The following is a 144,179-nucleotide window of genomic DNA, read 5'->3' on the forward strand; positions in this document are numbered from 1 at the left end:
GCAATATAGCCCCATCATGGTTGAACTTGGGTAACTGGCATAGGGTTGGATGGATAGCCCTCATTCTAATAATTTTAACATTTGTATAACACTTTTCTCCTGTTGGACTTAAAGAACTTGAGAGCTACAGCCACTAAGGTGTCCGCTCAGGAGGCAGTAGCAGTGTTAGGGAGTCTTGCCCAATGACTCCTTATGGAATAGGTACTTGGGTAAAGGACGCTGCAGTAAAAACGGTGCTGGACGTAGCCGCTAGTAAAATATCCATAAAATTACTGATATTCTACTAGTTCATTCCAATAGTAAAATGTTGGTAATCTTCACCAATATTTTACTATGACCTAACCAAACCTTACCCTCACATGAGTCCTCCTTCTCTATGTGTCAAGTGTAATGATAACAATTTATAATTGAATTAATTCTGCATCTACAAACACTTATGAGTATGTTTTAATGATTTTGCTTTACATTAAATTAGGGCAAGCTAGTAATTAGGCATGCTGTAGACTTGGCAGGCAACACACATGATTACTGGAAAATCCACTTGAATTTGTGCCTACATGTTTGATTCAGTTTGACGAGGTTTCATAAAACACCCACAAATATATGTCAAAGTTTTGTGTCTTATAATCTTCAATAAACAAATTGCATAGTAACCACAACATGTGAAAGGGGGTTATATTTTTTAAACCACAGGGACAAAGGCGTATGACAATATTAGGGGTTGATGGCACGTGACTTCTTCTGAACACTGTACTTTGGTCGAGGGCCGCACAAAATCACGACAGCGCAACCTCGAACAGACCTGCCAGGTGGCCTGCCTCTGGCTCTGCCTTTTGTTTTGTCCATATTGAGGGGAGGGGGGATGAAGTGAAAGGTATGCACTGACTTGACTAATACAATGTACGGTTACACAGATGCAGTGAACAGGTTGCAGTGACTGCTGGTACAACAATGTGCGGTTACACAGGTGCAGTGAACAGGTTGCAGTGACTGATGGTACAACAATGTGCGGTTACACAGATGAAGTGAACAGGTTGCAGTGACTGCTGGTACAACAATGTGCGGTTACACAGGTGCAGTGAACAGGTTGCAGTGACTGCTGGTACAACAATGTGCTTTTACACAGGTGCAGTTAACAGCTATACATGGACTGGTATATAAAACAGCGTTTGGTCACACAGGTGCAGTGAACAGATATGCAGTGATTGGAATTACAAATGTGCAGCTGTCACACACACAGGTACCGTGAACAGGTGCAATGACTGGTGGTATTAACAATGCGTGCGCTTACATAGGTAGGTAGGTAGGTAGGTAGGTGCATTGAACAGTGAACAGGTGCAGTGATTGGGGTTACAAATGTGCAGCCGCCTGCCACACACACAGGTAGTCACTGAATGTGCTGGGCCTGGCAGTGGCACGGTAGGAATTACCACCAAGGGGCCAAAGGCCAGCTGCGACTGACTGTCTGACAGGGCTGTATATAATGCAAGTGGGTCACAAAAAAAAAAAAATAGATCACACGAACAAGATCAGCTCTCAAAAGAGCTATTGAGGGGTGATTTCTTAGCAATAAGAACCAGCAAGGAGCAAGCTAACAAGCCTACAAGAGCCTAACTAAGCTTTCCCTATAGCTCTCTCTGCAGCAGCAGCAGCAGCTCTCCCTTCTCTAATTACTGCAGGCACATGAGTGAGTGAAATGCCTGACGCCGCCTGCATTTTATAAGGGGGGGGGTGGGGCTCCAGGAAGGAGTGTAGCCTGATTGGCTACAATGTGCCTGCTGACTGTGATGTAGAGGGTCAAAGTTGACCCTAATGATGTATAGGGGCTAATCGAACTTCCGAAAAAGTTTGCGGTTCTCCGTGATCGCGAACCACGGAAGTTTGCCGGCAAACATTTCGCCGGCGAACTGTTCAGGCCATCTCTAATGACCTCTGATGCAGTGAACAAATCAGCTACAGAATTTTGCACAGGGGTGGGAGCAGATATGCACACACATTACACAGCATAGTGAGACAAAAGGGGAAGAGAGCCCTTGCCAAAAGGCCAGTTTAAAAGTAAGTTCAGTGTAGTGTTGCCGAATGAAACATCCTCACTGATGATATTACTGAGTCTTAGTTCTTCCTGAAGGCTGTGATGAAGTTTCTTCCCACAATGCTACCAAGAAGTACTTCCTGTTTCCTGAGGCTATTGCAGATTGGAGCGAAGGCAATTCCTGAGCAATATTTTTTTTTCTTGAGAAAGGCTATGAAAAAAAAAAAACAAGCTACATTTTAGAAAATCTCTACACTTTTATTACTTTTATTTGGGAGAGCAGTGGCACTTGGCTAGTATGAGTACTTCCAATTGAGCACACAGTTAGGCCTCATTCACACTAGGGACATTGCTCCCTGCTTTTCACAACGCATTGCTCTCTGCGCTTTGCTAGGTACAGCTTTTTCAATTGACTTCAATGTACCACATTTACATCTATGTGCTTTTTTACTGTCCGTTTAAGAAATGTAGTGTTGCGCGGTAAAGCACACAGCAATGGAAATGAATGTGTGCCCTTTTTAAGCGCATAGAAGCACGTAGAAGCACACCCCTAATTAACCACCAGGACCAGACACTGTTTTTCCATTCAGACCACTGCAGCTTTAACGGTTTATTGCTCGGTCATACAACCTACTATCTAAATGATTTTTACCTCCTTTTCTTTTCACTAATACAGCTTTCTTTTGGTGCTATTTGATTGCTGCTGTGATTTTTAGTTTTTATTATAGTCATCAAAAAAGACATGAATTTTGTCAAAAAAAGTTTTTTTTTACTTTCTGTGCTGACATTTTTCAAATAAAGTAAAATTTCTATATACATTTTTGTCTAAATTTATTGTGCTACATGTCTTTGATCAATAAATAGACACAATTGGATTTTTTTTTGTTTGGGTAAAAGTTATAGCGTTTACAAACTATGGTGCAAAAAGTGAATTTCCCCAGTTTGAAGCATCTCTGACTTTTCTGACCACCTGCCATGTTTCATGAGGTGCTAGAATTCCAAGATAGTGTAAATACCCCCCAAATGACCCCATTTTGGAAAGAAGACATCCAAAAGTATTCACTAAGAGGCATGGTGAGTTCATAGAAGATTTTATTTTTTGTCACAAGCTAGCGGAAAATGAAACCTTGGGACAAAAAAAAACTAAAAAAAAGTTTCAATTTCTGCTAACTTGTGACAAAAAATAAAAATAAATCTGCCCCGGTTCACCAACCATGCCCCTCTCTGAAAACTTTGGGTGTCTACTTTCCAAAATGGGGTCATTTGTGGGGTGTGTTTACTGTCCTGGCATTTTGGGAGGTGCTAAATTGTAAGCACCCCTGTAAAGCCTAAAGGTGCTCATAGGACTTTGGGCCCCTTAGCGCAGTTAGGGTGCAAAAAAGTGCCACTCATGTGGTATCGCCGTACTCAGGAGAAGTAGTATATTGGGGTGTGTTTTTACACATACCCATGCTGGGTGGGAGAAATAGTGTCCTGGATGCTATTGCGGGCTGGAACGCGAAGAAAGCTTTGCGTAGCACGGGGCGCGCAGGCGCAGTTGTTGTTGACTTGCAAGTCGGCGGTAACAAAACTAGCTGTCGCGGGAGAACAGAGACTCATGCAGGCCCGGCGCGGGACAGGCTGCTGGGGGCTTGGGAAAGCCCCAGGTAAATTTTTTTTATGAATTTTCAGTTCTGCTTTAAGAGCAATGCTTTGTGTTTATGACTGACATATGGACAGGCCCTAATATTCGGATTTTCAGCACTGCAATTTTCTTATTAAAAATCATTATAACATTGTTTTAAAAATGAAAAAGTATAAGTTGTGTACATCAAAATATGGTTGATACATCTGCATTGCCCTGTAACATGCCTAGCACATTAACTCTTTGAAGAGTGTACATTTTTATATAAAACTCATAATCCCAGGTCAGGCAAACCATGTTACATAATATATCCTTCACACATGCCAGCCAGTTTGTCTTCTTAATTAAAAATGAAGGGCACAAAGCTATGATTTATTGTCTGAGGTCATATTAATTAATCCAGGTGCTTAGTCTCTTGCCTCTTATCTAGGTGATGAATTCAAAATCCTGGAATGAAGCAAGCACCCGGTCATCAGTCCGTGCACCATTAATGACAACAATGAGTTGTAATTGTACATCAGTAGAGAGTGGCTTCTGGTCTTTGAGGTTAATCTGGCTCCTATGTTCAAGCCGTTGGCTGATTGCGACGGTGCTACTTCACTTGTTTATAGTAACATTATAAACTGAGAAAAGCTCATTACAGTAATCATGGATCAAGTGAAAATGGTGCCAGAAAATGCAATCACTCATGGCAGATTTAGAAATCAAAGTCAAATTTGTAAATATTAATTAGTTCTTAGGCAGACTAATTTGATCCCTTGCCTTCCTAAGGCAGCAGTGGGGAAGGTTTTTTCCTGATTGCTGTTTGTCATACTTTCTAACACTGGAGATGATGCATAAAAAATAATAGTAGCAGATATTAAATATATTTGTTTTTTTTACCATTTTATTAACTTTATTAAGAAAACATACAGACAGAGATGGATAAGCTACCTGGGTTGACCACTTTGCATAAACAGCCTCCCTACTCGCTTGCACAATTTCTTGGCAGAAATATTGCCAGTTAGTGCTTTTGAAAATAAAGCAACCCTGAGAATCCCCCATAAGGAGGAGATGGACTAGTCCAAAACCTGACAGATCTGTCAGATTTTAAAGTGGACCTCAACTCTCGCACAGGACACAAGGAAAACATAACAGAAATGCACCCTATATGTATTTAAAGAGTTTAGCCAGTGTACTTACCCCTCATTTGTGTCTGATCACTAGTTGTAATTTGATCCCTCCCCCGTGTCACATGACTGCCTATGGCAGATAAGCAGATAAGTAAACAATATGTCTGCTTCCATGAATCAGGAAGTAGAAACAGTGCAGAATTATTTTAGGATTTGTACCAGCTGTTTTTTTGTTTTTGTTTAAAGGTTATTACCGGTATGCTGTTTTGTATCTTTTAGAGCAGAGAGGAGTTCTGAGTTCAGGTCCACTTTAACTGCATATTAGTAGTGACAGCAACACGTAAAAAATTAAATGTATAGTTAATTTTACTTTGGAACAAATGTACATGTTATATATACACATACGCATGCATTTAAGAGAGACAAATAAAAGAAAAATTGCACACTGTAATTTACAAGTGATATGAGGGAAATGCCCTATAGGAAGGGCCTCACCTATTTGTAGATGCTGGGGTTACCATTACAGGTGTGCCAGTTTTGTCCCTTTTACACCGAGGACCAGGCTTTGGAGTGATGAATTCTTGTGTCGGTCCTGGTTCCTGGGCTGTGGGATCGGCACACTTTGTGCAAGTTGGTTTTTGCATTTGGCTGGTACAGGAAGGAGTCCCCGGCAATGAGTGGAGAATTGTTGAAGAAATGGCAGAAGGGCACAACGGAGTTACCCGCAATGAGAGACTGCTGTTGTATTTAAACTTTTATTTGCAACACATTTCCCCCAATTCCATTAAATACGCTACTCACACAATTTACTCACAAGCTGATACAATGTGACACCCCCTCTCCTATCCACCCTTTCTCCATTCCCTCCCCTTACCAGAGCACTTATCTACTGTACATGCACTATGCGTCAGTTACAACACAGCACAATGCATCACATCACATCGCGCCCGCTCAGTATCCCAACTTCAGCCTATCCATCATTCAGCTCCACCTCCAGCATCTAGCCCAGTCCAGCCACTACACGGTATCTGGCACCTAAATCCAACCGCCTCCATACGCATATCCAATGCCTTTCTCAGTCCCTATATTGCTAATGCACTCTCCCAAAGTGGATCGCAACCACTGCTTCACGTCTGTGCTCTAGAGAGCACTACACCACATGTTATCCAACCACCACCTCCATCATCCAACCCCAATGTTTAAACAACAAATCCTTTCACTACAGTGCACTTTGCACCTGCCAGTCCTTTCAATCTACATCAGAATAATCACTCAATCAGCAATTATTTTGCATATTTACAACACTCTCCCCCCCCCCCCTTCCTTGACTGCCCAATCAATGAGCCCAGAGGGAGGGAATTTCAATGTCCTTTTCAGGACACTTACTCAACCAATCACAGTCTGCAAATTTCCATAACACCCGACCTCTACGGACTGCTCAACCAATGAACTCTGAGAAAGAGATTTTTAAATGATATGTTTTTCCTTGTCTACCTGTTTCATGTATGCTTGATAAAGCAGGGAAGCTCATTGCAAAATGCATTGCAAATAAAAGATTAAATACAGAAGCAGTCTCTCATTGTGGGTAATTCTGCTCTGTCTGCCTGCCTGCCACAAAATTCTCCCACAATTTGGCACTCACTGCCAAGGGCTCCTGTGCATACCGTCTGGGAGCAAAAACCAACTCGCACAAAGTGCACCTGATCCCACAGCAGCCAGTGCAGCCCAGTAACAGAGATCGCCACGAGGATCATCACTCCAAAGCCTAGTCCTTGGCAAAAGAGAGACAAAATAAAAAAGCTGCCACACCTGTTATGGTCACCCCAGCATCTACAAATGGGTGAGACCTTTTTATATAGGGTATTGCCCTCATTTCACTAGCAAATAAAGTGTGCTCTTTTTCTTTTTTTTTTCTCTCTCATCCAGCACTGTTCCACAGGAAGCAGCATCTGTAACAATACAGAGACTTGCAGATCCCTATATGACAGTAATCCTTAAGATGGCCATACATTTCTCGACTTGATGGCTGATCGACCATCCGATTCGATAATTATTATTAAATCGGATGAAAATGGGTGCCACCAAGAGCGTGCCTGTTTGTGGATGTGACTAATTTTGGGACAAAATTGGTCACATGTTTCAATCAGACATGCTTCAAGATGTCAGGCTGTCATGGTCGATCGGATGTGTGGTGGTCACGGCCAACGATATCAGGACAAGCGACAAACGCGGTGCTGGTGCTATTCTCTCTAGTCTATAAATGTGACCCCTGTGTGTGCACTTATACATTACCTGTCCTGTGTTGTCCACCACGTGCTGCCCATCTGTCTTCGGAGTCTCCCGCTCCTCCATTAGTGGTATACATGCTGCCGGTGTGGCGTGTGTGTGACATCACACATGTGCCATGTGCTATATGCCGGCAGCTATATACTTTATACACTAGTGGGGCAGCGGGTGCAGCAGACTCGGACGATTCCATTGAGGTTTCATGCTGAAATTGATCAGGAATTGGCCTGCGGTGTATGGGCAGCCAACAGATCTCTCTCTAATCAGATTCGATTAGAGAGAGATCTGCCTCTTGGTCGAATCTGCCCATCATCGCTAATCTGCCAGAAAAAAAGCAATACACATGCATTGAACATTTTACAATTTTTCACGATAGTGGTCCTTTGATAGACTCCTGAGGGTGTCAATGCATAGCCTAATAATAGCAAGTGGTGGAAGTGATTTTTGCAGTGCTTTCAAAGGTGGGACAATTCAGCAATTATAAGCCCCAATTAAATTTAAAAGGAAAATGCAAAGGTTTTTTTTGTGCAATTTTATGTAATATGTTCAATAGGGATGGCCCTGATTAGGAGAACTCATGGAGAAGCATGTGATCAGTTTGATCACCTGATAAGTTTGTAAGGTCCTGATTTGCTGTGATGACTTCCTGGTTTAACACATGATCAGGACCAGCAAATCAGAACCTTACAAATCAGCTGATCAAACTGATCACATGCTTCTCCATGAGTTCTCCTAAGCAGGACCATCCCTAATTTTCAAGTTTTAACTGATCATTTATTCTTCATTTTATTAATTCATTTAAAAAAATACACACGTTACAAGCCTCCTTGCTGGAAGCCTGTGCTGGATCAGGATTGGCTGCTAGATGTGGTTTTATGTGGTTACTTTTTGATCAGGCATGCTGTGTTGCCATCATCCACACTGTCTTCTTATTCTTTGGTGTATCTGTTTGAGATTTCATTTACTGGATTGTATTATTAATTCTACACTTAATGATTTAATTGAACGCCACTAGCTATTACCTTCTGTGCTTTGTGTTCCCTCGGAAGTGAACCCAGCTTCAAAAAACACATTGAGCCTTCAAACAGTTGATGCAAGAACCCTTTTGATGCATACATTTAATAAAGGCATCCAATGACAAGGGTGCTGTAACGATTGTGGAATTATCTCCGTGGTCAGCGCACAAGATGTGTGCTGACACTGCGGAAGTCCTCCACAAGCGTATGAAATGACAGAACCCAGCTTTGGGGTAATGCACTTGTAGAGGGAAATTCCCACCGGCAGATGGAGCTGTAGAGTGCAGAGGAACAACCCCTCTGCACTGCCACAGATGCCAGATGGGAATTGTACGAATAGCAACAATGCAGGGCAAGATAGCCCTCAGAGAGAGAGAGTGAGCACAGCGACAGAATGTATGTGTGTCCACCAATCTAGTCGCCACCCGGCGACGGTGAACACACAACAGCGGAAACCAAGTGAGAACGCAATCGCAAGAGTGGCGATTGCCAACAGTGACACAAGACCGAATAAAGACAGAGCAAAGGAACAGACACAGCAAACAATAATGATCAAAACGCCAAGGATAACAAATGCACTCGCTAATCGCGGTCGTTGCGCGAAAAGCGCAACAGTGACAAAGCACGCTAATTGCGCCGTCTCCGCACAAAAAGCGCAACAGAGACAAAGCACGCCAACCCTAACTAACCAATGTAACACGTAAACGAATAGAGAACGCGAAAGCTTGCTAAATGGTTACCTCACCGAGCCTACAGCAAGCGTTCATTCCAGACAAGACAGACAGGAGGAGTAGCCAGTGGCAACCACAGCTCTGGCCTACACTCCCAGGCAGAATACAGAAGGAACCACCGCCACTACCGCTAGGGCGAATGCGATCCCAACAGACAGAACGATTTCCTGTCGACCACCGCTGGCGACAAGACAATCGCAACAGATAAACAGTACAAGGCAATACAGATAATACAACAACCTGACTATGCTAGAAGGAATGCCTAGTGCACTCCCAAGGAATTTAAGATAATCTTAACAAACAATTAGCTAAGGCTGAGACTCCAGGTAAGTTAGCAGGAACAAACCATCATGACCAGCAAGGGATTCTGGGAGGAAATGGTTTCTATACTGCAAGCCATCAGAGGAAGCAGCTAGGCAATTTGCATGACATGTGGATGCAAATTCCTCCCTAGAACAGCAACTCTGCAGCTTGCAGAGTGGAGACAGGTCTCTTTTCCAAGGACCTGCAGCACTCAGACCTAACAAATGGTCAAACAGCTGTCTGTCTGTGCAGACAGCAGTGCAGATCATTACAGGTGCAGAAAATAGCCAATACTACTTAATATAATATTATGTTAATATTAACTGAAATTTAACCTAACATTAATGTCACACAGAGCTCTCCCTCCACTGATGTCTAACCCTAAAACTCCCCTGGTGGTGCTTAACACCAAGAACCCCCCCCCCGTGGTTCCTAAACCTAAGACCCCCCTGGTAGTGTCTAAACTGTAAGAACCCCCTGGTGGTGCCTAATCTTAAGGGGCCCATACACTTAACGATTTTCCCGCCGATATACAGCAGATTCGATCACTGTGATAGAATCTGCTGTGAAATCGTTGCGCAAATGCTGACCGAATGATTGTTTTCCGTCCAAAATCGATCGTTCCCGTCGATCCGTCCAAGCGGAAGATTTTGCTTGATCGCCGGCAGGTTGGGAGTGCATCGATAGCAGCGTTCGAATGTCCGACAACCGACGCTAGTGGCAATACATTACCTGCTCTGCCGGCACGTATCCCCGCTGTCACCGCTGCTCCTTCTCCGCTGGACTCCAGCAGGCTTCACTTCTTCCTGTCCCGACAGGAAGTTTAAACAGTAGAGTGCCCTCTACTGTTTAAACTTCCCCAGACAGGAAGTACAGTGAAGCTGCAGCCGTGGAGCCCAGAGCGGAAAAGAAGACAGCGGAGATCGGGGAACTCGCGCCGGCCAGATCAGGTAATGTATGCAGGGGGGGGGGGGGGGGGCAGCTTCACAGATGGTGAATCTATTTCATGCTGCAATCGATTCACAATCTGTTTGCAGTAAAGGCAGCCATACAATCCCTCTCTGATCAGATTCGATTTGATGTGTTGGTCGATCTGATGGCAAATCGACCAGTGTATGGCCACCTTTAACCCCAAATGCTTAACACTGGGGACCCCCCACTGATTGCTAACACTTAAGACCTCCCTCACTGATGTCTAAAACTAAAGACCCCCCCCCCCCCCACTGATGCCTAACCATATCTGCTGGTGTCCTGGTGGTAAAAAGGGTGCACGATAAAATAGTGGGTGGCTCCAGTGCCTGCTAATTTATTGGGCACCCTTTCACCATGATAAATCTCATGCTCTTTTCAACTGTTTCACTTTTTATGTCCTGTTGTAATAAATGCATTTTAATGACACTTATTAATATTTACAAAAAATTCTATATACATCTTTCTGATTTTCAAATGTACATAAGCTGTGTGTTCTAAGAAGTCTGAAGAAGGCGTATTAGCTGAAAGCTTACTTTTAAGTTAGCCAATAAAAGGTATTCTGATTCAAAACCACCTCCTCTAAACAGTTTTGACTCCATGTTTTATAAGTGAAATTGTACAATTATAATGGTAACTTAAGTCGTTCGAGTGGCTCAGTGATGTCGGGCCAACACTGCTGCAACACTCATTAGGGTTCCTGTGAGGTGTTATTCAGATCGCCTGACACTCTTTGCATATGTCATTTGTACTACAGTTATATATTCCAATTAGTGAGAATTGTGTTTAAGCGTGCTCTATGACATATCTTTTGTCATTTTCTATCTAACCTTAATAAACTGCGTGCATTTTACACACTTGTTTAATTTATTTGTCATATATTTGCTTTTCTTAAAAGTTCCATTTATAGTTTATCTTCTCCACCTGTATCTAATGTTTAGATCTTTTCTAGAGTGGAGATTCAGATTATTATAAATTTATGATTAAGGACCACACTAGGTCCGAAACATGTCAGCATTGTGCATGTTCGCCTGTATGGGATAAGTCCTGAATAAACTTTGGAGACATTGAAGCGGACCCACTCTCTTCCTTTTCCTATTATAAATGTATGTTGTGACTGGTTCTCTTCAAGACTTTGCTTAGCATTAGTGTCACCATCTATTGCTCTTGTGAATAGCAGTAATCACCGAGGAGATGACTTCCTTTTTTTAAAGTCAATCAACAGTTTGCCTGCTGTTATGAAAAAAAAAATGATGCAGAGAAGAAGTGGTTAATGACAACATTAATTGCTGTTTAAGTTTGGTTATTTCCTTCTGGGGCCCAGAACTCCATTAGAGAATGTGCCTGCAGCAGCAGCTGTCACCAAGACTAGAGGAAGCTGAAGTGTCGGAGCTATGGGATAAGGCCCATACAAAAGCAAGAAAATGGAGAGGAGAGGCAGCGTAGATTGTGGAAAGAGTCACGACGAGGAGGGTTGCACACCTGGGGAGGATGCTGGAGGTGGGGGGAGACATCAGAGGGGGCTTAGAAACCACAAAAAATGGAGCTTGATGTCTACCGATGCTCTCCTCAGTATGGTTAATCACGCTCTCCCCTCTCAGTACTGATTTGCAAGAGCAGATTAATCAGGGAGCTCAGCTTGATGAAATTTCATGTTATTGTACTCATTTTAGCAACATCTTTTATTATCTTCATTATTCATTTACAGGGGACTGGCATCAATTATGCAAATGAGTTCACAGACTTTGCAGATTACTTCATTTGCTACCATTGTTTGTGGAAATTTAATTATTAAATATTATTAAGCTTGTGTTTTCTTCAATTTTCAAGGCTCAGCTTCATTTGATTTTTTTTTCCTCCAGCTGCTCTTCTTCCCGTTCCGTGCCAAAAAAGCAGTCTCCCCCCCCCCCCCCCCCATCAAAGGCTCTTCGGCTTGATAGGAAAACCAAATAAAAATCTCCTCAATTTAATAATTTTGATGTTAGTCCCCTTGTTCTCGGCTGCTTGCTCAAAGCTAGGGAGAAAGAATAGTGGCACATATTCAATTTAATGAGCAGAAATTGAATTCAAGTTTGTTCAGAATTGACTTCAATTAAGCCGAATCTTAATGATAAATTAATCTCTCTTTTTTTTTCTTTATTCCTTACAACTTGTTTTTTTTCTTTTTTTTTAATTCCAAGAGATTGGACTGCACTGAAAGACCGCATGAAGAATGCCCATTTATACTAGATTAGGAGACTGATTGAAAAAAAAAATGCAATGTTCTTAATAGAAGCAGGTCCTGGGCAAATCACACTTTGCTCGGCAGTGCCTATTATAATTCCAGTTCATTATTGCTTCTTATCCATTCAAAGAATTATGGGCATTGTAATAGATTTAATACTTTTCATCATTCTTTAAATTAGTGTGTAATTATTTTCTCTCTCTTTTTTTTTTTTTTTGCAACGGTCGTCACTAGAGACATGATTCAAGACTGTGATTGAATGGTTAAGGATGATGAAGTTGTTGATATTCATTTCCAAGGCTTTATTTGAATGGCAGGTGACTTTGTCTAAGCTTGAGAATCAGTCACACTGCATTTCCATACATGTGTTTTCTCAAGCTTTTTATACTCATTGACGTTTACGATGCATCACAGAGCAGTTTAGGCTTTAAAATGCAACACGCAAAATATTTCTAAATGCTTAAAAATAGATAATAAACTGCATGCTGTTTTAAAGAATCGCGCACAAACGGCATGTCAGCTAAATAGAACTCTAGTCTTTTGGTGCTAGAGACTCGGGATTGAATCCATGCGAGAATACTATCTGCATACAGATAGTAGAACATATATATTGTCCTCATGTTTCCTACCACATCCCAAATATATGGTGGTAGTTAGATGCAGACTTAAACTCCTCCTATGGAATTTACTCAAGGCTGTACTTTTGATTGCTAAATAGGCATTGATGATTTCTATAGTATAGTCAGCTTGCTATATAAAATGTATAAACTGGTTTAGTGTATTTAGTCTAGAATGTTACTGATCTAAACTGGAGACATCATCTTTGTTAGGGTGTTTGGCTTGTTCAGTAAAGATGTTCTGAAAAAAGACCAATCTCCTTCAGTTGTGGAGCAAATAGAGACTGGGTTTTCAACACATGGAACGTTTACTCCTGTAGGCACTTAAAGGGACCCTGAACAGATGCTAAAAATGTAATTTGAACTTGCCTGGGGCTTCCTCCAGCCCCCTGTAGCCTGCGAGAGCCCTCTCCCGACTCCGGTAGTGCAAGACTTTGCTGGGAGTCGTGTGTAACTGTGCATGCATGGCCCATCAGTGCACCGTAAACGTTCTGCGCAAGCGTGATTCATTCTCACGGCAATCGGCATGTGATCATGCCGGGCGTGCAGACGGGCCACGCTGCGCAATTGCGCACGACTCCCGGTGAAATTGCACACTACTGGAGTTGCCAGCGGACATCATCATTTTACATAAATTTTCCTGGTTTCAGCATCAGAAAAACATGTTAAATCTATATTTTGCTGTGATGTCTAGCCTAGGCTAAAATGTGCTGCATTCTTCTGCCCCAAAGCACTCTGGAAGATCCTCCTCACCACAGAGAGGGAAAAACACCCCACAGTGACTCACCTTGCCAGCAGTAAAGATGCCAGCATCACTAATAAATGTAAAAATGTAAATCAGGGTGAGGTACGATTTTTCAACGGCTAAACATTGACTAAATAATTTATGAATAAATATTGTAAAAAAAGTAGCAGTTATTTTTAATTAACGTAAGCCAGAGCTGAAATAATAGCAAGAATCGATACTTACCCGGGGCTTCCTCCAGCCCCATAAGCGTGCCTCGCCATCCTTCTGCGGTCTGCCATTCAACCGCAATCAGCCCCGGTAACTGGTTCAGTCATATCATTTGGGGTCTGCTGTGCATGACAAAAGTTACATACCTCTCCGGGCTCCATCGATGAGACCTTCCTTGCTCCTAGTGTCATAATCTCTATGATCACAGTGCCCTCAAGTGAGGAGTGAAGGTGCTGTAGTCATAGAGAATGCCACTTAAGTCTAGTGTGCATGATCCAGTTTTGTGTCAGAGGAACGGAACGATCTGATTATTTCCAACCGATCCGATAACACAATCAATTTTGCGTAGCTATCAATGGAAAATTAATTGCATAATTGATTGGGAGCAATTTGGACATCTACACATGATACAATTTCCTATCAGATTACCCGTTGATGGAAAATTGCATCCTGTGGACTAGGCTTAAAGTGACACTGAAGCGAAAAAAAATCTTGTGATGTAATAAATTGAATACTTGTGTTTGGACAGCACCCCAGTTGTCTTCAAGTTCGATGTGCCAGACTAATGGAGATAGAGCACTTCTATTTCTCAAGTCACATCAACAGCTGTAGTCAGCACCATCTATATATAAGCTCTTTTATTGATTAAAAAAGACACATGACAGCAAACAGCAACGTTTCGGAGGACAACCTCCTTTCTCAAGCTCTATCAGTGTCTACAATGCGTCCATTTTACATTTCCTTTTATAGCTGATAAGATGGAGGACTAACCAATTACATGTCCGCATCGCTCTGTGGCAACCAATTCCCGTCCACCTTGACCTGCGGACCTGATGGGGAACTTCTTTCCAAAACCAAACGGACATGCATACGATATTTTCTGTGTGTGGGTGGGGCCACGTTCGAGCCTATTGGAATTTGTGACTCAGGTGGAAGCACAGTGTTCAAATATCAGATTGACCGTCCACGATGATGAGGTAGAAGTTAGTTATCTAGATGTACTGGTTAGGCTTAGTGAGGGTAAATTGACTACTGACATTTATGTTAAACCTACCGATATGAATTCGACCTTGTCTTTTGACAGTTTCCATCCCCCTGGAACTAAGTTATCTATTCCAGGGAGTCAATTTCAAAGGGTGAGACGTATAGTTAATGATGACGGTATATGTCAGGATAGGTTGGATGAGATGCAACTTAAATTTAGAAAGAGACAATATCCTAAATCACTACTGGATAGGGCAAGACAACAGGTTGACAAAAGTGATAGAACTGACAGGACCAATCGCAGGAGGGAACAGAATAAGAGAATTCCATTTGTCAGCCAGTTTAATGTAGCCAGTGAAGATATAGCGAAAGTTATACGTAAAAACTGGCATCTGTTGAGGGATAATTTCCCTCAAATTGATGAATTTCAGACAGTTCCACTTATGTCCTATAGGAGAGCACCAACATTAAAAGATAAACTAGTCCATGCAGACTTAGGTCCCATTAAAAAGAATGTTTATAGATCCATCAGGCCTAACGGTACATATCCTTGTTTAGGATGTGTACATTGTAATAGTGTCATCAAAGGTAGCTATGTCACCCACCGCCATAGTGGTAAAAAATTCTTTACTAAGGGTCGATATGACTGCAATACTAAGTATGTAGTATAGGCTCTAAAATGTCCATGTGGTCTACTCTACATTGGACAGACCACACAGAGAGTAAAAAATAGGATTTCAGCACACAAAAGTACTATTAGAAAACCAGCATTAGAGCTAGCTGTCCCTTCTCATTTCGTGCAGGCCAAGCATTCTGTTAACCAATTAAGGTTTCAAGTTTTAGAGCATATAAAACCACTGAGACGGGGGGGCGACAGACTTAGGAAATTATTGTATTGTGAGTCTAAATGGATACGTTTATTGGATACCCTGTCCCCTAGGGGTTTGAATAGGGAATATGACATGACACCACTCCTATAGAACTTTGAGTATAATTGAGATAGAGCTTACAATTTATTCTATTGTTGTATAAAAGATCAAAATTTTGAGATTTATTTAGATAATGCTATTTATTATTGTCCCTATATACGGATTGGTACTGTATACCTATGTTTTGACAGTGCAGCCTTCTGCTGCATGGGTTGTTTACAATGGCGTGCTCTGTTACTATGCAGCAGGGCGGAAAGCGTCCCTGGTTGCTGTTTGCGCTGACAACACAAGTGAGCGGTGGACATCTTCGCTCATGTCGTTGTATACGTCAGCCCAGTAGGAGGCCACATTTTGGCCGTATGTGAGGCAGTTCCCCATCTGGTCCGCCGCATTCAGTAGGCGTGACCAGTGGGTGATGTCATCTGCTGCTTCCATATGACTGGTCGGCGTTTTGGCGTACTCAGCCCCGGGTCACGTGACTCTCTGCCCTGTTGCGTAGGATGACGCGTCTATTTGTACGCATGTCCGTTTGGTTTTGGAAAGAAGTTCCCCATCAGGTCCACGGGTCAAGGTGGACGGGGATTGGTCGCCACAGAGCGATGTGGACATGTGATTGGTTAGTCCTCCATCTTATCAGCTATAAAAGAAAATGTAAAATGTACGCATTGTAGACACTGATAGAGCTTGAGAAAGGAGGTTGTCCTCCGAAACGTTGCTGTTTGCTGTCATGTGTCTTTTTTAATCAATAAAAGAGCTTATATATAGATGGTGCCGACTACAGCTGTTCATGTGATGTAATAAGTTGTATGTGTAGTATGGATAATTAATAGAACATTAGTAGCAAAGAAAAGAGTCTCATATTTTTAGTTTCAGCTTTTTTTTAAATAATAAAATTGTATCATTCTGTCATATTTGCAGTTTACAAAACCACACTATATTTTAAACTATATAACAAAGAAGAGCTAATGACCCTTTGAATTTCCCTGTAGTAAAACTTTATCTGAAGCTGCCTCTCACGGTTTCTTTGATGTATAAGCTCTTCAGAAAACAGGACTGTCTTCGACCCAAGTTGGGTTGAAGACCTCAGAGAAGCTCTTTTGCATAGATAAAAACTGAAGGTTTTTTTTACTCTTCCTGTATTGGATAACAATATTTTCTTTGCTACAAATGTTCCATTTCTTAGCTGTACTATACATACAATTCATTATATCAGAAGTTTTTTTTTTCCTTCAGTGTCACTTTAAGAGGAAGGAAGAACCAGTAGAACTCAGAGAGGTATGTGACTTCTGTCCAATGCTCCGCTCACTTACTCTGCAGTTCAGGGGGTCTGCTGGGGTCTTCATGAGGACTACAATGAACCCTTTTCATGGCAGCCAAGAACACCAAGCCCCTCTTGGCTATGGTGATCCCTACACTTATGATGATGATAATAATAATAATCTATCTCATGCTTGGAAGGTACCTAAAGAATTATTCCACATCCTCCAGACTTTCATGTTTGCTGTTTACCAAGGCAGGTATCTTATGTCCAAATGCAGACTTGAAAAAGATTGTTCAGTTTATAAATGTGTTCTGCCTTAACACTGCTTTATCTCTGTGTCTTAAGATTCTTGCTGAAAATCTAAACTACAGCAGGACACAATCTAATCCCAGCTTTCTATTAGTAAAGTCAATGTGTGGACACTAACCAAGAATGGCTATTCTCATCAGAGCAGAAGGAATATTGACTTAATGAATTTACAATAATTAAGCTCCAGTGTCACATTATCTATAGAGGTACATGGGGGAATGCTGTGCTTACCTCCTAATAATAATTAATTATTTAAAACTATGGATTTCTAGTTAATTGCTATTTGGGAGGAATATTCAAAAAACAGTGTTAAAAGCATCTCTTTGTTTCTTAAAGTGCACATGAAGGCTACAGTTTTGTGGCACAAATATTCATGAACCTTTATTATAACATTTTGTAAAGGAGTAACCAACTGAGAAATAATTAAGTACTTAAAAAGACTAGCCTCAAGGTACCAACTATGCTCTGGTCATTTGTGTACTTCACAATGTGTCTGTCAACTTTCTGGGCTCTGTACTTCTTCTAAGCACATTAAACTTCTGGAGCCTTGAGTATATATTATGATCAGATCAGGTGGTGACTTTAAAGTTGTATTTTGTCTTTGCATCCAACCCAACTCCTAGCATTAGCAACCCCATGTATTAAGCCTTGTATACAAACTCTAAGTTTTTCAGCTAAGGTGGCAATTCAGCTGGCTCTGCCAAGAATCTAGTGTGTGTACAATGGCCCTAGATCCCCCTTGATGCATTAGTGAGCAATCCTCATGGTGGATCATCTCAGCTGAGGGCAGGCCAAGGTCATTGTTCACTCACCTACTCACCACGCTCACTCCATGCTACTCTGACATGTGCCACAACATTGCCTCACTTTCCCTTTCCTTAGCAACAGAATGTTGTTATCCTGAAGGCTGTACATCATTGAGCCCTGAACTGTCTCCTGAGGGATCTAGTTCCGATCTCTGCGGGTGATAGAATATTTACATCCTTCATCACGCAAATGATTTTGTATGGGCTGACTCCTGCAGGGAACAAGCAGAATAGTGTGGACTGAGATGCATGCTGGTTCTGGGGCCCCGGGCAGTGAGAGTTCCCGGGGCCCCAGGCTGGCTCATGCACCATTGTTTTTAATTTTAGTGTGGACTGAGATGCATTAAACCTGGCTTTTCGTCTGTCAGATTGAAGCGGGCGTAACCCTTGCACTACCTGATTGGAAGTGTACTCACTCCAGACATTTTAAAGCACTTTACTCCACCAATTTAGGAATGTAATGTGATCCCATCCAGGTGTTAGGCCCCTTGAAACAACTTTTCCATCACTTTTGTGGCCAGAAACAGTCCCTGTAGGTTTTAGAATTCGCCTGTCCATTGAAGTCTATGGCAAATCGCCAGATTCACCTGTTTGCAAATCTTTGTGGAGATTCGTGTTCGCTGTTTGCAAATTTGATGTTAGTCCCATCACTAGAGATGAACGGAAGCAGGAAATTTGGACACCCAGCCCAAATTTCTGAATGAAAAAACAATAATTATCATTTTGAAAATTAAAACATTATAGTTTTTGAATTTTTTTTTTACCATTTTGAAAAGTAGAATGTTATAGTTTTTAACATTTTGAATGTTTTCTATTTACACATTATTATTTTTTTTATTATCTTTTTACAATGTATCATTTTTAGCATTATAAGGAAGAGGAGGAGGTTTAGGGTTAGACAGACATCAGGAAGCGAGGTCTCAGGTTTGGTTGTCAGGAAGGTGTTTTTTATGGCTAGGCGTCAGAAAAGGGGGTTTTAGAGCTAGTCATGATGAAGGGGGGTTTTAGGGTTAGGCATCAAGAAGGGAGGTTTTATGGTAAGGGTTAGGCATCAGGAAGGGGGTTTTCAGGGTTAGGCTTTATGAAGGGTGATGGTAGGGTTAAGCATCAAAAAGGGAGGTTTTAGGGTAAGGGTTAGGCGTCAGAAAGGGGGGTTTTAGGGTTAGGCATCAGGAAAAGGGTTTTAGAGTTAGGAGTCAGGAAAGGGGGTTTTAGGGTAAGGCATTGGAGGGGGGAGGGTTCTGTGTAGAGATGGCTCGAACCTCCAATTTTAGGTTCGCGAAACCTCGAACGCGAACTTCCGCAAAAGTTCGGGTTAGCGCGAACTTCGCAAACCGCAATAAACTTCAATGGACAGGTGTACTTTTGAAAACTTCAAACATTAATTCTGGCCAGAAATTTGATGGAAAAGATGTTTCAAGGGTTCTAACACCTGGATGGGGGCATGGGGGAGTTGGATACGCCAAAAGTTCAGGGGAAAAATCAGGATTTGACGCAGAGCAGCGTTTTAAGGGCAGAAATCACATTGCATGCTAAATTGGAGGCATAAAGTGCTTTAAAACATCTTGCATGTGTATATGTTACGGCCAGAACCCGAAGTTGGCCACTTCGGGATCTGGCCGGCCAAAACGCATCGTGGCTGTGCCCCTGCGGCCAATGTTAGAAATTAAATGATTCCTGTAACATTCATGTATTTTCTGGCTGTCTCGCTACGGCCAAATGTATAAAAGTGAGTTAATTTAATTAAATTAAGCCGGCGGCAATGTAACAGAATATGCCGGTGGCTTCGGCTCTGCCTCTGCCTCCTTTCCCTGCCCCCTATGCAATACTGGCAGTCGGGGACATGCGGGTCCCCCCAGAGCCGTTTGTCGCGGCAGGGAATCCTGCCATTCCTGCTGAGCGGGTGCTGGCAGAAGCAATGTCTGCAGCCTCCCCGCTCTGCTTCCCTGGCGTGACGAACGACTCTGGGGGGGGACACGCGTGTCCCCGGCTGCCAGTATTGTATAGGGGGCAGGAAGAGAAGGCAAAGCCAAAGTTGGCGGCGTATTCTGTTACATTGCCGTCGGCTTAATTTAATTAAATTAACTCACTTTTATACATTTGGCCGCAGCGAGATGGACAGAAAATACATGAATGTTACAGGAATCATTTCATTTCTAACATTGGCTGCAGCAGCCGGCCATGTCGCATTTTGGCCGGCCAGATCCCAAAGTGGCCAGAGAGGGTTTTGGCCGTAACATATACATCAATCAGGTAGAGTAATTAGTGTGCTGCTTCACACTGACAGACCAAGCTCACTGTGTAATGCACCACAAACAGCTGTTTGTGTAGTGACGGCCGTGCTGGACTGGTGCGCACAATGGCGAGAGTGCAGGCGATGGCGGTTTTCAAGCCCATATGGTCGCTGAGCTGAGGTAGCTCAATGAAAGAACAACAGTGACTGTCCAGCTGATGGAATTTCATCTGTCCACAATGAAGCAACAACCTTATTATCTTGGGTGTGCCCCCCAACGCTTTCATATAGCCGGCGGTCATTGCTTCATTGTGATACGCAAGCCCCTTCACCGCAGCAAGGTAACGATGACACGAAGGGGAATTGACACATGTACATGCCTTTTGTTTTGTTGTTGCAGCCGCAGTACAGCCAGAAAAATTAGGCAGGCATGCCCACGCATCAGAAAAAATTGTTATTGTTTTTGTTAGCGGCCTTAAAAATTCAGGAATCCACCTGGAGTCCTGGACCCTGTTGGTGGTGGCGGAGAAGGCAATCAAGCGGCCTGCAGGCAGAGTTGCTCTGTGGGGACTGGGGACTGACTTAGTCTTGGGGCAGGCAGTCACACGGCATGCAGGCAGAGATGCTGTGTGCGGGGACTGACTTAGTCTTCGGGCAGGTCTGACCATGCTTTGCAGACCACATGGTCAGATGGACCCTTGACTCAACGCTGTGTGCCAGAGATGACACCAATTGCCTTTCAACATCACGTACAGTTTGGGTATCGCCTTTTTTACAAAAATAATTGTGGCCTGGTATCTTCTACTGCGGTGTTTGGCTTTGCTTTTGTGTGCTGCTTTTCCTTAGGTGGTCATCCCATTGCAGTTTGTGCTTTGTCATCATGTGCCTTCGTAAAGAAATTGTCCGTACGCGGGTCTTGGTCTTTCCACGGCTCAATTTTTGGTGGCAGAGAGTACAGATGGCATTGCTCTCATCTGAGGCAGACACACAAAAAAATTTCCACACCGCTGAGCCCTGGGATGATGGCACTTTGGTGGTGGCGGCTGACTGAGTGTTAAATGGGGTGCCAGAATCAGTGCAGGAGAATGAAGATAAGTCACAGTTCCGTGCGGAAGCTGAGGAGGATGAGGTGTTCTGTGTTAAATAGTCAACTACGTCCTGACAATCTTGGGGGTTGATGGCACGTGCCTTCTAAACACTGTACTTTGGTCCAGGGTCACGACAGCATGACCTCGAACAGACCTGCCGGGTGGCCTGCCTCTGGCTCTGCCTCTGCCTGTTTTGTACTTATTGGGGGGGGGGGGGGGGTTGAATGAAGTGAAAGGTATGCACTGACTTGACTAATACAATGTGCAGTCATACAAGTGCAGTGAACAGGTATGCAGTGACTGGTATATAAAACTGTGTGCTGTCACACAGGTGCAGTGAACAGGTATGCACGCACTGGTATCAATACAATGTGCAGCTGTCACACACACAAGTGCAGTGAACAGGTATGCAGTGACTGGTATCAATACAATGTGCAGCTGACACACACACAGGTACACTGAACAGGTATGCTGTGATTGGTATCAATACAATGTACAGCTGTCACACACACAGGTACACTGAACAGGTATGCAGTGACTGGTATCAATACAATGTGCAGCTGTCACACACACAGGTACACTGAACAGGTATGCAGGGACAGGTATATAACACTGCATGCTGATAGCCGCCCTCAGTTTACCCGAGCAGGGCTACGGGAAGATGGCCGCCGACGCCCGCACTGGAGACAAAAATAGACGGCAAGATGGCCGCCGACGCCATCTTGCCGTCTATTTTTGTCTCCAGTGCGGGCTTCGGCGGCCATCTTCCCGTAGCCCTGCACTGATGACGCAGCAGGAGACGGCGCGGGACATTCAAGAGGAGCTGCGGAGAGAGAGGCTGCCTGGGATTCAGAAGAGAGGTTTCATCTGCAGGTAAGTGAATGTTTTTTTTTTCTTTTACAGGTGCACCGGCCCGGCCACCCACCGCTGCTGCCCACCTACCCACCCCTGCTGCCCACCTACCCACCACTGCTGCCCACCTACCCAGCAGGCTACCCACCACTGCTGCCCACCTACCCACCGCTGCTGCCCATCTACCCACCACTGCTGCCCACCTACCCACCAGGCTACCCAGCAGGCTACCCACCACTGCTGCCCACCTACCCACCGCTGCTGCCCACCTACCCACCACTGCTGCCCACCTACCCACCACTGCTGCCCACCTACCCACCAGGCTACCCAGCAGGCTACCCACCACTGCTGCCCACCTACCCACCACTGCTGCCCACCTACCCACCGCTGCTGCCCACCTACCCAGCAGGCTACCCAGCAGGCTACCCACCACTGCTGCCCACCTACCCACCGCTGCTGCCCACCTACCCACCGCTGCTGCCCACCTACCCACCACTGCTGCCCACCTACCCACCAGGCTACCCAGCAGGCTACCCACCACTGCTGCCCACCTACCCACCACTGCTGCCCACCTACCCACCAGGCTACCCAGCAGGCTACCCACCTGCCCACCCACCCACCACTGCTGCCCACCTACCCACCACTGCAACCCAGCAGGCTGCCCACCTACCCAGCAGGCTACCCACCACTGCTGCCCACCTATGCACCACTGCTACCCACCTATGCACCACTGCTGCCCACCTATGCACCACTGCTGCCCACCTACCCACCACTGCTGCCCACCTACCCACCAGGCTACCCAGCAGGCTGCCCACCTACCCACCAGGCTACCCAGCAGGCTGCCCACCTACCCACCACTGCTGCCCACCTACCCACCACTGCTACCCAGCAGGCTGCCCACCTACCCACCAGGCTACCCAGCAGGCTGGCCACCTACCCACCACTGCTGCCCCCCTACCCACCAGGCTACCCACCTACCCACCATGCTACCCACCACTGCTGCCCACCTACCCACCAGGCTGCCCACCTACCCACCAGGCTACCCAGCAGACTGCCCACCTACCCACCACTGCTGCCCCCCTACCCACCACTGCTACCCAGCAGGCTGCCCACCTACCCACTAGGCAATCAGGTTGAGGTTGCTCACCCTTCACCACCTACCCACCAGGCTATCAGCTTGCCAACACTCAAATCTGCTACCGATATTGTATATTTTGTGGTCAGATCTGCTACCGACATTGTGTATTTTGTGGTCAGATTAACTGCCGACATTGTGTATTTTGTGTTCAGTTTAACTACCGTCATTGTGTATTTTGCGGTCAGTTTAACTTCCGTCATTGTGTATTTTGTGGTCAGTTTAACTACCGATATTGTGTATTTTGTGGTGAAATCTGGTGCTGACATTGTGTATGTTCTGGTCAAATGTGCCGCAAGATTGAATGATTTTTTTTCTGGTCAAATCTGCCGACATGATTGAATGTATTTTCTTGTGAAATCTGCTCACATAACATGTAATGTCTGGTGAAATGTTCTCGCATTACGTGTATTTTATGTTGAAAGCTTCTGACATTTTGTGTATTTTCTGGAGAAAAGCTGCGCAATGATGTGAATTTTCTGGAGAAAGGTTGACTAAAACTTGGGTGCACTTTTAAATTAGCTCCGCCCCATCCGGTCATAGCCACGCCCATTTTGCGCGCCGCAAGTGGTGTACCGTGGAGGGGGGGGGTGTCTTTCAATACCTAGCACCGGGTGTCAAATGCCCTAGGTACGCCACTGAGTGAGATCATGGCCGACACAGCTGCCTTTTATACAGGGGGGTGGGGGGCAGGAGGGAGTGTAGCCTGATTGGCTACCATGTGTCTGCTGACTGTGTAGTAGTCAAAGTTTAGCGCAATGATGTAATATAGGGGGCTGGTCGAACTCGCATAAAGTTCGCGTTCTACTGTGAACGCGAACCCACGATGTTCGCGCGAATAAGTTCGCGTGCGAACAGTTCGTGCCATCTCTAATTCTGTGTGAGAGTAGGGTCAGGTTAAGTTGTAGTAAAATATCATTAATACATGACGATAATATATTATGATAATTTACCCGATTTACACTTTAAAAACGAAGAATATCGATAGGTATTAACAATAATTTTATTAACGAAAAATGGCACCCATTCTTCGTCGTGCCCCTATTTCACGCGTGCAGGGGAACAGTCTGTTCAATTCAGTTACTGAAAAGTGCAGAATAACAGTTTTTGCAGGGAGCAGCAACATAAACATATGTATCCACTATTGTTATGTATTGTTTTATTTTATTTTTATTTTACTCCCTGATGTCTATAAATAGGACCGAAGCAGACACAAAAGGTTGGCAGACCAATGTGGGGATGTGTAACCTGTTGACTATTCATCTGTATACACAGGCTGTTTCATTTCTTTCCAAAGCTATACTGTATATAAATAATTTATCCTTCAGCTTCAATTCATGATAGTGTTCTCCCATATTAGCCTAATAATACATCCACTTCATTTTCTAATTTATCCTTCGTTGCTTTTTGCAGCATTGGTCATCTACTAGAAATTTTAGCAGCAATTGGGGCAAATCACAGAGCAATTCCAATCTGCATTCAGTAGGTATGAAACATTATAGTAGCACTGTAAAAGTTGTCATTTGTTAGCAAATGAACTTATCCCCGGCAAAATGTCAACAATTGATGTGAGTCCATATTGCCTTTATGATGGTGAACAGTATAATCGTTATGGGAGCCACAATCCAATGATACTGAAACAAATGGGATAGCCTGATGTATCATTATGTTCTCATTTAGATTTTGTTAGTGAAGTCTATAGCTGATGCACAAAAAGCAGAATATTAAAGGAGATCTGCGCTTCGATCCTTGTTATTTTTTTAACTCTTGCACTTATAAGTTCAAGAACAGAACAAGTACACACATTACTACATTTACAGTGGGTTGCAAAAGTATTCGGCCCCCATGAAGTTTTCCACATTTTGTCACATTACTGCCACAAACATGCATCAATTTTATTGGAATTCCACATGAAAGACCAATACAAAGTGGTGTACATGTGAGAAGTGGATCAAAAATCATACATAATTCCAAACATTTCTTACAAATAAATAACTGCAAAGTGGGGTGTGCGTAATTATTCGGCCCCCTGAGTCAATACTTTGTAGAACCACCTTTTGCTGTAAATACAGCTGCCAGTCTTTTAGGTTATGTCTCTACCAGCTTTGCACATCTAGAGACTGAAATCCTTGCCCATTCTTCTTTGCAAAACAGCTCCAGCTCAGTCAGATTAGATGGACAGCGTTTGTGAACAGCAGTTTTCAGATCTTGCCACAGAGTCTCGATTGGATTTAGATCTGGACTTTGACTGGGCCATTCTAACACATAGATATGTTTTGTTTTAAACCATTCCGTTGTTGCCCTGGCTTTATGCTTAGGGTCGTTGTTCTGCTGGAAGGTGAACCTCCACCCCAGTCTCAAGTCTTTTGCAGACTCCAAGAATTTTTCTTCCAAGATTGACCTGTATTTGGCTCCATCCATCTTCCCATCAACTCTGACCAGCTTCCCTGTCCCTGCTGAAGAGATGCACCCCCCGAGCATGATGCTGACACCACCATATTTGACAGTGGGGATGGTGTGTTCAGAGTGATGTGCAGTGTTAGTTTTTTTCCACACATAGCGTTTTGCATTTTGGCCAAAAAGTTCCATTTTGGTCTCATCTGACCAGAGCACCTTCTTCCACATGGTTGCTGTGTCCCCCACATGGCTTGTGGCAAACTGCAAACGAGACTTCTTATGCTTTCTGTTAACAATGCCTTTCTTCTTGCCACTCTTCCATAAAGGCCAACTTTGTACAGTGCATGACTAATAGTTGTCCTATGGACAGAGTCTCCCACCTGAGCTGTAGATCTCTGCAGTTCGTCCAGAGTCACCATGGGCCTCTTGACTGCATTTCTGATCAGCGCACTCCTTGTTCGGCCTGTGAGTTTAGGTGGATGGCCTTGTCTTGGTAGGTTTACAGTTGTGCCATAATCTTTCCATTTTTGAATGATCACTTGAACAGTGCTCCTTGGGATGTTCAAGGATTTGGAAATCTTTTTGTAGCCTAAGCCTGCTTTAAATTTCTCAATAACTTGATCACTGACCTGTCTTGGACCTGTCTTGTGTGTTCTTCGGACTTCACGGTGTTGTTGCTCCCAATATTCTCTTAGACAACCTCTGAGGCCCTTACAGAGCAACTGTATTTGTACTGACATTAGATTACACACAGGTGCACTCTATTTAGTCATTAGCACTCATCAGGCACTGTCTATAGGCAACTGATTGCACTCAGATCAAAGGGGGCCGAATAATTATGCACACACCACTTTGCAGTTATTTATTTGTAAAACATGTTTGGAATCATTTATGATTTTCGTTCCACTTCTCACATGTACACCACTTTGTGTTGGTCTTTCATGTGGAATTCCAATAAGATTGATTCCTGTTTGTGGCAGTAATATGACAAAATGTGGAAAACTTCAAGGGGGCCGAATACTTTTGCAACCCACTGTATTAACAGAGTGTGTGAGGAGTGGGATGAAAGAGATCCTGTGAGTGTGTTATTGCATGGGACGTCAAATTCCATTAGTAGGTACAAGAAGATGATTATACCACGGTTGCTAATAGCTAGAGATGTTGCGAACTGTTCGCTCGGCGAACATCTCTGGGGCTTTTACTACTTCCGGGTCACTCTGACCCGGAGTAGTACGCCTGCGCTGCCCAGCAAAGCGCGTCCTAGATCGCGCTCCTGTTGCCGGGCACTCTCTGCGCATGTGCGTGATGTCGTTCATGACGTCACGCACATGCGCAGAGAGTGCCCGGCAACAGGAGCGCGATCTAGGACGCGCTTTGCCGGGCAGCGCAGGCGTACTACTCCGGGTCAGAGCGACCCGGAAGTAGTAAAAGCCCCATGCTTTCAGAGATGTTCGCCAGCGAACGGTTCGGGAACCGTTCTCTACATCTCTACTAATAGCTGCCAAAAGTTTAATTCCTGTTAATTGGAGAAGCCAGAATCCTCCTACCTTTAGTGAATGGATAAATAGAGTGAATGTAGTTAAGGGTATAGAAAATAAGTTGGCTCTGCAGCAAGATAAAATAGAGGCATTTAATATTAAGTGGGGTAAGTGGTGTAATTTTTTAGAATCAGTAGAATTCAGAGATTTAGTGGGAGGAGGCTGGGATGGTTCTGGTTAAATAAATGATAATAATTTGAAGAGAACTCTAATGGGTTTGGGTATGGTTGAGATATTGATTTTTTGAGCGTAAGTTTAGATTGAGGAAAGGGGGGATGGGAGTTTGATTTATTTGTTTATGTTGTTGTTTTAATTTTTTTGGGAAAATGTTAAAAAGTGAGATTAAGAAGGTGGAATATTCGGTATTCTGTTTGATGAATGCTCTTTTTCTCAATAAATTATATATATATAAAAAAGGAACCCAACACAACTCTCACACATAAAAACTGGAAATGAAATACTGTATTGTTACAAAAGAAAAAAAACTACCACAATGTTCAAAACAAATAATTTCCTTTTACACTCCTCAAATATCAATTAAAGAAGTTTGTCTATTCACCGCACATCTCTAACGTCTTGATTCCCACAATCAGCACACAGATGGTTAAGTCCTAAATTCCGAACGTGCGTCATCTTTCAGTGCATTTGAAAATTAGATTTAGATATCTTTCTTTACTGGCACTGCAGTGACTGTTATTTTCTAATTATCTGGCATAGATTCCTTAGCATACTGTACACCAGATTTCATAAACCACAGGAAAACAGGCACACTGTTTAAATATGCCACTGCATAAAATTAAGATGCTATTTTTCCGTAGTTCAGTCATGTAACTAAACCAAGAACTTGTCAAACAACCTGCATTGTGTTAAGAAAGTTTGCAGCAGATGCATAAAGGACTAATTTTAATAAGACGTTCTGAAGTAAATTATGTAAATTGGGCAAAGATGTTTCTGTGCAAGTTTCTTTTTTTTCCTGTTGATAACTAATATATTGTCAAAAAGTAAAAAGAAAATAATTAAGCTTTAGACTGAGCCAGTTTAAGATCATGTTTTGCAGTATTGTTTAGTAAAAGATTAGGGTAGAAGTGCATAATTCAGATCATTGTTTGGCCCTGACAGGAACTAATGGTTGCAGGAGGGCTGGAGAGTCAGTCCATTCATACAGGGATCTCATTTGCACCACACAGTGGATTGTTGAACACTATTAGATGCCATATGTCAGCCGCAAATCTGGTGACAATAGAAAGCCAAGAAATGTTGTCTGGCACTAACTCTTACAGATAACTACAGCAAATTCCAGTAACATACTTAGCTAACACTAATAATGTACACATTAGTAGTGGAAAAATGGATCATGAAAAGGCTATGCAAAGGAGGCAATAAATTATATATTCTGTACTTGTATATTGTTGAATTGTTAGTACATGCGCTACATTGTTAGTTAGTACATACGCTACATTGTTAGTACAGACTAAATGATGTATTTGAGTCACTATCATAACATGGTATCTCTGTGTAAATAGGTCATTTCAGGCCAGATGCAATAAACTGCATAAAGTTTCCATGCGTAGGGAGCGCATTTTACTCTTACAACCGCCTGTGGAGCACCGTTCATTAACCAATTAATTCCATAGTCGCTACTGCGGTAATGTGCGCGTTGTTATGGTAAGGCTCGGGGTAACATGCGTTACCATAGCAGTGACACTATAGCAGCGGTAATGGCTGTGGTGCTAATGGGTGCTCTACAGGCGGTAGTAATGGTAATGGTAAAACTTAAAGCAAATTAGTGCATCTGGCCCTTTGTCACGAATGTGTTTTGGCAAACCTTGGCATACTTTCTTGGGCAGAAGCAGAATAACTCTATGTGTCATTGTACATCACATATTTACTACAGGGTGAATTTGGCTGAATTGGTTAATTTGGCCACAGATCATACCTGATAATTTTTGATCTGCCATAGGCTGCAGTACAAATTGCAGTTAAGATGGCCCCACAGCGGTAATTTGAGTGCGGGATAACTAGCGACTATAGCAGGCACCGGAGCTCTGCTACAGTGGAGTTCTGCTATACTGTATCAGATAGTGTTAGGCGTAGATGTGGAGGGGTTAGTGTTAGGCATCGGTAGGGAGGTTACTGTTAGGCATAGGTAGAGGAGGGCTTATTATAGAGTTAGGTTAGGGTTAAGTCATCTTACAATATCAAAAAATCCACCGATATTCCACTAATGATCAAAGTAGATAAATCTGCGCCCATTTTAACTTGCGGCTTTTTAAATGTACACTACTGTGGTGTACATTTAAATAAGCCCATTATTTCTGATGTTATCAGCAATAGCTTTGCTAATACAGTGGGTTGCAAAAGTATTCAGCCCCCTTGAAGTTTTTCACATTTTGTCATATTACTGCCACAAACATGCATCAATTTTATTGGAATTCCACTTGAAAGACCAATACAAAGTGGTGTACATGTGAGAAGTGGATCGAAAATCATACTTCATTCCAAACATTTTTTACAAATAAATAACTGCAATATGGGGTGTGCGTAATTATTCGGCCCCCTGAGTCAATACTTTGTAGAACCACCTTTTGCTGCAATTACAGCTGCCAGTCTTTTAGGGTATGTCTCTACCAGCTTTGCACATCTAGAGACTGAAATCCTTGCCCATTCTACTTTGCAAAACAGCTCCAGCTCAGTCAGATTAGATGGACAGCGTTTGTGAACAGCAGTTTTCAGATCTTGCCACAGATTCTCGATTGGATTTAGATCTGGACGTTGACTGGGCCATTCTAACACATGGATATGTTTTGTTTTAAACCATTCCATTGTTGCCCTGGCTTTATGTTTAGGGTCATTGTCCTGCTGGAAGGTGAACCTCCGCCCCTGTCTCAAGTCTTTTGCAGTCTCCAAGAGGTTTTCTTCCAAGTTTGCCCTGTATTTGGCTCCATCCATCTTCTTGGGTAAGAAGGAGTGGACAAAGATGGGATATTTAGATCCAAGAAGTCAGGAAATCAGTAGCCTTAATTGTGTAAATGGTAACTAGGGATGCTCACCGCGTTCCGTGAAATTTTTTTTTCCGCGATTCCGGACGGAATTTGGTGATTTCGTCCCGTTGCATCAGAACGGAATTGCCTTAGCGTTATAGCGGAAATTCTGCGGAACAATGCGTAATTCCGGCTGAATGTGGAATTTTGTAAGCCAATCACAAGGAAGCCCCTAGAAGAAGTTTAAAGTGAAAACAACAGGATTTCTTCTTGAAAATCGGAATTATTTCAGCACCAATTACAGTGTTAACAAAAACCAATTAATCCTCTGTTAGCAACCAGCTCCCTAGCTATATCACCTATCCCAACCATTTTGTATAGGTCCCAAAGCTTAAGCGACACCTCCTGCGGCGCAAAAACCACCGCCATGGAACCACCGCCAGGTCCCACGGCTTACACCACACCTCCTGCGGTGCCAAAACGACCGCCATGGGACCACTGCCATGTCCCATAGCTTACGCGACACCTCCTGCGGTACCAAAACGACCGCCATGGGACCACCGCCAGGTCCCATAGCTTACATGACACCTCCTGCGGCGCCAAAATGACCGCCATGATACCACTGCTAGGTCCCATAGCTTACGCGACACCTCCTGCGGCGCCAAAATGACCGCCATGGGACCACCGCAAGGTCCCATGGCATAAGCGACACCTCCTGCGGCTCCAAAACCACCGCCATGGGATCACCGCTAGGTCCCATGGCTTAAGCGACACCTCTTGGGGCGCCAAAATGACCGCCATGGGACCACCGCAAGGTCCCATGGCATAAGCGACACCTCCTGCGGCTCCAAAACCACCGCCATGGGATCACCGCTAGGTCCCATGGCTTAAGCGACACCTCTTGGGGCGCCAAAATGACCGCCATGGGACCACCGCTAGGTCCCATGGCGTTAGCGACACCTCCTGCGGTGCTAAAACAACCACCATGGGACAACCGCTAGGTCCCATGGCTTAAGTGACACCTCCTGCGGCGCCAAAATGACTGCCATGGGACCACCGCTAGGTCCCATGGCGTAAGCAACACCTCCTGCGGTGCCAAAATGACTGCCACGGGACCACCACTAGGTCCCATGGCTTAAGCGACACCTCCTGCTGCAAAAAAAAAAGATTACCGGGGAAACAGCCACTAGGTCCCATGGGCTACCATTTGGCATAAACAAGGTTTAATTTGTGATTACTGTAAATTTTCAGCGGGAATGCAGAATTCCGTGGAAATTCGCCAAAATTCTGCGGAAATGTAATGGCGACGGAATTTAGCGAACTGAATTTTCTCATTCCGATCATCCCTAATGGTAATTGCTGTATCTGGCTATTGCAGTCCACATTGGTGATATGAAGCTACAATGGTAGGATTTTTTTTCACTTTAATACGGTGTCATCCTTGTGGACTCAGCAGTATTTACTGATGTAGTAAGACATGACAGTTACCAACCAGACCTTATAACTTGGGTTCATTTGCAACTGGTATGTAGCTAAGTTTACCGTGGTGGGCTAATTTATGCTGTGGGTAATCTGCATGGGGAAGTACAAAAATACTTTTTTGAAGAATCCCCTACCTATGTGCTATGGATTATAAGACAGTCACGTTGCTAGTTAGGTCCTGCCCCTAGCACCTAACAATATCTATATCATTAGATTTTGCAATAAAACACCATAATGCTTGTAATGCAGAGTAAAGGTGGCCATATATCAGGCGACTTGGCAATCCAATTCGATTATTATAATCAGACAATTGGTGCCGCCAAGTGCATGCCCAACCATCAATGCAACCAATTTTGGGCCAAAATTGGTCACTTTAATTGGTCGGACATGCTGCAAGATGTAGGGCTGACTTGCTCATGGTGGTAATGGAGAGCAATATTAGGATGGGTGAAGAACACGGCATAACCCCCGATGCTGTCTGCCCTAATGTTTAATGTGCCTCCTGGTGCCCAGTGCACTCTATACTTTACCTGCCCGCGGCCTACGCTTGCTCCAGGTTCCTTCTGCTGACCATACACATATGCTACATGGTTGCCTAGTAACGGGGGCGCGTGTGTGACATGTGACATCACACAGGCAACCACCTGGGGCGTTCATGTATGGACAGCAGGGGGAGCCTGGAGAAAGTGGAGGCCGGGTCAGGTAAAAGTATAGTGGGCACTGGGCACCGGGGGGCACATTAAAGAGAATCTGTACTTTAAAATTCTTACAATAAAAAGCGTACCATTCTATTTATTATGTTCTCCTGGGCCCCTCTGTGCTGTTTCTGCCACTCCCTGCTGCAATCCTGGCTTGTAATTGCCAGTTTTAGGCAGTGTTTACAAACAAAAGACATGGCTGCTAACCAGAGTGTGATAGGCTGAGAGGAGCTCAGTCTTTGACTCATACAGAGCCTGCAGGGGGCATGGAGAGGGTGTGTATAGCTTCTATCCTATCACAAGTAGAGCAGAACATTCCTGTCTGAGTGCCTGAGCATGACAAAGCCGTCAGAGGAAAAAAGATTATATTATATATATAATATAATATATAGCAGAAATCATTGCAGAACAAAGAATAAGTTTGCAAAATTTGGGATACATTTTTTTTAATTAAAAAGACTCAGTCACATGAGTAACTCCCCCAAACGTAAAGCTGCTGAACCACTGTAACGGCAACTCCTGCATTGTTTCATACAGCGCCAACCATAGGAACCTTTTCACAACAGAAAAGTTAAACTTACATTTTTGTACACCGTAGGGAAAATTGGCAGCACATCCACAACCAGGATGCATGTGAATGACATAATAGCAAGAGGTGTGCAGAGCCTCTTAAATGCATAAATGCTCCCATAAATGCACCCAAATGTATCTGAAACAGGTGCTACAATTTACTCTAATGGAAGATGTTGGCTTCCAAAACAGTTTGCATGCACAAAATTTAGTACTAGACCCTTCCACCGCAGTGAGGTCATCCTATGGGACCCTAACCTCAATTTTAAACAACCAGAAAACAACATGCAAACATCTGTTTGATCTGGAAGCAGCTAGACATGAAAGTCGAGGAAGAGCTGCAGCGTGGGCCGCATACACCCTTCCAGGTATTTTACACAATAGAAAGGTTAAATTTACATTTTTGTACACAGTAGGGAGGAAAATGTGTTTCCTGGAGCACCCATTCACTGGGCGTCGAGGTTGAAGTGTGTGCCAAGATCCTCACTCCTGCACCAAGGGGACGTATACAGCAGAGTCTCCAAAACGATCGGCACCACACAAAAAGTACTATTTATAGCTCAAGTTTATTCAGTCACAGAACATGACAGCAACGATAGCCCACTTTTTCGGCCTGTGCAGCCTTTCTCAAGTTGCTCCAAATGTCAAACATAGTATTTGACATTTGGAGCAACTTGAGAAAGGCCGCACAGACCGAAATAGCGGGCTGTCGTTGCTGTCATGTTCTATGACTGAATAATTACTTGAGCTATAAATACTACTTTTTGTGTGGTGCCGATCCATTTGGGGACTGCTGTACACAGTAGGGAGTAATGGAAGCGCATCCAAAATGAGGCTGCATCTGAATGACTGGACAGCAAGAAGGTGTGCAGAGCCTCTGCCATTTCTCCCTACAGTGAACCTTAGGAACCCGCAGGCCACAAGGTGTCATCCTCCAGTTTCTTCAGTTCATGTCTTTTTCACGTGACTTACCATGAAACTGCTATATTGCAGGTCACTGCTAATGCTGATTAAGGATGGAGGAAGCCGCCAATGGGTATATGTACCTTTTGCCTAATTATGACCGTAACTCTCGTAAATGGATAGCTTGCTTACATTTAGGCATTCAATCTTTTAAACTGACAATTCAACACGGGCCTATTCATTGCGCTGCAATAAGGAGCAAACGTAGGTAAAAGCATGCATTGCCTATACTGTGCACTTTCTTCCATATTGATAGTGGCTGGTTTTGAAAGGGCTAGTATGGAGTCAACACTGTATTATGTTTAATTAGGTGCGGTTTATATAATGAGGTGCTCAGGTCTAATGGAAAGACATGCTGTGAGCAACACATCTGCACAAATAACTATTACAATCAGCATAGCAGAGACCCGTGGAACTGCAAATTACACTTACTTATCTAGAAATAAATTACATCCCAATGCCTTCGTAAAACTCATTAATTAATTCCACCGGCATAAAGGTCTTTTTCTTAATTTCATGTTCCATTAGCATAATAAACACAATTTGTGTTACAACACTATGATCGCTTTAATGGCTGCTATTTATTTCATGCCTGTATTTAAAGACCCCTACATTGCGCCGAGCGCTATAAATCTGGGTTGCCCTTTTTATTTACAGATCCCATTTATAAAGAAAACAAACAATGCTTTCCGTAGTCTGCGCCATCCGTGTAATCTTAAATGAAGCCTAAAAGGCAAGAATGAATAAAGAGAGGCAAATTAAAACGAATAATTCCACAACAATTTTGAAATGGATTGTAGCACAGGCAAGACAGTAATTGCACAACAACAATCTGTTATTTAGCATTTGCATTCAATGCCATTGCTAAAGTCCCATCTAATACATAACATGTTATGTGAATTGTATAGAGAGAGGCCTTTCATTAGCAGGAATGCAGTTTGTGAGCCGCCAGACCCAACCTTGACCCATCAGACTAATGAGTTGATTGAATACAATCATCAAAGCTATTTATTTGCGGCCAATGTCAGTGGAGAAATGTACCGATAGGTCAGAAGAGCCCACTTCTGACAGATGAATGAGTTAACAGAATCATTGTTACAAGAATGGTATCTTGATGATTGCGAGAACCATTATGGGACATGGGATTGTATGGAAGGTTATTGGATGCTAGTTTATTTATGTTTTCATATATGGTGGCCGTAAAGCATTGGATGTAAGACAATTCGTTTTTGTGATTTCTATTTACCTGACTTTGCAAATGACCACTTAACATGAAAAAAATGGAGGTCCCTTTCACACTGGCGCATTGTGTTACCCTGTTTTTGCCACTGAAAGTCTGTGACGCGGTGCTATGCGATGCGCCGGAAGTGTTGAATTTAATGCACAGGCAACATGCATGGTGATGTGTGGTGACTGGAAGTCATGTAAGTCTATGACGACATTTAAAAGTGTTTTTTCAATACACTTTTGCACAATTCAAATATTGGCCACAGGAAGTGAGCGCTAGAGTGCCTCACTTCCTGCTTGGCCTGCAGCCAGAAGGAAGATTACTACGCATTGCCACGGTTATCCCAGAAAGCTATTTTTAGCAGTGCAATGCGATCCTCACACCGCAGTGCTCCCCTAACTCCAGTTGCCAGTGTGAAATGCATACGTTAAACTTAAGTGCATTTCATTGTACCAAAATAGACCGAAAATAATTAGGCAATAAGAAAATGAGACACTGTTTGGATTTCTAAAAGTACTTTCTTTTTCTAAACTGCATACACAGATCTGTTGATGTGCAGAAGGGCCATATAAAGAAGGAAAAGCTATGTGTAGTAAGAGAAAATAAATAATCATCGCTGCTGTTCAGTAATGATATCATAAAATTATATACACAGCAATGATCATCAGCATTTTTTTTTTCTTTCCAGAAACACTGCAAGGCAGTATAATGAGGATAAGGATGCTAAGGGCAATATGAAAAATACAGGGGTCATTTTAAAAAAATATGTTTTGGTTATTGTTTTGCAGATTACAGACACGTCTCTGAGTCAGAAATCCCAGCGTTGCCACACAGTGGAAAATATAAGTGAGAATAATTGTAATCACTAAAGCCCGTCTGTATAGACATTATATTTGTTGTTTACAAGCGCCTAAATGCTCACAAATGTCCCTGTGATTTTCAAGAAGGAATAATGTGAATCCAGCAGCTTAATTATAACCTAAGTGGCTGCTATGGAGCCCAGACTGGAGGGAGACCCTTCTTCTTAGCTTTAGAGGACCCCCACATTCACTTGGATCATTAGCCCTGGGACTCAAAGCTCTCTGAAATCAAAATCATCACTGCTATAGACTACAATTAAAAACAACAACTACAAATCAGTTGGTACTTGCAGTAACCCAATGCGGTAACCACACATTTTTGATGCAAAAGGTATTGTTAACCACTTGAGGACCCTGGGCTTAAACCCTCCTAGTGACCAAGCCATTTTTTACTAATTAGACCAATGCAGCTTTAAGGCCTTGCTGCAGGGCCGCACAACTCAGCACACAAGTGATTCCCCCGCCCCCCTTTTCTGCCCACCAACAGAGCTTTCTGTTGGTGGGCTCTGATCCTTACTGGGATGTTTGTTTATTTATTTAACAATATGTATTTGTATTTTTTAACAATAAATTTTACTATTTTAATTTTCAAAACCCTCCCTCCCCCGGCCAGCCAATCAGCGCAATCGGCTGTCATAGGCTTCAGCCTATGACAGCAGATCGCTTCCCTGCCTCCAGAGGAGACAGTGGTGTCACACTGTCATCAGTCTCCCAGCAGCAATTGCCGCTAGGAGACTGTTAGATAGCAAAACCAATAGATGGCGAAACCGAGCGATTGCCGCTGAGAGACTGATGACGGAGCTCCGCTCCGTCATCCAAGTGGAGGTGCGTGTGCATCGGCGCAGGCGATCGCTTGCCAATCCACGCCCCAGGACTTTACTCAGATCGTCGTTAGGTGGTCCTGGGGCTGCCGCCACGATCACGCCCATTGGCGTGACGTGGTCGTAGGCTAGTTAAACACAATAACTGCCCAGGATTAAGTCTTGGTTTGCACATAAATCTGCACATTTCCGGGCCGGTCCAGTACTGTTCCGCCCTGTCAGTTTTGCGTCATTTTTCTATTAGTTTTACCTGACTTGACCGGAAATGTACACCTCTTATGTGTGATCACACTCACAGAAACACATACAAAACTGATACAAAACTGTGAGGACAGGACCGGAAATGTACCGATTTATGTGTGAATACAGCCATATAAACACATGCAAAACTGACCCCAACTGCCAAAAACTGACAGGACAGGACTGGACACGTTTTGTGTAAACCAAGCCTTACCAAGCAGTAATAACAAATAATCAAAACTCTTAAAGGACACCCGAGGCAAAAATAAACTAATGAAATAAATTATATATATCTTCCTCCTCCTAAAAATGACTTTTTAAGATATTCCACAGTTTTATTTTATGATTTTACTGTTTATTTATTTTTGCTCAATGACACATTCATTGAAGTATGCCAGAGCTAAAATGTATGAACTATTGGTCCTTCTTATCTCTTTCCTATTCTCAGAAGCCATTTTCTGCTAGAAAAGTGTTTTATAGTTGGAATTTCTCAATCAATGAGGGTCACAGTGTGGTCACTTCCAGTCTGAGTCAGGTCTGAGTCAGGTCTGAGTCAGCCACTTACATCCCTGATATTTAACTCTTTCAGGCAGAGAAAGAAAAAAAGGAACACAGCATAGTTATTTGTGTGCTAGGCACTGTACATACCCATGTATATCTCATCATGTCACATGTAACCTCAGGTATCCTTTATGGCAGGCTTTTTAAAATGTAGAACAGTGTTCTAAATTTTCGCCAAAGTCATTTTCGCATCGAAAATGCTATTTTCGATTTTGAGAAATGTTCGTGAAAAAACAATAATTTTACCATAAAAATTGTGAAAAACGCAACAATGCTAAAAAATGTTATTTTTACAGCATCAATTTTTACCACAAAAACGTGACTATCCTATAATTTTTACTACGAAAAATGAGAAAAAAAATGTGATGGAATTTTTACTCGGAAATCGAATTTAACTGCCAATCACTTTAAACCTTATACTTACACGATTGGACCAATCACTTTAAACCTTGCAAAATTAGTCTAATCAATTTGGATCCATTGTCTTGCACATTGCACAATTAGACCATTCATATTGAACCAATCGTCTTGCACGTTTGAATCATTCAGACTGGAGAAATCGCCTTGCACTTTTGAACCAATCACATTAGAGCAATCGCTGTGCACTTTGGACCAATCACATACATCCAAATCCAGATCCATAATTGGACCAATTACCTTGCACGTTTGAACCATTCACACTGGAGCAATCGCCTTGCACATTTTTACTAATCACATTAGACCAATCATCTTGCATGTTTGGATCAATCACCTTGGATCCATCACCTTGCACGTTTGGACCAATCTCATTGGGCCAATCATATTGCACAATTGGACCAATCACTTTGAACAAATCCCCTTGCACGATTGGACCAATCACATTGGACCAATCACCTTGCACACTTGTCCCAATCTCAGAAATTAAATCGACTAAGTAGTGTGGACAGACAAATCACATTGGACCAAGTGCCTTGCACAATTGGACCAATAACTTTGGCCGACTCACTTTGCACAATTGGACCAATCACATTGGACCAATCGTGTAGCACGGCTGGAGCAATTACATTGAACCAATTGCATGATTGGGCCAATTACAATGGACCATTTGCATTGCATAATCATACCAATAAATTTGGCCCAATCGTGCTGCACGATTGCACCAATCACATTGGACCAATGTGAGTATCGGCGATCACTGATGGTGGATGGCAATAAGTGGGCAGAGTGGATGCAAAACAAACTGGACACAGAACAAACTGGACACAGAACAGCAATACAATAGCAAGAAAAACAATGTACCAGCCCTAAGAAGGGCTTAGCTGTTCAGGACAATATTGTAGCAGCAAGAATCTGCACTGAAGACACAGAGCACAGGCCTACCTAATACTCTCCCTGTCAGCAGCACGCTCCCTGATCTGCCTAGCACAGAAGCCAAACACAGACTGCAAAATGGCTGTTGTGCTGGCATTCTGATTCGGTCCAGATGGGAGGGATAGCTGATTGAGTGCCATGTGTCTGCTGACTCTGGGGTGAGGGGACAATTTTTGGCTCCATTATAATGTATAGGGGGCGAATTGAACTTGCTAAGTGTTCACCTGTTGATGCAAACCCCCCTTGTTAGCTACAAACTATTCACCGTGCAAACAGTTTGGGCGATCTCTAGTACTCTTAAGATGGTTCATTTTTTTTTTCTGAAAAAGGTTTGTAGCACATCAATACAAGCTTATCGGTATCTCGGGAAGAGTGGATTATGGGTGGCCACTACATAAGAAGTTGCTAGACTTCGCAACAGAATAGAAATTACACCAACGGGTCTCAAGGTGAAGAGAACTCTTAATCAAGTTCCAATAGAGCAGAAAAATTTTATATTTTAAGACTTTAGCAGCTTAGTGCAAAATAAGTCTCATCATACTTTTCTTTAGGAATGCTCATTTGGATTCTGAGGAAATGAAATTTCTGAACTTCCGATCGGAAATCCGCATTTCCGATCAGAACTCGGAAATCGGAGAAAGAAAAACATATTTCGGCAGAAATACCACATTACAGTAACTCAATAATTTTAGCTCAATCTCAGAACTTGGAAGCATTGGACCAATCAGAGAATTCAGAGTCAACTCAAAAGTTTTACGCCAATCAGAGAATGCAAAAATTACCAAAGAAAAGACTCCTTGGAAATTGGAAACAGAAATCAGAAATCCTCGGAATTGGTGATCGGCACTTAAAGGAATCTGGATTTTCTCTGAATTCGTAATTAGCATTTCCGATTATCCCTACTTTTCTTCCAGAGCTGAGCTGAACAACATTGAACCATTGGGCCTGATGCATGAACCACTGGTAAATTTGCTGTGTGCTCATAGCACACCACAAATATTTGCTAAAAAATACTATACGATTAGTCTTCAATTTTAAAGGGCCATTTACCATCTGTCCTTTCTTGTATATCTGCAGTAAGCCCCACAGCAGACCGGGAGGAAAACATGCTCATTGGTGTAGCTGTGAGGTGGGCATTTGATTAGTTAAGTTGCTACTGGAAACATTGAGGGGAGAAGGGAGAACCCTTCAAGTTTCAACGCAGAAGCTGATTGATTAATCATTTTTCAGAAATGACATGATGGATCAAACATCTTTAAATATCTGGCTACAGCTTATGATATTAAAATAAGAAACATGTCTATGGTGTGCAGTAAATATACATGTGTAGTTCAGGCATTCTTCTATTTTGATGAAGAAAGTTGCGGCCTTGCGGGTCTACTTTAATTTCTTTAATGGATGGCAAACATACAATTGCTTTAAAGAAATGTAATTGTTTTAAAATGACTGTTTTTAAACTTCACTTTGAGGTGATAGCTGCTTGTATATGGAAGTGAGATCAAAGCAGAAGAAAATTGCTGGCTTTTACATGACTGCTACAATCTGCTCTGAAATAAGAAATAAGGAGTAGTGCCATAGCTGCACCTTATAATGTGCATTAAAAATGTTAAAGTTTAGCTGTAAATAGATCCAATATGGAAGTTATTGTTTTGATTTCTTTAAAAATAGAACCTACGTGATGCATGATTGTTGCTGTCCGAAACTACATCACCTAAAATTTTTAATTTCCCTTTTATTGGAAAAATAAATAGTTACGTCAGCTTTATACATTGCATTGATTTCAGGATATATTGTTATTGTTTTTACTTTGGTCTTGGTCAGATAATCCATCTCTGCACGATCTGTGCACGATTTGTACAGGACTATGCTCCTCAGGGGCGCCTCTGGCCATTTTGTCACTCCAGGCAAGGAAACCTGTGGCGCCCCCCCCCCCCCTCTCCATGAAAATATTCGCAATGCGGCAATATTCGCAATACTACGAGCCGCCGATCTACTGGCTCTATACCGCTGTGTCCAATTGTAAAAATGTACTACTTGATTGTACTTTTGGTACATTTTTGCCATGGATTGATTGAAATTCTGATCGATGTGGTGGTTGATAATTGCCATATTCGATCATTTTGAAAGAATCTGTCTGTAAAAATGAATGCATGTATTGACAGCTATAGGCTAGGGTTACTAATAATAAGATTGGGTGATTCAATTGTAAGGGTAAGATTGGGTGGAAAAGTAGAGAGTAACAAGGAACATTTATAATTACCTTTCTCCTGGCAGACTCAGTGCTGACTTGCTCAGTAGGCAGTAGCAGTGTTAGGGAGTCTTGCCCAAGGTCTCCTACTGAATAGGTGCTGAGTAGGAAGAAGTAGAGATTTGAACCCAGGTTGCTTGTGCCAGAGGCAGAGCCCTTAACAATTACACTATCCAGAGAGAGGCAGATGAAACACACCACAGCCAAGAGCAAAGAGGACTATGTGGAAAAATAGAGGCGTGAACTAAAACAGTCACAAAAGCTAACCATATACCAGTCTCTACAAAGAGAATATAAAATGGCCCCATACCTGGAAAAGCTCCAAAACTCTCAAGAGAGGAAAATCCTGAGTGTCTACAGATTGAGTGCTCACAACCTCGAAATAGAGTCTGGGAGACAAAGACAGACGTACAAACCCAGGGAGGAGAGACTATGCCAACACTGTGAGCAGAAGACCCTTGAGGATGAAAGCCACTTCCTGCTGCACTGCCCCAAATATACTGCAACCAGGGACACTTACTTTAAGAAATTGTTGGAACTATTCCCAGACTTTCTCACACTAGAAGATGAGAGAAAAACATATATCCTACTGGGAGAAGAGGAATCCACAGTGACAATCGCTGCACACTATGTCACAGCATGCCACAGACTGAGAGGAGCATAACGGAACTGTAAACCTAAAAAATGTCCACAGACTGCTTAGCCATTGTCCTCCTACCCCACCCCCTCCCATGTCCCACTTTTCTCCTTGCTTTGGCAATACCTGTAATTAATCTTGGTCATGCCAATAAAGCTATCTTTGATTTGATTTGATTTGAGAGGAGGAAAAGACAGCCAGCACTAGGGGAGGGGGGGGGGGGGGAGGAGGAGTGGAGAGAGACTGAGAATAGCCTGACATGGAGCAGAGAACTTATCTGTATTGCAGCCACATAACACAGAGGCGCCTTGCCTGTAATGTGACTCCTGTCCTGCCTGTCTCTCACACAAGTCAGAAAGCAGCCCTCCTGGAGTCTAGGGACTGTTGAAAACTTTTCAACCTGTGTAATACCTTATCTAGCTGACCACATGCAGTCTTTACAATGATGAGAAAGCAGACAGAGTTTTTTTCTAAGGACACTGTAGGAGGCAAGCCTCTCTTCTGCATCATGCTGTGTACATTTACCAGCTTGCCATCAAATTGTACATTTATTTCCCTCAACCAGCCTAGTGCTTCACATTGCCTTATATATTGTGCACATGATTTTAGGTGCTGTGGTGGTGGGCTGAACAGGGAGTAAGCACATAATTGTAGGTGCTGGGGGGAAGTGATGTTCTGGGAGGGAGTGAACACATGATTGAGGCCTGGAACTCACGACAAAACGCTATGGCTAATCGCAATCGCTAGCGTTTTGTATGAGCGGTTTGTAAGCGATTTCATGAGCATTTTCGGTAGCGATTTTAAAAAGTGTAATCAATATGCCAGCGGTTGTGTAGCGATTAACTTCAAAATGCTAGCAAAATTGTTCTGTGTAGGATTTGATGAGCGATTATGCCAGCATTTATATACTTTACATTGCAAAAACGCTAACCGCTAAAAAATGCATGTCCTGAGTTTTGCGATTTGGTAATCGCAGTCGCTCCAATGGAATTTGGCCCATCCACTAACATTAGATGAGCATTTAGGGAAATCGCTAGCGGTTTGAATTGCTCCGTAAACGCTCCGAAAATCGCTCTAGTGTGTTCCAGCCCTCAGGGTGCTAAGGTCCAGGAAAATTAATTAGGGCCCATTTCCACCAGCAACCACAAACACACTGCATTGCGATCGCACAAGCTGCCTTTTCCACTTGCCGCATTCGCGCCATATTAGCGTCGGGAATGGAGCACAATGAGGTTTGCGCAAGCCGGCAATCTGCGTTCTGGGAAAAAATGCCACGCACTACTGGGAAAAGAGCACACCGCAATAGACATGTAAAGTGTAATGTAAATCAGCAAAATGGCTGTAATTCACTATTTGAAGCAGATTGCAAGTGGGAAAGGATATGATTTCCATAAAACTATAAATATCGTTTTGAAATGTAAGTCATAAAACGATAAATATCATTTTGAAATGTGTTGAATATAGGTTTTGCTGTGTGTGCGTGTGTGTGCGTGCGTGTGTGTGTGTGTAGGGAGCTTATAATTGAGGACGCTGATAGGCTGGGGAGTGAGTAAGCAAATAACTGGTGGTGCAGAGAGAGCAAGAGCAAACTGTATGCTACCTGGTGTAAAGTGAATGCTGGAGGGTGGTTAAAGCTAAGTGAAGGAGCTGGGCGGAGGGGATTTGTGACTAGGCTGTGTGTTTATGCAGGGAGATGGGGCAGCAGGCACAGCATGTGAGCAGATGGGAGATAGCACACTGACTCCGTAGATCATAGCCGTTTGGAGGATGTTATAGTGTAGTACCTGGCAGCCTTCTATCCATAGTCCATGCTGGCTGGAGAATGCAGCATTTAAAACTCCCGGCTAATCCTCTCTCAGCTCTGACATGGACAGCGCTGCTAGTTACAAGCAGCTAATTACAAGCTGATCCTCTCTGTCTCCACTCTCCAGTGTTGTTCAGGGAGTGGGGGCTGGGCGAATGAGTCACTGGCTGCTAGCACTAGCAGGCTTCTGGGAAGAAGCCTGGAAGTGTAACTGAAAAGAAACCTCTTCTTCTGCAAATGCAGGAAAAAAAGTGTCCTTGTGCTACTCACATCTGCCTGGCTCTTCTTCGCCCTCCCCCTCCCAGCGCCCTGGCAATGGCATGCCCTGCAAGGCCATAAAAACGGCCCTGATAAGGAGAGGCGGGCAGGACAGGAGTCACTCAGACACACTCAAGATCCCTCTAGAGATAACACTAACATTAGGGAATGCCATACAAAGTGTTGTAGACAAAAGGTTTGTAGATTCCTTATTTGAGGCTGAGCAGTAGAGGCTTTCATTAGAACTTTTTATCCCCGTTCCCTACGTTTTCAGTCTCTAAGGACAGGAAAAATAAACATTTTTTCCCTCAAAGCGCCTGCCATAAATCTGGCGCTCTAGGCAATTAGCTGGTCAGCTGGTCTCTAGAAGCGCCTCTGATGCTCCTGCATGGGTGTGAGATTGGACAGCAGTTGCCTTAGTTTGAATTTGAGATAGTGCTTCTCAACCTATTTGGGGACAATTGTTTTTAGATTTTAGCTTTTGTATGTATTTACTGTGTGTCTATTATTGGAATAATTAAACTGACTACATACTGTCTATATATAGGTGGTTGCATAAAACACACATGGTTATATGAAAGTTCTGGCAGTGATAGTCACTCACTTAAGTATATTTAATTTGCTATTGCTACAACTACAAGTCGTAATTCTTTACATAAAGGGGTTCTGTGGGGGGTTGTGGAAGAGAAAAGCGGACACTTACCTTGGGCTTCTATCAGCCCGGTGCAGCGGTAATGTCCCACGCCGTCCTCCTCCCATCTGCGGTTCTCCGCCGCCAGCCGCCGGTCTAAGCGGCATGGGATCCAACTGCGGCTGCGCTAGAGTGGCCTCGCACCCGCTCGCTTCCGCCTGCGTCATCGGAAGCTTACTGCGCAAGCGCAGTACAATGCTCCGTTGTACTGCGCCTGCGCAGTAAGCCTCAGATGACGCGAGCGGAGGCACGGCAACGCGCATTATTCGTCTGTATGTCAGACGAATAATAGCCCGGTGCCGGCTGCGGGGAACGGCGGATGGGAGCAGGACGTCGTGGGACATTACCGCTGCATGGGGCTCATAGAAGCCCAAGGTAAGTGGCAGTTTTTCTCTTTAGAAACCCCCACAGAACCCCTATAACAATTCTGAAGTCTCATTGTTACAGAATTTGTATGTGCAACCTCGTGACCACGCTTGTGCCAAGTGACTGGCCACACTGGGGGAGATAACGGTGGGGATAAGGATACCTGCCACACATAACAAGTAAGTGGTGAAGCAGGAGAAACAAGCAAACATCATGCAATGGCACACAATGGGCTTGATTTACAAAGCCGTGCAAACTGTTTAGCACGTGTGTGCTAAACAGTTAGCACGTTAAGTGCCATTCGCAGACTTTTGCGCGCGCAAAGTGCTGCGATTCGCGTGATTGCGGACTTTCGCGCACACAATTTTCCAGCAAATTGCGCGCGCAAAAGTCCGCGATCACGCGAATCGCGGAACTTTGTGCGCCAAAAGTCCGCGAACGGCACTTCATGTGCTAACTGTTTAGCACACCCGTGCTAAACAGTTTGCACCGCTTTGTGAATCAAACCCAATGGGTGCAAATGAGAGTTCAAACGATTGTGGCATTTTACGTGGGAGTCGTCGGGGGTCATTGTGCACCTTAAAGATCCAATCTGCCTTGACAGTCATTATCACTGCATGTTGCAAAGCGTCATTCGCCTAATTGCAAACCATTACCCATGTCTCAAGATGGTGGAAACGATCGCTCAGCGCTCAAAAAATTGCCAATCATCAGAGGAATCAAAGACACAGCCATCTCAACCACCAGGCAGGTACAAATTTTTGCATGGAGCGCAGGAGGAGGAAGGGAGGAGGGGCGCAGCTGCACTGAGTAGTGAGAGAAGAAATGCCTCTCAGCTCACTCAGGGATCAGATTACAGCAGCAGCTAACAGCAGCACCTCACTGGACTCATAACTGATTCACTGATTAATTCAGTTCCTTAAGCTCAATGATTCAAAGAACCACATTAATTAGTGAGTCAGTGAGAGAAGGCACTCATCCCAGCTCACTCAGTCCCAGTTCAATCAGAGATCTGATTACAGCATCAGCTCCTGAGTCCTGACTCTTCACTCTTAACTGATTCACTGGTCCCTCCTCTTCTTTTTCTACTCGTCCTGTCCCTATCCAACCTGCTCAGTCCCATTCTACTGCAAATCCCTCTGCATGCCAGGCTGGAAGAGGGCTCCAGACCTCGGCAAGCACCTCGTCATCACCCTTGTTGGTTTCCTCTGAAATATCACCAGTGTTCCAGCGTCAGGCCTCTGTGCCAGAAATGTTGCAGAGGAAGCGGATGCAACAGAACCATTTGTTGTGAAAAATAATGCGCTCCTGGCAAGGCTGTTGGGCCAACAGCTGCTGCCCTACCAGTTTGTGGACTGTGCCCCCTTCCGCAGGCTGATGAACAGTGTTGCTCCACAATGGCGGATCCCCAGCCGCTATTATTTTGCAAGGAATGCTATTCCTGCCCTTCACTAGCACATTGTGGAGTGTGTCGGCCGGTCCATGGATCACACTGTCGGTGGCAAGGTGCACTTCACTATGGATGGCTGGAGCAGCAGGCATGGGCAGGGAAAGTATCTAACTTTTACCGCCCATTGGGTCACGCTCCATGGTGCTGCTGAGGAGAATGTAAGATCTGGGGCATCTCAGCTGGTGATGCCGCCCCATGGGTTGAAGGTGAGGCCTGTTCCACTTCCCTCTGCTACCTGTTCTGTCCAAGGCCAGTCTGCCATTGCTTAGCCTCCCAGCAAGTGGTCCCACTCCTACACTGGTGTACAGCACCATCGATGCCATGCAGTGCTGAAACTGGAATCCATGGACGAGAACAGGCAAACCGGATCTGTAATCCTTGCAGCCTTACAGGATCAGATTCGGCAGTGGCTGACCCCCCCGAAAACTGGAGACAGGTGCAAGGGGAAAATGCGGCAGTTCATACTCCCCTCCCAAGCAGATGCCAGGATGACCCACATCCGGGATGCCCTTTTTCGTTGGGTAGAAGATGCTTTTCCTCCACCTGTATCCTGGGCCCAAGCTACCAAGCCTCATCATACTCAGCAAAGGTCTGGTGGTCCCACTCCCAGCAGCAGCACCAATAGCCAATCTGTGAACCTGCTGAGTATGTTGAAGGAATTTTATCAGCCAATGCCAGATACTCCTTCTAGCAGCAGCACCACCAGCAGCGGACAAAGTGGTCACCGCCAGCGGCTGGCCCGTATGGTGAATGATTACTTGTGGTCGGCCAGTGCTCCAGACAATATGTAGAGTAATGATGACCCCATGGACTATTGGACAAAACAACTGGATACCTGGCCTGAACTCACTCAGTATGCACTGGAGGTTCTGGCATGCTCCGCCGCCAGTGTTTTTTATGAGCGAGTATTTAGTGCTGCAGGTGGGGTGGTCACCGACCAACGGACCCGTCTGTCCACAGACAATGTGGACATACTAACGTTCATAAAAATGAATGAGTCATGGATCAGTGACAATTACAAGGCCCCTCTCACTGATCCACAATGAAGATTGGACAGAGTAAATTAAAATGTTGCTGTAATGACTACCGTGAAACCACCTGTAGGTCCCATGGCCTACGACAACTCCTGCTGCTCCCAAAAAAAAAATTATAAGGACTGCTGTGAAACCACCTCTAGGTCCCATGGCCTACAACAACTCCTGCTGCTCCAAACAAAAATTGTGATGACTGCCGTGAAACCACCTCTAGGTCCCATGGCCTACGACAACTCCTGCTGCTCCAAAAAAAAAAAATGATCGATGGAACAGCCACTAGGTCCCATGGCCTACGATGTTTCAAAAATGATGTTTCAAATAAGATTACTGAAATTGTACCGGAATTCCGCGCAATCCCGCCGGAATGTAACGGTTACAGAATTTCGTTCTGACGGAATTCCGAATTTCCGCGGAATCGGAAACTGCACTTTCCGATCATCCCTAGCAATAAGTGTATTTTCTGATTTTCTGGTGAAATGCTGCTGCATTATGATTATTTTCGGGAGTCTTGGGGGTGGGGCTCACCACAGGAGTGGTGTCCACCACAGGGGTGGGGGTTACGGGGCTGGGGGGCAATCACGGGGGGCGGGGGGCACAGGATTTCTCGCCTGGAGTGACAAAATGGCTAGAGGCGCCCCTGATCACAGACAAAATCGCAAGGTGGGAACGGGCCTTTATGTAGATGGCTTCTTCAACCCTCTTGAACCTTTCTCAAAAAATAGTTTCCTTCCTCCTAAAAGTGTAGGATGACTCCCCAGTTGGGCCTCTTATGTCTTCTTTGATGGAGTAATGCACTTACCTAGCTTCTCTATAGAAAAACTTGAATTGTTTGTGGCTATTCAGACTGGGTCTTTGGAAAAACAATAGCGTGGTCAAGAGAAAACAGCAGACTAAGAAACAGAGGATAAAGTCAGAAATGAAGGAGAAATATAGTAATCCCATATACAGATGGAGTGTCTGAGAAACTCAGGAGCATCTTTAACAAACAACACATCCCTGACTTCTTTAAACCCAACAACACAATGGGCTTGATTCACAAAGTGGTGCAAACTGTTTAGCACGGGTGTGCTAAACAGTTAGCACGTGAAGTGTTTTTCGTGGACTTTTGCGCGCGCAAAGTGCCGCGATTGCGTGAATCACGGCAGTTTGCGCGCGCAAAAGTCCACGAAAAACACTTCACGTGCTGTTTAGCACACCCGTGCTAAACAGTTTGCACCGCTTTGTGAATCAAGCCCAATGAGACAGAAACTTGTACATCCTCAAGATCCAACACTGAAACACAAGCAAAGTAACTTGACGTGTACTGATGAGTGTAAAGCGTACAGTATTGGTAGGAAAAGACAAAGACAAACAGGAGCCCAAATGGTGCAGTATGTCACAACAGTCACAAGTATTGAGTATCAAAAGTACTTCTGAAAAAGGGTACTCACAAAGGTGGGTTGCACTGGGGGCTACCGACCACTTCAGGCACGTGGAGTGTATTACACCTGACTCCACTCAGGTCTGTCAGTGGTCCTGGACTCGGTCGCTCTCTAAGCAAAAAACTTTGCGCACTCAAAACAGGTGCGCAAGGCCCTCCTCTTGGATAGGTGGGAGGAGTGGGGTACAGCAAAGGAAAAGAGGCGCCCAATATATATAAAACACTTTAAAATCAATAAAATAAAGAAGGTAAGCCACCTCAACCTTCTTTATTTTATTGATTTTAAAGTGTTTTATATATATTGGGTGCCTCTTTTCCTTTGATGAGTGTAAAGGTTTGTACACTCTGGTGGCTAATGAATCGGCACATAGCCCACATAGGATGGATAACTTTACAGATCCAGACTTCATTTTACCTCCTTTTTATTGTTATTATTTAGTATTTATATAGTGCCAACATCTTCCACAGCATTGTACAGAGTATATTGTTATGTCACTTAACTGCCCCTCAGAGGGGCTCACAATCTAACCCATACCATAGTCACATGTCTACGTATGTATGTATTGTGTAGTGTATGTATCATAGTCTAGAGCCAAATTAGGGAGAAACCAATTAAGTTATCTGTATGTTTTAGGGCTGTGGGAAGAAAATGGAGTGCCTGAAGGAAACCCACAGAGACACAGGGACAACATACAAACTCCATGCAGATAGTGCCCTGGATGGGAATCAAACCCAAGACCTAGTGCTGCAAGATGTACTACCGTGTACCGTGTACTACCTACACTCAAGGGTAACACTTTCTTCTGAATGTTGAGGTGCCCGATTTGAATAGAGAAGAAAACTTTCAAGTAGAGATGGCCTGAACGGTTTGAACGCGAACTTATTCGCACGAACATCGGTGGTTCGCGTTAGCGTCGAATCACAAACTTTATGTATTTCGACCCGCCCCCTATACTACATCATTGGGCTAAATTTTTACCCTCCACATCACAGTCAGCAGACACATGGTCAGGCTACACTCCCTCCTGGAGCCCCCCTTTATAAAAGGCAGCTGCATCAGCCATGATATTACTCTGTGTGCTGCGTAGTTAGCGAGAGAAGGGAGAGAGTTGCTGCAGAGAGTAGGGAAAGCTTAGTTAGGCTGTTGTTAGGCTTGTTAGCTTGCTCCTTGCTGATACTTATTGCTAAAAAGCATCCCAAAACAGCTCTTTTGAGAGCTAATGTTGTTCTTGTGATCTGTTTTTTTTTTTTTTTTGTGTGGCCCACTGACACTTGCATATGCAGCCCTGTCAGTCGCAGCTGGCTAATTGCTATACTGTGCCAGGCCCAGCATATTGATACCTTTTTACTGCACCTGTGTGTGAGACAGCTGCACATTTGTAATACCAGTCCGACCGTGCATACCTGTTCATGTTTACTACACCTGCGTGACAGCATGCAGTGTTATATACCAGCCACTGCATAACTGTTCACTGCACCTGTGTGTATGACAGCTGCAAATTGTATTGATACCAGTCACTGCATACCTGTTCACTGCACCGGCGTGACAGCACGCAGTGTTATATACCAGTCACTGCATAACTGTTCACAGTACCTGTGTGTGTGACAGCTGCACATTTGTAATACCAGTCCATGCATACCTGTTCATGTTTACTGCACCTGAATGACAGCACACAGTGTTATATACCAGTCACTGCATAACTGTTCACTGCACCTGTGTGTGTGACAGCTGCACATTGTATTGATACCAGTCACTACATACCTGTTCACTGCACCTGCAAGACAGCATGCAGTGTTACATACCAGTCACTGCATAACTGTTCACTACACCTGTGTGTGTGACAGCTGCACATTTGTAATACCAGTACGTGCATACCTGTTCACTGCACCTGTTTGACCGCCATTATTGTTACAACAAGATGAAGGCGCTAAGCAAGTTACACCACCTCATATGTCTGAGCTAGGCGTCACTATGGACGTAAGATGTGAGGAGTATGATGAAGTACCTGCTGTTAGTGCAGTTTATGAGGTGTCTGATACAAGCGAAGCTGTGGAGGATGATGATACTGGCACGGATGTCACGTGGGATCCTAATACACATGATGACCAGGGGGATAGTTCAGAGGGGGAGTCAGAGAGGAGTAGGAGGAGATGAGTTGCTGAAAGAAGAAGGGGTTGCTCGTCATCAGAAACAGCTCATGGCAGTGTCCGGCGGCATGTATCGCCACCTATGGACAGCCAGCCAACATGCCCTTCAACGTCAGCTGCTGACGCCACCATATCACCCCAGGGCTCAGCGGTGTGGAAATGTTTTTGTGTGTCTGCCTCAGATGAGAGCAATGCCATCTGTACTCTCTGCCACCAGAAATTGAGCCGTGTAAAGGCCAAGACCCGCCTAGGGACAACTGCCTTACAAAGGCACATGACGAAAAAGCACAAACTGCAATGGGAAGACCACCTGAGGAAAAGCAGCATACAAAAGCAAAGCCACTCTCCTTCTCCTCTTCCTCCTCCTTAAGGTGCATTATCTTCAGCCACTTTCTCCCTTGCACCTTCACAGCCACCCTCCTCCACTCCGCCTTGAGCGGTTCTTGCTCCTCTGCCCACAGCAGCAGCCAGGTGTCCATGAAGAAAATCTTTGAGCAGAAGAAGCCAATGTCTGCCAGTATTCAGCAGAGAAACAACTTGCCGGTGAGGCGCTTGATTTGCAATAGCCCGACTCACTGGAATTCAACGCTCCTGATGTTTAACCGCCTGCTACAACAGGAGAAAGCCGTCAACCAGTATCTGTACAACCACAGTATAAGGACATGCTCTGGGGAGATGGGGCTGTTCTGGCCAAAGTACTGGACACTCATGCGAAATGCCTGCAGGCTCATGCGGCCATTTGAAGAAGTGACAAACCTGGAGAGTCGCAATGAAGGCGCCATCGACTTGATCCCATATGCTTTCTTCCTGGAGCGTGCCGTGCGTAGAGTGGTGGATTAAGCTGTGGAGGAGCATGAACAGGAACAGGAGGAAGAGTTGTGGGATAAATTATCAGCAGAACCAGATGTTTCCTCAACACCTGCGGCAGCACAGAGGAGGGGGAGGAGGGGGAGGAAGAGTCATGTGGGGAAGAGGAGTCAGATGGGGAAGGTGGTTTTTTTGAGGAGGAGGCAGAAGAACAACCGCAGCAGGCATCGCAGGGGACTTGGGCTGCTCAACTTTCCCGTGGTATTGTTCATGGCTGGAGAGAGGAGGAGAACTTACCTGACATCACTGAGGAAGAGCAAGAGGAGATCGATAGTACGTCTGCATCCAAATTTGTGCAGATGGTGGCTTTCATGCTATCCAGCCTGTTGAGGGACCCCCATATAAAAAAAACTCAAGGGGAATGACCTGTATTGGGTGGCAACACTACTAGAGCTTTGGTTTAAGCATAAAGTGGCGGAAATGTTACCAACTCACCAGAAGGCAGAAAGGATGCAGCACTTGCAGAACAAGCTGGCAACTATGCTTTACAGTGCATTTCAGGGTGATGTCACAGAACAATGGAATAAAGGTGCCACTGCCAGTAATCCTTCTCCCATGTCCACGCAGGTAAGGACAGGATGCTCTAGCAATCTCATGGTGATGTCGGACATGCGGACATACTTTAGTCCAACGCCTCGCCTTAGCCCTTCCGGATCCACCCTCTACCAATGCCTGAACTGGCAAGTAGCCTACTACCTGGCCATAACTGCGGATGTAGACACTCTGAGCAGTGATGAACCCCTGGACTACTGGGTGTGCAGGCTTGACCTGTGGCCAGAGCTGTCCCAATTTGCCATCCAACTTCTGTCTTGCCCTGCCTCAAGCATCATGTCAGAAAGGACCTTCAGCACAGCTGGAGGCATTGTCACTGAGAGTCTGAAAAGAGAAGTAGCCTAGGTCAAAAAAGAGTGCAGTACATCACCTTTATCAAAATTAATGAGGCATGGATCCCGGAGGGCTACTGCCCCCCCGAAGACTAAGTCAGTCCCCGCACACAGCATCTCTGCCTGCACGCCGTGTGACTGCCTGTTCCAAGATTAAGTCTATCCCCAGTCCCCACACAGCATCTCTGCCTGCAGGCCGCTTGACTGCCTTCTCCGCCACCACCAACAGGGTCCAGGACTCCAGGTGGATTCCTGAATTTTAAGGCTGTTGCTAGCAGCGGCCACTATAATAATTTTTCCTGTGCGTGTACATACCTGCCTACCTGCCTAATTTTTCTGGCTGCACTGCAGCTGCAACAACAAAACAAAAGGCATGTACATGTGTCAATTCCCCTTCATGATCGTTACCTTGCCGCGGTGAAGGTGCTTGCGTATCACAATGAAGCAAAGACCACCGGCTATATGAAAGTGTTGGGGGGCACACCCAAGATAATAAGGTCATTGCTTCATTGTGGACAGACCAAATTTGATCAGCTGGACAGTCACTGTTGTTCTATCATTGAGCTATCACAGCCCAGCGACCATATGGGCTTTAAAACCGCCATCGCCTGCACTCTCGCCATGGTGCGCACCAGTCCAGCATGGCCGTCACTGCACAAACAGCTGTTTGCGGTGCGTTACACGGTGAGATTGGTCTGTCAGTGTGAAGCAGTACACTAATTACACTACCTGATTGATGTATACACATGCAAGATGTTTTAAAGCACTTTATGCCTCCAATTTAGCATGCAATGTGATTTCTGCCCTTAAAACACTGCTGTGCGTCAAATCCTGATTTTTCCCCAGGACTTTTGGCATGTATCCCACTCCGCCATGCCCCCCTACAGGTGTTAGACCCTTTGAAGCATCTTTTCCATCACCTTTCTGGACAGAATTAATGTTTGCAGTTTTGAAAGTTCACCTGCCTATTGAAGTCTATTGTAGTTCGTGAAGTTCGTGAAAATCGTAGGTTTGAGCCATCTCTACTTTAAAGGGAAGTGAAAGAGGCTACCCATGACAAGCTCTTCCCTAAGACACTGCTAGACCTGGTAATTATGGACTGCCATAAACCATAATACAAATATCAGTTACATCTGCGCCACTCTATAATTATGGCACACACTATGATGCCCGATCTCCAACCCATGCACGCCTGCACGCTATCTCAACCTGCGCTGCTCTCCAGCTCCGCGCTGCTCAGATGATGGCGATCACCAACCCATTTCAGCTACACTGTGCACTATAACTTTGTGGCACTACTTGTATATGTGTACCTTTAAAACCATTTGTCATGAACATGCAACGCTAGTTTATCATATTTGCCTAAGTGTTCCAGAACCTGTACACATTTTTAACCAGACACTTTAGCAAAAACATCTGCTTAATAATGTCAATTACTGTATCCATTCGGTTAAAGTAAGTGAATTGCTTGCGCTTATAAAATTCCCAAGAATCTCCTGCACTTATTAGAACTGAAGGTGTATCTGTAGGAGTAATGAAACACGTACATCAAGAAAGGGCACCTGGAAAAAAGGGCGCATGGTGTAGCAGAAATGTAATGATTTTGTCAATAACCATAATTTATCGTTTCTTGTAATAAAAAAAAAATCTGAAAATATTGTTTATAAAACTGAAAACAATAATATATGTATAAGTGTATAATAATGTGTATAACCTTCTTTTATCGTTTCTTCATGTAATAAATCTGAAAATAACATTTATAACATTGAAAATGATAATATATGTATAATCGTTATAATTGTATAATATTGTGTATAACCGTCATATATAATTTCTTCATGTAATAAAATCTGAAAATATTGTTTATAAAAATTATGAGAAATAACATTTACAAATATACTAAATATACCTAGCTATCGTACTTAACTAAACCGTTATTTAACCGCTTCACCACTGAGGGGTTTTACCCCTCATCACCAGAGCAATTTTCACCTTTCAGCGCTCCTTCCATTCATTCATCTATAACTTTATAATTACTTATCACAATGAAATGAACTATATCTTGTTCTTTTCGCCACCAATTAGGCTTTCTTTAGGTGGGACACTATGCCAATAATTATTTTATTCTAAATGTGTTTTAATGGGAAAATAGGAAAAAATGTGGGAAAAAATGTATTATTTTTCAGTTTTCAGCCTTTATAGTTTTTAAATAATGCATGCTACTGTAATTAATACCCATTAAATTTATTTGCCCATTTGTCCCGGTTATAAAACCGTTTAAATTATGTCCCTATCACAATGTTTGGCACCAATATTTTATTTGGAAATAAAAGTGCATTTTTTCAGTTTTGCGTCCATCAATAATTACAAGCCCATAGTTTATAAAGTAACAGTGTTATATCCTCTTGACATAAATATTTAAAAAGTTCAGTCCCTAAGGTAACTATTTATGTATTTTTTTAATTGTATTTTTTTTTATTACAAAAAAAAATAAAAATTGGGGAGTGTGGGAGGTAATGAGTTAATTTTTAATGTATAGCTAATGTATTTGTATGTGAAAAATGCTTTAGGGTGTAGTTTTACTATTTGGCCACAAGATGGCCACAGTGAGTTTTTGTTTATGCGACCTGCAAGCGTACAGGAAGTACGCTTGCAGGAAGTTCAGGGAGGCTGAGCAACTTTTTTTTTCACAATGATCGCGCTGCTTCTCGTAGAAGCAGCTGATCATTGCGGGGGGCTTAGATCAACGAACGGGAAAGGTTTTTCCCGTTCATTGATCTCCGGGCGAGCGGGCGGCGGCATGCACGAGCGTGGATGCTCGCGGACGAGCGAGCGGGAGCGCGGACAGCGGCTGGAGCGGCGTCAGGTATGGATTTCTATGTCCCTTGGTGGTAACAGGGTGGGAAAAGGGACAGAGAAATCCGTACGCCTGGGGGTAAAGTGGTTACAATTTTAACACTTACTGTTTGTAAACCATTATTATCCACATAATAAAGCGATCAATAAGTAAATCATAATATATTGATTTTCACACGCACTATTTGTAAAACATTATCATCCACATAAATAATAAAGCAGAGTTTATAACTAAATATATCGATTTAAAAAATAATTTCATAAATGATATGGGAGTTTTAGAGTTAGATTAAAGGATACTTTATTTTGGAGTGAATTGCGGCGCCCTTTTAGTCCACTTGCCTCATGCCCCCAAATTTCCTGCTTCCTAATGAAACAACTTCTAGAACTTACAGGTCTTCAGTTTCAATATTGCTTGCGAATTTTCACCAGTCATTTTCGCATTGAAAATGCTATTTTCAATTTCACATTGCATTTTTCGCAATATGGTCAAAGCAACACAGAATATGTTGGCGCTTTATAAATCAATAATAATAATAATAAAGAAAGCGAATGTTACATTCTGATGTAAAAATTCACACAAAAAAACACTTTTTTATTATATGTATTTATTTTTACTGTGATGATTTCTAAAATGTGTGAAAACCGTTTTATTTTAGTGCGGAAATTCACAAATAATGTGAAAAATCACAAACTTATTACAAAATTATTTTCCATGGCATTTTCACTCCAAAGTCGAATTTTACATTATTTTTACGAACATTAATGCAAAAAGAATACACTTGATTTCACTCATCATGGTTCAGTTTAAACTACCTTTGTTGTCATTTGGACATATCATGACCTTGACAAATTTGTACACGTTAACTGTTGTATTTTATGCACTGCAAATCAAATGTAGAAAAAGAATGGCTGAATGTATAATGATTTTGAAACTATATTTGTTTCCCTTAGCTTTTTGTTACAGGGCCTATTCAGTACATGCACTTTGTGTGCATCTGTTAAATGTCCAATAGAGGGAGAACAGTACCTATGAAATAGACGAGAGAATTCCCCCAGTCCACTGCTGAAGAGCTCTGTTATTCTGAAAGTAACACAGTGATCTTATAGAAGGTAAAGTAATTGTTAAGTGAAACAATTAATTTTTCATCGTTATCTAATGAAGCCATAACCTGTCATAATTATTTCTTCCTGTAGCTTTGAAAGAATATATTAATTGTGGTCATCTTAGAAGTCATTAAAGTGGATCAGTAATTCTTCTTTGCAGTCTTCAGTGAATTCTAAGAGGAAATCGTCTTTATTTGCCTCTCATACTGCTGCTTGAATATTGTATTTTAGAAAGAGGCCCTTTCAGATTAGTGGTTCTTATATTTATACCTCTGTAGAATACCTCTACAAGTTAAAAACTCATTAGTGCTTTTTTTATTAGCAGATGAGGTTTTTTTTTCCTGCAGTTTAGCTATGTCTAGATTGCTTACATGTAGTATTTCACTTGTAAGCTGGTATGCAGATACTTCCTCCCACTGGCTGTATGAGCTGCACTTTTAAGGCTCGTACCCACCTCGCGATTCTTTGCTGGGTTCTTCCGACGACGCAATTTCCTGAGTAATGAGCGACCGTATCTGCGATGAGCAAGGTGGGTACGAGTGCACAATCAGGCAAAAGACACTTTGCGGTGCGTGGCAATAATGATCGTCACGGCGGATTCGATCTTTAGGTTGACCAACGACTCCCGCACAAAGTGCCACAATTGTTTGAACTCTCATTTGTGTCTGTCATGTGCCATCATGGCCTGGCAGGAAGATGGATCAGGGAACCTCGTATGTCTGGAGATGTCGCTGTGAGGTTACTGAACCATTGTTAGGTGAGTATTTAGCTTTACACTCTTTGCACTCGAAGTTTTATTATTGATTTATTAAACACCAACATATTCTGTACAGAGTAAGACTCAAACATGGGATACATAGTAATACCGACAGTGCGATACACAAAATATTGCTACATAATACATACAGTAAGTACAGTGACGAATATAACATGATGAAAAGAATATATAGCAAATTCCAAAACACAAAAGGGTGAGAGAGCCCTGCCCTTGTGAGCTTAAAAGCTACAGGAATAAGGAGGAACCAAGAGAGTGCTGGATGTGTTTAGGAATGACATTTCAGAAGAACATACCATAAAAGCTGGAAAAAAAAAACTATCAGTGATGCTTTGCCCTATAGATTGCTACAGACAGGGGTGGTGCTAGCCACAAAGATCAGTGGCATGTGCCCCAGATCTGTTGTGGGATGCCCTGGATGTCCCCAAGGCAGAGTAGAGGCACCATAGCACCCAACATGGCACCACACACTACTCAGCATGCCCTACAGAAGCACCTTAGTACCCAGCATTACACTACACAGCACCCAATATGGCACCACAGCACCCAGCATGGCATTACAGCCCTCAGCATGCCCAATAGAGGTACCATGGCACCCAGCGTGACACCATAGCACCGAGCATGGCTCCACAGCACAGCAATGGGGCTATGCTGGGTCCTATGGTTCCTATATGTGGACATATTGGGTGATGTGATGCCATGCTAGGTGCTGTGATACCTTTATGGTGGCATGCAGCAGGGAGCTGTAGTTTTTCTATGGGGACATGCTGGAAGTTGTGGTTGCGTGGGAGCATGGGAGGGGGTCCACTAGAAGGTCAGGGAATGCCAGATAACCTGGCAGCAGGCTACTCCACCCAGCAGAAAGCCAGACCGGCCAGCACAGAAGCCAGGTAACTCTGCATAGTTATGTTTAAGTGACACTGACTATTTATGTGATATGCTGCATTTTTTTCTTTTATGAATGGAGAGGGGGCTTCAGCCAACATTTTGCTGGGCAGGCCTACTTAGACCATTGTTAAGTTCATGTAAATTTAGCTCCCCCATGACCACACCCACATTCCTGTGCATGGCCACACCCATTTTTCCTCTGGAGTGCCCTAAAGTGCCCCGGGGCCTTAGGATCCTAGCAACGCCCATGGCTACAGATATATATCCCAACATGAAGACTCTTAGTGTTTTGAGCTAGGCCATGTGACTTCCCAAATGACTGCAAGTATGTATATCTGATTCTCTCTTTTTAATTAGAATTGGTATTCTTGCCAACCTTACAAGAGTGGGTTGGCAATATCCTTTTTGTTGTGCTAACTTTCCCACTCTATGTGCCCCTCCCATATCCTATATAATAAAACCCCTGTCCCTGTGTCCTCCTTTGTACCTGTGTCCATTGTGCCTGGCATGCATGTGGCGGGCAGACATTGCGTGCCTTGCGGGGGGGAGGGGAGGGGGAGTTGTTGTGCCGCTGTGGCCTAGCTCTATAAGCTGACTAATTTAGTTTTTGCTTGGCTATCTGTTTTAATGTTGAATTAAGTGTTCACCTGCCTTTTGGGCATAACTGGTATGAATTTAATCAAAAGTTGCTGCTAGAAAACTTCCAGGGAAGTCTTGTACTAAGTTTATGTATTGCTACATACTGTATATATCACCGAGCACTTTATTAGAAACACCAATGTACAGGTAGTCCCCGGGTTACGAACGCCCGACTTATGAATGACCCGCCGATATGAACGCCGCGACCATAGCTCGGCCCCGTCGCATGACGTCACGCCCACCGGGGACTACCTGCTCTGGCCCGCTGAAAATGAAGAATATGGGCAGCGGAAGGTAAATAGAGGCCTACTCACCTGATCCTCGGCGGTAGAAGGTGCCCTCGTGGTGCGCAGCCCATCCTCTCGCTTCCTCCATTGTTCCCCGGCGGCTCCTGGCTTCCGCTGCTCATACTCTGTATTTTCAACGGGCCATAACAGGTAGTCCCGACTTACGCACAGATTCAGGTTAAGAACGAGTGGGCAGTCCCTATCTCGTTCGTTAACCGAGGACTACCTGTACTTGCTTTTTTTATGCAACTCATGAGTGTCAAAAAATTAAAGGGGAATTATTGTGAAAAAGGGTTTTGAAATAATAAACATTACAAATTCTATGTGTGTTATGAACTTGAAAGACAAAAAAGTAATGAATAAAATAATAGTTTAATCCCCTCACATGAACAAGGGCTTGTAGAACAGCTGGTAGAACAGCTCACTCACTTGCTGGGGGACACAATGCAGCAGCTGTTATGCCTCTAAACTATTCTCCCTGTGAGACTGGGGAAGGATGGTTGGTACACTCCAACCTTCCACAGCTATTGAGCAGTAAGTTATTTTTCTTTATACCTTGCTGCACTGCTCTTAAAACAGTGTAGCTCCTGTTACCCCCTGCAGCACTTGTGCAGGCTCTGTCAAAGGCACCCCCATTGGGCCGTCCCCCATCCTCCAAACTTTATATAGGTACCTTCTGATGGTGTGCAAAACAAAAGATAGATTTAGTGAATACTGCCTATTTGATCAGAGAAATAACAGAATAATGGCCTGGCAATTTTATGCTGACATGAATCCTATGTTGACTAAGGCAACCACTATACAACTTTGGTGAGTAAAAACTCATCTCAGAATGCATAATATGTCAGACCACCTCAGATTGCACTTATGTCAGCACAGTTGTAGTGGTTAGCACTCTCGCCTTGCAGTGCTGGGTCCCCGATTCGAATCCCAGCCATGTCAACATCTACAAGGAGTTTATATGTTCTCCCCGTGTCTGCTTGGGTTTACTCCAGGTACTCCAGATTCCTACCACATCCAAAATCATACAGATAAGTTAATTGGCTTCCCCCTAAATTGGCCCTAGACTATAATACATACACTACATGATACATACAGTACATAGACATATGACTATGATTGTGAGCCCCTCTGAGGGACAGTTAAATGACAATACAATATACCCTCTCTGTATAGCGCTGCGGAAGATGTAGGTGCTATATAAATACTAAATAATAATAATAACAATGTCAGTCAAGAACATGAAGCTGTGGCTGCAGTGGGCATAGTCTTGCTAAAACTGGATAGTTGAACTGAAGACTGGAAAAAATGAAGTCTGGTTTGGTGTATCTTGATTTTTGCAAATGTGCACAGATTGTAGGGTCAGCATAAACAAATTGGACCAAATTGGCCTGTGTCAACAGTCCAGGCTAGTGGTGATGTTTGACGTGGTGGATGTGGTAGAATCATAGCAGGATTGCGCAGCAGACAAATGTGCAAAATTTGCTTGATGAATTTGAGTCAGTTTCAAAGACCAGAAGCTCCAAGGAATGTATTCAATATAAATATCTTCTCTGACTAATCCCACAAAGAAATGAGAGGCCCTTCCAAGGATAATATTACTGTTCATAATAAAAAAGTTAGTGAATGTATGTCTCACTGGTGATGGTCTTCTCAGTAGCGTCCCTATCATAAGGCGCAGGGGGGCGGGGCGCACCGGGTGTCAGACACCCAGGGAGGTGTCACCACGACCCCCCACAGCAGCACAGCAGGAGGGTGAAAGCAGCGCTAGAAGGAGGGGCAGTGGGGGCAGCGGTGGGGAGGGGGGAAATATCCCCCCCTCCCTCACCTGGGACCCCTCCTTCTGCCTCTCTCCCCCTCCATAGCTAACTGTCGGGAAGTGCGGGGTGGCCGGAGGCGTGCTAAGAATTACTCACCTCATTTCTGCGTTCCAAGTGTGGAGTGCAGCCGCAGCGTCATGTCGTTACAGGTCTCCGCCTTCAATGCCGCCCACTGTGCTTCCTGATTAGTGGAAGCACAGTGGGCGGCATTGAAGGCGGAGACCTGTAACGACATGACGCTGCGCTCCACGCTTGGAACGCGGAAATGAGGTGAGTAATTCTTAGCACGCCTCCGGCCACCCTGCACTTCCCGACAGTTAGCTATGGAGGGGGAGAGAGGCAGAAGTAGGGGTCCCAGGTGAGGGAGGGGGGTAATTTCCCCCCTCCCCACCGCTGCCCCCACTGCCCCTCCTTCTAGCGCTGCTTTCACCCTCCTGGGGGCAACTATACTAGCTATACTGGGGGCAACTATACTAGCTATACTTAGTGGGGGCAACTATACTGGCTGGGGGCAACTATACTAGCTATACTGGGGCAACTATACTAGCTATACTTACTGGGGGCAACTATACTGGCTGGGGGCAACTATACTAGCTATACTGGGAGCAACTATACTAGCTATACTTACTTGGGGCAACTATACTGGCTGGGGGCAACTATACTGGCGGGGGGCAACTACACTAGCTATACTTACTGGGGGCAACTATACTATCTATACTTACTGGGGGCAACTATACTAGCTATACTTACTGGGAGCAACTATACTAGCTATACTTACTTGGGGCAACTATACTGGCTGGGGGCAACTATACTGGCGGGGGGCAACTACACTAGCTATACTTACTGGGGGCAACTATACTATCTATACTTACTGGGAGCAACTATACTAGCTATACTTACTTGGGGCAACTATACTGGCTGGGGGCCACTATACTAGCGGGGGGCAACTATACTAGCTATACTGGGGGCAACTATACTAGCTATACTTACTGGGGGCAACTATACTGGCTGGGGGCAACTATACTGGCGGGGGGCAACTATACTAGCTACACTTACTGGGGGCAACTAAACTAGCTAGTAGTAGTAGTGGCTGAATAGAGTACTGGTTAAGGGCTCTGCCTTTGACATGGGAGACCAGGGTTCAAATCCTGGCTAGGTCAAGTACCTATTCAGTAAGGAGTTCAAGGCAAGACTCCCTAACACTGCAGGGTGGCCTCCTGAGCGCGTCCCAGTGGCTGCAGCTCTTGAGCGCTTTGAGTCCGACAGGAGAAAAGCGCTATATAAATGTTCGGATTATTATTATTATTATTATTATAGCTATACTTACTGGGGGCAACTATACTAGCTATACTGGCTGGGGGCAACTATACTAGCTATACTGGCGGGGGGCAACTATACTAGCTATACTGGCAGGGGGCAACTATACTAGCTATACTGGCTGGGGGCAACTATACTAGCTATACTTACTGGGGGCAACTATACTAGCTATACTGGCTGGGGGAAACTATTCTAGCTATACTGGGGGCCACTATACTGGGGGCCACTATACTAGCTGTACTGGGGACTACTATACTACCTACACTGGCTCCTGGCGCTACCTAAACTAGGGGGCACCTCTCACTACCTAAACTATCTAGGCCAGCCAGCCCAACATCACCACCAGCCAACCAGCCCAGAATCGCTGGCAAAAAGGCCACTGCATCACCCCCAGTCAGGCCAGCATTTACTTCAACCAGCCAGGCACAGCCACAGCATCACCGCCAGCCAGGCCAGCCACAGCATCACCGCCAGCCAGCCCAGCCACAGCATCACCGCCAGTCAGGCCACAGCATCACCGCCAGTCAGGCCACAGCATCACCGCCAGTCAGGCCACAGCATCACCGCCAGCCAGGCCACAGCATCACTGCCAGGCCTTTCAGTCCACACAGTATTGCCAGCCAGGCACAGCAGCCAGTAGAGGAGAATTCAGAAGCCAGGTGAGAGGTGTCTACCATATTAAGGGGGCATTCTGCCCATTTATGTGAAATGCTGTCTATTTATGTGCCTTATGACTGCTGAATTTGTCTTGTTGGTGGCCTCATGATTGCTGAATTTGTCTTGTTGGGGGCCTCATGATTTGTTGGGTGCCTCAAGATTTCTGAATTTGTCTTGTTGGGGGCCTCATGATTGCTGAATTTGTCTTGTTGGTGGCCTCATGATTGCTGAATTTGTCTTGTTGGTGGCCTCATGATTGCTGAATTTGTCTTGTTGGGGGCCTCATGATTTGTTGGGTGCCTCAAGATTTTTGAATTTGTCTTGTTGGGGGCCTCATGATTGCTGAATTTGACTTGTTGGGGGCCTCATGATTGCTGAATTTGTCTTGTTGGGGGCCTCATGATTGCTAACTGTGAGACTATAGGAAAAGCTGAATCATAATCATATGAGACAATAGCCTTAAACCTACTTTTTTAGCTTTTTAAAACAGAAAATTAAAACGGGGGGAGGGGGTTTCTAAAACAATACATTTTTTCAGGAGTAGGATGGATGAAATTGTTTATCTTCACAGTTTATTTTCAACTTGGATTTTCCATAATGTTCACGTATGAGTTAAAATGTTTGTATTTAGTTTAAATTGCTGTTGCCACTTTGCGATAGATAAGTGACTTTTGGGTTGCAGTTTGGGCACTCGGCCTCCAAAAGGTTCGCCACCACTGTCCTAATCTAATGTCCCACCATTGGTAAGTTCATGTAAATTTGTCTTCACCCGTGACCACACCCACATTTTGGTCCATGACCACACCCATTTTTCAGCGCAGCTGCACAATGTAGCCCCATTTTTCGGCTAAGAACTTCCTGATTGGGGGGGGGGGGGTCTGTGGATAATTAGCAACAGGTGCCAAATACCCTAGGTACGCCACTGGGTCTTCTCATTTTAGAGAAGGGTAACCTGAAAGATTTTTTTTTAGTTACCTTAGCTGATTTGGTGTGAGCATGTGGGACAACTAATTTATGTTATATGTGGTGGTAAATCGTATCACTTTGTGTTCTCCTCCCATATATGTTATAAATTGGCTGCCACATTTTTCTTTTTCAACCCCTTGTTGTGCTTGTGTCCGTTCAGGGATTTTGATTCTCCCCTTGCTAATAACTGTCACATAACAAAATTTTCATTTTTATTTTTAACTATGTATTCCTGACAAACCACTTTTATATATGACAAGCTATCACTCATGAACTCAACCAAAATAACTACTGTAGACAAAACAGTTAGGAATGATAGAAAAAATGTCACTGTTAATTTAAAGAGAATCTGTATTGTTAAAATCGCACAAAAGTAAACATACCAGTGCGTTAGGGGACATCTCCTATTACCCTCTGACACAATTTCGCACCGCATTAAAAGTGGTTAAAAACAGTTTTAAAAAGTTTGTTTATAAACAAACAAAATGGCCACCAAACCAGGAAGTAGGTTGATGTACAGTATGTCCACACATAGAAAATACATTCATACACAAGCAGGCTGTATACACCCTTCCTTTTGAATCTCAAGAGATCATTTGTGTGTTTCTTTCCCCCTGTTCTCATGCACTGAAGTTTCAGGCTGCTTGTTTCTTGCTGCAAACAGCTTTGCCCTTGTCTGTAATCCCTCAGTATGTGAAAGCCCAGCCAGCTCAGAGGACGATTTATCCAGCTTGTAAAAGATAAGAGAGAAGAGAGAAGCTGCTCTAATCCTAAATAATACACAGGCAGTGTGCATAGAGGGGCCTGGAAGGGGGAGTTCATAGCAGAACCACAACACTGAAGAACTTGGCAGCCTTCCAGACACAGGCTGACAAGTCTGACAAGGGAAAGATACATTGATTTATTACAGAGACTGTTATAGTAGAAAGTGCTGCAGTAAGCCAGAACACATTAGAATAGCTTTTTGAACTTGTAGGATGATAAAAAACAGGATGCAATTTTTGTTACGGAGTCTCTTTAAAGTGAACCCGAGGTGAGAATGATATGGAGGCTGCCATATTTATTTCCTTTTAAGGAATATTAGTTGCCTGGATATCCTGATGATTCTCTGCCTTTAATGCTTTCAGCCATAGACCCTAAATAATCATGCAGATCAGGTGCTTCTGACAATATGGTCAGAACTGACTAGATTAACTGAATGCTTGTTTCTGGTGTTATACAGACACTACTGCAGCCAAATAGATCAGAGGGCTGCCAGGCAACTGGTATTGTTTAAAAGGAAACAAATATGGCATCCTCCATATCACTCTCACCTCGGGTTCACTTTAAGAGTGTAAATTCAGATTCTTACCAGTAGAGATATGTGGCACAGCCTCTTTCAGCATAACTTCAGACATATTGGTAAAGATGCCTCAAATATTATCCCTGATAATCAGGTATTCTTTATATGTGTGATGATTAAAGACCCTCAAGCAAATCTCTGCCTTGTATGTTGCCTCAAACTGTGCTGCTGCTTGAATGACTCTTCCGACAAAGATCTGGATCTTCCTCTTTGATCATTTTTTCGATGAGTCATTTTGTAAATTTGTAAAATTATTTGGAGTCTTGAAATAATTGGAATTTAAAAAATATTGAGCTTGGCATATCATTTTCCTTTTTTATCCCTTGAAGAAGCAGCGTTAACACTGTAATGATTAAACTGAAATAAAGATAACATACAGTATAAATCATAAAATTCAAAACGTCCTCAGCTGTCATTTAATTAAACTCTATATTACCTATGACTCACATCATTTATTTTAAAGCCTTTCACACTTTCATACATGTACATCTAATTTCATCTGTCATTATGCTTTGATACAGGGTGTGCTATATAAATTGAACATCTGTAGTCTTCAGCTTCCTCACAGCGATATTCCACTCACATTTCACACAGTGCTTCAACTTACTAACTCTGACTTCTGAATAACTAGAAAATCTGGTGAGCCTAGAATTTGGAAACCGCATTTCAGATGGGGTTAAGGAATTACTACCATAGAAATAGCACTGTATGTTTAAAGGCATTCCATCTAAATATGGTAAGTTTCATTTTATCTCTCTAATTCACCACTAATTTTCCTAACTGGTGGACTGCTAGTTCATTAGTGATGATCAAACAGTTGGAATAGTATGCTAATTAAGCATTCCCAAAGAGTAGATTATAGGAGTTGATCCAGCAGCAAATTTTATGTCAAATCCCACAATTTGTCCTAATTAATGCCTTAGTTCTACTTACAGCATGTCCCTATCGGGGTCCTCAACTTTGGAGATCACATGACCCCACCACCCTGAGAAGAGACTAGGATCTTCATGTCTGCCTTAGCTCTGAACACGCTATCCCAGTGCCCAACACTTCGATAAGCACCTGTACTGCATTCCAGAAAACTCTGCACCATTCTAAAAGAGCTGTCTCTGTCTATCAATAGACAGACAATAGACAAGACTCACACTGGCAGACACAAAGCGCTTGAGCTGCAACCACTAGGCCCAAGGTCTCCTACTGAATAGGTGCTGGCTTACTGAACAGGAAGAGACAAGATTTTAACCCAGGTCACCTGTGTCACAGGCAGCAACCTTAACCAATACACTAATAGACAGAGAGAAGGAATTAAGAGGATGTAGTAGGCCCCTTCACCTACCTTAAGAAACTTAGTACAATAAGCTGAGTGGAAGATTAGTATGTTTAAAGAGAATCTGAAAGAAAAAAAAGAGCCCCTGGGGGTACTCACTTCGGGAGTGGGAAGCCTCTCCATCCTAATGAGGCTTCCCCCTTCCTCCTGTGTAGCACAGATCCAGTGCTGGGACCCACAGACCCAAGAGCGGAACCGAAAGGTAAGGTAAAGCGGATCCCAAAGGTAAAGATCGCTGCATGTTGCAGGTGCTACTTTTCAGGTAGAACCAACGATGGATTGGGGATACACAGGAGGACTGGGGAAGCCTTATTAGGATCCAGAGGCTTCCCTCTCCTGACTTAACCACTTGATGACCCACCCTTTACCCCCCCTTAAGGACCAGCGCTGGTTTGATTGATCTGTGCTGGGTGGGCTCTGCAGCCCCCAGCACAGATCAGGGTGCAGGCAGGGAGATCAGATTGCCCCCCTTTTTTCCCCCCTATGGGGATGATGTGCTGGGGGGGTCTGATCTCTTCTGCCTGCTGTGGGTGGCGGGGGGGCACCTCAAAGCCCCCCTCCGCGGCGAAATTCCCCCTCCCTCTCCTACCTGCTGCCTCCCCCTGGTGTTCCGGGCTGCACAGGACGCTATCCGTCCTGTGCAGCCAGTGACAGGATGTGGTCTGTCACATGGCGGCGATCCCCGGCCGCTGATTGGCCGGGGATCGCCGATCTGCCTTACGGCGCTGCTGCGCAGCAGCGCCGTACAAATGTAAACAAAGCGGATTATTTCCGCTTGTGTTTACATCTAGCCTGCGAGCCGCCATCGGCGGCCCGCAGGCTATTCACGGAGCCCCCCGCTGTGATTTGACAGGAAGCAGCCGCTCGTACGAGCGGCTGCTTCCTGATTAATTAGGCTGCAGCTGGCGACGCAGTACTGCGTCGCTGGTCCTGCAGGCTGCAGCTGCCACTTTGCCGACACACGTTATGAGTGTGCGGTCGGCAAGTGGTTAAGTACCCCGTAGGGGCACTTTTTTTCAGTACAGATTCTCTTTAAACATACTAATCTTCCACTTTGCTTATATTACGAAGATTCTATATATAAGGATGCAGATTAATGAAGACCTGCCCAATTTTATTAAATACGTGTCAACAAGTGTCAACAACATGCAGTTCTCTTGTGTGATTATATATATATATATATATATATATATATATATATATATATATATTATCTAGAGTTGCACACAAACATAGCACTAGAAAGTACAAGTGAGCCAACAAGCTTGGGTAGAAGTTTATAGAGAAAAGATTATGAAGGCTGCCATATTTATTTCCTTTTAAATAATACTAGTTTCCTGGCAGCTATGCTGATTTATTTGACTGCAGTAGTGCATGGATCACACCAGAAACAAGCATGCAGCTAATCTTGTCGGAACTGACAATGATGCCAGAAACACTTGATCTGCTGCATGCTTGTTCAGGGTCTATTGCTAAAAGTATTAGAGGCAGAAGATCAGAAGGGTAGCCAGGCAACTTGTATTGCTTAAAAGGAAATAAATATGGCATCCTCCTCACCCCTCCGGCTTCAGTTGTTCTTTAACAACAGTCTGCATTAGAGTAAAGTTTGGAACTCTAGTCTGAATCAGTATACAATGAATATTGCACAATGGTTAGTGATCTTGCGGTAAACAAGTCACTTGCACTCACCTACAGTAAAGGTCTATATTTATTTTAGATTGTGTTCCAATATTACCCAGGTTTTTTTTTTTTAAATCCAGTGTAGGTTTGCTGGATAACGTACATCTTCTCTACTGTTTTCTATTCTTATTAGAACAATCCCTATTTCACTAACCATTCAGCAACCCTTTCGACATAGCTTGATCAAGCAGAGGAAAGGGTTTTCTCTTCCTAAATGTTGTTAGAGATTTAACAACATTATTACTTAAACTATAGTATTGTAAAGCAACCACAAGATGTCACTACTATGTAAAGTGCTGCAATGATCTCTATGGTGTTGTTGTTTCCTGTATTTTTTCTGTGTGCTCCTCTCTGTTCTAAGTAAGCTGCGTTCCTGATGTTGGTGTATTATTTATCTCTGCATGTTTTTCTTCAGTAAAGAGTTATAACTTGTTATATTGGGTGCCTATCTGCGTGTACTGACCACACTGCTCCATCAAATTTTAATAATGTCAGACCAGGATTCCAGGCCTTATTGTAGCAAGTACATTGCCTCATAGGAGGAAACAAACAGTTCTGAATCTTATAGTGACCTTCTAAAGCTACTTCTCTTATACATATCTGATGAACGCTTGCTGTTATAATCTGCCTTTGAAATATATGTTACATAAAAGTTACATTTATGTTGTCTCCTAAAGAGAAATTTGATGTTTTTGCACTGACTACAAAATTGCAATATCTTACTATGTTTTAGTGATTTAGTTAGCCACCAAATGGTCTAATTTTTTAAGCATTTTTTGTTTTTATAGCTAGTTTTTATGAACTAAAGAACAATGGGATTTCATTTTTGAAATCTTCTAGATCCTATTGGCTGATAAGACTTCCCAGTAATGGGCATCAGGAGTGTCAAAGAAGTTATAAAAAGGAACATGATTTTATCCACGAGATAATCAGATTTTTGACACTAATACGCAACAACAAACATTTATTAAACTATACTGTTAAAACCATAACTTGCGTAAAAGTACTAAGATATGCGGAAGAACTTGTCATGGAATGATACACATGACCATACATGACAGTGTGAAATGAGATGAACCTTCAAAATAAAACTGATGCTGTACTAAAATAAACTACATTTCTCAATACAAAGTATCTCCATTTTCTGCGTAGGCCTTTTCTTTCTGATCTTAATTGTTAGCTTTTTACCTTTATGCTTGCTTCATTTTACAATCTTACACGTTTACATTTACATTTGCTTTTTAAACACCTTCATCATTTTTTATACTGCTCCCTATGATTTGATTTTGTACTTTGGTGATATTTAGATAAAAAAATACATGCGAAAATATGAAACCATTAAATTATAGTGCCAGTTGCTGAAAGTTAGTGAATTAGAATTTGTGCTTTCACAATCACATACATGCAACCATGACCAAAAAAAAAAATACTCAGGGCAGCCAGACTTTATAATATACCAATAATCCTCTGATTATGTACAGAATCCGCTGAGCACATGTGCCCCCACGCAGACCCTCCCACCGCATGCATGCACAACCCATGCAAGCGCTAGTCCGCCTTCTCCCCCTCCTGCCGCGAACACAGTAGTTGGCATTTGTAATATGTGTGTGCAGCACTGTATCCATGCTGTATTTCAACTGCCTTTTTGTAAATCAATCTGCAGAGGAAAATGAGATAGTTTGCCCTTCTGCATACATTGGAAAATGTCTCAGAGAAATTTGAGCACCGGATGAAGCCACTAGTAGAATATCAATTGCTACCATGCGCTAGAGGGGAATCCCCCAACAAATAAGCAGCGTGTATGACAGAGGGGTCCCTCAAACCCTCAAGTTGTACTAAACTGTTAAATTTATATAAGTCAGACACGCGCTACTATAATCAGTTCACTTTATTTCATAAATCTATTGATAAAAAGTACAGGAGCATATCATACCCCAGTCCGTTCATCCACTCCACACCATTCCTTCATGCACACCACTGAAGGGCCCTTCAGAAAAATATGCAAAGAATAAAAAATATATAAAAGTATAAAAAATATGTAAAGGATTTGTCAAGATGGAGATATAGTGCCTTCCCAATATGTTTAGGATCCTGCCCCTATATGCATATATAAAACTAGGCAGGGACTTGTATTAGTTAGAAGTCCGTTCTGATGGACCTCCTCCAATCATATCCCGTATTCCAATTACGGATTGCAAGTGTCGATACAGTCCAGTTGCCTAACAGGGGGTTATACAAGTGACAGTCCGTTGTGCGGGTCCTTATATATTCCACATACCCCTCCTGGCGATACAGTCGTCAGCCGGGAACGTCCGCTGTTGTACGGCTCCCTCAGTGCACTCCACGCTGGCCTCCCAGTGCAGTTCGTGTCACTTCCGCTTGGAAGATACAGAGCTTCGCTCGCCGCACTTCCTGCTCAGCGTAACTTTCGTTAGTGTTGGTTTTACTTTTCGGGTGACTATTAAAATCCTCCTGAAGAAGGCCAACGTATATTGGCAGAAACGCGTTGAGGTTTCTATCTTCTATGTATGAAGTTGGTGGCGGAGACCGTGGATAGGGTAAACCGCGGAAGCGCGCAGCGGCTACCTATGTAACAAGATCCAGAGGTCTTCTTCCGAGTGGTGACGTCACCCGAAAAGTAAAACCAACACTAAAGAAAGTTACGCTGAGCAGGAAGTGCGGCGAGCGAAGCTCTGTATCTTCCAAGCGGAAGTGACGCGAACTGCACTGGGAGGCCAGCGTGGAGTGCACTGAGGGAGCCGTACAACAGCGGACGTTCCCGGCTGACGACTGTATCGCCAGGAGGGGTATGTGGAATATATAAGGACCCGCACAACGGACTGTCACTTGTATAACCCCCTGTTAGGCAACTGGACTGTATCGACACTTGCAATCCGTAATTGGAATACGGGATATGATTGGAGGAGGTCCATCAGAACGGACTTCTAACTAATACAAGTCCCTGCCTAGTTTTATATATGCATATAGGGGCAGGATCCTAAACATATTGGGAAGGCACTATATCTCCATTTTGACAAATCCTTTACATATTTTTTATACTTTTATATATTTTTTATTCTTTGCATATTTTTCTGAAGGGCCCTTCAGTGGTGTGCATGAAGGAATGGTGTGGAGTGGATGAACGGACTGGGGTATGATATGCTCCTGTACTTTTTATCAATAGATTTATGAAATAAAGTGAACTGATTATAGTAGCGCGTGTCTGACTTATATAAATTTAACAACTAGTAGAATATCGGCAATACTGCTAATATTCTACTAATGCTTCACCAATCCTACCTCTCACACTTACCGTCCCCTACCTACTCCTAAAACTAACCGCCTCCCCCCCAGCTAGTGCTATTCATTAAACTAACCCTCCTGCTACTAGTGTTGGGCAAACACCTAGATGTTCGGGTTCGCGAACGTTCGCCGAACATCGCCGCGATGTTCGGGTGTTCGCGCCGAACTCCGAACATAATGGAAGTCAATGGGGACCCGAACTTTCGTGCTTTGTAAAGCTTCCTTACATGCTACATACCCCAAATTTGCAGGGTATGTGCACCTTGGGAGTGGGTACAAGAGGGAAAAAATATTTGAAAAAGAGCTTATAGTTTTTGAGAAAATTGATTGTAAAGTTTCAAAGGAAAAACTGTCTTTTAAATGTGGAAAATGTCATGTTTCTTTGTACAGGTAACATGCTTTTTGTCGCCATGCAGTCATAAATGTAATACAGAGAAGAGGTTCCAGGAAAAGGGACCGGTAACACTAACCCAGCACCAGCAGCAGCACACGTGATGGAACAGGAGGAGGAGGCGCAGGAGGAGAAGGCCACGCTTTTTGAGACACAACAACCCAGGTCTTGCATGAGGACAAGAAGCGTGCGGATAGCATGCTTTGTACCGCCATGCAGTCATAAATGTAATAAAGATAAGTGGTTCAATAAACAGGGACCACGCGGCAACGCTAACCCAGCAGCAGCAGACGTGATGGAACAGGAGGAGGCGCAGGAGGAGAAGGCCACGCTTTGTGAGACACAACAACCCAGGCCTTGCATGAGGACAAGAAGCGTGCGGATAGCATGCTTTGTACCGCCATGCAGTCATAAATGTAATAAAGATAAGTGGTTCAATAAACAGGGACCACGCGGCAACGCTAACCCAGCAGCAGCAGACGTGATGGAACAGGAGAAGGCGCAGGAGGAGAAGGCCACGCTTTGTGAGACACAACAACCCAGGCCTTGCATGAGGACAAGAAGCGTGCGGATAGCATGCTTTGTACCGCCATGCAGTCATAAATGTAATAAAGATAAGTGGTTCAATAAACAGGGACCACGCGGCAACGCTAACCCAGCAGCAGCACACGTGATGGAACAGGAGGAGGAGGCGCAGGAGGAGAAGGCCACGCTTTTTGAGACACAACAACCCAGGCCTTGCATGAGGACAAGAAGCGTGCGGATAGCATGCTTTGTACCGCCATGCAGTCATAAATGTAATAAAGATAAGTGGTTCAATAAACAGGGACCACGCGGCAACGTTAACCCAGCAGCAGCAGACGTGATGGAACAGGAGGAGGCGCAGGAGGAGAAGGCCACGCTTTGTGAGACACAACCCAGGCCTTGCATGAGGACAAGAAGCGTGCGGATAGCATGCTTTGTACTGCCATGCAGTCATAAATGTAATAAAGATAAGTGGTTCAATAAACAGGGACCACGCGGCAACGCTAACCCAGCAGCAGCACACATGATGGAACAGGAGGAGGAGGCGCAGGAGGAGAAGGCCACGCTTTTTGAGACACAACAACCCAGGCCTTGCATGAGGACAAGAAGCGTGCGGATAGCATGCGTTGTACCACCATGCAGTCATAAATGTAAAAGATAAGTGGTTCAATAAACAGGGACCACGCGGCAACGCTAACCCAGCAGCAGCACACGTGATGGAACAGGAGGAGGCGCAGGAGGAGAAGGCCACGCTTTGTGAGACACAACAACCCAGGCCTTGCATGAGGACAAGAAGCGTGCGGATAGCATGCTTTGTACCGCCATGCAGTCATAAATGTAATAAAGATAAGTGGTTCAATAAACAGGGACCACGCGGCAACGCTAACCCAGCAGCAGCACACGTGATGGAACAGGAGGAGGCGCAGGAGGAGAAGGCCACGCTTTGTGAGACACAACAACCCAGGCCTTGCATGAGGACAAGAAGCGTGCGGATAGCATGCTTTGTACCGCCATGCAGTCATAAATGTAATAAAGATAAGTGGTTCAATAAACAGGGACCACGCGGCAACGCTAACCCAGCAGCAGCAGACGTGATGGAACAGGAGCAGGCGCAGGAGGAGAAGGCCATGCTTTTTGAGACACAACAACCCAGGCCTTGCATGAGGACAAAAAGCGTGCGGATATAGCAGCAATGCTTTTTGCCGCCATGCAGTCATAAATGTAATACAGATGAGAGGTTCAATAAACAGGGACCGGAAACGCTAAACCATCCCAGATGTTCATTGGTCATGTTACTTGGTTGGGGTCCTGGAGTGTTGCGTAGTCGTTTCCAATCCAGGATTGATTCATTTTAATTTGAGTCAGACGGTCTGCATTTTCTGTGGAGAGGCGGATACGCTGATCTGTGACGATGCCTCCGGCAGCACTGAAACAGCGTTCCGACATAACGCTGGCTGCCGGGCAAGCCAGCACCTCTATTGCGTACATTGCCAGTTCGTGCCAGGTGTCTAGCTTCGATACCCAATAGTTGAAGGGTGCAGATGGATTGTTCGACACAGCTACGTCATCTGACATGTAGTCCTTGACCATCTTCTCCAGGCGATCGGTGTTGGAGGTGGATCTGCACGCTTGCTGTTCAGTGGGCTGCTGCTGCATGGGTGTCAGAAAATTTTCCCACTCCAAGGACACTGCCGATACCATTCCCTTTTGGGCACTAGCTGCGGCTTGCGTTGTTTGCTGCCCTCCTGGTTGTCCTGGGTTTGCGGAAGTCAGTCTGTCGGCGTACAACTGGCTAGAGGAGGGGGAGGATGTCAATCTCCTCTCTAAAGTCTCCACAAGGGCCTGCTGGTATTCTTCCATTTTGACCTGTCTGACTCTTTCTTCAAGCAGTTTTGGAACATTGTGTTTGTACCGTGGATCCAGAAGGGTATAAACCGAGTAATTGGTGTTGTCCAGAATGCGCACAATGCGTGGGTCGCGTTCAATGCAGTCTAGCATGAATTGAGCCATGTGTGCCAGAGTCCTACCAGAATCCTCATCATCCTCTTGTGAGCGTTGTGATAGTTGTTGTGATGCATTATAGTCGTCACCTTCCTCCTGGTCTGCTTCTGCTGACCATTCGCGCTGAATTGTGGAAGTCCAACGTGCACCGCTCTGGCCCTCGTCAGTGGTGGCATGAAATTCCTGCTCCAACTCCAGCTGTTCCTCCTCCTCTTCTTCGTCATAGCTGCTGGGGCCAGCGTTTCCTGAGGCGGATGGCCTGATGTTGATACCATCACGCTGATCGTTTTCTCCTTCAGATTCCCCCAGTTGCATCATGACAGCTGTTTCCTTGATTTTCAACATTGACCTCTTCAGTAAACACAGCAGTGGTATGGTAATGCTGACTGAAGAGTTGTCACTGCTCACAAGCAACGTGGATTGCTCAAAATTTTGGAGGACTTGGCAGAGGTCCAACATGTTGGCCCAATCGGATCCACAGAAGCTTGGCAGCTGTCCGGATGCGCCTCGGTACTGCGCCGTCATGTACTGGACCACTGCACTCTTCTGCTCGCAAAAGCGGGCTAGCATGTGCAGCGTAGAATTCCAGCGCGTAGGGACATCACACAGCAAGCGATGGTGGGGGAGATTGAATCGCTCCTGCATCTTGGCGAGTGCCCCCGAAGCAGTACTGGAATTTCTACAATGTTTGGCCACTCGACGCACCTTCAACAGAAGATCGGCCACGCCTGGGTATGTCCTCAGGAACAGCTGAACTACTAGGTTCATCACGTGCGCCAGGCAAGGGATGTGTGTCAGCTTAGCCAACCTTAAAGCGAGAATGAGATTACTCCCATTATCACACACAACCATGCCCGGTTTCAGGTCCAGCGGTGCCAGCCACAAATCCGCCTGTTCCTTTATTCCCCTCCAAATTTCCTCCCCTGTGTGCTGCTTATGCCCAAGGCAGATCAGCTTCAGCAACGCTTGCTGACGCATGCCAACAGCTGTGCTGCACTGCTTCCACGATCCTACTGCTGCAGGGTTAGCGTTTCCGGATGAGGTACAGCTTTGAGATGCGTTGGAGGAGAAGGAGTCAGAGAGGTAGGTGCTGCTGTTGTTATCCAGTGGGAGGGACGGCGGTGCAGCTGTTTGCGGCGTGGGCAACACCCGCACCGTAGCAGGTGAGGGATCGCTGCCAGGCTCCACAAGGTTCACCCAGTGCGCGATAAGGGAGATGTATCGACCCTGGCCAAACGCACTCGTCCAGGTGTCAGTGGTGAGGTGAACCTTGCAGGCAACGGCATTCTTCAAGCTTCGGGTTATTTTGCTGACCACGTGCTCATGCAACTCAGGCACTGCAGAGCGCGCAAAGTGGTAGCGGCTGGGAATCACGTAACGTGGGATGGCCACTGACATCATGCCCTTGAAGCTGTTTGTCTCCACCACTCGATATGGCAGCATTTCGCAGGCCAGAAGCTTGGCTATGCTGGCTGTTACTGCCACGGCCCGGGGGTCATTTGCTGGCAATTTCCTCTTGCGCTCAAACATCTCCGACACAGACAACTGAACCGTAGCGCTGCACACGGAAGGGCTGTTGGTTGTTGTGTTTGATGAACACTGGGAGACCTCAAGAGCACTACTCCGGAAAGTGACAGTGTCAGCGTCGTCTGATGTTTGTGAATGTTGTGAACCACGCAATGGCTGGGCTACTGCTGCTGCTGAGGCGGGTCTGGTGGTGAGTCTGGTGAACCCAAGGGAGGCAGTGTTGCTGGTACCCTGTCCTGCCGCGTTTGCCCAAAGAGTGGGATGTTTGGATAGCATGTGGCGGCTCATGCTGGTGGTGGTGAGGTTGTTAATACTTTTCCCCCTGCTCAGGCGGGTCTTGCACACCTTGCAAATCGCCATGGTAACATCCTCAGTGCAGTCTTCAAAGAAAGCCCAGACTTTGGAGCACCTGCCTTGCTGGCAATTTCTGTTTGCTCCTCTTTTGCCTCTCACTTGAACTTCCACGCTTGTGGTGCCTGAAATTGCGCGCCGCCTACCTTGTGGCACAAGGCGAACTCGTGCAGCAGTGGGTTCTTCAACAGACTCATCTGTGCTGCTGCTACAACGGCGATGTTCTCGTTCACAAACAAAATCTGGGTCTCTGTCCACATTGTCCATACCCTCCTCTTCCATCTCCTCAAACTCGTCATATGTCATTGTGGGGGGCCGCCGCCGTGGAGTAGAGCTCCCCAGAACACTCACTCCAACGTCGTATTCCAGAACTTCTCGGCCGACCTCCTGCAACTGCAACCCCTCCTGCCCAACTTGCTCTGGGATTTGGGTTTCAAAGTCCTCGGACTCGCCTTGTATTTCAGTGCCCGGTGCATTTCCCACAGTTAATGGTTGTGAATCCGGGCACAACATTTCTGGCTGTTCCTCCATTGACCTTTCAAAGGTGGAAGTTTGTTGGCCTGGGAATAGCTCCTGCGAATACCCCATCGTGTCCTGAGGTAATTCATCGGACTGGTTATCTGGCAGTTGTGTGCGTGGTGTCGCTGCTGGTTGTGTTAGCTTTGTGCCCACTGGCTCCTTGTAACTGGCTGAGGACTCGGACCTCGTGCGTGATGTGCTGGTGCTGCTTAACCCACTGCTGGACGCTTGAGAGGTCATCCAAGTAATTATCTGGTCCTGTTCTTTTGGATCTGTGAGGGTTGTTGTCCTGGACAACATGGGCGGTATTGAGTGGGTTTTCTTGGGTGCTCCCCTGTGGCCTGTACGTGAACCGTCAGGGGAAACACCTCTTCCCTTGCCCCTCCCTCTTTCACCGGCTTTCTTCCTCATTTCACTTATCCTTAAAGTACACGCTGACTGGCAGCAGTACAGTGGCAGTACAGAAATGCTATACAGTGGTGGGTGAGCGGTGTACCACTATTGCCAGCAGCGACAGAGAGCACAATGCTATACAGTGGCGGGTGAGCGGTGTACTACTGTTCCCAGCAGACACAGAGTGGCAGTAAACAATGCTATATAGTCTGGCTGAGCGGTGTACACAGAGTGGCAGTACACACAATGCTATTTAGTCTGGCTGAGCGGTGTACACAGAGTGGCAGTACACACAATGCTATATAGTGTGGCTGAGCCGTGTACACAGAGTGGCAGTAAACAATGCTATATAGTGTGGCTGAGCCGTGTACACAGAGTGGCAGTAAACAATGCTATATAGTGTGGCTGAGCCGTGTACACAGAGTGGCAGTACACACAATGCTATATAGTCTGGCTGAGCGGTGTACACAGAGTGGCAGTACACACAATGCTATATAGTGTGGCTGAGCCGTGTACACAGAGTGGCAGTACACACAATGCTATATAGTCTGGCTGAGCGGTGTACACAGAGTGGCAGACTGGCAGTAAACAATGCTATATAGTGTGGCTGAGCGGTGTTCACAGAGTGGCAGTACACACAATGCTATATAGTCTGGCTGAGCGGTGTACACAGAGTGGCAGTACACACAATGCTATATAGTCTGGCTGAGCGGTGTACACAGAGTGGCAGTACACACAATGCTATATAGTCTGGCTGAGCGGTGTACACAGAGTGGCAGTACACACAATGCTATATAGTCTGGCTGAGCGGTGTACATAGAGTGGCAGTACACACAATGCTATATAGTCTGGCTGAGCGGTGTACACAGAGTAGCAGTAAACAATGCTATATAGTCTGGCTCAGCAGTGTACACAGAGTGGCAGTACACACAATGGTATATAGTCTGGCTGAGCCATGTACACAGAGTGGCAGTACACACAATGCTATATAGTCTGGCTGAGTGGTGTACACAGAGTGGCAGTAAACAATGCTATATAGTCTGGCTGAGCGAGGTACACAGTGGCAGTACACACAATGCTATATAGTCTGGCTGAGCGGTGTACACAGAGTGGCGGTAAACAATGCTATATAGTCTGGCTGAGCGAGGTACACAGTGGCAGTAAACACAATGCTATATAGTCTGGCTGAGCCGTGTACACAGAGTGGCAGTAAACAATGCTATATATAGTGTGGCTGAGCGAGGTACACAGTGGCAGTAAACAATGCTATATATAGTGTGGCTGAGCGAGCGGTGTACTACTGTTCCCAGCAGCGACACACAATGACTGGGGGGGGACCCTGGCTAGCGTGGCTGGAGAGCGAACTACCCTGCCTGCCTACCCAAAGCTAAACCCACAGAGAAATGGCGGAGATATGACGTGGTTCGGGTATTTATTTACCCGAACCACGTGACCGTTCGGCCAATCAGAGCGCGTTCGGGTCCGAACCACGTGACCCGTTCGGCCAATCACAGCGCTAGCCGAACGTTCGAGGAACGTTCGGCCATGCGCTCTTAGTTCGGCCATGTGGCCGAACGGTTTGGCCGAGCACCATCAGGTGTTCGGCCGAACTCGAACATCACCCGAACAGGGTGATGTTCTGCAGAACCCGAACAGTGGCGAACACTGTTCGCCCAACACTACCTGCTACCCTACATCTAACACTACCTATCCCTTATTGTACATTTTGTGCTATGGCTATAAGTCTAGCACCCAAATTACACACTGGGTGCTGTTATAACCGCAATTAGCATTTTGGTCTATGGCCTTGCTTAAATTACCAGCCTTGGTCCTTCTTTCCACCATTTTTTCTGTTGCTATGGAAGTTGGAAAATGACATTTGCATTACCAAACGACTTCTAAGGATAGCAAAATCTTAGAGCTCCTGAAAAAACAACTTATGGGTATTTATTATAATTATAATCATTCATTTATATGGCACTGGCAAATTTCCCATTGTGCTGCACAGAGAAAAGTGAAAAATTGAAGTCACTAATTGTCCTTCATTGATGATTAAAACCTAACTTTTCTACAATAGTCTAGGTTCAGTTTAACAGAGCCAACTAATCTACAGGTATTTTTTATAAAATCAGAGAAAATTCAAGCGAACTCTGAGAGAACATAGAAACTCAATTCTGATAGGGTCTTAACTAAATTACTAATGTGGGGTCGTAGTGCTGCAAATGAGCATGCTAATCTGCTAGACCAGTGGTTCTCAAACTTTTCCGGTTAAAGGCACCCTTGGCGATTGAGAAATTTTTCGAGGCACCCCTATGGGCTGTCGATCTACCATTGCTCCCCCGATGCGTCCGACTGATTGAAATTTACAGTCCGATTGTAATTTATGATAGATTTTTACAATCGATGCGGCTTATGGAATGACAGACAACCAACAGATTTGATCACAATAATCAACTCCACCAGAAAAAAATTATGCGTGTTTGACACACAGACACACACTCTGTACACACATACACACACACACAATCTTCCATCACAAGCCCTCTCTTGAAACAACCTCTCTACTTTACATAAAAGGCACCTTCATCCTTTCCTTCAGATCCACTCAGACACATGTCAGCCCCACACATACACTGTCATCATAAGAGTCCCATTCCCCACAACAATCAGAGGGCAAAAGAATTACACCCTCCCAGGTAACATAGCATGTGTAGCCTTAGAGCAACCCCTCCCCCTGCCAGGTAACATGTGTGAGGCCTGAGAATAACCCCCCAGAAAAAAAACGTGTGGGGCCCGAAAGAATCTCCATACCCCCCTCCCCGTTAGAAATATGTGTGCAGCCCTTAACTACCCTACCCGTGCACCCCGACTCCCCCCTTCTTCCTGCCCGAAGGGCAGGTGAAGATCCTTACTTTGTGCTGGCTGGAGAAGGTAGAGTCCATACTCATTGGTGGCTCTACTGTATGTTTAGACAGCGCATTTTTTTCTTTTTTGAAACACGCACGGATTGCTGTGCTCTGTCCCCGGCTCAAAGCGATGTGGGGCTCTGATTGGCCGCTGCTCTCTTCTGTGGGCGGATACAGTCCCCGACTCACAGCAATGTGGGGCTCTGATTGGCTGCTGCTCTCTCCTGTGGGCGGATGCAGTACACTCTACTGTATCTGCCCACAGGAGAGAGCAGCGGACCAATCAGAGACCCACATCGCTGTGAGCCGGGGACAGAGCACAGCAATCGGCGGCCGTGTTTCAAAAAAAAATGCGCTGTCTAAACACAAACACAGCAGGGCACAGCGCGGCACCCCTGGGAAGTCTCCGCGGCGTACTAGGGCGCCGCGGCACCCACTTTGAGAACCGCTGTGCTAGACACTGTGCTATCTATCTCAACTTTACTGTCAAATTTGATAGCAGATGATATTAATTGTATATCATATCATAATACTATATCTTGCTTTCTGTAGTTTATGAGGTTACATTTCTTTTATGACGTAGATCATTCTACACCAGCTGGTACATTAGTATATGTGCAGTAATGTAAAATATATTATTGAAAAAGATAAAGCTTTTATCTTCACCAGAACAAAAATAAGGTTTTTAATGAGCATCGGTACTGTTGCTTAATTTCTGCATGTGCTATTTTTGTATGATTCAGCGTGAATGTTGCAGCTACTTGTCCACTGCTGCGATTCCGGCATTAATTTGTGAAAGAGGTCCCTACAGCTGACATAATCTCCATAAACACATGCTGGGCCTCTCTTAATTCCAATTGTGTGATGCATTAAGCTTAAGCATGATTTAAGTTCATCAATGTGAGCTATTTTTGAATGTGCATATAATGCCAAATTATAGCATGTGCAACTGTTATTTTAACCTACTTTTTCACAAAGGCTGGGAACTGGCTTCAGCCATAAAAGAAGCTTGGAAAACTATATAATTTTCTATGCTTTAGTGGAAAAATAAAAACATAACAAAATAAAAATACCATTTGTTTTGTACTAGACTAATGCATTTAAATCTTATTTGTGAGGTTTACATACTGGTATACTTTTGGATTTTACATGAAGATAAGAAAATCACTCATGCACACACACACACATACTTTTAAGGTGCTAAGTCCTGTATTTTATTTAGGATTTATGAGATGTATTTTTTTTTTAAATCAGAGTGAATTGTCTCATTCAGAGTGGAAAAAAACTCACCTTCCCGGGATCCATCGGCTTACAGCCAGCCTTCTTCTAATCTTTGGAGGCTCTCGATCCCCCGGTGAGATTACGAGATCAAGACAACAGATGACAATCTCACTTTAGGGGTAGAGCGCAACCTGGTGGAAGGAGGAAGAAATGCAGCACTGGATCCAGGGAAGGTTAGTAAATGCAGGGCTGTCAAAGATCCATGTAGTGGTATAATTTTTTTCCTCCTTTCATGGTCTAAAAGCTTGCGAAAAAATTGCACCACTTTTAGGGCCACTTCACACAGAGCTTTTTCAGCGCATTGCAGATCGCTGATGATCAGCAAACCACTGCTACTAATGTATCCCTAAGGATATATTAACAGCGTTTGCAATTTCGATCAAGCCCAAACGCACTGCATGCAGCGTCTTTGGGACGATTGCGCTGTGATTTTTCTTCTATTATCACTATACTATATATTATATTCAGGTCTGGAGACTGAGATGGCCATTCCAGAACGTTGTACTTGTTCCTCTGCATGAATTCCTTAGTGGATTTTTAGCAGTGTTTAGGGTCGTTGTCTTGTTGAAAGATCCAGCCCCGGCACAGCTTCAGGTGTGTCACTGATTCCTGGACATTGGTCTCCAGAATCTGCTGATACAGAGTGGAATCCATGCGTCCCTCAACTTTGACAAGATTCCCAGTCCCTGCACTGGTCACACAGCCCCACAGAATGATGGAACCACCACCATATTTTACTGTAAGTAGCAGTTGTTTTTCTTGGAATGCTGTGTTCTTTTCACTCCATGCATAATGCCCCTTGTTATACCCAAATAACACAATTTTAGTTTCATCAGTCCACAGCACTTTATTCCAAAATGAAACTAGCTTGTCCAAATGTGCTTTAACATACCTGTTTGTGCTGTGGGCGGAGAAAAGGCTTCCTCTGCACTACTCTAGCATACATCATCTCCTTGTGTAAAGTGCGCCAAATGGTTGAATGATGCACAGTGACTCCATCTGCAGCAAGATGATGTTATAGGTCTTTTGTGCTGGTCTGTGGGTTAACGCTGACTGTTCTCACCATTCGTCGCTTCTGTTTATCTAAGCTTTTTCTCGGTCTGCCACTTCAAGCCTTAACTTGAACTGAGCCTGTGGTCTTCCATTTCCTCAATATGTTCTAACTGTGGAAAAAGACAGCTGAAATCTCTGAGACAGCTTTCTGTATCCATCCCCTAAACCATCATGGTGAACAATCTTTGTGTTCAGGTCATTTAAGAGTTGTTTTGAGACCCCCCATGTTGCTAGTCTTCAGAGAAAATTAAAAGAGAAGGGAAACTTACAATTGACCCCCATTAAATACTCTTTCTCGTGATTGGATTCACCTGTGTATGTAGGTCAGGGGTCACTGAGCTTACCAAGCCAATTTGAGTTCCAATAAATAGTTCTAAAGGTTTTGGAATCAATAAAATGACAACAGTGCCCATATTTATGCATCGGTGTAATTTTGTTTAAACAATTATTGCACACTTTCTGTAAATCCATTAAACTTCATTTTACTTCTCAAACATCACTGTGTGTGTCTCCTATATACTATATTTAACTGACATTTTTTATTGTTGGTTGTTACACACATACATACAGTACATACACACTATCACACTAATACGTGAAGAGGGCTAGCGTAACAAGTGCAAATCACAGTACTAGTGAGAATAGCATAGTCAGAGACTGGCCGAGGTCATTCATGTGAGTCAGATGTCTATGGTACAGAATGGCTAGGCAAAATCGTAGTCAAATATCAGGCCGAGTCATACACATAAGGCATATGTCAGTCGTATTGAAAGGATCAAACAGAAGCAAAGTCAGGGGAATGCCGAGTCGTACACAGTAATCAGATGGCAGTAATACAGAGGGGCTAGGCAGATTCGTAGTCAAGAGGCAGGCAGAGATCGTTACACAAGACAATATATAATATTACAATAATATACAATACTGACTGACCAGAGTACATATATATTGCGCTGATGTGCAATATATGAAATGTAGCTCTCAAACTCTCACTAGCTAGGTCCAAGAACCAGTGAACTGATTAGTATCAAGGCCAGTGAGCAAATTACTCACTTGGCCTAAAATACCCGAGAGGCAGAGCAAGATCCCGCCCCCAGGATGACAGCCACTCCTGTCAAACATGCCTCCTCAGCCTATAAAGGCTGCTCTGCCCCGCGCACGTCTGACTGGAGGTACTGCGCATGCATGCCTGCTGATTCACTGCTGGAGGGACGCCGGGGACGCCGTCGAAAGACAGCAGAGCGGGAGTCCCTTTGCCGGAGACGCCGCGGGACCCGCCGTTGGAAGGTAAGATCGTTACACACACATATTAGTGTGTGTATATATGTATATATCTATATATACACATATATCACTTCCTGGTTGATGGCCATGTTTTTTGTTTGTAAACACTGCCTAAAACTGGCGATTAAAAGACAGAATCGCGGCGGAAATGACAAATAGGGACCCAGGAGATCACAGTGACTCGATTGGTATGTTTTTTTATTGTACAAATCGGACAGTTCAGATTCTCTTCAAAGTGAACCGAGCATATTTTTAACACCCAGGGCAGCTCTATAGCAAATTAAAAATGTATTGAAAAAAACTTTCATTTTACCTCATATTTTTACATTTAAGGGTTAAAATAGGAACATCTTCCGTCTGTGAAAGGACTTGCTGGCAGAAGCAACAGATGATGGAAAGCAGATAAGAAATCACCTCATTAGACTTAAATGACCACAAACAAACCCTGAGCCTTCCCCACTGTACTTCAAACAGAAAACATTAGTCACAAGAATTTCACTCCTAGCCTGGATAATGGCAGTGGAAAAGTAGCAGGCAGTTGAACTTCTCAAACATGGCAGCCCTTTTAGCTATTTGAAGCTAGGAGCTGCTTAGATCCCTTTAAAGCAAGATGGTCAAAAAATCAAATGTCAACAGCAACTGGTCTGAGTGTATTAAGTGATAAAGATACTAATCCTGCATTCAAAGCTTTCAACACGTCTTCTACTGTTATGGTTTGGAGTTATCACATACTTTAGGAGCACTGGCCCTTTAATAGTCAGTGCCAAACAGATGCATGCTGGAGGTTCTTTTTATCTATAATATATTCCTCCTCTTCAATTTATTTCCCTGCCTAGCTGCCTATCTGAAACACGATCCCCTGCTCTCTTGTGTTTACAAGCAAGGCTGAGGTGACTCAGCGATTGGAGGAGAAAAGAAAAAAAAGTAAAGGGTAGAAATGACATCAGGATTTAGCCTAAACTGTGGGCAAAAGACATGGTTCCCTCCATGAACAGAATTATCTTCATTTACTATATAAAATTCACTAAAATCAAAATGTGGACAGTACAACACATGTGTTATGTAAGTAGAGCAAGTATTTATCTACTTATATATGTGTTGTTTCCCTGGCATTGCATGGCTAATTCTACTGCTTTAAGTTTGAGAGTCTAATAAGTCCCTTGAAACCAGTGATTGCAACAGAAGTGACCAGACACTGCTTAACCACTTCGGGACCACAGTCTTTTCGCCCCTTAAGGACCAGAGCCTTTTTCTCCATTCAGACCACTGCAGCTTTCACGGTTTATTGCTCGGTCATACAACCTACCACCTAAATGAATTTTACCTCCTTTTCTTGTCACTAATACAGCTTTCTTTTGATGCTATTTGATTGCTGCTGCGAGTTTTACTTTTTATTATATTCATCAAAAAAGACATGAATTTTGTCAAAAAAATGACTTTTTTAACTTTCTGTGCTGACATTTTTCAAATAAAGTAAAATTTCCTATACATTTGAGCGCGAAAGTTATTCTGCTACATGTCTTTGATAAAAAAAAAAACATTCAGTGTATATTTATTGGATTGGGTAAAAGTTATAGCGTTTACAAACTATGGTGCCAAAAGTGAATTTTCCCATTTTCAAGCATCTCTGACTTTTCTGCGCACCTGTCATGTTTCATGAGGGGCTAAAATTCCAGGATAGTACAAATACCCCCCAAATGACCCCATTTTGGAAAGAAGACATCCCAAAGTATTCAGTGAGAGGCATGGTGAGTTCATAGAAGATTTTATTTTTTGTCACAAGTTAGCGGAAAATGACAGTTTGTGACAAAAAAAAAAAAAAAAAAAAAGTTTCCATTTCTTCTAACTTGCGACAAAAAAAAATGAAATCTGCCACGGACTCACTATGCTCCTCTCTGAATACCTTGAAGTGTCTACTTTCCAGAATGGGGTCATTTGTGGGGTGTGTTTACTGTCCTGGCATTTGGGGGGTGCCTAATTGTAAGCACCCCTGTAAAGCCTAAAGATGCTCATTGGACTTTGGGCCCCTTAGCGCAGTTAGGCCGCAAAAAAGTGCCACACATGTGGTATTGCCGTACTCAGGAAAAGTAGTATAATGTGTTTTGGGGTGTATTTTTACACATACACATGCTGGGTGGGAGAAATATCTCCGTAAATGACAATTTTTTTATTTTTTTTACACACAATTGTCTATTTATAGAGATATTTCTCCCACTCAGCATGGGTATGTGGAAAAATACACCCCAAAACACATTATACTACTTCTCCTGAGTACGGCGATACCACATGTGTGGCACTTTTTTGCACCCTAACTGCGCTAAGGGGCCCAAAGTCCAATGAGTACCTTTAGGATTTCACAGGTCATTTTGAGAAATTTCGTTTCAAGACTACTCCTCACGGTTTAGGGCCCCTAAAATGCCAGGACAGTATAGGAACCCCACAAATTACCCCATTTTAGAAAGAAGACACCCCAAGGTATTCCGTTAGATGTATGGTGAGTTCATAGAAGATTTTTTTTTTTTGTCACAAGTTAGCGGAAATTGATTTTAATTGTTTTTTTTCACAAAGTGTCATTTTCCGCTAACTTGTGACAAAAAATAAAATCTTCTATGAACTCGCCATTCTCCTAACGGAATACCTTGGGGTGTCTTCTTTCTAAAATGGAGTCATTTGTGGGGTTCCTATACTGCCCTGGCATTTTAGGGGCCCTAAACCGTGAGGAGTAGTCTTGAAACCAAATGTGGCAAAATGACCTGTGAAATCCTAAAGGTACTCATTGGACTTTGGGCCCCTTAGCGCACTTAGGGTGCAAAAAAGTGCCACACATGTGGTACCGCCGTACTCAGGAGAAGTAGTATAATGTGTTTTGGGGTGTATTTTTACACATACCCATGCTGGGTGGGAGAAATATCTCTGTAAATGACAATTATTTGATTTTTTTTACACACAATTGTCCATTTACAGAGAGATTTCTCCCACCCAGCATGGGTATGTATAAAAATACACCCCAAAACACATTATACTACTTCTTCTGAGTACGGCGATACCACATGTGTGACACTTTTTTGCAACCTAGGTGCGCTAAGGGGCCTAACGTCCTATTCACAGGTCATTTTGAGGCATTTGGATTCTAGACTACTCCTCACGGTTTAGGGCCCCTAAAATGCCAGGGCAGTATAGGAACCCCACAAGTGACCCCATTTTAGAAAGAAGACACCCCAAGGTATTCTGTTAGGAGTATGGTGAGTTCATAGAAGATTTTTTTTTTGTCACAAGTTAGCGGAAAATGACACTTTGTGAAAAAAAAAACAATACATATCAATTTCCGCTAACTTGTGACAAAAAATAAAATCTTCTATGAACTCATCATACACCTAAAAGAATACCTTGGGGTGTCTTCTTTCTAAAATGGGGTCACTTGTGGGGTTCCTATACTGCCCTGGCATTTTAGGGGCCCTAAACCGTGAGGAGTAGTCTTGAACCCAAATGTCTCAAAATGACCTGTGAAATCCTAAAGGTACTCATTGGACTTTGGGCCCCTTAGCACAGTTAGGCTGCAAAAAAGTGTCACACATGTGGTATCGCCGTACTCAGAAGAAGTAGTATAATGTGTTTTGTGGTGTATTTTTACATATAACCATGCTGGGTGGGAGAAATATCTCTGTAAATGACACATTTTTTTATTTGTTTTACACACAATTGTCCATTTACAGAGAGATTTCTCCCACCCAGCATGGGTATGTGTAAAAATACACCACAAAACACATTATACTACTTCTCCTGAGTATGGCGATACCACATGTGTGACACTTTTTTGCAGCCTAGGTGCGCTAAGGGGCCCAACGTCCTATTCACAGGTCATTTTGAGGCATTTGTTTTCTAGACTACTCCTCACGGTTTAGGGCCCCTAAAATGCCAGGGCAGTATAGGAACCCCACAAGTGACCCCATTTTAGAAAGAAGACACCCCAAGGTATTCCGTTAGGGGTATGGTGAGTTCATAGAAGATTTTATTTTTTCTCACAAGTTAGTGAAAAATGACACTTTGTGAAAAAAACAATAACAATCCAATTTCCGCTAACTTTTGACAAAAAATAAAATATTCTATGAACTCATCATACACCTAACAGAATACCTTGGGGTGTCTTCTTTCTAAAATGGGGTCACTTGTGGGGTTCCTATACTGCCCTGGCATTTTACGGGCCCAAAACTGTGAGTAGTCTGGAAACCAAATTTCTCAAAATGACTGTTCAGGGGTATAAGCATCTGCAAATTTTGATGACAGGTGGTCTATGAGGGGGCAAATTTTGTGGAATCGGTCATAAGCAGGGTGGCCTCTTAGATGACAGGATGTATTGGGCCTGATCTGATGGATAGGAGTGCTAGGGGGGTGACAGGAGGTGATTGATGGGTGTCTCAGGGGGCGGTTAGAGGGGAAAATAGATGCAATCAATGCACTGGGGAGGTGATCGGAAGGGGGTCTGAGGGGGATCTGAGGGTTTGGCCGAGTGATCAGGAGCCCACACGGGGCAAATTAGGGCCTGATCTGATGGGTAGGTGTGCTAGGGGGTGACAGGAGGTGATTGATGGGTGTCTCAAGGTGTGATTAGAGGGGGGAAATAGATGCAAGCAATGCACTGGCGAGGTGATCAGGGCTGGGGTCTGAGGGCGTTCTGAGGTGTGGGCGGGTGATTGGGTGCCCGCAAGGGGCAGATTAGGGTCTAATCTGATGGGTAACAGTGACAGGTGGTGATAGGGGGTGATTGATGGGTAATTAGTGGGTGTTTAGAGGAGAGAATAGATGTAAACAATGGATTTGGGAGGTGATCTGATGTCGGATCTGCGGGCGATCTATTGGTGTGGGTGGGTGATCAGATTGCCCGCAAGGGGCAGGTTAGGGGCTGATTGATGGGTGGCAGTGACAGGGGGTGATTGATGGGTGGCAGTGACAGGGGGTGATTGATGGGTGATTGACAGGTAATCAGTGGGTTATTACAGGGGAGAACAGATGTAAATATTGCACGGGCGAATTGATAAGGGGGGGGGTCTGAGGGCAATCTGAGCGTGTGGGCAGGTGATTGGGTGCCCGCAAGGGGCAGATTAGGGTCTAATCTGATGGGTAACAGTGACAGGTGGTGATAGGGGGTGATTGATGGGTAATTAGTGGGTGTTTAGAGGAGAGAATAGATGTAAACAATGGATTTGGGAGGTGATCTGATGTCGGATCTGCGGGCGATCTATTGGTGTGGGTGGGTGATCAGATTGCCCGCAAGGGGCAGGTTAGGGGCTGATTGATGGGTGGCAGTGACAGGGGGTGATTGATGGGTGGCAGTGACAGGGGGTGATTGATGGGTGATTGACAGGTAATCAGTGGGTTATTACAGGGGAGAACAGATGTAAATATTGCACGGGCGAATTGATAAGGGGGGGGGGGTCTGAGGGCAATCTGAGCGTGTGGGCAGGTGATTGGGTGCCCGCAAGGGGCAGATTAGGGTCTAATCTGATGGGTAACAGTGACAGGTGGTGATAGGGGGTGATTGATGGGTAATTAGTGGGTGTTTAGAGGAGAGAATAGATGTAAACAATGGATTTGGGAGGTGATCTGATGTCGGATCTGCGGGCGATCTATTGGTGTGGGGGGGTGATCAGATTGCCCGCAAGGGGCAGATCAGGGGCTGATTGATGGGTGGCAGTGACAGGGGGTGATTGACGGGTGATTGACAGGTGATTGACAGGTGATTGACAGGTGATTGACAGGTGATCAGGGGGGATAGATGCATACAGTACACGGGGGGGGGGGGGTCTGGGGGGAGGTCTGGGGAGAATCTGAGGGGTGGGGGGGTGATCAGGAGGGAGTAGGGGGCAGATTAGGGACTTAAAAAAAAAATAGCGTTGACAGATAGTGACAGGGAGTGATTGATGGGTGATTAGGGGGGTGACTGGGTGCAAACAGTGGTCTGGGGGGTGGGCAGGGGGGGGTCTGAGGGGTGCTGTGGGCGATCAGGGGGCAGGGGGGGGGAAATCAGTGTGCTTGGGTGCAGACTAGGGTGGCTGCAGCCTGCCCTGGTGGTCCCTCGGACACTGGGACCACCAGGGCAGGAGGCAGCCAGTATAATAGGCTTTGTATACATTACAAAGCCTATTATACACTGTTGCAGCGGCGATCCGGATGCCAGTAACCCGCCGGCGCTTCCGAACGGCCGGCGGGTTACGGCGAACGGGGGGCGGAGCCAGTCCCCGGCGGCTGATCGCGTCACGAATGACGCGATCGCCGCATAGCCACTCCCGCAGCCGCCCCCGCCGATGGGCGTATTGCGGTCGTTTGGGACCGGTCTTTGCCGCCGCCCATCGGCTGGGGGCGGTCGTTAAGTGGTTAAATGCAATTTTTCGATTTCAAGAAAATATGGTCAAAAATTAAAACATGCAAAAATTCATGAAAAACGAGGGAAATAATTATTATTTGTGCAAAATTATTTATTTTAACACAAAAATTCACGAAAAATCACAAACTTATTACAAAATGATTTTCGATGGTATTTTCCCTTGAAAGTCAAATTTAACATTATTTCCACTAAAATGAATGCGAAGAGAATCAGCATTTTCGATCATCACTGTTGAGCAATTGCAATACTCTAGTCACATTCACTGTAGTCACAGAAAAAAAAATGTTTTTCTTCCTTTTAATAAACCCAGGATAGTGTGGATATATTAAAAAAGCTGTTAGTTTGTACATGTAACAACATAACCACAGCCACATAAATTCTGACTCATTAGCCTTGTAGCAAACCTTGCTATGGTCTATGTATGACCCAGGCAAGGACTGCAATCTAACTGCCAAAAAGCAGACTGTTTTTAATAAATCCAGAACAGCTTTTCTGGAGGATTGATTTTTTTCTTGTAGCTTCCAATGTTCTCCAGCCCAGGAGAGCCTTAGCAAATCAGACCTTTTTAAAAGGGGCTGGAAATATCTGCCACGTTTTTTTTCATAATTGAAATGAAAACTTACAAAATTTGATTAACTAAATGATGCTTCTAAAGTCCACAGAACCTCCAAGCACTGGACATAGAATTTTTTTAAACATTGGGGTGTATGCAATAAACTGCATTAAGCAGAATTCCGTGCACGATGAGTAGAGGGTAATGCATTGCATGTAATATATTGCATTCTGCTCTACTCATCCTATAGTAAAACTATAACCACGTTATTCTGCAGAAAGTGAACCTGAACCAAGTACATTTTTTTTTAAATAAACACATGATGTACCTGCAAATTAATATTAAATACTTACCTCACGTCAGTTCCTCTCAGAAGCTCACCATTTTCTTCTAACAATGATTCTTTCCAATTCTGACAAGATCTATTCAGACTTGTCTCTCTGGAAGCTGAGAACCTTAACTGACAGCAACTATATCAGTTGCTGTCAGTTATAACTGAAACAACAACTGATTTGCAAGGTAATGTCCATGCTTCCCTATGGCTCAAGGGATTTTACTGGTTAATGTAGTGCTGACCCGGAAGCTGTTATGGGGTCATCATAATTTTTAAAATGGAAGATGGAGAATTCCATCGATCACTGTGGACAAACAGGATGTGGGAGAGGAGAAAAGGGATGATGATTATACTACGTGAGAGTTAAGTATGACACGTGTATGTTATTTAACTTATTTTCACTTTTATTTTTCAGTTCAGGTTTGCTTTAACACAGTTAAAGCGGACCCAAACCAAACTTTTTTTCATTCAAAATTTAATTCAAAATATTTAGTTGTACCACTCTGACACACACAAAGATAAATAGGTACTCTGTCAAGCCTATGAGCATTTCAGAGCATGCTTTTCACCCTTCTCTTTTCATAACTAGGGTTATACAGGTGGCAGCCATTAGCAATTCATCCTTTGCCAGACACCTGCTATTCCATCAGTTTGCCGGTTTCTGTCCCGGCAATATGAAAGGAAGGGAGGAGTTTCTCCATTAGATGTAAAATATTTTATATTTGCCATCATGCAGCCGAAAAAAAGGCTGCTATTTATTATTATAATTTAGAAAATAGATTTTATTTCTGAAATCTTGTATTTTTAATTTGGGTCCACTTTAATTGCATACACTCTATAGATTCTTATTCCTTATTATTCAGAGCCTCTGCTCTCTTTCACATGTTAAGCTTTTACCAACGATAACTTCCAATCACAGTCAGCAATTGTTAGTTTATGATGTTTTTATTTGTCATTTTGTGGATGTTTTCTTTAACCCATTATAGTAAATATGCACACTTACTGTATTTATTTTCTCATCCAGCTAAATCCAAGCTTTCTAAAAACTTTAGTGACTTATAATTCTGGTAATGTTCTGACAAGTGCCTTAGGTTTCTGTGACAATTTTAATAACAGAAAAGTGCAAAAAAGTGAATAAATAGCTAATTAAAATCTAATGGTAGAAGTGTAGACAGCTGTGAAAGATATTCCTGCCTTTGTCACTTTTTGACATTAGTCGTTACAGACAGTCATTAAAGATAACAATTACTCCTCTGTATGGAGGCTATACTGAAATATACAAGTTATTTCTAAAAGTGAGAACGTTATCTCTCCATAGTGCATAGTTTTTAATAATGGTTTATAAAATATTATGTTTATTGCTGCTTCTTGCTTTATTTATTTTCCTACTTAGTTACATAGTAACAGTTAGTTTGGTTGAAAAAAGACATCAGTTCATCAAGTTCAACCAGAGGGAAAAAAACAGAAACAAGCAAAAAAAGAAAAAAAACACCATCCTGAACACACACGTATCCCAGTTGGTCCAGGGAAGACGAAAAACCTTACAAGGCCTGGGCCAATTAGCCTTAAAAAGGAAAAATTCCTTCCCTACTCCAGATGGTAGACAAATAAATCTCTGCATCAACTTTCCTGGGAATTACCTAGCAATTAAAGCCAAGGATGCCCTTCAATGCGAGGAAAGTACCCTCGTCCTCTTTAAATGCAGATATAGAGTTTGGCATAACTACCATATTTTTCAGACCATAAAATGTACTTTTTCTCCCCCAAAAGTGTGGGGGGAAAGTCAGTGCGTCTTATGGCCCAAAGTTGTCCCCCATAGGTGGATGCTGCTATACCCTGTGTCCCTTCTTTATCCCCCCACGTCTCTTATGTCCCCCAGTATCTCTTCTGTCCCCATATACTCCTTTTCCCCCCGCATCTCTTATGTCCCTTGTGTCCTCCTATGTTACCTCCGTCCCTGTATCCTCCCAGCAGGTGACATACCGGTACTTATCAATTGCCATGAATGGGAAGGAGTTAAGTCTCGCGATGAGCTGCGGAGGAGATTGGATTCAGGGAATCCAATCAGCGCAGCCTGCTGTTCTAGCTGGAGCTGATGGTCTCACTGGTGGGACCACAGCTTTGTCATTGGGCAAATCAATGCCCTCACTCACTAGTAGGGAGTGCAGTGATTGGTTCAATGACGGGGGCGTAAAGCTAGTAAAATTAAATCTGCTCCATGTCAGGATTGAGCATCTATAATGGACTCTATTCACAAAACTTCTCATAAATGACTTATTTATCACCTAATTGATAAAAATTACCTTTCAGCACATTTACAAGCAAAGTAACCATTAAAAGTAAGTTGTTTATGATTAACTTCATTTGAAATTATTTCACTTACCATAAATATATATATATTTTTTTGCTCTTTAGGAGCCTGAAAAGTAACATAAATAAGGTGAAAACAGAGGAAAACAGGTGAAAAGGCTTTGTGAATCATGCCTATTGAAGATTTAAAAGCTACCTGACCTAAAGCAAAGCTACCTGATATAAGCGCAGAAAAATGTTCATGCTAGATCCACATACCTTGGTGTGTTGTCTGTTCCTCTCCTCCCTCCCCCCAGTCCCTATAATCACTACTACTTGAAAAATGGGACTTTTGGCTAAAGTAAAATTTTCAGACAGGAAAACAGTAGACAGCAGGCTTGCAGAGATGTTCCCTTCTATCACTCTCCCATTTCCTGCTCTTAACGGTAATGAATTGGTGTAGGGTGCAGGAACAAGGAAGAAATGGACGGGTGATAGGAGGGAACATTACTGCAAGCCTGCCTCTTCCTGCCTGCAAATTTGACTTTAGCTAAAAGTCACATTTTTCAAGTAGTGATTAAGGGGACTGTTGTAGATACAGAGAGGAACAGACAGTGCACAGAGATATGTGGAGCTAGTATGAACATACCTCTGTGTTTAGCACAGATAGCTTTACCTCAGGTCATTTGTGCTTTAACCATGCGTGGTCCAGAGAAGGTTAATAGAGAATCCTATTCAGAATGATTTCTGGTGATGTTACAGCTATCTTTCCGTTCAAGCAGCCTTTTCCTCATTTTCTTGTTCCCATAATCCTTCAGAGTATTTAGTTAAGTCCCGGTGAACCAGAGCCACTAGTCCTTAAAGGAATCACCGGGCAATCTCTGCTACCCCCAATCTACTTACCTGGGGCTTCCTCCAGCCCCTTGCAGCTGATATGTCCTACGCCACCGCTCAACTCTCAGCCGCCTACCTTGGGTCCCCGCCGGTGCAGAGGGTGACCTCGAGGTCATCCTCTACTGCGCCTGCCCGAGCGCTGCTGTCAATCATGCCCATGTTGTCTGGACTGCGCAGGTGCAGTAGTTCTGCGCCTGCGCAGTACAGTCCAGACAACGTGGACTTGATTGACAGTGGCGCTCATGCATGTGCAGTAGAGGGCGACCTGGTGAGACACAGTCGGGGACCTTAGGCCGGCAGCTGAGAGTGGAGCTGCGGCGTGGGACATATCAGCTACAAGGGGCTGGAGGAAGCCCCAGGTAAGTAGATCGGAGGGTAGCAGAGATTGCCTGATGACTCCACAAGCTTACTTTCTAAAAATGATATGCTAAATTAAAATGTTCCTTCTTAAAATAAAAGGTATTATAAGATATTCAGCTTCACTTGAACAGGAAATTACACCCATAGTGCATCACTTCAGCTCAGTGAGGGAATATGCAAATCAAGGCATGCATCTAAAGCTGCTGGTGTGCCATATGCCCATAGCCTATTACTTTTACAGAGCCATTTAATTCAACTTTCCAAAATGCTGGCCTTGATCAGTGCAAGGAAGTGGCTCTACAGGAAGGTCATAGGAAGTAGGAGATTTAGGGTGCATACACACTTCCAATTTTGATTGGCCAAGGATTGGCCAGTTTTGAGACTTCCATTTAGTATGAGAGCTTACCTACACAATCTGTACATAATATTCAAAATCTGTTGGCCCGCATACTACATGAAGGGGGTACAATTGGCCAAGCTGTTTTGCTTACTAGTGTAGTTTGAACTTAAGAATTTGTAGTTTTGAATTGTAAATGCCGGTTCATATGATACACAAAGTTATGCCATAAACACTAGAATATGTATTCAAGCTTTTAGTAGGTTTGTATAAGTTACAGATAGAATACAGAAATGATCATAAAATTCAGAAACAGAAATCATCCTCTTCATTTTCTGAAGCAAACCTAGAATGACTTTGCACATATGATGCCTGCTGCCTTAAGAAAACCATCAGTAATTTTTTGCACCTTTCTCCAGATCAAATAACTCAAGTTTAATGACTAGGAAAGACTCAATGAACAGCTTTCTTTTACTTTCAAGTAATTAAACAGGTGTTATTAGCTCCACCAGATGTTACAAAGAAAGTAATCTTTAATGCATTCTACCTATAGTTTTTCATTTTTTTCGTGTTCCCTTCCAAGAATCATGTGGTGTTTTTTATGGTATTCAGTGAACTGTTACTGAACTCTTTGTAAATCATTTGAATATCACAACTTTGATATTTTATATTCCTTTGTCTTACCTATTTTAAAAATTCCATTTCATTCTATGTAGCAGATGGGGTAAGTTATACAAGCAGAGATAGCAGCAATTTGTATTAAACAGGCTAGTCCACCTAAACTAAGATTCTCAACCAAGCTGGGGCACTTCAGAAAGAGTGGATGAAGGTCACGTCTGAAGAAGTCATGTGGGTGTGACGAAACGCGTCACGTGAGGCGCCGCTCTTCCCGGAAGTTTGGTCCATCTCCCGTGTCTCTGCCGCTCTTCCTCCCCCGCACGGCATGCGTCGCACGAGTCTGTATACACGCTATAATTGGGACCGACATGAGAGTCGCTAACAGACTGGAGTCTCTAGTCAGTGATGGAGCGTGTTGAAGTTGCAATATTTACTCCATATCCATGGTCTGACCGGGTCATGTGAGTGCCTATATACAGCCATGCAGGGGTTGAGGTTAAACACTTTATGTGCCTGTAATGAGGGCGTACACATATATATATATATATAGAGGCGTGTATGTAATGCTTTATATACATGGGATTGATGGTTACAATTTGCAAGCAACCACTTCTAGGTTCATTTGGACACAGCTGCTATATTGGGCCTGAAAGAGAATCCGTACTGTGAAAATCTTACATAAATAAATCTACCAGCCTGTTTGTTGTCTTGTCCTAGCCCCCTCTGTGACATTTTCGCCGCTCCCCACTGTTTTCCTGGTGATAAAATCACTGTTTTATTCATTGTTTTTGTAAACAATGAAGATGGCTGCCAAACAGGATATACATCATCAGAGCAGGTGCCTGTTTGAAGAGGCTCCTCTCAAACCTGACTTGATTGCTGAAATGTTACTCCAAGTGTTGCCTTAGCTGCTTGTCTCAGCTCTGCACTGATCTCTCTGCACTCACAGCTGTTTGTAATGTCTCAGCTCCACAAGCCTTGCAGAGACATTGCCTGTGACTCATACAAACACAGGAGAGCCTGCAGGGGGTGTGCATAACTTCTCCCTATCGTAGCAGAGACAGTACATTCCTCTTTGGCTCGACAAGGCTTGACAAAGGAAAGAAGATTAGATATACTACCGAGAGAGTGCAACTAGAAAAGGCTGCAGTAAGCCAGACCACATTAGAACAGGTATAGGAACTTATAGGATAGAAGATATAAGGCTGAGAATTTTGTTACAGTGTCTCTTGAAGATTTATGTATGCATACTCTTCTGATAAAAGGGAGTGTACTCCAGTCAGAACACTTCTTTGAATCCCAAATGCCAGCTGGCTCTATAATGTTTTTATGGGAGGGTATATGTATGCCTGTGGTTGTCAGTATATGTGTTGTGGTGAATATTGCCAATTAAAGTTTATACATATTTTTGTTCCAGCCCTCGGCTCCCCATACTTTGTTTCTTGTTTACTGCAGGTCACAAGTCATCTGGATCAGTTCTGATAAACAGTTATTGTTCCCTTTGACAAGATATGAGTTGACTATTGGTTTGCCCACTGTTTAAATGATCACAAAAGTGGTAGGCCATGCTCTCCCATAAGACATCCCCCCCCCCCTCTCCTCGATCACCTTTAGTCAGTAAATTACATCTCCCATCTTATCTTTGAATAGCAATTTTGTCATATTATTTTTTTTCATTTATTTTGCATTTGTGTGGTGCTCACATACTCCATTGCATACCATCTTATCCCTCCCATAGTCATATATCCATCATAGTCTATAGCCAATTTTGTCAAAATGTTTTTGAGAGAAAACTGGAGTGCCCAGAGAAAACTCATGCAAGAATGGGCAGTACATAAAGTGTCCTTGCCCAGATTTAAACCAGGGACCCACCACTGCAAGACAACAGTGCTATCCGCTACACCATCACTCAGTAGTGTAGTTAGGTGATGTTATGCTTCCCTATCCCCTCCACTGGCTTACTATAGTCAACCCACCCCCATATGCCTATAATTTCCCTTTTGCAGTCAACGTAACCCTCCTCCCCTGCATTATTTCAATATTGTATTGTAGTGCCCTGCCTACATATGCCCTAATAACAAGTACTGCTATCATATTATGTTAATTCTATGACCAATGCAAGCATAACACCAATCTAAATAACTGCAGCCTGGTATTTTCCACTGCGGTGTGTGGCTTTGCTTTTGTGTGCTGCTTTTCCTCAGGTGGTTATCCCATTGCAGTTTGTGCTTTGTAATCATGTGCCTTCGTAAGGTAGTTGTCCCTACGCGGGTCTTGGTCTTTCCACGGCTCAATTTTCGGTGGCAGAGAGTACAGATGGCATTGCTCTTATCTGAGGCAGACACACAAAAAAATGTCCACACCATTTAGCCCTGGGGTGATGGCACTTTGGTGGTGACGGCCGACTGAGTGTTAAGTGCGGTGCCAGAATCAGAGCAGGAGGAGGAAGATATGTCACACTTCCGTGCGGAAGCTAAGTAAGATGAGGTGTTCTGTGTTAAATAGTCAACTACGTTCTGACAATATTGGCGGTTGATGGCACGTACCTTCTTCTGAACACTGTACTTTGGTCAAGGGCTGCACGAAATCATGACAGCGCAACCTCAAACAGACCTGCCAGGTGGCCTGCCTCTGCCTATTGTGTTGTCCATATTGATGGGGATGAAGTGAAAGGTATGCACTGACTTGACTAATACAATGTGCAGTCACACAGGTGCAGTTAACAGGTATGCACGGAGTGGTATATCACACTGCGTGCACTCACGTAGGTAGGTGGGTGCACTGAACACAACAGGTAGGTAATGTATATGCAGTGATGAGGTGGGTGCAGTGGCGTAGCTACAAACCTCTGGGCCCCGATGCGGAATCTGGATGTGGGCCCCCCCCCCCCCCCACGGCAACAACAGCTCCCCTCCCCTGGCAACACCCGACGCACACACATATCCAAATCCCTATAGCCAGCTATAGGTCCCCCCAGTATAGGTAGCCAGGCATAGGTAAGCCAGTATAGTTGCCCCCGGTATAGGTTAGCCAGGTAGGTGCCTCCAGCATAAGTAGCCAGTATAGTTGCCCCCAGTATAGGTTAGATAGGCAGGCGCCGCCGGTATAGGTTAGATAGATAGGTGCCCCCAGTACAGGTTAGCTAGGTGGGTGCCTCTAATATAGGTAGCCAGAATAGTTGCCCCCAGCATAGGTTAGATAGGTAGGTGCCCCCAGTATAGGTTAGTTAGGTAGGTGCCTCCAATATAGGTAGCCAGTATAGTTGCCCCCTGTATAGGCTAGCTAGGTGCCCCGAATACAGGTTAGACAAGTAAGTGCCCCCAGGTTAGATAGGTAGGTGCCCCCCAGTATAGGTTAGATTAGGTAGCTGCCCCCCAGTATAGGTTAGATGAGGTAGGTGCCCCCCAGTATAGGTTAGGTAGCTGCCCCCCAGGATAGATTAGGTAGCTTTCCCCCAGGATAGGTTAGATTAGGTAGCTGCCCCCAGGATAGGTTAGAATAGGTAGCTGCCCCCCAGAATAGGTTAGAGTAGGTAGCTGCCCCCGGGATAGGTTAGAGTAGGTAGCTGCCCCCCGGGATAGGTTAGAGTAGGTAGCTGCCCCCCAGGATAGGTTAGAGTAGGTAGCTGCCCCCCAGAATAGGTTAGAGTAGGTAGCTGCCCCCCGGGATAGGTTAGAGTAGGTAGCTGCCCCCCAGGATAGGTTAGAGTAGGTAGCTGCCCCCCAGGATAGATTAGAATAGGTAGCTGCCCCCCAGGATAGATTAGAGTAGGTAGCTGCCCCCCAGGATAGATTAGGTAGGTAGCTGCCCCCCCAGGATAGGTTAGGTGGGTAGCTGCCCCCCAGGATAGGTTAGGTAGGTAGTTGCCCCCCAGGATAGGTTAGGTAGGTAGCTGCCCCCCCAGGATAGATTAGGTAGGTAGCTGCCCCCCAGGATAGGTTAGGTAGGTAGCTGCCCCCCCAGGATAGGTTAGGTAGGTAGCTGCCCCCCCAGGATAGGTTAGGTAGGTAGCTGCCCCCCCAGGATAGGTTAGGTAGGTAGCTGCCCCCCCAGGATAGGTTAGGTAGGTAGCTGCCCCCCCAGGATTAGGTAGGTAGCTGCCCCCCCAGGATTAGGTAGGTGCCCCCCCAGGATTAGGTAGGTGCCCCCCCCCATAATGAAGGGGGGAGCCGCAGCTGCGGGGAGGGCAGCCCGACCTCTCCCTCCCTTCCTCTCCCCGGGGCCCCCCCCTTGAAATGCAGAGTGCGCGGTGCACGGAAGCGCTGTAGCAGGCAGAACTCACCTCCGTCCCTGCGTTCCAAGCGCCGCTGATCTCCTCCCGCTCTGGCTGCATAGATGTTGTTACACACTGCTTCCTGTTTAGCCGGAAGCAGTGTGTATCAGCATCTATACAGCCAGAGCGGGAGGAGATCAGCGGCGCTTTGAACGCAGGGACGGAGGTGAGTTCTGCCTGCTACAGCGCTTCCGTGCGCCGCGCACTCTGCATTTGAAGGGGGGGGGGCCCGGGGAGAGGAAGGGAGGGAGAGGTCGGGCTGCCCTCGCCGCGGCTGCGGCTTCCCCCTCCCAATATCGCGCACGGGCCGCACAAAAAGACATGGGCCCCCCCGGGCCCCTCCCCCGCCTCTTCAGGAGCCGGGCCCGGTCGCCGTGGCGACTGTTGCGACCACAGGCCCTACGCCCCTGGGTGGGTGCACTGAACACAACAGGTAGGTATATGCAGTGATGGATATTACAATGTACACCTGTCACACACAGACAGGTAGCGGACAGGCACAGTGACACTGCGTGCGCTCAGCTCATGTAGGTCGGTGGGCGCACTGTGAACAACAGGTAGGTAGGTATATGCAGTAATGGGTATTACAATGTGCACCTGTCACACACAGACAGGTAGCGAACAGGCACAGTGACACTGCGTGCGCTCAGCTCACATAGGTAGGTGAGTGCACTGAGAACAGGTAGGTAGGTATATGCAGTACTGGGTATTACAATGTGCACCTGTCACACACACAGGTAGTCACTGAATGTGCTGGGCCTGGCAGTGGCACACACACAGTAGGAATTATCAAGGCTGTCTATGCAACACAAGTGCCAGTGGGACACACAGAAAAAAAAATAGATCACAAGAACAAGATTAGCTCTCAAAAGCGCTGTTGTGGGGTGCTATTTTAGTAATAAGAATCTGCAATGAGCAAGCTAACAAGCCTACAAGAGCCTAACTAATCTTTCCCTATGAGAGTCTGCAGCAGCAGCAGCTGTCCCTTCTCTATTTACTGCAGGCACACAAGTGAGTAAAATGGCCGGCGATGCCTGCCTTTTATAAGGGGGGGAGTGTAGCCTGATTGGCTACAATGTGCCTGCTGACTGTGATGTAGAGAGTCAAAGTTGACCCTAACGGGGCATTATGGGGGCGATCCGAACGTCCAAAAAAGTTTGCGGTTCTCCGAGAACGCGAACCACGGAAGTTCGCCGGGAGCCATTCGCCGGCTAACCATTCGGCCATCTCTACTCCTCAATGACTAATATCTTAATTTGGATATTTGTCCCAGGGAATATAAATATAAATAAATACATCAGAGGGCACTTTAAAATATTGGCAGATGAGTACACACCCTGAATATGGAGGAAAAAAGTTTCTCCATCTATTCAGGAAGGGGTTCTTTACAATAAGAGTGTTTTAAATGTGGAATATATTACCACAGAAAGTATTTATGGCAATGTATATATCTGTATTTAAAGGGGGCTTGGATGCTTTCCATTGAAGGACATCCTGAGTTATAATTACTAGTTATTTCCCGGCAGTGATTTCCCAGGGATTTTATCAAATTGCTATCTGAAGTTGGAAAGGATTTCTTTTTCCCTTTTAGGGCTAATTAGTCCAAGCCTTGTAAAGATTTTTCGCCTCCCTCTGGATAAGCTGGGATATGTAATGGTGCATGTTAGTGTTATGCTAGTACCATACTTTCTGGTTGAACTTGATGGACGAATGTTTTCAACTCAACCAACTATGTAAAACAAGCTACGGCTACTGAGGAATTCTCCAACAAGCTACGGCTACTGAGGAAACGCAAGGAGGCAGCTCACAAGGCAGGAAACCAGGAGGAATTCAGGAAGGCGAGGAACGCTCTGAAGCGAGAGCTGAGAGCCGCAAAAGAGGAGTTTGCGGAGAGGATGAAGCAGAACCTTTGCTCTAACAACTCACGAGCTGTATGGCAAGGGCTTAAAGGGATACTGTAGGTGGGTCGGGGGAAAATGAGCTGAACTTACCCGGGGCTTCTAATGGTCCCCCGCAGACATCCTGTGTTGGCACAGCCACTCCCCAATGCTCCGGCCCCGCCTCCGGTTCACTTCTGGAATTTCTGACTTTAAAGTCAGAAAACCACTGCGCCTGCGTTGCCGTGTCCTCGCTCCCGCTGATGTCACCAGGAGTGTACTGCGCAGACACAGACCATACTGTGCCTGCCCTGTGCGCTCTTGATGACATCAGCGGGATCGAGGACACGGCAACGCAGGCGCAGTGGTTTTCTGACTTTAAAGTCAGAAATTCCAGAAGTGAACCGGAGGCGGGGCCGGAGCATCGGTGAGTGGCTGCGCCAACACAGGATGTCTGCGGGGGACCATTAGAAGCCCCGGGTAAGTTCAGCTCATTTTCCCCCGACCCCCTACAGTATCCCTTTAAGGCTGCCACCAACTACAAGCCTCCCCCGCAACATGCTACACCCTGCCCTGAATTAGCTGAAGAACTAAGCAAGTTCTACTGCAGGTTTGAAAGGCAGGCTGAGCCTGGGGGGCACCCACCACCTCCTCCCCCCCCAGCCCTCGTGCACAGCGACTTAAGTGAGGACCCACTTTCTCTGGAAGTGAGGGAGGCAGACGTCCGGCACCTCCTGTCCATGCTAAATGCCAGGAAAGCCTCGGGACCCGACGGCGTGTCCCCAGCCTGCGTCAAAACCTGTTCGGAGCAACTTGCCCCCATCCTCTTGGCCATCTTCAGTAGGTCACTGACAGAGGGCAGAGTTCCGGCATGCTTCAAGAGGTCCACCATCATTCCAGTTCTTAAGAAACAAGGCATCTCCGACCTCAACAACTACAGTCTGTAGCCCTGACGTCCGTCATCATGAAGTCCCTAGAGAGAGTGGTATTATCCACCCTCAAGCGTTCCACCTTGCCCCTACTAGACCCACTCCAGTTTGCCTACAGTTCAAATAGGTCCACTGATGATGCTCTTAACATCTGCTTGGAATACATCTACAATCACCTAGACAGGAGAGATGCGTATGCCAGAGTACTGCTATTAGACTTCAGCTCGGCTTTTAACATTATATGCCCAAGTACCCTCCAGAATGTCCTGACCACACTAGGGGTCCACTTCACCCTACGGCTATGGATCACTGACTTTCTCTCTAACAGATCCCAAGTTGTCAGGCTGGGGGACATCTACTCACGAGAAGCGATAACAAACACAGGGGCACCCCAGGGCTGTGTCCTATCCCCGCTGCTCTTCTCCCTTTACACAAATGATTGCAGATCCACGGCAGACTCTGTCAAAGTCGTAAAATTTGCGGATGACACCACCATTGTCGGCCTCGTCACCAAGGACAACATCCGGGATTACAAGCAGCAGGTGGAAAGACTATGCCACTGGTGTAAAGAGAACAGCCTGGTGCTCAACACGGCCAAAACCGTCGAATTTATAATTGACTTTAGGAAGTTGGCACCTACCCCACCTCCCATCTACATCGATGGCACCGAGGTGGCCAACGTGCCCTGCGCTCGCCTGCTGGGCACCACCATCTCCAGCGATCTCAGCTGGAGAGTCAATATCATGTCAACCCAACGGAAAGCCCAGCAGAGACTCTTCTTCCTCCGCCAACTACGGAAGTTCGGCATGGCCCAGGAGATTCTTACATGCTTTTACACCGCCACAATTGAATCGATCCTCTGCTCCGCCATCTTGGTCTGGTATGCGGGAGCCACCGTCAGTGACAGGCACAAATTGCAGAGGATCATTAGGTCAGCTGAGAGGATCATCGGGAGACCTCTGCCACCACTTGACCACCTGTATAACACAAGATTACGAGCCAGAGCACTGAGGATTGCGAGTGACCTCTCTCACCCAGGCCACTCTTTTTTCACCCCACTTCCACTGGGTCGGAGACTTCGGGCCATCCCCACCAAGACCACCAGACACAAGAACTCCTTTTTCCCGAGGGCAGTTAGCCTCCTGAACTCCCTTAACATCCTACCACCCTCTATCAGCGCCCTACCACCTGCATAGCAGCGGCAGACTTCGGCTGTGTATATCAAATTGTTGATTGTATATTCGTGTATGCTTATACTTGAGTATATGCTTATACCTGAGTATGAGTATTTCCTGTCTTTCTTTCTATGTACTGCTCCATTGTGCCAAACCCAATTCCGGGCTTGACCCAGTCATGCTTGGCGAAATAAAATTGATTCTGATTCTTCTGATTCTAAAACAAAAACATTTAGACAATCGGGTAGAGTGGCAGATCACATTACCATGAGTACATTTCAATGCTATCTGCTTATTGGGAACTCCGAATAAGCCAATACTACTGTATGCTTACACCTCAATATCATCACAGCAGAGCTAACTGCACTATATTCACTTTATGAACCTAGATTGTCTTATCACATTCATTTTTTTTAATTGCAGCAACAGAATTTTACACATTTTTTGTAACACTTCTAAACGTGGTAAAACAAAATGTATTTCTGGCCTGACACATGCTTTTTGAGAAGACTTTAAAATGCTTGACTCTATCTACCCTATTGACTGACTTGAACAAATGTAAATCCTTTTTCCTATTAATTATACTATAATAATCTATAGAGGTCTTTTATACCCACCTATAAACCAATAAGTGGAAAATAAAAAGTTATTTGCAGTTGTGACTGCCAAAGGGCTCTTCACAGTAAAAGTGCCAAGCATTGTTATGAGGGTGGAATCATTGTACATCCTTTTGTTTGACGGCAAATCTGGTCATTCATTTTTTTATATATATGATTTCTGTTAGTAATTTTGTATTGATAAATAAATGTGATATGAATAGGTTCATAAAATTGTATGTAAACTTAATGCATTTTATCAATCAACCATACTTTGGTTGGACTAAAAGAACGCTAGAATGACACTTTCTGTTTGTTGACCTTTATGGTATGATGTGACAATCCAAAGGTCAACTTATACTTTTCTGCAATATTTAGTCTAATTATATACCGGTACTTATTTATTATGTTTTATGAAAACAATATATCAGTTTACAGCAAATGTGATAGACTCTGCTTGATTTTACTGATTGCTGTAGCTTTAAGGAGTGTTACATGATCAGATGAGCAGCTATTCGATATGTTGACAGGTCTGATATTTACATTTGAAAGTGGATTGATTATTCATTTTTAAAATTAACATAATGAAAGATTAACTAAAATGTACACCTCACAGAGGGGATAAAACATACCACATTGTTTCACCTTGCCAGAAGTAAAGATGCTGGCATTACTGATACATTTTAAAATGTAAAGCAGGGTTTGTGTGGTAAGATTTTACTATTAGCAAACACTGACTAAAATAATTCTAATTCTAATGTTGTAACAAAAAGCAGTTTTATTAATAAAGTTATATTCAGAAAAAAATATTTTTTTAAGCTCACCTCATAATACATGGTGGTTTAAAAGCTGAAAATATGTTTTCTGCAGCATTTCAAAGAATATTATTATCAGCAAGGAAAACAACATATCAATTGCAAGAACATATAAAACTAGGGGATACTTATATTTAGCATATACTTGAGTTCTCCCTTAAGAAAATCCCAGGCAAAACCTAAATTGAAAAGAAACAATGTTAAGTTATACTTAATTTACTCATTTAGTATAGTTATTTAAATTCATGGTATTTTCATTTGTTTCAATATATGTGCAAACTGGATATTATATTGGCTTTGTTGAAATTTCTTAATGAGCATATATGTCATATATGATTATATCAAAATATCAAGAACAGAGCAAAGCTGTCAATCACATCCAAGATCTAGTTATCATGGTTTTTCTATTCATCTGTGGAACTGCATTCATTAGTTTGCCCTATAAATTTTAACTGTAATATGCTTTATATATAGCACTACTTTCCGTACATGAAATGCTTCCCCAGTTCATCAATGTCTTGGTTTTTTTTAGGTTTTACGATTTCTATGGGTCCAAGCATTATTCTCATATAATGTCATGCCTATAGACTAGTGTTGGGCGAACATCTAGATGTTCGGGTTCGGGCCGAACAGGCCGAACATGGCCGCGATGTTCGGGTGTTCGACCCGAACTCCGAACATAATGGAAGTCAATGGGGACCCGAACTTTTGTGCTTTGTAAAGCCTCCTTATATGCTACATACCCCAAATTTACAGGGTATGTGCACCTTGGGAGTGGGTACAAGAGGAAAAAAAATTTAGCAAAAAGAGCTTATAGTTTTTGAGAAAATCGATTTTAAAGTTTCAAAGGGAAAACTGTCTTTTAAATGCGGGAAATGTCTGTTTTCTTTGCACAGGTAACATGCTTTTTGTCGGCATGCAGTCATAAATGTAATACATATAAGAGGTTCCAGGAAAAGGGACCGGTAATGCTAACCCAGCAGCAGCACACGTGATGGAACAGGAGGAGGGTGGCGCAGGAGGAGAAGGCCACGCTTTGAGACACAACAACCCAGGCCTTGCATGAGGACAAGAAGCGTGCGGATAGCATGCTTTGTACCACCATGCAGTCATAAATGTAATAAAGATAAGTGGTTCAATAAACAGGGACCACGCGGCAACGCTAACCCAGCAGCAGCACACGTGATGGAACAGGAGGAGGCGCAGGAGGAGAAGGCCACGCTTTGTGAGACACAACAACCCAGGCCTTGCATGAGGACAAAAAGCGTGCGGATAGCATGCTTTGTACCGCCATGTAGTCATAAATGTAATAAAGATAAGAGGTTCAATAAACAGGGACCACGCGGCAACGCTAACCCAGCAGCAGCAGCAGCAGCAGCACACGTGATGGAACAGGAGGAGGCGCAGGAGGAGAAGGCCACGCTTTGTGAGACACAACAACCCAGGCCTTGCATGAGGACAAAAAGCGTGCGGATAGCATGCTTTGTACCGCCATGTAGTCATAAATGTAATAAAGATAAGAGGTTCAATAAACAGGGACCACGCGGCAACGGTAACCCAGCAGCAGCAGCAGCACACGTGATGGAACAGGAGGAGGCGCAGGAGGAGAAGGCCACGCTTTGTGAGACACAACAACCCAGGCCTTGCATGAGGACAAAAAGCGTGCGGATATAGCAGCAATGCTTTTTGCCGCCATGCAGTCATAAATGTAATACAGATGAGAGGTTCAATAAACAGGGACCGGAAACGCTAAACCATCCCAGATGTTCATCGGTCATGTTACTTGGTTGGGGTCCAGGAGTGTTGCGTAGTCGTTTCCAATCCAGGATTGATTCATTTTAATTTGAGTCAGACGGTCTGCATTTTCTGTGGAGAGGCGGATACGCCGATCTGTGATGATGCCTCCGGCAGCACTGAAACAGCGTTCCGACATAACGCTGGCTGCCGGGCAAGCCAGCACCTCTATTGCGTACATTGCCAGTTCGTGCCAGGTGTCTAGCTTCATGCCCGGTTTCAGGTCCAGCGGTGCCAGCCACAAATCCGTCTGTTCCTTTATTCCCCTCCAAATTTCCTCCCCTGTGTGCTGCTTATCCCCAAGGCAGATCAGCTTCAGCAACGCTTGCTGACGCATGCCAACAGCTGTGCTGCACTGCTTCCACGATCCTACTGCTGCTGGTGCTGGGTTAGCATTTCCGGATGAGGTACAGCTTTGAGATGCGTTGGAGGAGAAGGAGTCAGAGAGGTAGGTGCTGCTGTTGTTATCCAGCTGTTTGCGGCGTGGGCAACACCCGCGCCGTAGCAGGTGAGGAATCGCTGCCAGGCTCCACAAGGTTCACCCAGTGCGCGGTAAGGGAGATGTATCGACCCTGGCCGAACGCACTCGTCCAGGTGTCAGTGGTGAGGTGAACCTTGCAGGCAACGGCATTCTTCAAGCTTCGGGTTATTTAGCTGACCACGTGCTCATGCAACTCAGGCACTGCAGAGCGCGCAAAGTGGTAGCGGCTGGGAACCACGTAACGTGGGATGGCCACTGACATCATGCCCTTGAAGCTGTTTGTCTCCACCACTCGATATGGCAGCATTTCGCAGGCCAGAAGCTTGGCTATGCTGGCTGGCTGTTACTGCCACGGCCCGGGGGTCATTTGCTGGCAATTTCCTCTTGTGCTCAAACATCTCAGAAACAGACAACTCAACCGTAGCGCTGCACACCGAAGGGCTGTTGGTTGTTGTGTTTGATGAACACTGGGAGACCTCAAGAGCACTAGTCCGGAAAGTGACAGTGTCAGCATCGTCTGATGTTTGTGAATGTTGTGAACCACGCAATGGCTGGGCTACTGCTGCTGCTGAGGCGGGTCTGGTGGTGAGTCTGGTGAACCCAAGGGAGGCAGTGTTGCTGGTGGTACCCTGTCCTGCCGCGTTTGCCCACAGAGTGGGATGTTTGGATAGAATGTGGCGGCTCATGCTGGTGGTGGAGAGGTTGTTAATACTTTTCCCCCTGCTCAGGCGGGTCTTGCACACCTTGCAAATCGCCATGGTAACATCCTCAGTGCAGTCTTCAAAGAAAGCCCAGACTTTAACTGGCTGAGGACTCGGACCTCGTGCGTGATGTGCTGGTGCTGCTTAACCCACTGCTGGACGCTTGAGAGGTCATCCAAGTAATTATCTGGTCCTGTTCTTTTGGATCTGTGAGGGTTGTTGTCCTGGACAACATGGGCAGTATTGAGTGGGTTTTCTTGGGTGCTCCCCTGTGGCCTGTACGTGAACCGTCAGGGGAAACACCTCTTCCCTTGCCCCTCCCTCTTTCACCGGATTTCTTCCTCATTTCACTTATCCTTAAAGTACACGCTGACTGGCAGCAGTACAGTGGCAGTACAGAAATGCTATACAGTGGTGGGTGAGCGGTGTACCACTATTGTCAGCAGTGACACAGAGCACAATGCTATACAGTGGCGGGTGAGCGGTGTACTACTGTTCCCAGCAGACACAGAGTGGAAGTAAACACAATGCTATATAGTGTGGCTGAGCCGTGTACACAGAGTGGCATTAAACACAATGCTATATAGTCTGCTATATAGTCACCCCGAACAGGGTGATGTTCTGCAGAACCCGAACAGTGGCAAACACTGTTCGCCCAACACTACTGGGAGGGAACGCAGATTTTAGTACCTAAACACACGATACAACATGTTTTCCGGGGTCGGACTCTGAGGCACATACAGATGGTCCCGATCATCATCCTCATCATACAACTCTTCTCCTGAGTCTGACCCACCCACCACCTCTGCCACCCCAACATCCCCAGACACAGACCCCTCATCGTCCTCAACATTAACTTGGGATGCTGGCCTGAGCCAGACCTCCTCCTCCACATCAGGCCCCATCATCTCCTCAATGGCAGCCCTCATTAATCGCTCTGGCGACGGACTGATGGACACAACGTTCTCCTCCGGGGAGGGCTGCTGCTGACCACTGGCTGCTGGGGTGGATGTTATAGCTTGCGTGGGGCGTTGGCTGTTGCTGTTGTTGGGAGTGCTGCTCACAGCGGAGGTCTCTGGGGAACTCATGTTGAGCTCATATAGTGGTTGACGGTGAGTGGAGTATTACTGATCCCAGCAATATACACACTGACTGGCAGAGTACGCAATGCTATATAGTGTGGCTGAGCGGTGTACACAGAGTGGCAGTAAACACAATGCTATATAGTCTGGCTGAGCGAGCGGTGTACTACTGTTCCCAGCAGAATCAGAGTGGCAGTAAACAATGGTATATAGTCTGGCTGAGCGGTGTACATAGAGTGTCAGTAAACAATGGTATATAGTCTGGCTGAGCGAGCGGTGTACTACTGTTCCCAGCAGAATCAGAGTGGCAGTAAACAATGGTATATAGTCTGGCTGAGCGGTGTACATAGAGTGTCAGTAAACAATGGTATATAGTCTGGCTGAGCGAGCGGTGTACTACTGTTCCCAGCAGAATCAGAGTGGCAGTAAACAATGGTATATAGTCTGGCTGAGCGGTGTACACAGAGTGTCAGTAAACAATGGTATATAGTGTGGCTGAGTGGTGTACACAGAGTGTCAGTAAACAATGGTATATAGTCTGGCTGAGCGGTGTACACAGAGTGGCAGTAAACACAATGCTATATACTCTGGCTGAGCGAGCGGTGTACTACTGTTCCCAGCAGACACAGAACAGTAAACAGAATGCTATATAGTGTGGCTGAGCGAGCGGTGTACCACTATTCCCAGCAGACACAGAACAGTGAACAGAATGCTATATAGTGTGGCTGAGCGAGCGGTGTACCACTATTCCCAGCAGACACAGAACAGTAAACAGAATGCTATATAGTGTGGCTGAGCGAGCGGTGTACCACTATTCCAAGCAGACACAGAACAGTGAACAGAATGCTATATAGTGTGGCTGAGCGAGCGGTGTACCACTATTCCCAGCAGACACAGAGTGGCAGTAAACAGAATGCTATATAGTGTGGCTGAGCGAGGTACACAGAGTGGCAGTAAACAGAATGCTATATAGTGTGGCTGAGCGAGCGGTGTACCACTATTCCCAGCAGACACAGAACAGTGAACAGAATGCTATATAGTGTGGCTGAGCGAGCGGTGTACCACTATTCCCAGCAGACACAGAACAGTGAACAGAATGCTATATAGTGTGGATGAGCGAGCGGTGTACCACTATTCCCAGCAGACACAGAACAGTAAACAGAATGCTATATAGTGTGGCTGAGCGAGCGGTGTACCACTATTCCCAGCAGACACAGAACAGTGAACAGAATGCTATATAGTGTGGCTGAGCGAGCGGTGTACCACTATTCCCAGCAGACACAGAACAGTGAACAGAATGCTATATAGTGTGGCTGAGCGAGCGGTGTACTACTGTTCCCAGCAGACACAGAACAGTACACAGAATGCTATATAGTGTGGCTGAACGAGCGGTGTACTACTGTTCCCAGCAGACACAGAACAGTACACAGAATGCTATATAGTGTGGCTGAACGAGCGGTGTACCACTATTCCAAGCAGACACAGAACAGTGAACAGAATGCTATATAGTGTGGCTGAGCGAGCGGTGTACCACTATTCCCAGCAGACACAGAGTGGCAGTAAACAGAATGCTATATAGTGTGGCTGAGCGAGGTACACAGAGTGGCAGTAAACAGAATGCTATATAGTGTGGCTGTGCAAGCGGTGTACTACTATTCCCAGCAGACACAGAGTGGCAGTAAACAGAATGCTATATAGTGTGGCTGAGCGAGGTACACAGAGTGGCAGTAAACAGAATGCTGAGCGAGCGGTGTACTACTATTCCCAGCAGCGACACACAATGACTGGGGGGGACCCTGGCTAGCATGGCTGGAGCGCGAACTACCCTGCCTGCCTACCCAAAGCTAAACCCACAGACAAATGGCGGAGATATGACGTGGTTCGGGTATTTATTTACCCGAACCACGTGACAGTTCGGCCAATCAGAGCGCGTTCGGGTCCGAACCACGTGACCCGTTCGGCCAATCACAGCGCTAGCCGAACGTTCGGGGAACGTTCGGCCATGCGCTCTTAGTTCGGCCATATGGCCGAACGGTTTGGCCGAGCACCGTCAGGTGTTCGGCCGAACTCGAACATCACCCGAACAGGGTGATGTTCTGCAGAACCCGAACAGTGGCGAACACTGTTCGCCCAACACTACTATAGACATAGCACCAGCTTCTATTAGCTACCTATGTAAAATCCTCTATGTAGTGTTTGGCTCCTCCTTTATTGAAGAAGCGCGATATGGCAATCTTTCAACAACCATTACATACTTATGTGAGAACAAGGGAATATTTTTTCCACAAAAGATCATTAGGGTCTCTTGTGATTGTTTTCTTTTGTCTGTTAGGCAAAATATGACTTAGATCTGGCTCTGATTTATTGCAGATTAGCTGTTGAAATATGCAAATTATCTTTTTATGCCCCTAAAGCCAGGCACACATCCACACATTTTGTCAATTCTTGCAATTTTTGCTAACTCAATATCCCTGACAACAAACATACTTACTGATGTTTCTGAACAGTGGCATGGAAGAATGATCATTCAGGCTGCACTACGAAATTAAATTGCTTACACAGTGGATTAGCTTTGTGATAGTACAAGTATGGGGAGATCCATAAATCTCCTGAAGTTAGTTTTTTTGTACAAGGAAGGAACTTTGCTTGGTTGACAACTTAGTGACACAAAAATGCCTTTTCCACTACTAGTCACAAAAAATTTTCAATTTATACGATGAGTAACATCACTGCCCCAAAACATCTAGCACATGTTGTATTGCTACACATCTCCTTTGGTTCCAATTAATTAGGAGATGAGTTGCCTAGAAGCTCAACACACCTAATTCTCCTAACTTCACATATAAGTGAAGCAATGAAACTAATTGTACTATAAATAACAACAAGTCCTCACCAGTTTCAACAATGTTAGCTAGGGGCAACCGTTTGGAAAGTAATCAACCACTTTAAGCTGTAAGAAGGACTCTGGTGTCCTGAAAAAATCCCTCATAAACATTTCTGATGCTCTTCTAAAAATGTTCACTTTAAATCTTAAAGGAAACCTGTACCTTACAAAAATGGTAGATACTTACCTAGGTAGAGGGAGGCCTTTGGATAGTCCAAAGGCTTCCTGATCCATTCATGAACCGACTGTAACTGTGCAGTGTTCTTCTGAACATCTCCAACAAGAGTTTGGCAGATATGTTTTTGTGGATGTGCTTCCCTCTGTGTTTGAGCACAGCCATTATCGTGCATTGGTCTGTATGGCTGCTCTAAAACACAAAGGGGAGCACAGCCGGGAACAAGAGAGTCCCATCCAGTGGCTTCCATCCAGAGGCTTCTAGTGGCTAGGTATAGGTATATAACTTTTTTTTTAAAGGTACCAGTTTGCTTTCAAATAAAAATAAGCTTGAAGACACATTCAATAATTTTTAAAATCCCAATGATGACATCATTCTAGCTGTACCACACTACACTGGTAGTATTATTCAAAGTAGGTTTCTTCATTAAAGGTAACCTAAAGTGATACTTGACATCATGAGATAGATGTACAGTACCTAGTACACACATAGATATGCTGTGTTGCTTTTCTTCTTCTCTGCCTGGTAGAGTTCATATTCAGTTATGCAACTGACAGTTTTTCGTCAGTCTGGACCAGTTGACTATGGTGTCCCTCACTCATAAGGAACTCACTTATAAGGAATTAATACTTTCCTGGCAGAGAATTAGGTTTCTGATAACAGTGGATAGATAAAAAGGGGCAATAGTTCTTATATTTCAGCAAACTGAGGCAGGGGACAGACTGTTTCAATAAGCTGAAACAAAACTATAATTCTACTTTTGCAAGTTTTTAAACATAACATAAAACTGTGAGATATCTAAAAGTCATTTTAGGAGTAGGAGGATACATACAATTAATTATCTTATCAGTTTATTTTCACTTAAAGGAAGTCTGAAGCGAAATTCTTTTTTAAAATAAAATACATTTCTGTGCAGTACTTACTTTTAGGATGTTGCTTGCTGCATTACCGTTGCTCTGAGTCCGTTAGTTTTTATTTTATAAGCTCTTAGAAAAACCAGCACGTAATTGTTAAAATGGTCGTGACCCCTCTTCTTTTTTCTGGGTCGCAGCTCTAGCCTGGTTAATTTATTTTAATTATATGCACCTATCAGGAGAGACCTGCACTGCACATCCAATATTAAAATATATAATTAACACAGTATTATAAATATATCATGCCTTTTCACTCTCCTGTGCACTTCTTACCTTCTGAATGTGTACACAGGACAGTCCAGCTCAGCACATGCCTCAGCTTCTTCCTCTGCTGCTATGACTCACTCGCTCTGAGCATGGAGTCTGGCAGGCATGGGGGCGAGCATGAGGGGGAGGAATAATTAGGGCTGAATAAACAGAGAAGCGAGGAGAGGCAGGGAGTGACACACCAAGAGGCAGAGCCCCTGCAAAAAGCTCTGCCTCCTCCTGTCCCTGCAAGGCAGCAAAATCTGCGACCAGGAAAGTCGTGGGATTTTGCCTGCCTATTTCAGGGGGATAAACAACTCATTTTTTAACTGGAATGTGGCCATTCTGCTTAGCTCATGAATATAAAGGTGAGCCAAGTGAAAAAATAGGGAAAAATGAGACTTCAGTAAGTAAGATTAGCCATACTATGCCAGGGAAAAAAACACATATATAAGTAGATAAATCTACTTACATAACACATGTATTGTACTGTCCACAGTTTGATTGCAGTGAATGTTATATAGTAAATGAAGAGAATTCTGTTCCTGGTGGGGGCCATGTCTTTTGCCCACAGTTTAGGCTAACTCGTGATATCATTTCTGCCCTTTACTTTATTTATTTTCTCCTCCAATCGCTGAGTCACCTCAGCCTTGCTTGTAAACACAAGTGAGCAGGGGATCAGGTTTCAGATAAGCAGCTCACAGGAAAATAAAGGGAAGAGGAGGCATATAGATAAAAAGAACCCCCAGCATGCAACTGTTTGGCAATGCCTACTAAAGGGCCAGTGCTCCTTAAGCATTTGATGACTCCAAATCATAACAGCAGAAAGTTTTGCAGGATTAGCATCTTTATCACTTAATACACTCAGATCAGATGCTGTTGAAATTTGATTTTTTACGGTGACACTCCCACTTTAAGTTTCACTTTAAGCTTTTACATGTAACCCATTTATCATGCTACCTTTGGATTCTCAGTGGATTCCTCTTTCAGGCTTAAATGAGCGATCTCTTTATCAGGAAAATTGAAAGATAAAAGATGCCAAAGACTGAACCAACATTTTAAACCTGTATGTACTGGCATTAAAGTAAAACTCTCATTAAAATTTTGCTTAAACTTTATTTGTGCACAGATATTTGTTTTTATTAAAAACTACTTTTCCATTTCCATTTCAAGTTGCATTTCTTTTCTAATTTGGGACCTGTACACTAATTTTCAGTACAGACATCTCTGGGAACTTTCCAATCCTGCATGAGTAATTAGTGGCACAGATGAGGGCCTATTGTTGCTTGTTTTCCATATCAGCAAAAACTGACTGTCAGGAAGCTCTGACACTCACGATTTTGACAAAGTTTGTTACAATCAGTGTGGAATAGATGAACATTTGAACAAGGAAAGTGATATAAAATAATGAGGGGTCTTAATCAAAGTAATTTATATAGCTGAACTGAAATTATTGCTTATTTCTCAACAAAGATGGAATGTAACTTTAAAGTGTTACATTTCATATCCACTATTGGTCTAACAAGGTGCCAAATGCTTCCTGTTATAAGCCACTTCCTTGGGCCAGTGCCATGATTAAGATGCACAGACTGCAATTTGTGTATGGCCTTGGGCCAGAAGAATGGCAGCAGACTGCTGAAACATTGTATATAGGTGATTGAGGGCAGCAGTAGTTTAGAATTATTTGCCAGGGCCTGCAAGCAAGATCAAGTTAATTGCTGATCTCCACATTGGTTCATGTACTTTTCTCATATAGATTGATAGGCTATTCTAGGAGCCTCACTGAAACCATCTATACAAAGTAATACATATAGGGCAGCGTAGTGAGAAAGTGACTTGCACCATCAACTTAGAGTGCTAGGGTCCAGGTTCAAATCCTGGCCAGGATACATCATTGTTGCAAATTACAGATATGAAAGGGTCCCAATCTTCCAATTTTAAAATTAAATGCTTAACACAGGAAGGAGTGAAGGCAAGACTACATAAACTCAAAACTGATTTTTGATTCAGGCTCAGATGGCATACATCCTTGAGTGCTAAGGGAATTTAGTTATCAATAAACTCCTTTATCTTATCTTGTTTTTTGACTCTCTTTCAAGTGGGGTAGTTCCAATAGATTGGCTTACAGCCCACGTTTTCCCATTATTTAAGAAGGGCAAATATCAGATCCGGGATATTATAGTTTTGTGAGCTTAACATCAGTTGTGTGCAAACCATTTGAGGGGCTCCTATGAGATCTTATACAAGACTTTATAACATAGAATAATCTAATTTTTTAGTACAAATATGGGTTTATTAAGGTCAGGTCTTGTTTGACTAACATGACTTATGAGTTGATGAACACTTGTGTGGAGATTGGGAATACTGTAGATGTGACATACTTGGACTCTGCAAAGGCCTTCGATACTGTTCCTCACAACAGTCTGGTGCAAAAGTTGAGGGTGCAAAGACTGGGGAAGGATCTGTGTGCATGGATAGGAAACTGGCAAATGAACAGAAAGCAAGGAGTTGGGGTCAATGGATCATATTCAAAATGTGTGACTGTTTGCAGTGGGTTCCCACGGGGGTCGGGACTGGGTCCAGTGCTCTTCAATTAGTTTATTAATAACCTAGTATATGAAGTAGAATGTAATGTTGCTATTTTTGCAGATGATACAAAATTGTGCAGAGTTATCAACTCTCATGAAGATAGTGACATATTGAAGAACGATCTGGATAGGATGGCTATATGGGCACATACATGGCAGATGAAGTTCAATGTTGAAAATGTTAAAGGAGAACTTCAGCCTAAACAGACATACTGTCATTAAGTTACATTAGTTATGTTAATTAAAATAGATAGGTAATATAATCTCTTACCCATGGTGTTTTAAAAGAACAGGCAAATGTTTGTGATTTCATGGGGGCAGCCATCTTTTTCATGGGGGCAGCCATCTTTTTGGTTGAAAGAAGGTGACAGGGGGCATGAGACACAGTTCCAACTGTCCTGTGTCCTGATCATCCCTCCCAGCTGCGTGCGCTAGGCTTCAAATCTCAAATTCAAAATTAAAAAAAAAAATTGCACCAAAACAGCAGAACGAGAACAACATCAGAAATCTCATCATGCTTTGCACAGCATCAGTGGAAAAATGCCCGGGCAGTTTTCTTCTGAACAGCTTAAAATAAGGCTTGGGTAAGAAAAACAAAGTTCTGATGCTGTGAAACTGTTAAAGAAACACCAAGCCTTTTAAGTGCTGCTGAGTATATTTTTAGTCTGGAGGTTCACTTTAAGTCATTCATTTTGGTCATACCAATGCTATAGCCCCATACAAAATAAATGGATACAGATGGGGACATCAAACTTGGAGAGGGACTTAGGTGCACTTGTCAACCACAAGTTAAATAATAATTTTCAATGCCACGCAGCTACAACTAAAGCTAATAATATTTTGGTATGCATTGCTAAGGAAATAAAAACTTGCGATGCTAGTATAATACTGCCACTGTTTAACTCTCTAGTAAGGCCACATCTGAAATATGGAATTCAGTTCTGGGGAAGCAACAAAACTGATTAGAGGGATGGAAGGTCTCACTTACTAGGAAAGGTTAGATAAACTGGGTTTATTTAGTCTGGAGAAAAGATGCCTTAGAGAAGATCTAATTAAGATGTGTAAATACATCAGAGTGCAATATAAAAGCTTGGCAGATGAGCTTTTTGTCCTTAGGCTTAAGCAAAAGACTAGGGACATGATTGTGCAAGCTGGAAAAAAAGCTTTAGCCATTTATTTAGGAAAAGGTTGTTTACAGTAAGAATGATTAAAATGTGGAATGTATTACCACTAGAGTTGTCCTGAACGGTTCGGCCGCGAACTTATTTGCAAGAACATCGGTGGTTCACGTTCGCGTTGAAACGCAAACTTTATGGCGAGTTCGACTCGCCCCTATACTACATAATTGGGCTAAACTTTGACCCTCTACATCACAGTCAGCAGACACATGACAGCGAATCAGGCTGCACACCCTCCTGGAGCCCCCCTTTATATAAGGCAGCTGCGTCGGCCATTATCTCACTTGGGCTCGATTCACAAAGCGGTGCTAACCCAGTTAGATAATTTAGGCGTGATAACCATTGCACCACGCTGGTGAAAAGCCAGTTTAGGTGTGATAAGTTTAGGTGTGATAAGTTTAGGCATGATAAGTTTAGGCATGATAAGTTTAGATAAGTTTAGATCACGCGCAAAGTCCCGCACGCAAAGCAGCGCCATTAAACTCTATGCGAAGTGCACCAGAATTTGCTGGCGCAAAACTTTTGATCAGCTGTGCACTGCGGTGCTAACCCAGTTGGTGCTTAAACTTATCATGCCTAAACTTATCACACCTAAACTTATCATGCCTAAACTGAGTTTAGGCATGATAAAGGGCTTTTCACCAGCGTGCTAACTGTTAGCACCGCTTTGTGAATCAGGCCCTTGGTGTTGCTGCAGTAGTGAGAGAAGGGAGAGGAACCTGCTGCAGAGATAGGGAAAGCTTAGTTAGGCTTTTGTAGCTTGCTCCTAGCTGATATTTATTGTTGAAAAGCACAACAAAAAGAGCTCTTTTCAGAGCTAATGTTCTTGTGAAGTTTTTTTGTGTGTGTGCCACTGACACTGCATTATACAGCCCTGTGTGTTGCAGCTGGCCCTTGCTAATTGCTATACTGTGCAAGGCCCAGCACATTCAGTGCCTACCTCTTCACTATACCTGTGTATAACAGCTGCACATTTGTAATACCAGTCCAACCGTGCATACCTGTTCATGTTCAGTACACCTGCGTGACAGCATGCAGTGTTATATAATACCAGTGACTGCAAAACTGTTCACTGCACCTGTGTGTTACAGCTGCACATTTGTAATACCAGTCCGACCGTGCATACCTGTTCATGTTCACTGCACCTGCGTGACAGCACGCAGTGTTATACAGCACGCAGTCACTGCAGAACTGTTCACTGCACCTGTGTGTGACAGCTGCACCTTTGTAATACCAGTCTGACCGACCGTGCATACCTGTTCATGTTCACTGCACCTGCGTGACAGCACGCAGTGTTATATACCAGCAGTCACTGCATAACTGTTCACTGCACCTGTGTGTGTGACAGCTGCACATTGTATTGATACAAGTCACTGCATACCTGTTCACTGCACCTGTGTGACAGCACGCAGAGTTATATACCAGTCACTGCATACCTGATCACTGCACCTGTGTAACCGCACATTGTTGCATCAGCAGTCATTGCAACCTTTTCACTGCACCTGTTTAACCCCACATCATATTAGTCAAGTCAGTGAATACCTTTCACTTCATCCCCTCCAATATGGACAAAACAAGAGGCAGAGCCAGAGGCAGGCCACCCGGCAGGTCTGTTTGAGGTCGCGCTGTTGTGATTTTGTGCGGTCCTCGACCAAAGTACAGTGTTCAGAAGAAGGCACGTGCAATAAACCCCCAATATTGTCAGGACGTAGTTGACTATTTAACACAGAACACCTCATCTCCTGCACAGAAGCATGACATATCTTCCTCCTCCTGCTCTGATTCTGGCACCCCACTTAACACTCCATCGGCAGCCATCACCAAAGTTCCATCATCCCAGGGCTCAGCTGTATAGAATTTTTTTTGTGTGTCTGCCTCAGATGAGAGCAATGCCATCTGTACTCTCTGCCACTGAAAATTGAGCCGTAGAAAGACCAAGACCCCTGTAGGGACAACTACCTTACAAAGGCACATGATTACAAAGCACAAACTGCAATGGGATGACCACTTGAGGAAAAGCAGCACACAAAAGCAAAGCCACACACCGCAGTGTAAGATACCATCACACAATAATTTCTCAAAAAAAGGCGATACCCAAACTGTACTGTGATATTGAAAGGCAAGTGGTGTCATCTCTGGCACACAGCGTTGGGTCAAGGGTCCATCTGACCACGGATGCCTGGTCTGCAAAGCACAGTCAGGCCTGCCCGAAGACAGTCCCCGCACACAGCATCTCTGCCTGCACGCCGTGTTACTTCCTACCCCAAGACTAAGTCAGTCCCCACACAGCATCTCTGCCTGCATGCTGCTTGACTGCCTTCTCCACCACCACCAACAGGGTCCAGGACTCCAGGTGGATTCCTGAATTTTTAAGGTCGCTGCTAGCAGCGGCCTCTATAATAATTTTTTCTGGTGCGTGTACATGCCTGCCTAATTTTGCTGACTGCACTGCGGCTGCAACAACAAAACAAAAGGCATGTACATGTGTCAATTCCCCTTCGTGATCGTTACCTTTCCACTTTGTGAGTGGGCTTGCATATCACATGGAAGTAATGACCGGCTAAATGAGTTTGTGGGGTTGGGGGGCACACCTGACCCAAGAAGATAATAAGATCGTTGCTTCATTGTGGACAGACCAAATTCGACCAGCTGGACACTCAGTCACTGTTGTTCTGTCATTCAGCTACCTCAGACCGACCATATGGGCTTGAAAACTGCTATCGCCTGCACTCTCGCCATGGTGCGCACCAGTCCAGCATGGCCGTCACTACACAAACAGCTGTTTGTGGTGCATTACACAGTGAGTTTAGTCTGTCAGTGTGAAGCAGTACACTAATTACACTACCTGATTGATGTATACACATGCAAGAAAATGTGATTTCTGCCCTTAAACCCTGCTGTGCGTAAAATCCGGATTTTTCCCTGGGACTTTTGGCATGTATCCCACTCCGCCGTGCCCCCCTACAGGTGTTAGACCCCTTGAAACATCCTTTACATCACTTTAGTGGCCACAATTAATGTTTGTAGTTTTGAAGGTTCGCCATTGAAATCTATGGCGGTTCGAATGTTCGCATGTTCGCAAACTTGTTTCGCGTGTTCGAGTTCGAGGTTCGCGAACCAAAATTGGAGGTTTGTGACAACTCTAATTACCACAGAAAGTAGTTATGATATAGTAGATATGGCAAATTCAATATCTGCATTTAAGGGGGGCTTAGATGCTTTCCTTGTGTTGAAAGACATCCATGATTATAATTACTTTTTTAGATTTTATTTGATTGTCATCTTGAGTCAGAAAGGAATTTCTTCCCTCTGGAGCAAATTGGACCATACCTTGTAAGGGTTTTTCACCTTACTCTGGATCAACAGGGATATGTGCGTTTGCAGGCTAGTATTGTACCTTATTTTCTGGTTGAACTCAATGTATGTATGTCTTTTTTTCAACCCAAATAACTATGCAACTATTTAATTTTATGCATGGATTTTGATTGATTTTTGCATATGTGTGGTTTACCTCGGGGCATCTGGTGTCCTCTTATATCCCAAAAAACGTTTATTGATTAATCCCTATATCTCACCTCTTGAGTTGAGCATATAATCTCACCTAAGACACTTAACTAGCCATCAACGACCACACTACCCCCAGAGAAGGCCTTATGTTTCACAATGCCCTGAGCGCAACTTGACTTTGGTGCCCCCACCACAGGATTTCAATCCCCACAACGGGTCATTAAACATCCCCAATGAATGAATGACAGTCGAGCATATTGGTGCGTATTCACTAGATAGCAATGAAATTACCACCCATAGGAGCATAGGAATTGCACACCAATTCCACCATTACTTACCCCTATTGCGTAGCATGTTATACTTAAAATGTACACATTACCTAGAAAACGCAGGAAGTGCTAATACGCAATTGGCATAAGTAACACTGCCTGCACATGTCAATTTTACCTCTATTTATTGAAAAGTCCCATTATGTTTTTGCTTACACAGCCCCCTTTCCCCCAAAAAACTGCTTGGAACTTGTGTCCAGACAACTTGTGTTCCAAACTGTTACCCTTACAATCGGTGCATGATTGTTAAGCGTATCAGTTACTGTGCGTGTGGGTGCTCATTCATTGAGGGGTTGGAAGGAAAGAGTGAGGGCTAATTGGAGGGTGGTAGGAGTGAGTCTAGAATCAGGATCAAAATCATTTATTTCGCCAAGGACAAACCAGGATTGGTTGTGGCTCATACAGGTTGTGGAAGCATGGGGGGATAGTAACCGAAAGTCAAGAGCCGAGGCTGCCATACTACAGCACCACCAGTCACACTTGGCAATCATCGGCCATCCCTAAGGAGACATGGGGTGAGGGGGACAGAGGGAGGTGAACCTTCAGCAGTGATGACCCAGTTCTTCATAGAAACCTGTGGTGAAGGCTGACGCTGATGAGGATCCTGATTGCTGACACCTGGCATCTGGCAGTGCTGGCCAAGGTGTTCCAGTTCAAAAGGTGCAGTAGTGTTCATTTCTGTGGTGGGTCCTGACTCCTGGGCAGCATTCAACAGAGAGTTTTTGAGAGAGAGGGTTTTTGAGGAACTGGCCGTTTGGTCTGAGTGAGAGATGGGCTAATTGAGGATCTGGAATGGAGAGGTTATTGAAATTGAGGATGCTTGGGGGGGGGGGGGGGGCAGAGAGATGCTTACTGAGGGTCTGAGAAAAGAGAAAGAGGCTACTGTAGCTACTGAGAATGCTGAGGATGGACGAAGAGAGATGGGCCTATTGAAGGTCTGGAGGGGAGAGAGTTAGGCTATTAAAGATACAGAGGGGAGGGGTAGGGGGAGGAGGGCTTACTATGGGCCTTGGGTGAACAATGAGGCTACTGAGGATGGGGTAGAGAGGGGCTTACTAAGGCTGTGGTGGAAGACAGTGTTACCATGGAGGGTGCTGGATAGGAAGAGAAAAGATTATTTAAAGTCCGAGGGAGCCACTGGAGGCTTTTAAGGGTCATTTTGCAACACTCTCTAATGCCAGCTCTGCATAGGGGGGCCCTGCTGTTTGTTATAAAAGCAACCTCCCACTTTACACTCATAATTTGGGTTCCAAAAAGTTGGCTAATACGCAGTGATATCCGGTAATTGTCTTTCTCTCAAGGTGACCCTAGAGTATGGTAATGATATTAGGAACCATATACATGCATAGGATAATATTATAGAAGGTAAGATAGGCATTTCCATGCTGTGGTTTCATCTTCACTTACAGTTACACTTTAAGGGATGAAACCATTCTAAAACTGCTATCAGTCCTTTCACAATTGAATATTATATATTTGGGGGTGCAGTAAGTCAATGTGACCTTTCATAATTTAATTTTCATTAGCTCAGCATGGAAAAATGTATAACAGTATTTTCTAGCAGGCTACCGCACACCAATACTTTTTTGTGCTGTGTTTGTTAAATAGACCCAATTATATCTTTCACTGCAGAATGTGTTCGGGGATTGCGGCTTGCACATCTCATTCTCTGGGTCTACAAGGATTATATCATTTGTGCACAAAGCATATAAATATAAATGAAGCTACAGTTGCGACATATTACAAGGACATGAATAAGCAAAGAAAGTGAACACAATGAGCACAATCATTAATATGTTGATCTACATTCTACATGCTCTGTGAACTCCACAATTGCCAAGGTAGACAGTTTTAATTAGTAATTGATACTTTTCACTTGGAGAAACATTGCTGACAATTAAAAACAGCACTTTCTCAGCAAAGCAGTTGCAGAAATTTAATCTGCGTGCTCGAAGTTCTCTTCTTTAGGGGCCGTATTGTTCTTGTCATAATGCCGGGAGTTAATAGACAACTAAAATCAAATGGCTACATTTCATACACTGAGTGAAGAAGGCTGACAAAAAGCCATTAGTGTCCTGAGAAGAGAGACAAAGGCAGAAATTCTATCGCTACCAGATGAGTCTCTACAATTCCCCAAACTCTCTATTAGTTTGACAGACAAATGGCAGGGCTATTAATCCAAAGGTCATATAGTACAATTTTAGCCAGATTCTCTTTATTGAAAATGCAATGAGAAATTATCTGTAACAGTACATGGAAGAAATCAAAGGGATGATCCTTTTAAAAATCACTTTTAATAGCTGAAAGCTTTAGGTGACAATTGTAGCTGTCGTTCCAAAATGGAGAGAAAGGTTCATTTTTAGCAAAGTTTATGATTGAATAGTATAAAATGAAGGTATGATTTTGTTCCTGTCTCAGTTTTCCTACAAGGAAAAAAAAGCTTAAATATAGTTCCTTGTGCTTTAAAGTTTCTGAACTATTCCAGTGAAATTCTTTGACAGAAGGCTACATGGGCCTTGGAGAGCATCGTGCTTACACAGCTGGCTGTAGAAAAGTACTTACTAGAAAATGAATTACTTGTAGTCTGTGCTGGTACAAGTGTGGATGGAACAATGGGAAACAACAGGTTTTGGTCCGTAAGGCTAGCACAAGTTACCCATTGTGTGTGGTCATATTTTAGTAGATCTAGGTAATTTTCTATATTACAAATCATGGTTGAAAGTTAAAGTGGAATATAACCCTGCATTTCTTCTTTGCTTTTAAAAATTATTTACAGCATATTATATGCAACCAGCATTTTTTTCACTAGACCAGCATTCGAAGGGTCACACACACAGCTTGAAAGTTCAGTGCATTGAAATCTGGACGCAGCCTTCAATACAGTGGATCGTGGGTCGTGGATGGGTGTTCCAGCACGATAAATACCCAAAACATACAGCAAAGGCAACAAAGGAGTGGCTCAAGAAGAAGCACATTAAGGTCATGGAGTGGCCTAGTCAGTCTCCGGACCTTAATCCAATAGAAAACCTATGGAGAGAGCTCAAGCTCAGAGTTGCACAGAGACAGCCTCGAAACCTTAGGGATTTAGAGATGATCTGCAAAGAGGAGTGGACCAACATTCCTCCTAAAATGTGTGCAAACTTGGTCATCAATTACAAGAAACGTTTGACCTCTGTGCTTGCAAACAAGCGTTTTTCCACTAAGTATTAAGTCTTTTATTGTTAGAGGGTTCAAAAACTTATTTCACGCAATGAAATGCAAATCAGTTGCTATCTTTTATTTAAGGTTATTTTTTCGATTTTCCTTTTGATGTGCTATTTGCCACTGTTAAAATAAACCTACCATTGAAATGATACTGTTCTGAGACTTTTCATTTCTTTGTCATTGGACAAACTTACAAAATCAGTGAGGGGTCAAATAATTATTTCCTCCACTGTATATAATGAATAAAACCAGTTATTAATAAAATGCAAAGTCAGCTCACAAAGCAAAAAACTGTACTTTAGGGAACGTATAATTTCTAAATTAATAATAATAATTATGCACAAATGCAAATATGATAACCGTGTGGCATATAAAAAGTAGGAAAACAGGTTTTCATTGAATATTATGTCAGGGTTTTAAAACCGCTTTATGTGCAAACATAAACAAATAAGAAGTATGTTTTTTTAATAGTAAAATTAGCCATAAATTACTTTTCTCCTATGTTGCTGTCACTTACAGTAGGCAGTAGAAATCTGACAGAAGTGACAGGTTTTGGACTAGTCTATCTCTTCATAGGGGATTCCCAGCAAGGCTTTTATTCTTTATAAAGATAATCCCTAAAAAGGATTTAAACAATGATGCTGGGCAGCTTCCCTGCTCGCTACACAGTTTTTTGGCAGTTGGACAGAGCAACTGCCATTCACTAAGTGCTTTTGAAAATAAATAAATCCCTGAGAATCCCCTATGAAGAGATGGACTAGTCCAAAACCTTTCACTTCTGTCAGATTTCTACTATCTACTGTAAGCGACAGCAACATAGAAGAAAAGTAATTTATGGCTTATTTTACTCTGGAAAAGATGTATTTCTTAGTTGTATATTTTGCACATATTTCAAATTTTACAGTTTTTCGCTGTAGTTCCCCTTCAAAGGGAACCAGAGATGAACGTTTCACACAAAATAAACATATAAGTCGATAGCTTGTAAAGAATAAATCCTCTACCTGATAATTTCGCCACTCTGGTGTGCCTTTTAGTGTTTTTTATTCATTATTGCTCCAGGAAAAATCCAATATGGCCACCAGTTCATATCCCTTCTGCTTCCGGGTTATGAGTTGTTCTGGATGTGCTGTCTAGGCTATATGAGAAAGGCTGCTGCAGCCTTTCATCTGTGTGCTTTCATTTTGGTATGATGTGCAACTGCCTGTAGGAAGTGTCTCTCATAGGAATGAAACTGCAGTCATCATCATTATCTATGCAGAGTGCACAAAGAGCACACAGATCATATTGCAGCCACACTTGTCTGTTTCAGAGCTTCTCTCTCAGCAGAAGCAGCCCCTCCCATGTCATCAGAGCTCTCAGTATGCAAAGCAGCAAAGCTGAGCCAGGAGGGGGCAAGCTTTGGCTTGAAAAGACTCCACAGAAGAGTGTGAAAAGACTCCATAGAAGAGTGACTCAGCTATAATGTTTCCAGGTCAAACCTAGACTGAAGGCTCAGTTGGGGATTCTTATCACAGCTGATAGCAGACTAATTAAGCAGATAAGAATGAAACTAAAAGCAGGGTAGGTGTTTACTGTCATGTTCCCACTGATAAATGTAGTAAAATACATGAGGGTGCTTCGTCTCTGGTTCTCTTTAAGTAATCTTTCAATTACTTTCTATACTTATTGGAATTTTTCCTGCTCTATGTAAAGAACAGAGAATTTTATTTCACAATATTTATTGCAATAAAACCAGTTAAGCCGACCAAGTGATATCCCATGTAGTTGGGCCTGCTGTACTCAGCAATGGGCTATATGTTTATTTACACAATATACTTTACCTTTTTTGCGAGTTTTGACCGTGAATATTCTCCAAAGTAATTTTTGCATTTCAGCTTATTAAATATTTGCCTACTAATTACACTTCTGAAAAAAATATTTATTTTTTTGACATGGTCAATGAGAATGAATATCAGAAAGTATTCGCTTTTGTAATACGTTTGTATTTTTCGCTTACAAAAAGCGCAATTCACTGTTAACTAGAGTGTGCTCTTGTATCCCCTATGCACATCATCATAATGTGCGTGTGTGATACAAGGGAACACTCTGTACTCCTGTGTCATTTTAGTTTACAAAAAAATGTGCTTTTTTAGTTAAAAACTGCAAATGTAGCACAAAATGATTTTTGAGGGAATTTCCACTCAAAAGTCAAATTATTTTGTGCAAAAATAAGTACAAAAAGAATATTGGCATTTTCGCTCATCTTTATTCTTTACTCCTCAGAATGCTACGTACTTATTGATAAAGATAGAAATAAGTGGATTTGTAGGTTAAGGCATAGGAAGTTGTATTGGTGTTTGAGCTTAGGTCAGTTTCCTGTTAAGATGCTCTGTTTCCTGTTTAGATGCTCTGAAATGCTAAATATTTTTTTTTCTAATGCTGGCTCCATGCTAATTAAGCATTTGTCTATTAATTACACTCACACATATTGTGGACGTCAGCTTTATTAGAGTTATTTAGAAGGTTAAGATTAGGGATCAGTAGCGACATTTGTGTCTAAGGCGGAAGAGAGATGGGCTGGGCTAGGATTAGTTGACGGGAAGGGGAGTAATGTCAATTGAGGAAATTAGTTTAAATGAATGACACAAGTTCCAACAAAGAAACCATCTCAAAAAACAGCTTTGCATTCATGAAACACGAACAGATCCGCAACCGTCTAGCCAAAATGTACACAGGCTGCTTGAATTTCAGCTCAAACTTTCCGGTTTCTTAGTACATTAAAGTAATATCCATTTACTTATGTCTGAAGGAAGGTGACTCTTGCTCACTATAACAAAATGTCTAGTTTCACACATTGCTGCAATAAACATGTATTCTATTAAGTACATCTACAATGGTTAATTTCCTTTGGTAGATTACTATTGACATTTTGTATAAAAAGCTTCTGTGAAGCTTCTGTTGCATCATGCCGGGCCTAGCTAACTGAGACCTCAGGACAGATCTATAGTACATTGCCTCTGCCTCGGTAAAATAATACTCTGATTACTCTGTCCTCCTAACATGGCACTGTAACCAGTGACTGTCTAGCATGGACTTTCAGTCCCTGTAACAGGGCAGTGAGATCACCGGAACTTGCAATATGGCTCTCTTATCACTCTGTTTCCATAACACAGCACTGTGATCACTTAGTCTATGTAAAACAGAAGTAGTTGGGGGTCCAGCACTTAAGGCCCACACCCACGATGCACACCACCAGTTTTTTAACTGCTATGATGGATTGAATAACTAAAGATCTACTATTTGACTGCAGGGTCGAATATTTCCTGCCGTTGGGAAGTATGCCTTCCCCAGCCTGGCAGGCTCAGCAGGTTATGTGGAGGCAGAGTAGGGGTGGCAGCAAGGAGCTTAAATACATACCTCTCTGGACGGCTGGATCATATTCTTCTTCCTCCACTATGGTGGCGATGTATTCCCGGCCGGTCTCCTCAGTTCCGATCGCATGGTACGACAAGCATTATAGAGCCACCTGATGGTGGAAGAGGGGTAATGGAAGAGTCTCTTCCATCACCCATCTTCCACCACCGGGTGGTGCTGCACCACTGACCCGATCTCCTGGATCCTGATCACATGTCATATCATGTGATCGGATGTGACCGCGACACAGAAGACCTGCCGAGAGTTCAGAGAAGCCAGTGGAGGAAAAGAAGAAGTCATTCGAAGAAGGTAAATATAGCTTCTTACTTCCAACCACTAGTGCAGCCGATCTAGATATCCCGTCAGAGGTTTACACTGCACAAGCAGCTTAAAATGATGTATCTTGTTTGAAGCTGCCATTGGGTTAATATTATCTGCCCCTGCATACTACAGAACAATCTTGAAACACTGGAGGTCCATCCCACCCTTCACCTATGGATCACAGACTTCCTCACCAATAGGTCTCAAGTAGTCAAGCTGGGTGACATTTCCTCTCAGCTAAGGGTCATCAATACATCCTGTTAGTGATCCTGTTCTCCCTCTACACGAATAACAGAATATCCACAGATAACTCTGTCAAGGTCATCAAATTCACTGAGGACACCATTATAGTTGGCCTTGTAACTAAGAATGACAAGCAGGCCCACCATCACGAGGTTGACAGAATATACCACTGGTGTGAGGAGAACAGGCTGGTCCTAAACACAGCCAAAAACATTGAGATCATTGACTTTGGGAAGCATGCCCCATCCCTCCTCTGATCTACATTCATGCCACGGAAGTCGAAAGAGTATCCTGCGTCCGTCTCCTGGGCACAACCATCTCCAATGACCTAAGCAGGAAGGCCAACACCACCTCTATCCAGAAGAAAACCCAGCAGAGACTTTTATTCTTTCTCAACTGAAAAAGATTGGCATGGCTCAGGTGCTTCTGACTCTGTCACCATTAAATCTGTTCTCTGCTTTTCCATCCTGGTCTGGTATGGCAGCACCTACGCCTGCGAAAGATACAAACAACAGAGGGTCATCAGATCAGCGGAGAGGACCATTGGGATTCCTCTCCCCTCATTAGATCTCCTCTACAACTCCAGACTGTGCTCCAGAGCATTAAAGATTGCCTACGACCCCTCACACCCTAGCCACCCCTTCTTTAGTTGGCTCCCATAAGGCCAGAGGTTTTGGGCCACCTCCATCAGGACCTCAAGGCATAAAACACTTTTTCCCCTGTGCTGTCTACCTCCTGAACTCTCTACATGTCTGCCCCCTCCAACAATAATCCCTCCCCCTTTCCCCCCAAGGGTTGTGGCAGCTGGCTGCAGTTACCAATTCACTGACTATTGTAATTTAGCTGAAGTAACGTATCTTGCTTGCATTGCTATTTCTTGTGTTCTTTGAGTACTTATGTGCCAAACCCAATTCAGAGCATGCTTAGTGAGTGAATTTTTTCTGATTTAGGTTCTGTCTAAGTGTTATAGTATAATAATCTTTTTTGATATGTAAAAAAAAATGAAAATTATATAGTACTTACTGATTCATATATTTTAAAGAACATAGATAAAAGACAACTATAACAATAAGATACTTAATGACTCAATTAAAATGAACTGACATGACATTGAAAATAAATAATAATAATAATAATAATAATAATAATAATAATAATAACAACAATCATTGTTATGAGTATGATGACGATGAATATTATTATTATTATTCCAATAAAAACAAACATAATATTATCATAGTCCTGACAAATATTTTAAGCGAAAGATATATATTTATTTATTTTTTTTGCTTCTAGTATATAAGAGATTATCAACACTACTCCTCAGTACACCCGACAGTACATATTTGAATTAATGTTTCATATGAGCTGAGAAGGAACAATCAATGAGAAAGCCACCTGTGTCCTAGGAAAAGCATGTCCCAATAAAGCAAGAACAGCTGGGGGTACTTAAGACTGAAGTGAATTTGGAACTATACTGTAAGCTTTTAAGTCTTTCATAAATAATGGCTTTTAAGAGAGCACAATATTATTTTGTGCATTGGTGTGAGCAACCACCAAGTCAAAGAAATGCATTAGAATGATATCGTAATAACTGCCAAAGTTTAATTCTCAAACAAGTAATGTTTTCCCTGGCAACAAACCATTAACATATACATTGCATTAATCTTCGGCAGTTTAGGCTGTTGGGCCATTTATTGTATATTTATTAGGAAGCGTCTAATTATTACATTACTTTTTTATAATAATGCAGGGGAAATTGTAAGGTTTTCCAAGGAAAATATGCAGCTCCTACAGTACAGTAGAGTACATACAAAAAGAATGCCAATATTAACCACTTTACCCCCGCGCGTACGTATTTCTCCGCCCCTTTTTCCATCCTTTAAAAACCAGGGACGGAGAAACACGTACTTTCCGCGTTCCCGACGCTGCCCGCGCTCCCGCTCGTAAACACGCCGCCCGCCGCTAGTAAAACCGCCGCCGCCCGCTCGCCCAGAGATCAATGAACGGGAAAATCCATTCCCGTTCGTTGATCTAAGCCCCGCAATGATCAGCTGCTCTCCTATGGGCAGCGCGATCATTGTGAGAAAAAACTCACGTGTCCAGCCTCCTTATTCTTCCTCCAAGCTTCCGGAAGGAAGCTTGGAGGTCGCATTAAAACAAAAAGTTACTGTGGCCATCTTGTGGCCAAATAGTAAACTACACCCTACACATTTTTCACATACAAATAAATGACTTTTACACATAAAATTAACTCATTACCTCCCACACTCCCCATTTTTTTTTTTTTTGTAATTAAAAAAAAATTAAAAAATTTACAATTAAAAAAAATACATAAATAGTTACCTTAGGGACTGAACTTTTTAAATATTTATGTCAAGAGGGTATAACACTGTTACTTTATAAACTATGGGCTTGTAATTAGGGATGGACGCAAAACTGAAAAAAATGCACCTTTATTTCCAAATAAAATATTGGCGCCAAACATTGTGATAGGGACATATTTTAAATGGTTTTATAACCGGGACAAAAGGGCAAATACGTTTCATGGGTTTTAATTACAGTAGCATGCATTATTTAAAAACTATAATGGCCGAAAACTGAAAAATAATTATTTTTTTCCCCACATTTTTCCTATTTTCCCATTAAAACACATTTAGAAAAAAATAATTCTTGGCATAATGTCCCACCTAAAGAAAGCCTAATTGGTGGCGAAAAAAACAAGATATAGTTCATTTCATTGCGATAAGTAATAATAAAGTTATAGACGAATGAATGGAAGGAGCGCTGAAAGGTGAAAATTGCTCTGGTGGTCAGGGGGTAAAACCCCTCAGTGGCGAAGTGGTTAAAGAGAATCTGTATTGTTAAAATCGCACAAAAGTAAACATACCAGTGTGTCAGGGGACATCTCCTATTACCCTCTGTCACAATTTCGCCGCTCCTCGCCACATTAAAAGTGGTTAAAAACAGTTTTTAAAAGTTTGTTTATAAACAAACAAAATGGCCACCAAAACAGGAAGTAGGTTGATGTACAGTATGTCCACACATAGAAAATACATTCATACACAAGCAGGCTGTATACACCCTTCCTTTTGAATCTCAAGAGATCATTTGTGTGTTTCTTTCCCCCTGCAGCTATCTTCCACTGAAGTGTCAGGCTGTTTCTTCCTGCAGAGTGCAGACAGCTGTGCCTGTATGTAATTCCTCAGTATGTGAAAGCTCAGCCAGCTCAGAGGAGGATTTATCCAGCTTGTAAAAGATAAGAGAGAAGCGAGAAGCTGCCCTAATCTAAATAATACACAGGCAGTGTGCAGAGAGGGGCCTGGAGGGGGGAGATGCATCACAGAACCACAACACTGAAGAACTTGGCAGCCTTCCAGACACAGGCTGACAAGTCTGACAAGAGAGAGATAAGTTGATTTATTACAGAGATGGTGATAGTAGAACGTGCTGCAGTAAGCCAGAACACATTAGAATAGCTTTTGGAACTTGTAGGATGATAAAAAACAGGATGCAATTTTTGTTACGGAGTCTCTTTAAAGGTCTAAATAGTGCTACACTAATTTATTCTAAGGGCAAGGAAAAGGAAATTACTGTATGGGATAAATACCAGCATACACATACTGTACCCTTGGACTATATGGAAAGGTCATGTGACACCCTTATACCCTTATACTAATAGGGGTATAAATCTGTTGTCACAAAGAATTATAACCATGTAACCTTAAATTACACTTGTGCTCAATTTAGTAAGCATTCCAAGTTTGCACAGCAAAAAGATTTGCAAAAAATGATGCTTGCAAATTTTGCATTAGAAAATTTCTTAAAGGGAACCTGAAGTGAGTAAAATTATTTAAAATAAACACATGACGTAGCTGCAAATGAATATTACATACTAACCTCACCATCAGTTCCTCTTAGAAGCTCACCATTTTCCTTTTTACATTGATCTCTTCCAGTTCTGACAATATTTTGTCAGAACTGAAATATATCAGTTGCTGTCAGTTATATATCAGCAGCTGTCAGTTACAAATGAATGGGAAAGGTAATGTCCATGCTTCCTTATGGCTCTAGTGGGCGATATTACAGTTTAACAGTGTGCTGACCAGGAAGCTGTTATGAGGTTATGTCCATTTTCAAAATGGAGGATGGAGAATTTTATTGATCACATGGCTTAAGTGGGCAATGTTACAGTTTAACAGCGTTCAGGTTCTCTTTAAACCAAACCTGAGCTAAAAATTAAAAGTCAAAATAAACATACACAGGTCATACTTACCTCCCGTGTAGTCTGCTCCTCAATCTCTTTCTCCTCTCCCGAGTCCTGTTTATCCACTAAAATCAATGGCATTCTCTGTCCTCCATTTTAAAAATGGCCATTAAATTGTGCTTCCTGGTCAGCACGCTGTTAAACTGTAACACTGCCCACTTAAGCCATAGGAAAACATGGACATTACCTGGCTCATCATTTGTCCTTTGAGTTATAACTGACAGCAACTGATATATAACTTACCTCTTATATATTTTAGTTCTGACAAAAGCTTGTCAAAACTGGAAGGAATCATTGTAAGAAGAAAATAGTGAACTTCTGGGAGGAACTGACAGCGAGGAAACTATGTTAAAGGAATACTATCGATGTATGCATTTATTTTTAAATGCTGTATGTTGTAGCACACATTAGGGCAAGTACTAGGAGCAATTTGATTCCTCACACAGCTGTTCCTCTCAGCTGTAAAATCATCCGTCAGTTTTGGCATCAGCGTTGGATACAAAATGTATCTAATACTGAGCTCCCAGAGGGCTAGACCATGTCTCTGCAAAGGGGAGATGCTATCAACTCCTCAGTTTATAGTTTAATTATCACCTTGCTGAAAGAATCTTGTTGATATGGTGGTAAGGGGTTAAAGATTCTATCAATGTGTGTTTATTATCTTTGCTTCTCTTGACTGATAAAGATACTAATAATGCTAATTGTAGACAGTGGTCTGCCCCTCCCAGCAGCTTGTAAAGTGGATGCAGCCTGGAGTGAATGCCTCAAGCAGGCAGCCAGTCTGAGTGTAAACACAGACTCCTGGTATAGCTAGTTATATTCCAGCAATATTACAGCTCATTTAGTTACCTGCTACCACCTCAGATCAGCCTATTTCTCCTCAGGTCTCCTGCATGCTGTGAGTGACACAGTGAAATATATTTGTGAGCTGTGTGACAGAGTAACCAAGCAGCTCAGTGTGACCCAAAATACTATGAGCTGTGTGAGAAATGAATTTTTAAGCAGGGATAGTGAGAGAGAGACCTGGGTGAATAAATAAAGTGCCCTTAGCACTAGTGGTAATGTGTACACTAATATAGAGTATTAAAAAAAAAGTCGTTTCAATCGATAGTACTCCTTTAAGTATATCCATTTGCAGGTACATCATGTGTTTATTTTAAATAATTTTACTTGGTTCAGCTTCACTTTAAGTGATCATAGACATTTCTCTTCTTAACTTAGCATTCCCCATCCCCCTAACCCTTAGCTCTGACCCTCTCCAAATCCAAAAGTTACAAAAGTTGCAAAAGAAGGCCAAAATCTCTGGTATTGAGATTACCTAAGGAATAAGGCAATGCTTACATGAATTAGTGCCTGCTGTTTCTGATTTTTCGGCGCACTTGACTTTCATGCACTGTTCAAATCAATGGAGCAGTATAATATATTTCAGTGCTGATTTTAATCATTTCAAACTGAGATAAACATAATGGGATCCTGGAAAGCATTGAAAAGCTGAGACATGGGGGGACTAAAAAGCTTGAACGTAACAAAATATAGTTGGCACTAAAAAGCTCTATGGGTGGACACATAACAATATTTAGATGCAGAGCGGATACAATTTTTTTTCTAGCGTGCACCCACAAAACTTCTGAAGGTCACCGTGTTTAAAAGAGTTCTGAGATGGTGGAGATGGAGAAAGGCTGATTTCATTTCAAATACTACAACTTTACACTCTTTGTGAACTGAAACCATTGACATCTTGCTCATTACAGCTCAAAGCTTGATATTCATCTATACTTAAGTCATTCTTTCATACAGATATAAATTAAGTACTCTACACAGGCAGCAAGCTAGAGCAGAGAAAAAGGCCCATAGGCTTTTACTTTCCAGTTCACAACAATCTCACATTTGCCAATATACTGTGCAGGTTCTGTTTGGATGAAAATGCAGTGCGGTGTTGTACACATGTTGTTTGATCCCTGCGGGCCCCAGTATAAGTTGTACTGCTTTCAGCCAAGCCTGGCCCTGCCTCCAGTAACTTCAACTATTGGTGTGACGTGGTTTTCGGCATTGGCAGAACTTATCTGGTATATGCCGGATGTCTGTGTCCCTCCATCTTCAGTGGAATGCAGTGTTACCAAGCATCCAGCAGGATGTGAAGCAGCCGTCTAAAGCCCCACCTCAGTGCCCACCCCCCACCGCCATCCCCAGACCTGTTCTAGGAGTGACTCGTATGCACAGGATTTGGGGATTAGGGGCGTAGCAATAGGGGTTGCAGAGGTTGTGACTGCAGCGGGGCCCTTGGGCCAGAGGCGCACCAAAGGGCCCTCCCTCAACCACAGTATTAGCTCTCTATTGGCCCTGTGCTCATAATAATCACTTCTATAGATACTTTGAATTGTGGTAATCATTAACAAACTGTTCCCCATCCCCTTCTTGCACCTCTGACACTGTAGTTGCCAGTGAAAGGTTTTGGTGCAGCGTATCAATTGTTATGTATAGAGTGCTTTGGGGGCCCCATTGTAAAACTTGCACCGGGTCCCATAGCTCCTTAGCTATGCCACTGTTGGCGATGTCCTATTTGATGCAATAAACTACACATGGTACAGGATAGATTGGTGCATGTGCTTTTCCTTTCATCCAAATATGACTTCATTTCTTTCTTCCACAATCCATGAACCGACCACACATCCAGCATCATTCATCCAGAATTGCTGCTGGAGTGGTGAGAAAAGATTACTTGCCTGTGTCTTTACTTTTTCACTGTGATTATTTGTGACATAAGGGGAGTGCCACACTATCCTGCTCACCGGGCCTCCCTGCAAGAATCTGCTACTTCCTGACTAAACAGGAAGTAATGTGAAGCACTTACAGATTGGAGACTTCCGGCGGTGAATGGAGGTATGTATTGCTGATGCTGCCGCAGCCAGTAATAGATGCAGGAGCGTAACACAGAGGGGAGAGCCCGAAGTGAGGGAGGGTGGGGACTGTCCCTCCTCCCCACCGATGTACAATGCTCTCCCCTCATGCTGCGACCTCTCCTGCCCCCCAAAACGGCCCTGAGCAGGCCCCAGAGGGGCCCTGCCCCCCCCCCCCCCCCCCGCGGGTTCAGGGGCTGCTTCCTAGATTGTTACGCCCCTGCTCAATTTTTCCACCATGAGATTTAACTCCATTACCCAATATAAGAATTATTGACAATAACACCCCAATAACTCCTGGCTCCCAGGCTCGCTGTCTAGGCTTAATACTTAGCAACTTGAATCTCTCTTTTAAACCACATATCCACCTCCTGCTGTATTCACCTGAGGAACATCTCCCACATTCACCCCATTCTTACCCAGTACACAGTGAAAAGACTTGTATGTGCCCTGAGCATTTCATAGCTAGGCTACTGTGACTCCTTCCTCCATGGCCTGCATGCTAACTGATTGTCCCCAGTCCACCATGAACTGTGCAGCATGACTCATCTACCTCTCCTCTTGATTCTCTAATAGAGATGGCCCGAACCTCTGATTTTTGTGAACCTCCCGCAAAAGTTCGGTTCGTGCAAACTTTCGCGCACCGCAATAGACTTCAATGGGGAGGCGAACTTTGAAAACGAGAAAAAATTATGCTGGCCACAAAAGTGATGGAAAAGATTTTTCAAGGATTCTAACACCTGGAGGGGGTCATGGCGGAGTGGGATACATGCCAAACGTCTAGGGGAAAAATCTGGATTTGACGCAAAGCAGCGTTTTAAGGGCAGAAATCACATTGAATGCTAAATTGCAGTCGGCGGGGAGAGGGGAAGTTACCCCCCTCTCCCTCACCTCGGGGCTCTCCCCTCTGCGCTCCCCTCAAGCTAGTTACAGTGTGTGGGCAGCGGGCTGATGTCACTTTCGGCAGTGACATCAGCCGCTAGAGCGAGAAGTCTGCGATGGAACGCACGGAAGAAGGTATGTATCTGCCCGCCGCTGCCCGCTGCCCGCTGCCCACACACTGTAACTAGCTGGAGGAGAGCGCAGAGGGGAGAGCCCCGAGGTGAGGAAGAGGGGGGGAACTTCCCCTCTCCCCGCCGACTGTGGCCAAGGCTTTCCTCTCATGCTGCCACCCCTCCAGCCCCCACAAAATGGCCCGAGCGGGCCCCAGGGGGGGGGGGGGGCTGGGCCCCCCCGCGGGCGCAGGGGCTGCAGGGCCTATTGTTACGTCACTGGCCTTTTTAGAGAAATAATTGCGGCCTGGCATCTTCCACTGCGGTGTCCCAATGGCCACAAATTTACGGAAGGCCTCAGAGTCCACCAGCTTGTATGGTAACAGCTGGTGAGCTAACAGTTCTTCCACGCCAGCTGTCAGATGCTGGGCAAGGAGGTGACTGGCAGAAATTTGCTTCTTCCGCTCAAAGATTTCCTTCAAGGACACCTGGCTGCTGTGGGCAGAGGAGCAGGAGCCGCTCAAGGGCAGAGGCGGAGTGGAGGAGGGTGGCTGTGAAGGTGCAATGGAGAAAGCGGCTGAAGATGCTGCACCTGAAGGAGGAAGAGGAGAAGGAGGGTGGCTTTTCTTTTGTGTGCTGCTTTTGCTCAGGTGCTCTTCCCATTGCAGTTTGTGTCTTTTCTCCATGTGCCTTCGTAAAGCACTTGTCCCTACGTGAGTGTTGGCCTTTCCAAGGCTCAATTTTTGGAGGCAGAGACAACATATGGCATTGCTCCGATCTGAGGCACACACATGAAAAAAATTCCAAACCGCTGAGCCCCCTTGAGGTGATGGCACTATGGTGGCATCAGCAGCTGACGTTGAAGGGCATGTTGGCTGGCTGTACATAGGTGGCGATACATGGCCCCGGACACTGCCACCAGCTGTTTCTGACGACGAGCTCCCCCTGCTTCTTTCAGGAACTCGTCTCCTCCTACTCCTCTCTGACTCCCCCTCTGAACTGTCCCCTTGGTCATCTTGTCTCTTGGGAACCCATGTGGGATCCGTATCATCATAATCATTATAATCATCCTGCCCAGCTTTGCTTGCCTCAGACACCTCCAAAACTGCACCAACAGCAGGTACTTCATCATCCTCCTCCTCACACATTACGTCCATAGTGTCGCCTAACTCACACAAATGAGGTGATGTAACTTGCTTAGCGCCTTCATCTTGTTGTAGCAGTAGTGGCTGTGAATCAGTGATTTTACCACCAAATAACTCCTGCGAAGTGTCAAATGCAGCGGATGTGGTGCTTGTAGTAGCGCTGGTGGCTGCGGAAGATGAGGTGTTCTGTGTTGAATAGTCAACCACGTTCTGACAATCTTGGGAGTTGATGGCACGTGCCTTCTTCTGAGCACTGTACTTTGAGCCAGGGCTGCATAAAATCACATCAACACCACCTCACACAGACCTGCCAGGTAGTCTTCCTCTGGGTCTGCCTCTACCTCTTCCTCTACCTGTTTTGTCCGTTTTGTCCATCTCGGGGGGATGAAGTGAAAGATATGCACTGACTTGACTAATACAATGTGCAGTCACACAGGTGCAGTTAACAGGTATGCACGATGTGGTATATCACATTGCGCGCACTCACGTAGGTAGGTGTATATCACACTGCGTGCACTCACGTAGGTAGGTGGGTGCATTGAACACAACAGGTAGGTATATGCAGTGATGAGGCGGGTGCACTGAACACAACAGGTAGGTATATGCAGTGATGATGTGGGTTCACTGAACACAACAGGTTGGTATATGCAGTTATGAGGTGGGTTCACTCAAAACAACAGGTAGGAATATGCAGTGATGAGGTGGTTTCACTGAACACAACAGGTAGGTATATGCAGTGATGAGGTGGGTTCACTGAACACAACAGGTAGGTATATGTGTGATGAGGTGGGTGCACTGAACACAACAGGTAGGTATATGCAGTGATGAGGAGGGTTCACTGAACACAACAGGTAGGCATATGCAGTGATGAGGTGGGTTCACTGAACACAACAAGTAGGTATATGCAGTGATGAGGTGGGTTCACTGAACACAACAGGTAGGTATATGCAGTACTAAGTATTACAATGTGCACCTGTCACATACACAGGTAGTCACTGAATGTGCTGGGCCTGGCTAGTAGTGGCACACACACAGTATGGATTAGTGTAATGATCCACTCAGCTGGATGCACTGGCAGACAGCTGTTTGGCCATTCCTCTAGTCTGTGGGCTGCAGGTCTCTGCAAGAGAGACCTGTCTTTCCATTACAAGTTTCTGGTCTGTTCTGCTGCTGAGGAATTTGCATACACTCATTATGCAAATCCCCTACCTGCCTCCTTTGATGACTGGCAGTATAAAGAGCTATGTTTCCCAGAGTCCTTTGCTGGTCATAAGGGTTAGTCCTGTGGAACACTCTTGGAGTGTCAGCCTTGCTCATTGTTTGAAGATTAGTTTAGAGTAATTCCTGGAACTGCACTAGGCAGATTCCCTAGTGCAGTTAGGATTGCATATCTGCTTTGTTTGTCTGTTGCGATTGTCCTGTCCCAGCGGTGGTCGACAGGAAGTCGTTCTGATCTTTGTTCTTGGAGTATAGCTGGAGCAGCGGTTGCTACCAGCTATATCATCTGATCTGTCTTGCCTGGATCACACTCGCCTTGCGCTAGTGCTGTGGATCCGTCTGATCTCCATCTCTCTTTCTATACTTGGATCGCACTCGCCTTGCGCTAGTGCTGTGGATCCTTCTGGTCTGCTACTCTCTTGCTTTACTTGGATCGCACTCACCTTGCGCTAGTGCTGTGGATCCTTCTGTTCTGTCCTCCTGGATCGCACTAGCCTCTTGCGCTAGTGCTGTGGATCCTATCTCTCACTTATTCCTGTTTTCATGTATCTGTCTTGTCTGCTACGAACGCTTGCTGGAGGCTCGGTGAGGTAACCGTTAAGCAAGCGCTCGCGTCCTCTGTTTCATGTTTGTCTGTCGGTGGTTAGTTAGGCGTGCTTGTCTCTGTTGTGCTTATCAGGTGGAGACCGCACATAAATGCGTGCACTGTTGCGAATGAGTGCGGTGTTCGCATTTAGTTAGCGTTTGTTATTTTCCTTATCTCCTCATTGTATTATTTGCTGTGCCTTTGCTACTCTCGTGCTCTGCCTTGCTGTAGCCTTGTGTCACCTCTGACAATCGCCTCTCTCGCGATTGCGTTCCTACTTCATATCTGCTGTTGTTTATGCACCGTCGCGGATTGGCGACTAGTTTGGTGCACACACATACAATCTGTCCCTGTGCTCATTCTCTTCTGCAATCGCTTCTCTTGTGATTGCGTTCTCACTTGGTTTCTTCTGTTGTGTGTCCACCATCGCAGGTTGGCGACTAGATTGGTGGACATACATACATTCCTCATCTGTGCTTATTCGGTCTTGTGTCGCTGTTAGCAATCGCCATCTCTGGCGATTGCCTTCTCACTTGGGGCTTGATTCACAAAGCAGTGCTAACTGTTAGCACGCCTGTGAAAACCCCCTTAGCACGTCTAAAGAAGCTTTTCGCGCATAAAACTTTATGCGCGCAAAACTTTATGCGCGTAAAACTTTACGCGCGTACTGCACAGAGCACAGGGCGCACCGCGCGAAGTGCCCATTAAAGCCTATGGGACTTAGCGCGCGTAAAACTTTGCGCGCATAAAACTTTACACGCGCAAAGTTAGCGCACGATCTGATTGAGAAATCCGGTGCTAACCTACTTAGCACCCTGGTTAGCGCGTCTAAAGACTTTAGATGTGCTAAGTAGGTTAGCACCGCTTTGTGAATCAAGCCCTTTGTCTTCATGGTTGTGTGTTCGTCGCAGGGTGGCGACTAGTTTGGTGGACACACATACTCTCTGTCGCTTTGATCTCTCTCTTTCTGGGCTATCTTGCCCTGCGTTTCTTCCCTTCGTACAATTCCTGTCTGGCGTCTGTGGCAGGGCAGAGGAGCTGTTCCTCTGCACTCCTCGGCCCTCCTGCTGACAGGAATTTCCCTCTACAGGTGCATTGCACCTTTTGCTGGGTTCCCTCAAATTACACGCTTGTGGAGGATTTCCGCAGTGTCAGCGCACGTCTTGTGCGCTGATCACGGAGAGAATTCCACAATCGTTACAATTAGCAAGGCTGTCTATGCAACACAAGTGACAGTGGGACACACAGAAAAAAAAAAGATTACAAGAACAAGATTAGCTCTCAAAAGAGCTGTTATGGTGCTATTTTAGCAATAAGAAATCAGCAAGGAGCAAGCTAACAAGCCCACAAGAGCCTAACTAATCTTTCCCTATGAGAGAGTCTACAGCAGCTGTCCCTTCTCTAATTAGTGCAGGCACACAAATGAGTGTAATGGCCGGCGGTGCCTGCCTTTCATAAGGGGTGGAGTGGTTCCAGGAGGGAGTGTAGCCTGATTGGCTACAATGTGCCTGCTGACTGTGATGTAGAGGGTCAAAGTTGACCCTAATGGTGCATTATGGGGGCGAACCGAACTTCCAGAAAAGTTTGCGGTTCTCCACGATCCCGAATCCAGGAAGTTCGCTGGTGAACCGTTCGGGCCATCTCTGTTCTCTAATACTAATCTGCATTGTCAATTATTTTAACTTGCACTGTCAGTCCTTCTAGCATGCTATCTATGACATGTCAGATGTCTGTGCAGTTTCCAGAAAAGGTGTACAGGATGGAATTTTGTGTTCCATTACTGCAATGGACACAGCAGGCAATAGACACAACACACAAGCTAAAACATGTCCAAATGGATCCTATAGCTTACATAAGATGTCTGTTTGTGGAAAATGGTCTGTTTTTCTCTTTAGTGTGAGAGAAAGCATAACATTAGCACAGCAGCCAGGTGATTTGGAATTATTTGAATACAAAAACAATAGTACCTTCCATACTTTTCTTAGATTAGGATTCTACCCCTGTTACACCTGATTGCATAGGTAAATAAAGTGTATTTGAGATACAGGGAAAATCTATATACCGTACTAGTTTCTTTTGTTTAAACATGCGTACCCCCCTCTATTTCTTTTTTTTCTCCTCCCACTGATTGTTTACAGGTCACATGGCTAAGTTAATAATCTCTGAGGCAAGACAGGTAAAAAGGGCTCAAGAGGCACCACAGTAGTTTGGACACCAGCATAGGCACCCATGTTACTAGCCGCAATTAACATCAACTAAACTGCTGGGGTGGATAATTAGCAGTGAATCAGCACAGAATCAGCAGGGATTTTGGGAGAGGGTGGTTAGGGTTAGGCATTTTGCAACAGTGGATTGATTAGGATTAGGCATCAGTTGGTGGGTGGATTAGGGTTAGGCACTGGTGGGCAATCGGATAGGGTTAGGCACCAGTTGGGGCTCAGTTAGCGTTAGTCATCAATAGAAGGAGGGTTAGAGTGAGAATGGGATCAAAATGATTGATATTTTAAGATTGTTATTACATATAGCCTAATAGTACAATATCTGTCATTGTACTGATATTCTACTAGCGGCTATCTCCGGCACCATTTTTACATGTACACCTCGGTTCTAAGGATGTATCAAACTCAGGTGATGAAGTTTAAAGAAAACTGTTTATATAACAGATAACACTCAGAGGTGAATGTAGATAACCATTGATCTGGCTTGGTCCAAATAGAAAACTGACAGCCCTTATGCAGACACATTTCTACATCAGAGCAGGGCCGGATTTCAGCCTAGCCAACATAGGCTGGGGCCTAGGGCGCCTGAAAGAGCAAGGGCGAATTTTACCCTTGTAGAAACTGCTTGACTGCAGTATATTCCTGTCTGTGTGCTTTGGAGAGTGTCCTGTGCAGTCAGCCAGACCGATCTGCGGCCGCCCTGCTTCTGAGTTTGCCACACATAGCTGAGGGCGGCCACGGACAGGGTCGGGGATTTGTAATGAGGCAGAGGGAGGTGATGACGCTGCAGGCTGTTCCCAGTGACGTGTATGCCTGCAGCCTGTCGCTCCCCGAGTCCTCCCCCTCTCCTCTCTCTCTGTGTGTACGTAGCTGTGTGTTCTGCAGCCACGCCCCCTTCCTCTCCGGGCTGCTTGTCACACACAGCCTCTGCCGGGAGATTCAATGTGCACTGCAGGAGCTGCTATCAGTGGTATATACGGGGAATAGCTATCACAGGCAAGTAGCAGCACGTTAAAGTTATCTACTATCTATCAGCTGCAATAAAGATAAGAACCTACAGGAGGGAGCCAGGAGGAGGGATGGGGGCTGCTGCTGATTATTGACTGTTTTCTTCCCCCTGCATGTCCAACATAAACTCTACAGCTGAAACTGCCATTCTTTTTCTCCTTCTCTCTCTAAACTTTCCTCCCCATCACATGCTTTATTTTCCTTTCCCCTCTCTGTCATCTAGTGCTCTCTTTTCTATTCTATCTTACAGTCTGTAAATCCCTCACATTTTACAGAGTACATAGTCATGTCACTGCTTGTCCACAGAGGAGCTCACACTCTAATCCTACCCTAGTCATAGTCTAATGTCCTCCCATATTATTATTATTATTATTATTATATATTTATATAGTCCTGACATCTTCTGCAGCACATTAGAGTACATAGTCATGTCACTGACTGTCCACAGAGGTGCTCACACTCTAATCCTACCATACTCATAGTCTAATGTCCTCCCATATTATTATTATTATTATATATTTATATAGTCCTGACATCTTCTGCAGCGCTTTACAGAGTACATAGTCATGTCACTGACTGTCCACAGAGGAGCTCACAATCTAATCCCTACCATAGTCATAGTCTAATGTCCTACCATATTATTATTATGTATTTATATAGAGCTGACATGTTCTGCAGCGCTTTACAGAGTACATAGTCATGTCACTGACTGTCCTCAGAGGAGCTTACAATCTAATCCTGCCATAATCATAGTCTAATGTCCTACCATATTATTATTATTATTATTATTTATTTATATAACACTAACATCTTCTGAAGTATGTTACAGACTACATAGCCATATGTCACTGAACCCTAATCCACAGTAATTCTATTCTCAAATTTGTAGCCTTAACCAAGCTTGCCAAAGGGCCTAGCTTTTAGGCCACATTCACAGTGGGCCTTGCATTTCCTGTGACAGCAGGAATGCAACAGATCGGGACAGCGGTGCTGCATGTTAGGCTAGCCTTGTGTCGGATACAGTGAAGTATATAGTCAATTTAAAGCATGCATCACTGTTACTGTGATTGCAAGCATTTAGTAGTAACACACTGCATGCAGTATGTTACAATACCGCAACCTGTTATACCGCAATGCACCTGCCACGTGGGCCGGAGCACCTGCGCTGTCCGCTGCGGCCCACGTGGCGGTGATTGACAGCGCCGCTTGTGCAGGCGCAGT

This window comes from Hyperolius riggenbachi, chromosome 6 (assembly GCF_040937935.1).
Source record: "Hyperolius riggenbachi isolate aHypRig1 chromosome 6, aHypRig1.pri, whole genome shotgun sequence".
Classification (NCBI taxonomy): Eukaryota; Metazoa; Chordata; class Amphibia; order Anura; family Hyperoliidae; genus Hyperolius; species Hyperolius riggenbachi.